This window comes from Sander lucioperca, chromosome 8, assembly GCF_008315115.2.
Source record: "Sander lucioperca isolate FBNREF2018 chromosome 8, SLUC_FBN_1.2, whole genome shotgun sequence".
In the NCBI taxonomy this organism is placed as follows: domain Eukaryota; kingdom Metazoa; phylum Chordata; class Actinopteri; order Perciformes; family Percidae; genus Sander; species Sander lucioperca.
The window spans coordinates 40,897,826-41,042,004 of NC_050180.1; the positions used below are offsets into that span (position 1 = coordinate 40,897,826).

The window sequence follows — 144,179 nt, forward strand, 5'->3', positions numbered from 1 at the left end:
TTCGAGTCCCTCTCCCGATCCGCTATTTTCACTAAACTAGACCTTAGAAATGCTTACCATCTAGTGCGGATCCGGGAGGGGGACGAATGGAAAACTGCCTTTAACACCCCATTAGGCCACTATGAGTACTTGGTGATGCCTTTTGGCCTCACCAACGCCCCCGCAGTCTTTCAAGCCTTAGTTAATGATGTGCTTCGCGACTTTCTCCATCGGTTTGTATTCGTCTACCTTGACGATATCCTGATCTTCTCCCGTGACCCAGTCCAACACATTGAACATGTCCGTCTAGTGCTGCAGCGGCTTCTGGAGAATAGGCTGTTCGTCAAGGCAGAAAAATGTGAATTTCATGTCCCTTCTGTTCAGTTCCTCGGTTTTATTATTGAGAGTGGCCGGCTCCGCGCCGACCCGGCCAAAATTCAAGCCGTGGTCGAGTGGCCCACCCCTACTTCCGTTAAACAACTGCAGCGTTTCTTGGGCTTTGCTAATTTTTACCGTCGCTTTATTCGATGTTACAGCTTCCTAGCCGCCCCTCTCACTCGCCTTACCTCCCCTTCGGTCCCCTTTGTCTGGTCTCCAGAGGCCGCTGCAGCCTTCTCCCTCCTTAAAACCCAATTCACCTCCGCCCCCATCCTCATCAACCGAGACCCCTCCCTTCAGTTCGTGGTAGAGGTAGATGCCTCGGATGTGGCCGTTGGAGCCACCCTGTCCCAACGTTCGTCCTCTGACCACAAGCTCCATCCCTGCGCCTTCTTCTCCCGCCGCCTAACCCCCACTGAGCAGAGGTACAGCGTGGGGGACCGGGAGCTGCTGGCCGTGAAGCTAGCCCTCGAGGAGTGGAGGCACTGGTTGGAGGGCACCCAACACCCCTTCCTGGTCTGGACCGACCATAAGAACCTTTCATACATCCAAACTGCTCAGAGACTCAACTCCCGCCAGGCTAGGTGGGCCCTGTTTTTTAACCGGTTTAATTTCACCCTGTCCTACCGCCCCGGATCCCGCAACACTAAACCCGACGCCCTATCCCGTCTCCATTCCCATGACGACCCGGCTACCCAACCAGACACCATCCTTCCTCGGACCTGCCTTGTCGCCTCCCTGGTGTGGGAGGTGGAGACTGCCGTACGCCGTGCCCAGTCCACCGACCCCGGACCAGGAACCGGTCCTCCCAATCGCCTCTACGTCCCTCCTGTTGTTCGCTCCCGGGTCCTCCAGTGGGCGCACGCCTCCAAGTTCAGCTGCCACCCAGGGATGGCCAGAACGCTCTTCCTACTCCGTCAGCGGTTCTGGTGGCCTGCTATGGATAGAGATTGCCGGGACTTTGTGGCCGCTTGTGAGGTGTGCGCCCGCTCCAAGGCTTCCCACCAACCGCCCGCTGGTCTGCTCCGTCCACTTCCGGTCCCCGGTCGGCCCTGGTCCCACATCGCCTTGGACTTTGTTACCTGTTTACCCAACTCCAATGGCAACACCACCATACTCACCGTCGTGGACCGATTTTCCAAGTCGGTCCACTTCGTCCCTCTACCTAAGCTGCCTACATCCCTGGAAACTGCCCGTCTACTGGTCCACCACGTCTTTCGGCTCCACGGCATTCTGCAAGATATCGTCAGTTCACGTCTCAAGTCTGGAAATCCTTCTGCCAAGCTCTCGGTGCTACTGTTAGTCTCTCATCAGGCTACCACCCTCAGACCAATGGGCAGACCGAGCGGGCGAACCAGGACCTGGGGGCGGCCCTTAGGTGCGTGGCATACCGTAACCCCTCCTCGTGGAGTTCCCACCTCCCTTGGGTCGAGTAAGCACACAACTCCCTCGTCAGCGCTGCCACCGGGATGTCTCCATTCATGTGTGCCATGGGTTACCAACCTCCGCTGTTCCCGTCCCTGGAGGAAGAGGTGGCGGTTCCTTCGGTCCAGTCCCACCTACGACGGTGTCGACGGGTGTGGCGGGAGACCAGGGCGGCCCTTCAGCGCACCGCCTCTCACAATAAACGTCTGGCAGACCGTCACCGGACACCTGCCCCCGTCTACCGGCCGGGCCAGAAGGTGTGGCTCTCCTCTCGGGATCTCCCCCTCCAGACCACCTCCAAGAAACTCAACCCCCGGTTTGTGGGACCGTACCCTATAGAGGCTGTCCTGAATCCCACCGCCATCAGGCTCAAGCTCCCGCCACACCTCAAGGTACACCCGGTCTTTCATGTCTCCCAGGTCAAGCCGGTCTCCACCAGCCCTCTCTCCGCCCCGGTGGCAGCGCCCCCCCCCCTCCACGGATGATCGATGGCCATCTGGCCTATACGGTACGCCGCCTCCTGGATGTGCGACGTAGAGGCCGGGGTTACCGGTATCTCGTGGACTGGGCCGGTTACGGACCGGAAGAACGATCCTGGATTCCCGCCAGCCAGATCTTGGACAACACTCTCCTAGAGGACTTCTACAGGGTCCACCCGGACAAGCCTGGCGGCCCGCCTAGAGGCGTCCGTTGAGGAGGGGGTACTGTTATGGTTGGGGTCGGCTGGCTGTGAGTCTTTGTTTTATTTTCTGTTTCCCAGTACCATTTTATTCCCACTGTCAGTTTCTATTTGTTTTGCCTCGTTCTGTGTCTCCTGTGTTGTTCCCCTCCTCCCGCCTGCTCCTGCCAGCTGATTACACGCACCTGTTCGTCATTCCACCATCACCCTTCCCGCTGCACACACCTGCCAGCCATCTACTATCAAGCCAGTATATGAACCCCGGATCCACTCATCATCTTCGCTTGATCGTTGCTTCAGCCATTCTGGTGACACGCTACACAAGCTCTCTGAGAAAAACATTATACTTACCTGTCCTTGTCTGTCACTAACCTTTTGTCTCCTCTCTGCAGTCATCCTGTCATATCTGTAAAGTGTCTCGAGATATCTCTTGTTATGATTTGATACTATAAATAAAATTGAATTGAATTGAATTGAATCCTCTCCACTCGCTTCCCGTACCTCCAGTCAGCTGGCCTCACCGTTCGGTCCCCCTCGCACGGCTCTCCACCTCATCCTGCTCTGCTCCTGCCCTGCCCTCGTTCCTGCTTCCAGCCACCCTCCACCTCGACTCCCCTCTTCTCCAGTGCCTCCTCTTCGGCCCCCTTGGTCCCGGTTCCCCCGCCCATCCCCGCTAGCTCCCTCACCATCCTAGCCCTACAGCCTCCCTCTGCATTCCCTCACCATCCTACCCTACAGCTTCCCCCTGCATTCCCTCACCATCCTAGCTCTACAGTCTCCCTCCGCATTCCCTCACCATCCTAGCCCCACCGTTTCCCTCAGTATTCCCTCACTATCCTACTCCAGCCCCAGAGCCCCTTCTCCTGTCCCCGGCGTCCGCCTCCCCACTCCTTCCTCTTCCCTAACCTTCAATAAAACTTGTTTGTCTGCTGAGCCTAGCGTTTGGGTCCGTTCTGTCTTCATCCTCACACAAATCCTTCCATGAACCTATGTACATTTTCATTGCAGCTTTGTTAACAAACTCTGTTCTTTTCAGCACTGCTATCTATCGAAAGCTTTTGATTTACTTTTTATCAGAAACACAGATTATCTTATTCAGCCTGTCTCTTTCAGTGGTGTATATATTACACTCTAGCCTCTTCAGAAATGTTCTTGTTGGCAGTAATGGCCAATGACATATGTTTCTATATGTAAACCTCTGCAATATCCAACAAAACTATTAAGATTATCCTGATTTTAGCTTTGAAAAACTCAGTTTCTTTGTTTTGAAAGGAATAATTTGCAATATATATATATAATTTTTGTGTATTTACAGTATATGGTGATGCTAGCTAGAGAGTGACTTTAGAGAGCCAGCGGCGTTAGAACACAGCAGTGAGTTAGGGAAATAAAACGTTTTCTCCATTTTATCACTAGAAATGCAGCTGTTGTAAGCATCTCACTATTACTAACGTTATCCACATTAATATTTAGATGCAACAAATAATATCCAGCTACATAAAAGCCTAAAAGTTGGAAGTTAGAACAAAAGTACAGAGTCGTTGCTATGAAGATGATACACTGTCTCTTCATGTCGTATTTACGATTCAGAACATTGCAGACCGGTGCGATGCAAGTAGTTGCAAGTTTCAACTCATCACGGTGAAAATGTTTGATCCCAACAAGGCTTAAGAGTGCAATTCTTAATATGACAGAGTCATGTAATCTGAGCAAACAAAGTTTAACAACATGAGGTCAGGCCTCCAGAGTTTGATCAAGTTGTTTACATGTTAGTAGCTTTCCCTTTGGAGAGATTAATGAGATCCATGGAGGTTGATGCAGTCTGATAAAAACCTCAAACAGGTCGCAGATCCAATTCTGTGTTTGCCGGGCCAAACCAGTGCGTATCAAGGTCAGGTACTGATCACTAAATAAGACAATCTCAGGTTATATGAGACCTTTAGTAATTTTTTAGACAATCATAATGGATAATGAATTAAATGTAACATATATAACGTTTGATGGGCATGTGGAAGTGAAGAAATACAGATATCTTTATTTTGTGATCATGTTTGCAGCATATATTCTAATAATTTGCAGTAATTCCACTATTGTGGGCATCATAGTGATTAACAAAGCCCTCCATGAGCCTATGTACATTTTCATTGCAGCTTTGTTAATCAACTCTCTTCTTTTCAGCACTGCTATCTATCCAAAGCTTTTGATTGACTTTTTATCTGAAAAACAGATCATATCTTATTCAGCATGTCTCTTTCAGTGGTTTATATATTACACTCTAGCCTCTTCAGAATTCTTCCTGTTGTCAGTCATGGCCTATGACAGATATGTGTCTATATGTAAACCTCTGCAATATCCAACTATCATGACAAAAAAAACTGTTTATGTTTTCCTGATTTTAGCTTGGATTCTACCTGCTTGTCAGTTTTCAGTGGGACCGTTACTAATTGCAAATAAAAAGCTCTGTTACTTTCTTTTAAAAGGGATCATTTGCAACAGCACAATTCAGAAACTCCACTGTCTGAGTTCAGCAGTGCTGAATATATATGGCTTGATTGTGTTTGTAAGTGCTGTACCGCTTCCTCTTCTCTTTATACTTTTTACATACACCAGGATACTTATAATAATCTATCGAAGTAGTAGAGAAGTCAGGAGAAAAGCTGCACAGACCTGTTTACCCCACCTGTTAGTTCTGATTAACTTTTCCTGTTTGACTACATATGATGTACTTCTAGCTCGACTGGAAACCGATTTTTCAAAAACTGTTTATTTAATTATGTCTTTACAAATGATTTTGTATCATCCTCTTTTTAATCCGATCATTTATGGACTGAAAATGAAAGACATTTTTAAACACCTGGAGAGATTGTTCAGTCGAGACAAATTAAACTAATATATCCACTGTTTTAACTGTGTACACTAATTACAACATAATAATAATGCAAATATTCTTGGTAGGTATTTAATTCACATATTTGCTTCTAATAGGCTTAAACATAATAAAAAACATTGTTAGCGTCAACAATTTGATGTCAGTTATTTTTTCACTGTCATTTAAATATACAACACCTTATTTTTTATCTTATCATGTAATCACAAAATGCAAACCGTAAAAAGTTTTGTTTGTTTCTGTAGTAAAATTTTATGTTGTTACCATTGTTGACTTTTTTCATCAGTACCATATTTTCTCTTGCTTCAGATGAAATTCCAAGATGTTTAAATCAACAGCCCTGAATGCAAGAGCCTAGAACATAAGTGCATATCATTATGAGTTTCCTGTTTAACTTGTTTTTAGTGTCTGATTTGGCATTATAAAGTACGCAAAGGGTTACTAGAGCAATGTGTTTTTTTTTAAGAAATTAAGAATAATAAAAAAAAGATACCATTTTATTTTTGCTATGATATGTTTTATTTATTAGCACTAGTTGTAGACTATACCTCGTTACAAACAAGAAAACCATCACTGTGAGGTTTTGAACAGCCCTAGTTGGGTAAATCTTGAACTGCAGAATTAATTTTTGATTCATGGAACTGTTTATATTCTTGGACTTTTTGATAATATTGTAATTACCCACCCAAATGTGCAGCCATCCTTGGAGGTATGGTCTTCTCTTGAATTTCCTCTTCCAGGTTTTTTCCTTTGTTTTCCTGAGCAGGGCTGGGAATTCGTTACAACTGTCAGCCTGTAAAAACTATGGAGACACTAACCCTAACGGAAACAAAGTAAAACTTGTAAGATCAGTTTAAACAATACAGTAAAAGATAATAAAATACTATCTATGATGTCCTGCCATCCCACTAAAAACCTTAACCAGTGGTACGTAGAAGACCCCACATGCCATCTCTGCAACCAGACTCCAGCTGCACTCAAACACATCCTGGTGGGCTGCAAGACCAGTCTCCTTCAGGGTTGTTACACCTGGCGGCACAACCAGGTGTTGTGGTGTATAGCAGTGCTGATAGTCGGTGGATGAAAAAGTTGGTAGAAAGATTAACAAATGTGCCTGGTTAGCTCACCTGGTTGAGCGAGCGCCCAAATGTAGAGGTTTTAGTCAAACCTCTGTCAGTCAGTATGTACAAATGGGTCATCACCGGTCAGTGAGCATTAACATTTACTTTGGCGTCCCACAGGGTCAGCATTGGGCCCAAAACTGTTTATCCTCAACCTTAACAACATTTGTAAAGTATCAAATTTACTAAAATGTATAGTTTTTGCAGATGACACAAATAAAATATTATTTATATATATTATATCTTTGGTTAAATTCAAATAAGTTTAAAGATAACTCTTGCCTAGTAAGGGATGCTGGTACTGGTGTAATGCTGTCTCTTTTTCTGGTGCCAGTTAGAAGTCTTGCTGTCGAATTATGCACCAGCCCCAGACATATCAAAGAGAATAGGTAAAAAGATGGATATTTAACCTCTTCAGCCAAGATTAAGGGAGGCCGAAATGGCTTAACTGTTGGGCAAGAGTCTACACTCAGACTAATACATTTGTCAGCAGAAATAAAATTCATTTGACACCATGGACCAAAACTTAAATGGATGTAAATGTTATATTTTGCAAGTCATTGCTGGCAGTCTTGCTGCAGTAATTTGGCTTGCGTTTAGATTATAACAATGTTCTGAGCATGTTCAGTGATGCAGAGCAGAGAGTTTTTTGGCCACTTGGAGGCAGTAGAACAGGCAGAAACATCAAGCTGAACCTGGCTCTAGGTGGGTGGCCATGTGCCACGACCGCTTGGGGGATGAGAGAGCAAGAGAGATGCAGATCAACTACAATACTTCCTAACTATAATAATTATAGAAATATGACTTATAATAATTATAATAGTGAGTATGGAAAGACATGAACAGTGGCAGTTATAGTAACAGTAAAAATTTAAGCTGCAAGCAGCGTTGGATGGGCCCTCGCGCCTCTGCGCGTGTCAGGGTTACTGGTGGACACCGCTCCTTGCGACCGTGCGCAGCACTCAGACATGTTGTTCCATGCTGAGTTCAATGATACTTCACACAAGACCTCACAGAAGGGTCTACATCAAACGGGTCCTAAGTTATAAAAAATGGGCGTGGTTACAGCATTGGGGGTGTGTCAAACCACCAATCAAAAATAAACTCTCTGCTGAGTTCAATGATACCTCCCACAAGGGTCTACCTTAAACGGTTCAAATGTTATGAAAGGGGGCGTGGCTTAAGCATAGGGGGCGGGCCAAGCCATCACCAACGAAGAAGGAACTCCCTGCTGAGGTCAATGACACCTCACACAAGACTCTACCTTAAACGGTTCAAATGTTATAATAGGGGACGTGGCCTGAGTAAGTGGGCATGGTTAACGTATAGGGGGCGGCTCAGTATCACATGTAGACCACACATTATAAGTTTCATGTAAATCGGATGATGTTTGTCATATAAGGCTGATTTCCTGTTGCCAGCGGGGAGGGCTATGACCAAAAGTCAATTTTAGCCTACACATTTCCTCAGGCCTGGACCCTTGTCAATTGTTAGAAATTTTGCCTAAATTGGACAATGTACACTAAAGTTACAACATCTTCTTCGTTCATCGATAAATGCTCAAAATGGACGCCACGCCATGCCCCCACCGTTTGACGAAAAGTTTTGCTTTTAATAACTTTTCATCGTTAAGGTCTTTAGATGACAGACAGAATTTGAAGTTGATCTGATGAAATCTCTAGGAGGAGTTCATTAAAGTATAGCACCTTGACTTTTAGGCCTACTTCCTGTTGTCACAAGGGGGCGCTATGATTTGGAATGAAGATCGGCCTTTATACTTCCTCAGGGTTAAGACACTTATGAATCCTGAAAAGTTTCAAGCCAATTGGACAATGTACACTCAAGTTACACCCACTTCCTGTTACTATGGCGAAACGCACAAAATGGCCGCCCTGCCACGCTTTATGACAAAAAGTTTTTCTTTTTATAACTTAATTTTTAACGTCTTAAGATGGCACAGACCAAATTTGAAGTTGATCGGATGAAATCTCTAGGAGGAGTTTGTTAAAGTACGACATGTGGAAATGGCTAAAATCACAGTAATTTCGAACTTTCAATTCAAATTGGCGGACTTCCTGTTGGGTTAAGGGTATGGCTTCAGTGAGATTTTTTGTACATCTTGACATGCTACATATGTGTACCAGTGTGTTAGTTTATGTTAAATTTACTGCAGGAGCTAAATTTTTTGTGTATGGGGCGCTAGCGAGCCATTTTTGTGCGCCTATGCCCGAAACCCTTAAAATACGTACATTTTCACCAGACTTGATGCGACTTGGGCGAGAATTATTAGGGCTCAGGCCCTAATAATTCCTTCAGTTTCAATAAGGCCTTCGTCACTGTCGGCGCTTGGGCCCTAAAAATAAATTTCAAAAATGGTACTAGCAGTGGACATTGAGCAGGAACACGGCAGCAGCCGCAGCCATGATCCAAGAGGCAAGAAAGCACAAGGAGTCCAGGGAAGAAGCTTAGTTATTAACATGCATTAATGGGACATCAACAGTGACATATTGATTGACTAGATTTTCTGTATCTTATTAAAACAGGATGTGTCTAATTTTTTTAATGTTACACAGGTGAAAAAAGACAGTCCTGAAAGATTGTTTTTTGTGGGCATTAAAGGATATACCTAGATCAAAGATAACTCAGAGATTTCATACGGTGATAAAGGAAACCAAGGCAACGCCTTCCAGAGTAGCTTTATCTTTAGATAATGAGCTCCGAAGGAGTTTGGGGCCATGTACAATTTTGTCTGAGTTTAATATCAGTAAATTCTAGGTCATCCAGGTTTGTTTGTCCTTAATGCATGCTTGAAGTTTAACTTACTGATTGGTTTCTTTTGGCTTGATTAACTGAGTATAATTGGTATCATCTGCATAACAGTGGAATTTTAGGGATTTTTGTTTAAGAATATTGCCAAGAGGAAGCAAATATAAGGTGAATAGAATTGGTCCAAGCACAGAGCCTTGTGGAATACCATGACTAAACTTTAGTGTGCACGGAGGATACATCATCACAAATCCTTCCATGAACCTATGTACATTTTCATTGCAGCTTTGTTAACAAACTCTCTTCTTTTCAGCACTGCGATCAATCCAAAGCTTTTGATTTACTTTTTATCAGAAAAACAGATTCTTATTCAGCCTGTCTCTTTCAGTGGTTTATATATTACACTCTAGCCTCTTCAGAAATGTTCTTGTTGGCAGTAATGGCCTATGACAGATATGTTTCAATATGTAAATCTCTGCAATATCCAACTATCATGAGAACAAAAAAGCTATTAAGAATATCCTGATTTTAGCTTGGATTCTACCTGCCATCAGAAGTCAGTGGGACTGTTAATGAGTGGTAATCAGGGTTCAAATTATGATTTCATCTTTGTGGGGGTCTCTTTAAAAAAGAAAATGAGCAGCAAATTTTGAGCATTAAACATTTCATTTCCTGCATTCTGGTGAATTTTTATGCACCTATTTACCTTTTTCTGAATCAATGTATGCTGGACTTTTTACATACATCAGGATACTTATAATAACCTATCGAAGTAGTAGAGAAGTCAGGAGAAAAGCTGCACAGACCTGTTTACCCCACCTGTTGGTTCTAATCAACTTTTCCTGTTTTATGTCATCTGATGTACTTCTAGCTTGACTGGAAACTGATTTCCCTAAAACTGTACATTTAATAGTGTTTTTAGAACTAGTAATTTATCATCCTCTCTTTAATCCGAGTATGTATGGACTCAAAATGAAAGAAATTTATAAACTCCTCAAGAGATTGTTCTTCAAAGTGCTCTGTCTTTTCAAATTATTTTGTACTCTGCTTTAATTTGCTCATATATGGACTGAAAATGAAAGAAATTTATAAACACCTTAAGAGATTAAGTCAAGACACATTAAACTTCATATATATATATATATATATATATATATATATATATATATATATATATATTATAAAGGTTTACATGTAATACATTTAAATATTAGAAGTTTGCCAAATAAAATAGATCTTATAAGAGCCTGGCTTGCCTACAACAAACCAGATGTTATCACTTTGTCTGAGACTTGGCTGAATACTAATATTTCAGATGAAGAAATCAAACTTGACAGATATACACTCACCTAAAGGATTATTAGGAACACCTGTTAAATTTCTCGTTAATGCAATTATCTAATCAACCAATCACATGGCAGCTGCTTCAATGGATTTTGGGGTGTGGTCCTTGTCAAGACAATCTCCTGAACTCCAAACTGAATGTCATAATGGGAAAGAAAGGTGATATAAGCATCTTTGAGCGTGGTATGGTTGTTGGTGCCAGACGGGCTGGTCTGAGTATTTCACAATCTGCTCAGTTGCTGGGATTTTCACGCACAACCATTTCTAGGGTTTACAAAGAATGTTCTGAAAAAGGAAAAACTTCCAGTATGCTGCAGTCCTGGGGGGCTAAAACGCCTTGTTGATGCTAGAGGTCAGAGGAGAATGGGCCGAGTGATTCAAGCTGATAGAAGATCAACTTTAACTCAAATAACCACTCATTACAACCGAGGTATGCAGCCAAGCATTTGTGAAGCCACAACACACACAACCTTGAGGCGGATGGGCTACACCAGCAGAAGACCCCACCGGGTACCACTCATCTCCACTAAAAATAGGAAAATGAGGCTACAATTTGCACGAGCTCCACAAAATTGGACAGTTGAAGACTGGAAAAATGTTGCCTGGTCTGATGAGTCTCGATTTCTGTTGAGACATTCAGATGGTAGAGTCAGAATTTGGCGTAAACAGAATGAGAACATGGACCCGGCATGCCTTGTTACCACTGGGCAGGCTGGTGGTGGTGGTGGTGTAATGGTGTGGGGGATCCCTTTCGCCTTCAGAACTGCCTTAATTCTTTGTGTCATTGATTCAACAAGGTGCTGGAAGCATTCTTTAGAAATGTTGGCCCATACTGATAGGATAGGGTCAAACACGGTATTAGTATGGTGTTCCTAATAATCCTTAGGTGAGTGTACATTGTATAGAGCTGACAGGGGTGCACGTGGTGGTGGTGTAGCCACCTATGTTTCATCATTTATCCTTCGAGCTTATCACTCCATATGAAAATCCTGTGCATTTTGAATGTCTCTTTGTAGAGACTGCTCTGCTGGCTGTACAAACAGTTGCCCCTCGGGGACAATAAAGTTACCTTAACCTTAACCTCAATCTGTTTCCATGCAAACAAACATCTGATTATAGTAAATGTTGTGCATGCTGGTTATGGTGCATTTCACTGGAGAGGGGAAAACATATAAAGAAGTGCAGAAAATTATAGGCTGCTCAGCCAAAATGATTTCAAATGCCTTGAAATGGCATCCAAAGCCTGAACGACGTGGGAAAAAAACAGTCAACTACCACTTGAATGGATTGAAGAATAGCCAAAATGGCAAAGGCTCAACCAACGATCAGCTCCAGGAAAATCAAAGAAGACTTAAAGTTACCTGTGAGTACTGTTACGATCAGAAGAAGGCTATGTGAAGCTAAGCTATCAGCTAGAAGCCCCCGCAAAGTCCCATTGCCGAAAAAAAGACACATACTGAATAGGTTGAAATTTGCCAAAGGACACATTGACTGCCCAAAGGAGAAATAGTGCAACATTCTGTGGACTGATGAGAGCAAAATTGTTCTTTTTGGGTCTAGGGGCCGCAGACAGTTTGTCCGACGACCCCCATGCACTGAATTCAAGCCATAGTACACTGTGAAGACAGTAAAGCATGGTGGTGCAGAAATCATGTTATGAGGATGTTTCTCATACTGTGGTGTTGGGCCTATTTATCGCATACCAGGGATCATGGATCAGTTTCAATACATCAGAATACTTGAAGAGCTCATGTTGCCTTATGCTGAAGAGGAAATGCCTTTGAAATGGGTCTTTCAACAAGACAATGACCCAAAACACACCAGTAAGCGAGCAAAGTCTTGGTTCCAGATGAACAAGATTGATGTTATGGAGTGGCCAGCCCAATCCCCAGACCTCAATCCCATAGAAAACTTGTGGGGTGACATAAAAAATGCTGGTTCTGAGGCAAAACCCAGTAATGCAGAGGAATTGTGGAATGTAGTTCAATGGTCCTGGGCTGGAATACCTGTTCACAGGTGCCAGAAGTTGGTCGACTCCATGCAACACAGATGTGAAGCAGTTTTCAGAAATAATGGTTATGCAACTAAATATTAGTGCAGTGATTCAAAGTAAAGCAAACCCTTGAGACATTTTTCAGTTCATACAGTAAATGTTTGAGTTTGTAAAGAAAAATGCAAATACTGCTATTTTTTTGAACAGCCTAATATTCCTTTTTCTTCACTTTCTGTAAAGGTATAACACAAACCTGATCCATTTTAGTCATGTTTTGATTTGGAATTGAATGTGCAGTGTTCCCAATACATTGATATTATGGAATTAAAAGCTATTCTAAGGATTTTGAGCATTATTCACTTTTTTTAAATCACACTGCTATTATTTTGAACACAACTGTATATTGTATAAAATTAAATTGCATATTAATCTGGCCCTACAATAGCTTTTAGGGCAACCTGAAGCATTTATAGATGCAGTTTTTTGCATAGAATACTAAGCTTTATAAATAGCCTAATAATTGTTGGCATGATTTTATAAATCATGTTTTAATGTTAAACAGACATGTGGAACAGTCAATCCTTTAGGATGAACTGTATCTGTGGATGGCTACCTTAGTAAATACATTACCTATTGGCCAGTAAGCCTACCATCAATGGGGAGTTATATTTGCTAATAATATGTTGGAATCATGTTAAGACTTTTTAATTTTTGAAAAAACTTTCAAAAAGTAACAATAATTTGGAGCCTCCCCCTGCAGTGACTCTGAGGGGCCCCTAGGGAACCCGGACCCCCTGTTGAAGATACCTGCTCTAGGCAATATTATTAGGAAACACTCAATTAACTTTCACTAGCTAAACTCAAGAATGCATTAAAGATATAAAATCATGGATGACCTACAATTTTCTGATGTTAAACTCAAACAAAACTGAAGTTATTGTGCTGGGCCCTAAACCCACCTCCGAAACTCATTATCCAAAGATATAATTACTCTGGATGGTATTGCTCTGGCCTCTAGCACTACTCTCAGAAATCTAGGAGTTATTTTTGATCAGGATATATCCTTTAACGCCCACTTAAAACAAACAGCCTTTTTTCACCTTTGTAACATTGCCAAAATCAGGAACATCCTGTCTCAAAACGATGCTGAAAAACTAGTCCATGCATTCGTTACTTCCAGCTATTGTAATTCCTTATTATCAGGATGCTCAAATAAGTCCCTTAAGACTCTACAGCTGATCCAGAATGCTGCAGCCCGTGTTCTGACAAGAACTAAGAAAAGAGATCATATTTCTCCTGTATTAGCTTTTCTGCATTGGCTTCCTGTAAAATCCAGGATATAATTTAAATTCCTTCTCTTGACCTACAAAGCTCTAAATGGTCAAGCACCATCATATCTTGAGGACCTCTTAGTACCTTATTGTCCCACTAGAGCACTACGCTCCCAGAATGCAGACTCACTTGTGGTTCCTACAGTCTCTAAAAGTAGAATGGGAGCCAGAGCCTTCAGCTATCAGGCTCCTCTCCTGTGGAACCAGCTCCCAACTTGGGTTCGGGGGGCAGACACCGTCACCACATTTAAGAGTAAACTTAAAACCCTCTTCTTTGTTAAAGCTTATAGTTAGGGAGTGAGGAGTTGCAGCGTCCGGCTAGCACAGCCCCCCTGCTTCTCTTCATAGTCCTCAGATTAATTTACCATATAATCAATAATATAATCAAAGTAGAGGGAGGCAGGCCAGTACAGCCCGATCCGGTTGGGGAGAGTTCTAGCCTGACCAAGCACACCTCTTTAACCTGTCTCTCTTAATTATGCTGTAATAGTTTTAGACTGCCAGGGGACTTCTTTTGACACACTGAGCTTCTCTCTCTTCTCTCTTTCCATTTGTGTGCATCCATGTCCCAAAAATGCTTGTTCCTAACCTAGCTTTGGGGAGCTTATTCCCCAGAGTCCTTATGTTTTGTTTTTTTTTGCCCAAAATGTTTCCTTGGCTTAGGGTGGCACCAAAATCATGATTGCAGCTGTCACTGTGGTCCTGCTGCACTCCCTGCTATGCCCTGTTAAACCCTGCTACGCTCTGCGGTGCCCTGCAGTGTCCTGCTGCATCCTGCTGCGTCCTGCAATGCTCTGCTGTTCCATGCTATGTCCTGTAACGCCCTGCAGTGCCCTGCTATGCTATGAACTACTACGATTACTATTTCTAGTCACTGTTCCATTATCTTTATTTTGACTGTTATTGCCATATATATATATATATATATATATATATATATATATATATATATATATATATATATATATATACATATGTATGTATATATGTATGTATGTATATTTGTTTTCTTTAGTGTAATTTGTTTCTTATGCTCTGTGAAAGAAAGAAACTAAACTAAATATCTATTTTTTCACATCTTTCATATACCTCAGAAAAAATATAAAGGTCTGGACTACCGCAACCTCACTGATAGGCAAGTCCTGGAGGTAACCCCGAAAAACACATTTAGTAAATTCAGCACCAAAGGTGCTCCAACAAAACTAAATGCACAAGCAGATACAGTTTAATCTTGTTGTGATTAGACATTTTTTTACGTGGTGCAATACAATGTGACTGACTCACATTACCTAAGCAAACAAAGCCCAACAATATCTATGGGTTTAGGTCTCAAGGTCTCAGCAGTTTGATCACACAGACTCAGACAACCAGAGCAAACAAAGTCTAACAACAACTATGAGGTCAGGCCTCCAGAGTTTGATCAAGTTGTTTACATGTTAGTAACTTTTCCTTTGGAGAGATTAATGAGATCCATGGAGGTTGATGCAGTCTGATAAAAACTTCTCACTGACTCAAACATATCTCAGATCCAATGTCTGTGTTTGCTGGACCACACCAGTGTGTATCAAGGTCAGGTACTATTGACTTAATAAGACAATCTCAGGTGATATGAGACTTCTAGTGATATACCTGTTTTATTCATTAACATTTCATTTCAGACAATTTTAATGGATAATGAATTAAATGTAACATATATAACTTTTGATGGGCATGTGGAAGTGCAGAAATACAGATATCTTTATTTTGTGATCATGTTTACAGCATATATTCTAATAATTTGCAGTAATTCCACTATTGTGTGCATCATAGTGATTAACAAATCCCTCCATGAACCTATGTACATTTTCATTGCAGCTTTGTTAATCAACTCTCTTCTTTACAGCACTGCTATCTATCCAAAGCTTTTGATTGACTTTTTATCTGAAAAACAGATCATATCTTATTCAGGCTGTCTCTTTCAGGGGTTTATATATTACACTCTAGCCTCTTCAGAATTTTTCCTGTTGTCAGTCATGGCTTATGACAGATATGTGTCTATATGTAAACCTCTGAAATATCCAACTATCATGAGAAAAACAACTGTTAAAATGTTCCTGATTTTAGCTTGGATTCTACCTGCTTGTCAGATTTCAGGGGGAACGTTACTGAATGCTAATAGAAAACTGTGTAACTTTATTTTGAAAGGAATAATTTGCAACAGCACAGTTCAGAATCTTCACTGTGTGAGTTTGACAGTGCTGAATATATATGGCTTGGTTGTTTTAGTAAGTACTGTACCTCTCCCTGTACTCTTCATACTTTTTACATACACCAGGATACTTATAATAACCTATCGAAGTAGTAGAGAAGTCAGGAGAAAAGCTGCACAGACCTGTTTACCCCACCTGTTGGTTCTGATCAACTTTTCCTGTTTGACTACATTTGATGTACTTCTAGCTCGACTGGAAACAAATGTTCCCAAAACTGTACGTTTATTTATGTCTTTACAAATGATTTTATATCATCCCCTTTCTAATCCAATCATATATGGACTGAAAATGAAAGAAATTTATAAACACCTAAAGAGATTGTTTAGTGAAGACAAATTAAACTAATACATTTACTTTTGTAATAATGTAATAATAATGCAAATTTGTGATTTATCTCATTCATGGAAGGCATTTAATTCAAGGATTTGTTTCTAATTGACATAACCATGAAAAGTAAGTAGTAATGAAGTAATGAAAAGCATAGTTAGCTTCACATTTTTTCTGCTGATCTTTAAAAATGCTTTTATCTTATCATGTAATCACATTGTTTTCTGTTTTAGTTTCACTAAATGTTGAAGTTTCAAGTTTGTTTCTGTAGTAAAGTTAAACTTCATTACCAGTATTGGAATTAATGTATGAATACTATGTTTTCATTGTCATCTGATTGAAAATTCCAAGGCGTTTAATTGAACAGCCTTGATTGCAAAAGTGCATATCTGTCTTTAGTTAAACTTTAAACTATTATTATTATTATTATTATTATTATTATTATTATTATTATTATTATTATTATTATTATTATTTTATTTATTTTTTTAAACATATATACATTGTATGTTTATGCACTTTTTAACTTTAACTCTTAATGGATGGGTTGGCTGTATAACTGAATTGCCCCTTAGGGACTAATAAAGTTATCTGAATCTGTCAGTCTCTGATTTTGCAAATACTGCATGCAAAAAGTGGTTTTTAATTTCATTCTGGAAAAATAAAGAGAGTAACAGGGACCATATTTTGGTTTCTGTCATATCTGTTTTGTTATTAACACTGTTTGTGGACTATACCTTATTTGCAATAAGCAGCTGTTACACAAATGCACATATCCGTGAAACCCCCATGAGAAACAAGAAAACCAGCCCTGTGCAGGGAACTCACAGCCTCAGTTGGGTAAATCATGAACTGCAGAACTGATTCTGTATTTATGGAACTATTTATATTCCTGTACTTTCTGAAATATTTGTTATTTCCCATTCAAAGCTTTTATTCTACACACAGCCGTTCATAGACGTAAGGATATTTCCTTAAATGTCCTCTCCCAGGCATTTCTCATTATTATTTGTAACTTTATTATTTTGTTGTTTTCTTGAGCAGAGCTGTGAATTTGTTACAAGTCTGGGCCTGAAACACCTATGGAACGTGTTAAGATCAATTTAAACAATGATTGACTATAACATACTAAAATACTTAAATCACCAAGAGCAACCAAAAGCCATGGAAAACATCAAAGTATTGAATTGTGTCTTAAAAGTGTCAATGCAGGGGGAACACTTCATTGAAAGCGGAAGGCTATTATAAAGCTTAGGAACCACAAAGGCCTCTTCTCCCTTACCCACCTGCCTCGATCATGGAACAATTAAAGCAATGCCTCTAAAGATCTAAAAAAAGTTTTGAAAAGTTCGGAAATGTACAGGGGGTCCAGCACGTGTATGGCTTTAAAAACAAATAAAAGAATCCTGTATGTGACAGGTAGCCAGTGCAGGGATGCTAGTACTTACAGTTGTGTTCAGAATAATAGCAGTGTGATTTTAAAAAAAAGTGAATAAAGCTCAAAATCCTTAGAATAGCTTTTAATTCCATAATATCAATGCAGTGGGAACACTGCACATTCAATTCCAAATCAAAACATGACCAAAATTGATCAAGTTTGTGTTATACCTTTACAGAAAGTGAAGAAAAAGGAATATTAGGCTGTTCAAAAAAATAGCAGTATTTGCATTTTTCTTTACAAACTCAAACATTTACTGTATGAACTGAAAAATGTCTCAAGGGTTTGCTTTACTTTGAATCACTGCACTAATATTTAGTTGCATAACCATTATTTCTGAAAACTGCTTCACATCTGTGTTGCATGGAGTCGACCAACTTCTGGCACCTGTGAACAGGTATTCCAGCCCAGGACCATTGAACTACATTCCACAATTCCTCTGCATTACTGGGTTTTGCCTCAGAAAAAGCATTTTTTATGTCACCCCACAAGTTTTCTATGGGATTGAGGTCTGGGGATTGGGCTGGCCACTCCATAACATCAATCTTGTTCATCTGGAACCAAGACTTTGCTCGCTTACTGGTGTGTTTTGGGTCATTGTCTTGTTGAAAGACCCATTTCAAAGGCATTTCCTCTTCAGCATAAGGCAACATGACCTCTTCACAGTCCCTCCAGAAAAACGCGATTATGCGATTGCATAATTCAATGCATAATCAGTCAAAGTCTGCATATTTATGCGGGGGCCACATTTTTTGAAATACGCCGCACTTTCGCCGCATAAATTGCCGATTTCCGCGCAAAATATGCGGGGCTTGCATGATTTCATAATCCCCGCATTTTCATTGCAAAAAAGTCACATATATCTTAGCAGAAAATTGAAAAATGTTGCGTTTACTTCACACAAGAGCAGCCATTTTCCCCTGTTGTTATGGGAATGTTATGAAGTGACGTAATTAAGCGGCGTGAACATCGTTGAAAAGCTGCAAACCCCGCGATGAAGCCATGATGAAACCGCAGTTTTTGCAAGTTCCCACAATTTCATCGCATAAAATTGCATAAATATCCCGCATATTCCATCGCATTTTTTAAGAAAACATGCGGCATAATCAAGGATTTTTGCTCGCAACAATCACAAAAAAAACAAATTTTTCTGGAAGGACTGTCTTCAAGTATTGATGTATTGAAACTGATCCATGATCCCTGGTATGCGATAAATAGGCCCAACACCACAGTATGAGAAACATCCCCATAACATGATTTTTGCACCACCATGCTTTACTGTCTTCTGTGGCTTGAATTCAGTGCATGGGGGTCGTTGGACAAACTGTCTGCGGCCCCTAGACCCAAAAAGAACAATTTGTCTCTCATCAGTCCACAGAATGTTGTGCCATTTCTCCTTTGAGCAGTCAATGTGTCCTTTGGCAAATTTCAACCTATTCAGTACATGTCTTTTTTTCAGCAGTGGGACTTTGCGGGGGCTTCTAGCTGATAGCTTAGCTTCACATAGCCTTCTTCTGATCATAACAGTCCTCACAGGTAACTTTAAGTCTTCTTTGATTTTCCTGGAGCTGATCATTGGTTGAACCTTTGCCATTTTGGCTGTTCTTCGATCCATTCGAATGGTAGTTGACCACATCGTTCAGGCTTTGGATGCCTTTTCAAGGCATTTGAAATAATTTTGGCTGAGTATCCTATAATTTTCTGCACTTTTTTATATGTTTTCCCCTCTCCAATCAACTGTTTAATCAAAGTCCGCTGTTCCTCAGAGCAATGTCTGGAACGACCCGTTTTGTTGAGTATTTCAGTGTGAAATGCACTATAACCAGCATCCACAACATTTGCTTCCTTCCTTCCTTAAATATGGGCCATAACTGATACCTGTTTCTTCACAGAATCAATCACCTCACTAACTGAACACAACACTGCTATTACTTTGAACATGCCCTTTTCAATTACAGATTAAATTACACAGAATGAGCAGCATGCATGTCATGACTGTTGGCTCTGTTGGTTTTCTATGACTCTGCAACACTTACTAGTCAATTATTTGCCATGTGGAAATACCACTTCTACCTAAAAATTGATTCATGAGGTTAGTGATGTTGGACTGCTATTATTTTGAACACAACTGTATGTAATGCTGTCTCTTCTTCAGCTGCCAGTAAGAAGTCTAGCTGCAGACTTCTGCACCAGCTGCAGTTGTGACAAAGACAATGGGTAAAAAGATGTTATGCACTCAGGTATTTTTTGACAACTCATGGTCCATCTGGTTTTAAAACATCAACTAAAACAGCTTGTAAAACATCAACCCTGTTGTGCACAGTCAATCTATAAACACAATTTTCTTTCAGGACAAACTGGGCTATTAGAATATTTGTGCTGAAGTGATGTCACTTGAATGTAAAAAAAAGGTTGTGGGACCATAAAGACAAAAAAATTAAACAGAAATTGAATCTCACAGATATCTATTGATATCACACACAAAACAATAAAACTAAAACAGTTCTTATATGTATTAGGAGTCAAACAGTGAAGAAATAAACATAACTTATATAGTGGACAAAATATCTACATTTCATGACATTCACTTATGCCATTACTCAAAATAATAATGTCATATTTATTGATATCACACACAAGCATATGTATTGTCTAAAACAGATCTCCTATGTGTTTGGAGACAAAAATAAACATGAACATTTTAACTATTCTGTTCTATATCCTCAGGTGATCTCAGGCGTCATCGGATGACGTATTGCCGGCCTTATATGGGCCTAATGTGTTGATGGACCAGCCTTCCATTGGTTGACAAGACATCAACAAGCGTCTCCCAGAGAATCATGGGAAACAAAATGAACGGTTAGCATCAGACCTACAGCGATCTGCAGCGATTATTGAGCTAAAAATCAAAAAGTATGGACATAAATTGTATCAATCTTGGATGTAACAGTTTGGATTTATTGCACAATAACCCCGTAAAAACTCTGGACATCCAGGCTGGATACAAAGCCTTCTGTAAGGGCTATGAAGATACTAAAGACATCAGCAGAACGAGGCGTTAGTGTTAGCTTTTAGCTTCAACAGACGTTATCTTTCTTCTAATTATGGTTATAAAGTTATTAAAGTGCTCGTATTATGCTCATTTTCAGGTTCATAATTGCATTTAGAGGTTATATCTGAATAGGTTTACATCGTTTCATTTTAAAATAAAACACCATATATTTGTTGTACTACACATTGCTGCAGCTCCTCTTTTCACCCTGTGTTCAGGTCTCTGTTTTAGCTACAGAGTGAGACATCTCACTTCTGTTCCATCTTTGTTGGGAGTCGCACATGCTCAGTACCTAGGTAAGGACTACTAGCCAGTCAGAAGCAGATCATGAGGGCGTGCCCTGACAGTATCTAGGTAAGGACTACTAGCCAGTCAGAAGCAGAGTATGAGGGCGTGCCCTGACAGTACCTAGGTAAGGACTACTAGCCAGTCAGAAGCAGAGTATGAGGGCGTGCCCTGACAGTACCTAGGTAAGGACTACTAGCCAGTCAGAAGCAGAGTATGAGGGTGTGCCCTGACAGTAACTAGGTAAGGACTACTAGCCAGTCAGAAGCAGAGTATGAGGGCATGCCCTGACAGTACCTAGGTAAGGACTACTAGCCAGTCAGAAGCAGAGTATGAGGGCGTGCCATGCTAGCAGCTAGGTGAGCATTATAACGTGTGTTCCAAAGTGACCATGTTTGTCTCTGAAGTAAAGGCTGGACTACAATAGAGCTGTTTGGAGCAGTTTGTGAACAGTGTTTTCAGTTGGAGATGGTAAGTCCCTTTGGGGTGGAGTTTGGGCTTTTTCACTTTGTAAACCTATAATGTGTACGGAAACGATATATAACACAATAAAGGAAAGGGACAAAGCCAAAAAGCAAAATTTTGATTCAGAGATGATTTTTTTGTTGTATACGACAAGCTCACGCACAGAGGGTTAAACCTCTTCAGCCAAGATTAAGGAAGTCCGCACTCAAAAATGTATTTGACACCAGTGCAACACAGCTCAAATTGAAGCAGAGGGTGGGGGGTGTGGGAAAAGAAAGAGAGAGAGAGAGATGCAAAATAACCACAATTACGACAATAAACGGGCTTGCCCCTCCCAGCACATTGGGGGTACTAGCAGGATGTCGGTTGCCTTTAACATTTCCTCTGTCCACTATGTGGTGCTACAGAACGTGCACTAATTAATCAAGTTATGTTGCTGTATATCATGTTAAGACCACACCATTTAAATTTCAGGGAAATCGGATGTTTGTCACATAAGACTGACTTCCTTTTGCCAGCAGATGGCGCTTTGACCATGACTTAATATGGGCATGTATATGTTTCCAGGTCTGGACTTTAAACCAGCATGTGACGTTTTAGGTAGATTGGACAATGTAAAGTGCAGTTCTGTGTTATTGTGAACCGCACACTAACACATTGCAGCCACGCTCACGTCCTACAAAAACACAGAAGCTTTTCAATTTGGCATCGTGAAAGTCTTGACATGCTGCTAATAATCGCCTGCATATAATTTACATTAAAGGTCCCATGACATGGTGCTCTTTGGATGCTTTTATATAGGCTTAAGTGGTCCTCTAATACTGTATCTGAAGTCTCCTTCCTGAAATTCAGCCTTGGTGCAGAATTACAACCACTAGAGCCAGTCCCACAATGAGCTTTCCTTAGTATGTACCATTTCTGTGCCTGTAGCTATTGAGGAGGAGAGATGGGGGGGGGGCAAGGTGGAGAGTGGGGGTGGTCTTGACCAACTGCCACTTTGCTCGTTTGAAAGCCATGATGTCTCTCTCTCTCTCATGTGGGCCAAATTCTCTGGGCGGGCAAATCAGAGAAAGGGGAGGTAACCTTTCCCCTTATGACATCATAAAGGGAAGGTTCCAGATTAGCCCATCTGAGCTTTAATTTTCTCAAAGGCAGAGCAGGATACCCAGGGCTCGGTTTACACCTATCGCCATTTCTAGCCACTGGGGGACCATAGGCAGGCTGGGGGAACTCATATTAATGTTAAAAAAACTGTGAAATTTTCATGCCATGGGACCTTTAATATCATTCACACCAGCAGCAATGCCACTTTGCGCCAGCTCATTAACCATGGACATGGGACAGCTGCTGAAGCGAGAGAGAAAGTGACTAGAGATGCAGTGTGAGAGGGCGAGAGAGAGAGAGCGATTGGAGCAGAGGAGAGTTAAAGTTTAGTGGTGAAGCTATCAAGTAAATGTACATTAGCTAGTTTGCAGTTTGCATTTATAAATGCTGCAGCTCATCAAAACCACCGGAGGTGTCCGGTCTTGTTTCCCTGGCTCCTGAGTGGAGTGACAGGGATTTGCTCCGGAGAGTCCAGCCCTGTCTGCCGCGAATCAGGAAAAGCTAAGCTACTGTAAGCTATTTATTGAGTTTTCTTTTAGCAAAATACTCTGTGAATTTAATTCCCTCTGAAAAACAGTGTAACATATGTCTAGGGTTTTTATTGTGAAAGGTAAGAACGGAAAGAGAGTATCTGGTAAAAGCTGCTTTTATCAAGGATTAGAGGAGGAATAAAGTTTGCCTTCTGTACAGTCTATGGTTATGACATCAGCCTCCGTGTTGTATAATGATCCTCATAGGTAAACAACAAAACATGATTGATTGATGTCTTTATACACGTCGCAAAAGCTCTTAAAAGATCTACCTCATTTCGGAAAACAATTGCTTTATCGCCGCGTAATATACACGTTCTGTTTAAAAGTACTCATGACAAAAACTGTTTGAAATAATATATTGAAGTGCAAATTATTCACATAAAAAAAGGGCAAGTGATCAGCTGGGCTGTTTCTGCCTTTCATGTGATGCATCAGTGCCCAGAAAAATGACTTATCCTTTGTGTGTTTTACCGCTGCTGCTGATAGTGGGTGTGGGTGTGCAGGTGAAGATTGGGTTACGGTTTATAAGATCGTTGTTCCAACTGGCTGTCGAAAGCAGCTTTTAGAGTTGGCACATGAACATGTATCGACTATACATGATCATCTGGGTGTTACTAAAGCATATGACCATATCTTGAAACATTTCTTTTGGCCAGGTTTGAAGGCGGACATGTTACGTTTTTGCAAAACCTGCCACACCTGCCAAGTTGTGGGAAAGCAGAATCAGGTAGTGCCTCCAGCCCCTCTACGTTCTATTCCGGTGTTGGGCAGCCTTTTGAACATGTCATCGTTGACTCTGTGGGCCCGTTGCCGCAAACAAATCCTGTCCAGTTCCTGATAAGGATAATGTGTGCTTCCACTCAGTTTCCTTAGGTGATTCCATTGAGGAAAATCACTGCACTAACTGCCATTAGAGTGGTAACTAAGTTCGTTACCACCTTTGGGCTGCCATAAGTTTTGCAGACCACCAGTCATAGGGTGCACCTGAATGTGAGCATCAAACTCTCAAATCAATGTAACTTAAGAAATAGGATACCAAGAAGAAATAGGATGAGGGGGTCCCTTTTGTCCCTTTTGCTTTTCATAAAGCCAATCAAGAATACCTCGGGTTCAGCCCAACTGAACTTGTGTTTGGGCATAGTTTCTGTCGTCCTATGAAAGTACTGAAAGAGCGGTTCATGTCTGATTTAGGTACTGTGACTTATGTGTTGGATTTTGTTTCTCAGTGCAAGCAGCGGCCGAATCATGCCTCCTCCTTAGCCAGAAAAGCTCCCTTACTCTCAGAGTAGCATGAAGAGATGGTTTGACACAATGGCAGTGCAGGGACGGTTTCAGCCTGGAGACCAAGTTTTTGTTCTTCTCCCTGTGCCTGGCTCTGCTCTCTTTGCAGCTTTTCAGGGTGGTATGTGGTAGAAAGTAAGGTGTGAAGCCCTATTATTCCAGGGATGCTGGCCGTGGGAAGCAGCAAGTAACTCTCAAGACTGCCTCCCCAGGTAAGAGTCCCATTGCTTTGGTCAGTGCCAAGGCTTCACATGACGATGGTCTGACAGTGCTTAGCCAACGTGACAAGTGGGAACGGGACGGTTGAGTTTAGGAAAAGGTCGTGGATGGGCTTATGTTTCCGTGAAACACGGGAATAATGGGTTGGTTGGGTTTAGGAAAAGGTTGTGGGTGGGCTTACGCTTCCGTGACACGCGGGAATAACGGGAGAAAGCGACGGGACGGTTAAAGAAGAAAGCGACTTTAGGAAGCATGCCGGGCGGGACACGAACCCCGGTCTCCTGGGTGAAAGTACTGTGTTTGACCCATCCGCCACCCCGACCAACTTCCCTATGCGGAATTTTGGTCTTACATACTACTCGCTTAACCCAGTGTTGCTGCTGCTCTCCCCGGTACGTTAAACAAACATGCTAAAGGGCGTTTTTTTCGTCATTTCAGACGCTGACAGCCACTGTCCAAACATCCGTATTTTACGAATTCGGAGTGAGAACAGGTTGGCTTAGAGATGGTCAGAAGAGTAGTTGGTTGTCAAACTCAGTTTCTGTCTAGACAAGTATGTTTCATACAGATCTGTCCAAACTATTGTTGCTACAGAAAAAATTCATTAGATTAGCAACCTTCTCCAAAGCTGTTACACCAAGGGAACCACTCTTTTGAAAGTTGCAGTTATTGACTATTTTCGACATTAACATTCTTCAAACTTGTATATTCGTGTTTAAAATGAAATATAAAAAAATTATTTCCCTGTTAGTTTTAGATACTATTTTATTTTTTACAATTCACATTTCTATAATTATCCAACGAGACAGGCTGAGAATCTTCATCTTGCTTTGTACAAAATCTTATTGAACTGTTGTTTTTATTGTAAACATGGCAATTATTTCTGTTTGTCTACATGTTTTCTATTTTTATTACATCTTTATGAATTTTTTGCACACTAAAACTAAATTAGCAACTAAATTATCTACATTTGTGTATGTACCTTGGTTGTGGTTTTTATATAAGCCGCATATATATATATATATATATATATATATATATATATATATATATATGTATATATAGTGTATATTTGAATTTTTTCAGTGTACTTTTTTTCTGTGAAAGAAATAAACTAAATACTTATTTTTTCACATATTTTATGTATATACCTCAGAAAATATATAACGGTCTGGACTACCGCAACCTCAATGATAGGCAAAGTCCTGGAGGTAACCCTGAAAAACACATTTAGTAAATTCAGCACCACAGGTGCTCCAACAAAACTAAATACACAAGCAGATACAGTTTAATCTTGTTGTGATTATTTGATACATCAGAAAAGCAGAACTTAATATTTGGTACAGAAACCTTTGTTTGCAATTACAGAGATCATACGTTTCCTGTAGTTCTTGACCAGGTTTGCACACACTGCAGCAGGAATTTTGGCCCACTCTTCCATACAGACCTTCTCCAGATCCTTCAGGTTTCGGGACTGTCGCTGGGCAATACGGACTTTCAGCTCCCTCCAAAGATTTTCTTTTGGGTTCACGTCTGGAGACTGGCTAGGCCACTCCAGGACCTTGAGATGCTTCTTATGGAGCCACTCCTTAGTTGCCCTGGCTGTGTTTTGGGTCGTTGTCATGCTGGAAGACCCAGCCACGACCCATCTTCAGTGCTCTTACTGAGGGAAGGAGGTTGTTGGCTAAGATCTCACGAAACATGGCCCCATCCATCCTCCCCTCAATACGGTGCAGTCGTCCTGTCCCCTTTGCAGAAAAGCATCCCCAAAGAATGATGTTTCCACCTCCATGCTTCACGGTTGGGATGGTGTTCTTGGGGTTGTACTCATCCTTCTTCTTCCTCCAAACACGGTGAATGGAGTTTAGACTAAAAAGCTCTATTTTTGTCTCATCAGACCACATGACCTTCTCCCATTCCTCCTCTGGATCATCCAGATGGTCATTGGCAAACTTCAGACGGGCCTGGACATGCGCTGGCTTGAGCAGGGGGCGTCCGTGCGCTGCAGGATTTTAATCCATGACGGCGTAGTGTGTTACTAATGGTTTTCTTTGAGACTGTTGTCCCAGCTCTCTTCAGGTCATTGACCAGGTCCTGCCGTGTAGTTCTGGGCTGATCCCTCACCTTCCTCATGATCATTGATGCCCCACGAGGTGTGATCTTGCATGGAGCCCCAGACCAAGGGAGATTGACCATCATCTTGAACTTCTTCCATTCTTTCTAATAATTGCGCCAACAGTTGTTGCCTTCTCACCAAGCTGCTTGCCTATTGTCCTGTAGCCCATCCCAGCCTTGTGCAGGTCTACAATTTTATCCCTCATGTCCTTACACAGCTCTCTGGTCTTGGCCATTGTGGAGAGGTTGGAGTCTGTTTGAGTGTGTGGACAGGTGTCTTTTATACAGGTAACAAGTTCAAACAGGTGCAGTTAATACAGGTAATAAGTGGAGAACAGGAGGGCTTCTTAAAGAAAAACTAACAGGTCTGTGAGAGCCGGAATTCTTACTAGTTGGTAGGTGATCAAATACTTATGTCATGCAATAAAATGCAAATTAATTATTTAAAAATCATACAATTGTGATTTTCTGGATTTTTGTTTTAGATTCCGTCTCTCACAGTTGAAGTGTACCTATGATAAAATTTACAGACCTCTACCCGTTTTGTAAGTAGGAAAACCTGCCAAATTGGCAGTGTATCAAACACTTGTTCTCCCCACTATATATATATATATATATATATATATATATATATATATATATTTATTTTATTTTTTTCCTTCTTTATCCGAGGTGTAGTCGGAAGAGATGTGTTTTAGTCTTTGGCGGAAGATGCACAGGTTTTTGGCCATCCTGATGTCAATAGGGCGGTCATTCCACCATTTAGGAGCCAGGACAGCAAACAGTCGGATTTCGTTGAGTGATTATTTCTCCCTCGCTGTGAGGAGGCTGATCCGTTCATGGCCCTGTATGCAAGTACTAGTGTCTTGAAGCGGATGGTAACCAGTGAAGAGAACGGAGGAGCGGTGTAGTGTGAGAGAACATGGGGAGGTTGAAGACGAGTCGAGCTGCTGTGTTCTGAATGAGCTGCAGGGGCTGGACGGCACATGCAAGCAGGCCAATCAGGAGGGTTGCTGTAGTCTAGACGTGAGATGACTAGAGCCTGAACCAGAACCTGAGCCGCCTTCTGCGTTAGATGGGGACATATCCTTCTGATGTTATGCAGCATGTATCTACACGATCGGGTAGTATAGTGATGTTGGCAGTGAAGGTTAGTTGGTCGTCAAGTGTCACACCCAGGTTTCTAGCAGTCTGGGTGGGGACAACCTCAGAGTTGTCAACCCATGCAACACACAACCCATGCTTTACGCTGATGGAAAGGGAAAATGATTTGCTACAATCATCAAGATTAAAGTGTTGATAGTCAATAACCACTTGTTCAACCATGGCAAAATATCAGAGGCATGGAAGGTGTGTCGTTATGCAACAAATATATTGTCAATATTTGAAAATAACAGCCTTGAAAACAAGCATGTGCAAATTTAGCATTGTATGTGAAATTGTAGTTGTGTGCCCTGGGAGACAAAGCAGTTGTTTTTCATTTTATTTTAAAAATAAACAACTTAACTAATTGTTATTTCTGTCAAATGATTTTGTCATAATAATTACATCAAGCTACCTGCCCTTCAGGATCTTTAAAGGATAACAGCCATTTCAAAGCTGCATTATCAGTGTGGATTAAAAAAAGAACCCCACACAAGTGGTGTTGTATTTGATGGGTGGCGCCCACTACTGCTAATATTGCTCCAGTAGCTCTTTGTATCAAGTACTAGTGCAGTGCCCATTCAGAATGTGTCTGTATGGAATGAGCGGATTGCTTAGCCTCTGGTATTGCTGCTTGAAGCTTTCTTAAGACACACTTATCCAAACAACTTCACATTTGACACTGTGCTTCCTCGGGTTCTGAATAAATGTTAGTATACAGTATATGCACCATTTGCTAAAAACTAGTTATTTGGGACCAGCTATTTCAGAGAACAAAAGCATTACTTCCAAAAGTTACATTGCTGATGCTTGAAATGTTTTGAGTTTGACAATATAAAATCTCCAGTCTGTCTTTCTTCATTTGTTCTTCAATGTACTGTAGCGAGGGACACAGTGAGCTGTACCCAGAATGCTGTTAGACTAACTGACCCAGATGATTGGCAGTTTGTTGAGTCAGTGGAGTCTTCACTGTCATTACATGCTGTATGTGGGTCAGAGAGAACTGGGAGAGATGAGTGACAACTTGGCCACATGGCAGTTCCTTTCTGGGACAGTTTATGCCGGCAGCTGCATCTGAGTCTGAACATATCTGAGTCTTCTTAAGAAGTCCTGGCTGACTTCTGTGTGCCCAAATCGGAAGCGCAGGAGCCCACGGTTGAGATTGCACTAATCGGGTAATCATCTCCCTCTCCGGGAACCATCACCTTATCGTGGTGGAGAGGTTTGTGTGTCCCTATGAACCTGAGGGCTGTGTTGTCTGGAACTTTGTGCTCCTGGTAGAGTCTCCCAAGGCAAAGTGGTCTCAGGTGAGGGGCCAGACAAAGAATGGTTCAAAAACCCTATGAGTGACCGAGGAAGAGATGGAGTGACCCTGCCCGGAGGAAGCCCGGGGCCCCTGTCTGGAGCTAGGCCCAGATGGAGGGCTCGTCAGCGAGCGTCTAGTGGCCGGGTTTGCCACGGAGCCCGGCTGGGCACAGCCCGAAAAAGCTACGTGGCATCCATCTCTCCATCCCATGGGCCCACCACCTGTGGGAGGAATCGCTGGGGTCGGGTGCGCTGCCACATGGGTGGCAGTGAAGGTCAGGGGCCTCGACGGACCAGACCCGGGCAGCAGACGCTGGCTCTGGGGACGTGGAATGTCACCTCTCTGTGGGGGAAGGAGCCGGAACTGGTGCGGGAGGTGGAGCGCTACCGGTTAGATCTGGTGGGGCTTACCTCTACGCACAGTCTCGGTTCTGGAACCATACTCCTGGATAGGGGTTGGACTCTTTTCTTCTCTGGAGTTGCCCAGGGTGTGAAGCACCTGGCGGGTGTGGGGATACTCACAAGCCCCCGGCTGAGTGCCGCTACGTTGGAGTTTACCCCGGTGGACGAAAGGGTCGCCTCCCTACGCCTGAGGGTTGTGGGGGGGACTCCATAGTTCTGCTGGGGGACTTCAACGCGCACGTGGGCAATGATGGAGACACATGGAGAGGCGTGATTGGGAGGAACGGCCTCCCTGATCTAAACCAGAGTGGTTGTTTGTTGTTGGACTTCTGTGCTAGTCATGGATTGTCTATAACAAACACCATGTTCGAACATAGGGATGCTCATAAGTGTACTTGGTACCAAAGCACCCTAGGCCGAAGGTCAATGATCGATTTTATAATCGTTTCATCTGATCTGAGGCCGTATGTTTTGGACACTCGGGTGAAGAGAGGGGCAGAGCTGTCAACCGATCACCATCTGGTGGTGAGTTGGGTCAGGGGGTGGGGGAAGACTCTGGACAGACCTGGTAAGCCCAAACGGGTAGTGTGGGTAAATTGGGAACGTCTGGAGGAGACCCCTGTCCGACAGACTTTCAACTCACACCTCCGGCGGAGCTTTTCGTGCATCCCTGTGGAGGCTGGGGGCATTGAACAATGGACAATGTTCAAAGTTTCCATTGCTGAAGCTGCGGCGAGGAGCTGTAGTCTTAGGTGCCTCAAGGGGCGTAACCCACGAACACCGTGGTGGACACCGGTGGTCAGGGAAGCCGTCAAAAGGGCTGCAGCCTCTGCCGTGAAAGAGGCAAAGCAGCGGGTGTGGGAGAAGTTCGGAGAAGACATGGAGAAGGACTTTCGGTCGGCACCAAGGTGCTTCTGGAAAACCGTTCGCCACCTCAGGAGGGGGAAGCGGGGAACCATCCAAGCTGTGTACAGTAAGGATGGGTCGCTGTTGACCTCAACTGAGGAGGTAATAGGGCGGTGGAAGGAGCACTTTGAGGAACTCCTAAATCCGACTAATACGCCCTCTATGGTAGAGGCAGAGCTGGAGGATGATGGGGGATTGTAGTCAATTTCCCTAGTGGAAGTTGCTGAGGTAGTTAAACAACTCCACAGTGGCAAAGCCCCAGGGATTGATGAGATCCGTCCAGAAATGCTTAAAGCTCTGGGTGTGGAGGGGTTGTCTTGGTTGTCACGCCTCTTCAACATTGCGTGGAAGCCTGGGGCAGTGCCTAAGGAGTGGCAGACCGGGGTGGTGGTTCCCCTTTTCAAAAAGGGGGACCAGAGGGTGTGTGCCAATCATAGGGGTATCACACTTCTCAGCCTCCCTGGTAAAGTCTACTCCAAGGTGCTGGAAAGGAGGGTTCGGTCGATAGTCAAACCTCAGATTGAAGAGGAACAATGCGGATTCTGTCCTGGTTGTGGAACAACGGACCAGATCTTTACTCTCGCAAGGACCTTGGAGGGAGCCTGGGAGTATGCCCAACCGGTCTACATGTGCTTTGTGGATCTGGAGAAGGCGTATGACCGTGTTCCCCGGGAGATACTGTGGGAGGTGCTGCGGGAATATGGGGTGAGGGGGTCCCTTCTCAGGGCCATCCAATCTCTGTACGACCAAAGCAAGAGCTGTGTCCGGGTTCTCGGCAGTAAGTCGGACTCGTTTCAGGTGAGAGTTGGCCTCCGCCAGGGCTGCGCTTTGTCACCAATCCTGTTTGTAGTATTTATGGACAGGATATCGAGGGGTAGTCGGGGCGGAGAGGGGTTGCAGTTCGGTGGGCTGGGGATCTCATCGCTGCTTTTTGCAGATGATGTGGTCCTGATGGCATCATCGGCCTGTGACCTTCAGCACCTGCTGGATCGGTTCGCAGCCGAGGGTGAAGCGGCTGGGATGAGGATCAGCACCTCTAAATCGGAGGCCATGGTTCTCAGCAGGAAACCGATGGAGTGTCTTCTCCAGGTAGGGAATGAGTCCTTACCCCAAGTGAAGGAGTTCAAGTACCTTGGAGTCTTGTTCGCGAGTGAGGGGACAATGGAGCAGGAGATTGGTCGGAGAATCGGCGCAGCGGGTGCGGTATTACATTCAATTTATTGCACCGTTGTGACAAAAAGAGAGCTGAGCCAGAAGGCAAAGCTCTCGATCTACCGGTCAGTTTTCGTTCCTACCCTCACCTCTGGTCATGAAGGCTGGGTCATGACCGAAAGAACGAGATCCAGGGTACAAGCGGCCGAAATGGGTTTCCTCAGGAGGGTGGCTGGTGTCTCCCTTAGAGATAGGGTGAGAAGCTCAGTCATCTGTGAGGAGCTCGGAGTAGAGCTGCTGCTCCTTCGCATCGAAAGGAGCCAGTTGAGATGGTTCGGGCATCTGGTAAGGATGCCCCCTGGGCGCCTCCCTAGGGAGGTGTTCCAGGCACGTCCAGCAGGGAGGAGGCCTCGGGGAAGACCCAGGACTAGGTGGAGAGATTATATCTCCAACTTGGCGTGGGAATGCCTCGGGATCCCCCAGTCGGAGCTGGTTAATGTGGCTCGGGAAAGGGAAGTTTGGGATCCCCTGCTGGAGCTGCTACCCCCGCGATCCGAGATCGGCTAAGCGGACGAAGATGGACGGATGGATGGATGGATGGGTAATCATCTCAAAAGGTCAGGGTTTATGTAACACAGAAAAACACATTAGGCAATGGGAAATTCACCACAAATACCACAAAATCAAAACTATAATTGTGCAAGCAAATACAAACTTTTATTTGTTTATTACCTCTGCTAAGGAGGTTATGTTTTCTGCTTGGTTTCTCTATTCGTTTATCAGCAAAACTACTGGCCATGGTTAACTTGTTAGCCATGGTCTTCCACAGGGCTCTGTGCTTAGACCAATTCAATTTAACTTATATATGCTTCCTCTTGGCAATTTTTTAGGAAATGCTCTACAAACTTTCACTGTTATGCAGACAATACCCAATTATATATATAATTTAAGCCAGAAACAACTGTTAGTTAAACATTAAGGACATCACAATCTGGGTGGCCTACAATTTCCTCATTATTTGAACATATAGCTACTCTGAATGGCATTGCCCTGGCCTCCAGCACTACTGCAAGAAATCTCTGAGTTGTCTTGATCAGGATTTATCCTTTAACAGCCACATTAAACAAACTTCAAGGACTGCCTTTTCAGCAGCATAACATTGCAAAAATTAGGCACATTCTAACTCAGAAAGATGCAGAGAAGCTATTCCATGTATTTGTTACTTCAAGGCTGGACTATTGTAATTCCGTAATATCAGGTTGCTCCAATAAGGGCACCTTCAGACCAGGAAACAGCGATCCGGCGATTTTTCAGTGTTGTGTGCCAGTGGGAGTGTCACTGAAATGGCCCATATGTGTAATGTATTTTGTGTTCTTAAACCCTCCCAATGTAGCACAAGTAGACCTTATATTTCACAATTATGGATTTCCGTCCCATTGTTTATAGATCTCAATGTGTCCGGCTCCCCCCTGAGGCCCCCACCGTCGCAGTCTAATCGCACTACCCCAATTTTAAAATGATTGGGTTGCAGGTGTGAATGCTGGCTAATTCTCTTAAGACTCCAGATCCAGAACATGTGTAGGTGTACTGACAAGAACTAGGAAAAGACATCATATTTCTCCTGTATTAGCTTCTCTGCACTGGGTCCCTGTAAAAGCCAGAATTTTATTTAAAACCCTCTACTGACCTAAAAGACTCATAATAGTCAGGCACCATCATATCTTTGAGAGCTCATAGTACCCAATAGCCCCACTAGAACACTGCCCTCCCAGAATGCAAAGTTAGTTTTGATTCCTACAATCTTTAAAGGACCCATGACATGGTGCTCTTTGGATGCTTTTATATAGGCCTTAGTGGTCCCCTAATACTGTATCTGAAGTCTCTTTAATATAGGCCTTAGTGGTCCCCTAATATTGTATCTGAAGTCTCTTTCCCGAAATTCAGCCTTGGTGCAGAATTACAGCCACTAGAGCCAGTCCCACAATGAGCTTTCCTTACTATTTCCCTGTATCTATTGAGGAGGAGAGAGGGGGGGGCAAGGTGGAGGGTGGGGGTGTGGCCTTGACCAACTGCCACTTTGCTCGTTTGAAAGCCATGATGTCTCTCTCATGGGTTGGCCAAATTCTCTGGGCGGGCAAAGCAGAGAAAGGGGAGGTAACCTTGCTTGTTATGACCTCATAACAAGCAAGATTCCAGAACGGCTCATCTGAGCTTACTTTTTCTCAAAGGCAGAACAGGATACCAAGGGCTCGGTTTACACCTATCACCATTTCAAGCCAATTGGGGACCATAGGCAGGCTGGGGGAACTCATATTAATGTTAAAAAACCTCATAAAGTGAAATTGTCATGCCATGGGACCTTTAAAAGTAGAATGGGAGCTAGAGTCATAGGCTACCAGGCTCCTTTCCTATGACCCTCACCTCACAGATTTCTTTAGACTGTGGTTGCACCTGTATCCTGGCTGCAGCTGTTTCCATGTTCCAAGATAAAGCTACACTGGATGGCGTTGCACTGGCCTCCAGCTCCATCATAAGAAATCTTGGAGTTATCTTATTGGGATAAATTCTTTAGTGCCCACATAAAACAAATTTCAAGAACTACCTTTTTTCACATGTGTAACATTGCAAAAATTAGGCATCCTGTCTCAAACAAATCAAAACAAACTTTATTCCGTAATTGTCAAATACACAGAGTACAATGTAGTGAAATTCTATTACTGTTTTTAACCCATCCTTAGTATTACGAGCAGTGTACAGCTATACATGCAGGATCTGGGGAGCAACTTGGGGTTCAATGTCTTGCTCAGGGACAGTTTGACATGTTGCTAGAGGAACCTGGGATTGATCCGCCAAAACATCATCTTTCTCCGACCAACACTGCTTGTAGAACTAATCCTACATTTCCCATGAACACCATGTCGTGACGTATCATACAACCGTTGGCTACGTGTGCCTAGCGCGTTGTATTGATTACGAGCTATGCTGAAACAGAGAAGACAAAAAGAACGGTGCAAAACAAATCACAGAAGCTGAATTTAACGTAAAGTTAGTTAGGGAAAACAAAAACCAAACGTGGTTAATGGAGAATCTGATTGACTGGTAACTTTCAAAATCTACAAGCCATGTTGGCTGGTGATCAACAAAGTTAATTTAAAGGCCTGGCTACAATATACATTGCTAATATAAAAAACATAACAGCAACAATAGTTTGGTTTCTTTTTTTTCTTTTTCCACAATGATATTAAAAAAATACTTTACACTGCTAAAACTACTATATATATATATATATATATATATATATATATATATATATATATATATATATCAGAAACGAAAAAAACACAAGTTAAACATGGAATCACAATGCATACATCTTGTGCTCAAGGCTGTTGATTTAAATGTCTTCGAATTTATCAGAAGACAGAAAACATTTGTTACTGATACAAATTTCAATACTGGTTACAAATTATTTTTTTTGCTACACAAACAAATGTAAACTTCAGTATGGATTTTGTGACTACGTGATGAGTAAAAAATAAATCAATCAAATTATTTGACATGACATTGAAGCAAACAATGCTTTTTACTATCCTTAAGTCTGAAACAAATCCATGAATTAAATACCTTCAAAGAATGAGATGAATCACATCTTGCACTATTTTTACATAATTAAAGAAGTGACTAATTTAATTTGTCTTGACTGAACAATCTCTTTAGATGTTTGTAAATTTCTTTCATTTTCAGTCCATATATGATCGGATTAAAAAGAGGATGATACAAAATAACTTGTAAAGACATTATTAAATAAACAGTTTTGGGAAAATTTGTTTCCAGTCGACCTACAAGTACATCATATGTAGATAAACAGGAAAAGTTGATTAGAACCAACAGGTGGGGTAAACAGGTCTGTGCAGCTTTTCTCCTGACTTCTCTACTACTTCGATAGATTATTATAAGTATCCTGGTGTATGTAAAAAGTATAAAGAGAAGAGGGAGAGGTACAGCAATTACAAAAACAATCAAGCCATATATATTCTGGACTGTTGAAGTCACACAGTGAAGTTTTTGAACTGTGCTGTTGCAAATTATTCCTTTCAAAATTAAGTAACAGAGTTTTGTATTGACACTCATTAACGGTCCCCCTGAAATCTGACAAGCAGGTAGAATCCAAGCTAAAATCAGGAACATATGAACAGTTGTTTTTCTCATGATAGTTGGATATTGCAGAGGTTTACATATAGACACATATCTGTCATAAGCCATGACTGACAACAGGAAGAATTCTGAACCCCCTAGAGTGTAATATATATACCACTGAAAGAGACAGGCTGAATAAGATATGATCTGTTTTTCAGATAAAAAGTCAATCAAAAGCTTTGGATAGATAGCAGTGCTGAAAAGAAGAGAGTTGATTAACAAAGCTGCAATGAAAATGTACATAGGTTCATGGAGGGATTTGTTAATCACTATGATGCCCACAATAGTGGAATTACTACAAATTATTAGAATATATGCTGTAAACATGATCACAAAATAAAGATATCTGTATTTGTGCAGTTCCACATGCCCATCAAAAGTTATATATGTTACATTTAATTCATTGTCCATTAAGATTGTCTAAAACAAAATGTTAATGAATAAAACAGGTAAATTACTAGAAGTCTCATATAACCTAAGATTGTCTTATTTAGTGATCAGTACCTGACCTTCATACGTACTGGTGTAGCCAAACACAGATATTGGATCTGTCATCAGTCTGAGTCTGTGAGAAGTTTTTATCAGACTGCATCAACCTCCACGGACCTCATTAACCTCTCCCAAGGAAAAGCTACTAACATGTAAACAACTTGATCAAACTCTTGAGGCCTGAACTCATAGTTGATGATACACTTTCTTTGCTCTGGTTATATGACTCTGTCATATTTAGAATGACAATCTGGGGAGCTTGGGGAGCTCACCTGGTAGAGCACACGTCCATGTATAGAGGTTCATTTCTCGATGCAGCGGCCCAAGTTTTGACTCCCTTTGCTGCATGTCATTCCCACTCTCTCTCTCTTTCATGTCGTCAGCTGTCCTATAAAAATAAAGGCCTCCGCAAAGGCCAAATGTGTTTTCACATGGTCCTCCAATTGTCCCATATCGCGAGTTTGTTTATCTGAAACTTAGTTTGCTCAGGTTATGTGAGATTTTCGCCAAGGCTAATGGTCCCATTTCCTAAGTTGGGAAGTCGTTCTTCTGACTTTTGTTTGTTCATGAGCTTTATGTTGTAACGTGGAAACAACATGGACGCTACAAATAAGATGTGTTGTATTTTATTGCTCAAAACATATAAACAACAGGTGATTTTCCCAGTGTGACAACGAAAAAGCAAAGGATCTTGTGAGCCATGAAATATTATCAGGAAATAATCTTTCCAATTATACTCAGCTAAAGTATATGCCCGTATATGCCCTGTGATTCGTATCGAATCCAAAATGTAATGAATTGAATTCAATTTTAGCAGGAGGATGCATTTGGTGCGGCAGTAACAATGAATTAGAGTTTAGATTCTCGGCCCAAAAAAATAACGGCCCGAGCCCGACCCGAGGTCCGGTCGGGTTCGGGCCGTTATTTTCCGCCACATCCTCGGGCCGGGACGGGCCGGACCGCACCTGGGCCGGACCCTTGATCAAGCAATTTATTTATTTATTTATTTATTTTTTTATCCATTACCTTATTATCCTATTTTGGTGGGGAGATAGCTCTGCCATAATCAGAAATATAATAAATGTAAATGAAATGAAAATGTAAAGAAAAAAAGAAAAACAGGAGAATTAACTTTGAGCAAGTGTGGAGGAAAGTCGGAGGTATGGAAGCAGTTTAAACAAGTCGTGGGCAGTGACAACAATATGTTGTTCATCATTGGTTCTTTTTTTTATGTTTCTTCACTCGGATCCACTTGCGATCCGTTCCATTCTAAACTAACAGCGCAGTTTACATGCTTCGTCCTTGTTGTATTATTCTAAACAGATTTCTCCAGTTCAAACAACTCTGAATTGTAGTTGAGAACGTCAGTTATAACGGCCCACGTATTAAAAAATTGTCGGGTTTAAATCGGGCTCGGGCTCATAATTACAGTTAATGTGTCGGGCCGGGCTGGGCTCGGACACAACGTGCTCGGGCTCGGGCAGGTTCGGGCTTGATTTTTTGGGCCGATCTAAGCTCTACAATGAATACATTTTCATTTTAACAGGCAGAAACCTTGATCAGAACCTGGCTCTACGTGGGTGGCCATCTGTCTCGACCGGTTGGAAGGGAGAGAGACAGACAGGGAGAGAATATTACCTTACTACAATACTACAATAAATACAGAAATATGACTCAGAAATATAGCAGTGGGTATAATGGAATGGCATGATGAACAGTGGCAATTATAGTAACTGTAAAGATAATGGAATTATGACTAATAATAATATTAATACTAGTAGCAGCGTAGGTGCTACCACAATCCAAAGAGTGTGTCAAGAAAGCACAAGGACTCTGGGGAGGAAGAGTTTTAAGCTTACTCTTAAATGTGGAGACAATGTCTACCTCCTGAACCAAAACTGGAAGCTGGTTCCACGAGAAAGGAGCTTGGTAGCTGAAGACTGGCTCCAATTCTACTTTTGGAGACTCTAGGAAACAAAAGTATCTCTGCAACTGCAACCCTGCAGTGGGGCAGTAGAGTATTATGAACTCTTAAGACCAGTTCAGACCAAAGATTAGCGATGAGACGAGTTGAAACTTGCAACTTCTTGCAACTTCTAAAACCTGCCAGTTTACACCAATGTGACGAGACAAGATGGTGTATCATCTCTATAGCATTGTCTCTTTGTAGTTCTGTTCTAACTTCTGACTTTTAGGCTTTTTTGTACCTAGATATAACATTTGTTTCGTCTAAATATGAACGTGGATAACGTTAGTGATATTGAGATGCTTGCTACAGTAGCATTTCTAGAGATGTATCGGCGAAAACACGTTTTATTTCTCAGATTCACTGCTTTGTTCTAATGCTGCTGGGTGCTCCCTCTCTTCAGTCACTCTCGCTTGACCATATAACGTTACCATGCTTTCAGGCGGCCGTTGAGGCTCCGTCTAAAACTCTGCCATTTCGCCTAGGTGTTTGTAACATAGAAATAAAATGGATAAAGGCTAATTTTAATTCTATAGTTAATAGCTGAATGTACCAGCTGACACACCGAAGTCGGATTAACGTCTTCCAAACCCAGGAAATAGGACATTTAGATGAACATGTGCATGCACTGTTGGCCTTGCCTTGCTTTGCTCTTTGTCATTCTTAATGTGACAGAGTCATGTAATCTGAGCAAACAAAGTTTAACAACATCTCAGTTCAGGCCTCCAGAGTTTCATCAAGTTGTTTACAAGTTAGCAGCTTTTCCTTTGGAGAGATTAATGAGATCCATGGAGGTTGCTGCAGTTTGATAAAAACTTCCTACAGACTGAAACAGATCACAGATCCAATTTCTGTGTTTGCAGGACGACATCAGTGTGTATCCAGTTCAGGTGCTGATGACTTCATAAGACAAACTCAGGTTATATAAGACTTCTAGTAATGTAACTGTTTTATTTATTCAATTTTATTTTAGACTTTCTTAATGGATGATGAACTAAATGTAACATATATAACTTTTGATGGGCATGTGGAGGTGCAGAAATACAGATATCTTTATTTTGTGATCATGTTTACAGCATATATTCTAATCATTTGCAGTAATTCCACTATTGTGGGCATCATAGTGATTAACAAAGCCCTCCATGAACCTATGTACATTTTCATTGCAGCTTTGTTAATCAACTCTGTTCTTTACAGCACTGCTATCTATCCAAAGCTTTTGATTGACTTTTTATCTGAAAAACAGATCATATCTTATTCAGCCTGTCTCTTTCAGTGGTTTGTATATTACACTCTAGGGGGTTCAGAATTCTTTCTGTTGTCAGTCATGGCTTATGACAGATATGTGTCTATATGTAAACCTCTGCAATATCCAACTATCATGAGAAAAACAACTGTTTATATTCTCTTGATTTTCGCTTGGATGCTGCCTGCTTGTCAGTTTTCAGTGGGACCGTTTCTAATTGCAAATAAAAAGCTCTGTTACTTTATTTTAAAAGGGATAATTTGCAACAGCACAATTCAGAAACTTCACTGTGTTAGATCAACAGTCCAGAATATATATGGCTTGATTGTATTTGTAATTAGTGTACCTCTCCCTTTACTCTTCATAGTGTTTACATACACCAGGATACTTATAATAACCTATCGAAGTAGTAGAGAAGTCAGGAGAAAAGCTGCACAGACCTGTTTACCCCACCTGTTGGTTCTAATCAACTTTTCCTGTTTTATGTCATATGATGTACTTCTAGCTCGACTTGAAACTGATTTCCCTAAAACTGTTCATTTAATAATGTCTTTACAACTAGTAATTTATCATCCTCTCTTTAATCCGATTATGTATGGACTCAAAATGAAAGAAATTTATAAACTCCTCAAGAGATTGTTCTTCAAAGTGCTCTGATGTCTTTTCAAATTATTCTGTACTCTCTCTTTTAATTTGTTCATATTTGGACTGAAAATTAAAGAAATGTATAAACACCATAAGAGATTAAGTCAAGACACATGACACTGATATATATATATATATATATAAATATATACAGTACTGTTTAACTGTGTACATTAATTACAACGTATTAATAAAAGGTTGATGGAAGGTATTTAATTTAAGTATTTGTTTCTAATAGACTCAAACATAAAAAGCGTGAGCTCCAACAGTTTGATGTCAAATTTTTTTCTGCTGATCCTTAAAAATCCAACACATTGTTTTCATCTGCCTATCATTTAATCACAAAATGCATACCGAATTTTCAAGTTTGTTTCCGTAGTAAAATAGAATTTTGTTACCAGCACTGACATTTTAATTAGTACTATTTTTTTCTCTGTCTTCTCATAAAATCAACAGCAATGAATGTGCGTTTTCTGTTTTAGTGTCTAATTTGGCAATATATTGTTCATAAAGAGTTAATAGTATAAGTTTTTTTTTCATTGTGAAAAACAAACAAATAAAAAAGAAACCTTATTATTGTTGCTATAACATATAATAATATTATTATTATTAGCACTATTTGTAGACTATGCCTCATGACCAACAAGAAAACCAGCACTGTGAGGTTTCTACCAGCCTTAGTTGGGTAAATCATGAACTGTAGAACTGATTTTGGATTTATGGAACTGTTTATATTCTGCACCAGCTGCATTTGTGACAAAGACCATAGGTAAAAAGCCTCTTTAGCGAAGATTAAGGAAGGCCCAAAAGGCTTAACTGTTGGGCCAGAGTCTGCATTAAGACTCATACTTTTGTCATACAGAAATTAAATTAATTTGACAAGAGTGGACGAAAGATAAAATGGATGTAAATGCTATATGTATATATTAGTCTTTATTAGCATTCTGCTTGCAAATTTTGGCATTTTGTTTCGATTGTAAGAATGTTCTGAGGATGTTTAGTGATGCAGAGTAGAGAGTATTATAAACCTGCAGCCATGATCAAGGTGTGACCACAATCAAAGACAATCTGCAAGGTGAGAAAGCACAAAGACTTTGTGGAAGAAGCTAAGTTATTAACATGCGTTAATGGGACATGAATGCACACAGATGGAGGAAGAGAGGAGCACAGTGTGTCATAGGAAGTCCCCTTGCAGTCTAAACCTATAGCAGCATAAATAAGGGCAGTTTAAAGGCAATCCTGAGCTAGCCGTAACAAAAGTAACTCTGCATTCTGGGAGTGCAGTCTTCTAGTACGGCAATAGGGTACTATGAGCTCTCTAAGAAATTATGGTGACCGACCATTAAGAGCTTTGTCGGTGAGGAACAGGATTTTAAATTCAATTCTGGATTTTACAGGGAGTCAGCCAACTGTTGAGTCCCAATGGACTTACTGGAGCAACCTGATAAGGAATTACAAGAGACCAGCCTCAAACCAACAAATACATGGACTAGTTTTCTGCATCTTTTTGAGACAGGATGTGTCTTTTTGCAATGTTACGAAGGTGAAAAAGGCAGTCCTTGAAGTTTGTTTTACGTGGGAGTTAAAGTATATATCCTGATAAAAGATAACTGAGATTTTTTACATTGGTGTTGGAGGCCAGGGCAACGCCATCCAGTGTAGCTATAACATTATATAACAGGATGGAGGTAATTGGGGCCAAGTACAATAACTTACAATAGTTTTGTCTGAGTTTAACATCAGGAAATTGTACACACCGTGGTACACACCATGACTAACTTTAACATGCATGGAGGATTCCTTGTTAACAAGAATAAACTGAGATTATAAACACACCAAAGTCAGAAGAACGACTTCCCAACTCAGGAAACGGTACCATCAGAAGAGCATGTGAATGCACCATTGGCCTTTCCAGAGGTCTTTGTTCTGAAGCTCAGTTCAGACCAAAGATTCGTAACAAGACAAAACCATATTAGAACGTTGCAGTGGTCTGAACCGGCCTGTCTCAGCTCAACTCAAGCCAGCTGATGGTGTCGCTGCAATTCAGCTGGTCACGTCTCCAGAGGCTGGTTTTAGAAAGTAAGGGACGTCAATTGTTTCAACAGTCAATAGAGCAAGTAAAACGTTTTCTTCATTTTATCACTAGAAATGCAGCTGTAGTAAGGATCTCACTATCACTAACATTATCCCCATTCATATTAAGATGCAACAAATGATATATCCAGCTACAAAAAAGCCTTAAAGTCGGTAGTTAGAACATAAGTACAAAGAGTCGTTGCTATGAAGATGATACACTGTCTCGTCATGTTATATTGGTGTAAACTGGCAGGTTTCAGAACACTGCAGACCTGTGGGTTGCAAGTAGTTGCAAGTTTCAACTCATCATGTCGAAAACCTTTAATCCAAACACGGTTTAAGAGTGCAATTCTTAATATGACAGAGTCATGTAATCTGAGCAAACTAAGTTTAACAACATGAGTTCAGGCCTCCAGAGTTTGATCAAGTTGTTTACATGTTAGTAGCTTTCTCTTTGGAGAGATTAATGAGATCCATGGAGGTTGATGCAGTCTGATAAAAAACTCAAACAGATCACAGATCCAATTCTGTGTTTGCCGGGCCAAACCAGTGCGTATCAAGGTCAGGTACTGATCACTAAATAAGACAATCTCAGGTTATATGAGACTTCTAGTCATTTACCTGTTTTATTCATTAACATTTTGTTTTAGACAATCTTAATGGATAATGAATTAAATGTAACATATATAACTTTTGACGGGCATGTGGAAGTGCACAAATACAAATATCTTTATTTTGTGATCATGTTCACAGCATATATTCTAATAATTTGCAGTAATTCCACTATTGTGTGCATCATAGTGATTAACAAAGCCCTCCATGAACCTATGTACATTTTCATTGCAGCTTTGTTAATCAACTCTGTTATTTACAGCACTGCTATCTATCCAAAGCTTTTGATTGACTTTTTATCTGAAAAACAGATCATATCTTATTCAGCCTGTCTCTTTCAGTGGTTTATATATTACACTCTAGCCTCTTCAGAATTCTTCCTGTTGTCAGTCATGTCTTATGACAGATATGTGTCTATATGTAAACCTCTGCAATATCCAACTATCATGAGAAAAACAACTGTTAAAATGTTCCTGATTTTAGCTTGGATTCTGCCTGCTTGTCAGATGGCAGTTGGACCATTGCTGTTTGCTAATGAAAAACTCTGTTACTTTGTTCTAAAAGGAATAATTTGCAACAGCACAGTTAATAAACTTCACTGTGTTAGTTCAACAGTCCAGAATATATATGGCTTGATTGTGTTGGTAAGTGCTGTACCTCTCCCTCTTCTCTTCATACTTTTTACATACACCAGGATACTTGTAATAATCTATCGAAGTAGTAGAGAAGTCAGGAGAAAAGCTGCACAGACCTGTTTACCCCACCTGTTGGTTCTAATCAACTTTTCCTGTTTGACTACATATGATGTACTTGTAGGTCGACTGGAAACAAATGTTTCCAAAACTGTACGTTTAATAATGTCTTTACAAATGATTTTGTATCATCCTCTCTTTAATCCGATCATATATGGATTGAAATTGAAAGAAATTTATAAACACCTCAAGAGACTGTTCAGTCAAGACAAATTAAACTAATATATTCACAGATTTACCTGTATACACTAAATACAACTTAATAATAATAATGCAAAGATGATTAAAAGGTATTTCATTTAATGATTTCTTTTTAATAGACTTAATAACATTTTAAACATAATTAAAAAGCATTGTCAGCTTAAACAATTTGATGTCAAATATTTTTCACTTTGCATTTTGTGATTACATTTTCAGATAAAAACACAGAATTTTTAAGTTTGTTTCCGCAGTAAAATAGAACTTTGTTACTAGTATTGAAAATTCTATATATTTAATTTTTTTTCTGTCTCCTGGTAAAGTTCCAAGACATTTAAATCAACAGCTTTAAATGGAAGATTGCATACCTTTGTGAGTTTTCTGTTTAACTTTTGTTTAGTGTCTAAGTTGGCATTATATTGTATGTAAAGAGTTAGTAGTATAAAATGTTTTTTAGTTTAATTGTGGAAAAATAAAGACATAAAAAATAAACTTCCTGGGGTGAAGATTTTGGATCCCAACTGGATGAGGGGATGTGGAAAAGGATCTTGTTGAATGCAAAGAAAATTAGATGTTCTAATAAATCGTATGAGACTCAATATAAGATTATCTACAGACTGCATGTTACCCCTGCTATTCGATATAAATATGACCCTATGTGCTCATCATTATGTGTGAAGTGTAAAAATAGCTGTGACACTTAGGAACATCTAATGTGGTCATGTCCAAAAATCTCAAGTTTCTGGCTATCGGTCCAAAACGAGATTAAGAACATTTTTAGGTTTTTTATTTTTTTTTTATTAAAAATGTATGTCCATCTCGCATTGGAGAGATTATCACATGTACTAAGAAATACGCTTGATGTTTTTGTAAGGGAATGGTCCCCATTAGAATTATACCTGAAAGAAGAATGGTCTAGAGTAATATGTATAGGGGTAGGAATTTGAATTTGAAAAGTGACTGAATAAGCACATGAAATATTTAATTGTGCACTGCAACTGCTAGTTTTATTTTACTTTACTCTTTTATTTTTATTTTATCTTTCTTTTCTTTATGTGACTGTCTGTTTATGTCTTGTATCACTTGTGATTCCTTGTATTGTCTCACATTAAATAAAATCTTATGAATAAAAAAAACTTCAGTTTTGTCTGAGTTTAACATCAGGAAATTGTACACATCATGATACACACCATGACTAACTTTAACATGCATGGAGGATTCCTTGTCAACAAGAATAAACTGAGATCATGAACACACCAAAGTCAGAAGAACGACTTCCCAACTCAGGAAAGGGCAAGGTCGTAAATCCCAGGGGGGTCGGGGGGGTCAGGACCCCCCGCCCCCATCTAAGGGTTGTCCCCCCCTAGAAATATCATTAAAACAATGCTGTGTATTTTTAATAACATAATGATGTATACTTAAAATATCTGTGTAAGTAGTAAAACAATACAAACCCCAAAAAATGTTTTTTAAGTTTAGGAACATTTTGAGTCCCCCCTCCCTTGCCTCACAGTGGTTTGGTCCACTGCCTGCTGTACATTAGGATCTGCACTCGACTCACAGTCACATCGGGTAGTGACAGGAATGTAGTAAGTAGGCTGTTCAAGGCTGTTTTATTCACATTAAACATCGGATGAAGTTTTTCTTTTCTCAAAGAGAAATTATGCTGAGTAATTAATGAATTAGTCACGACAAAAAGGCTTGCTATGTTAGTGTAATATAATGTAACGTTACCTAGCTTGTTTAATAGCTTGTTGGATAGAAATGCACCCACTACAACTAATGTTACCACGGCGATAAGCCTAACGTTATGTGTGAACTGATATTAGGGTTAATATTGAAGATCTACAGTTGTGTTATGCTCAATATGAAGTTAAGTCCTGATCAGTTAAATATATATCCTCTGTCCCAGAAGAAACCCAATATTTATGTGGAGGACACAAGATCATTTTAGAATTATAATATGACCGCGTGGTGAACCTATGAATCTAACTCATATTTAGACATCTGACGTTACAGATTTGTTGTTGTTGCCCAGATAAATTGACAGAGAAAAGAAAAACAGACATAAGATCCTTTTTCAGTAGGCTTACACCAAAACGCCAAGTAAGTACAATAAGTCCTCATATCAAGACAATTGGTAACATCAATCTATAAGAATGGGTGCTTATGGAAATACTAAGGTCACTATGTCACAGGCAAAGGAGACAGAAAGAACTGAGGAACAGGGAGACCAGGGATAGTCAGGTGTAGAGTCTCAGGGAGACCAGGGACAGTCAGGTGTAGAGTCTCAGGGAGACCAGGGACAGTCAGGTGGAGAATCTCAGGGAGACCAGGGACAGTCAGGTGGAGAGTCTCAGGGAGACCAGGGACAGTCAGGTGTAGAGTCTCGGGGAGACCAGGGACAGTCAGGTGTAGAGTCTCAGGGAGACCAGGGACAGTCAGGTGGAGAGTCTCAGGTAAGTGTGTTGAGCTTCGTTCATATTTTTGGAGGTGTGTGGCTGTCAGGGTTAGCAGATGAGCTTTACTAGTGGCTCACTAATTTACATTATGATCAGCTAATTTAACAAGCGTACAAAAGTATTGTATTTCTTTCATATGGGGACATTTTTTCAAAAGAAGTCATTATGTTTTAAGGTATTTTTGTGGCTTGATTGTAAACAACTTAAAAATAAATACATGATTTTAAAGAAGAATATTTTGGTCAATTTCGTCAGCTTTTTCATTGAATCAAGAGAAACACTGAAAAGAAGGACAATGGTCCAGTCTCCATGCTACACTAATGATAGTATTAAGGCTTTCCTCTGTGTACACATGTCCTCTACGAGTATAATTGTGGCTGTATTACTTTTGTCCCCTTAAAAAATTGCTCTTCAGAAATTTTATGTTTATTGTCCCCCCCCCTACTGTTAGATCAGATTTACGCCCATGGGAAAGGGTACCATCAGAGGTGCATGTGAATGCACCATTGGCCTTGCCAGAGGTCTTTGCTTTAAAACCCAGTTCAGACCAAAGATTTGTGACAAGACAAAACCATATTGGAACGTTGCAGTGGTCTGAACCGGCCCGTCTCAGCTCAACTCAAGCCAGCTGATGGTGTCGCTGCAATTCAGCTGGTCACGTCTCCAGAGGCTGGTTTTAGAAAGTAAGGGACGTCAATTGTTTAAACGAGCGCCCGCGAGCACAGTATTTCAATCAGGAGAGACTTCGTTGCAGATATGCAAAATTTATTTGTACATATGCAAAATATGAAATGTACAGAGTCTTTAGAGATTAGACTCCATCATTATGAAATTACTTTTAAAGAGGTAGAAAGACAAAAGTTATTCCCCCGATGGAGTTTACACACTGGTGGTGGTGTGAGTGAGACCGAAGACTGGACGAGGAGCCGACGGGAGCGGTCTGCCGGAGGATGACCCAGGGAGCCATGTGTGATAAGACTGGAGGTGGAAGGGGAGGAGGAGGGTTGTGCTCTCTGCCTGAAATGACAACTGAGCAGCAGAGAGAAGACAGGTTTAAAACAGGGATGTCATGCTAGATTGGCTCATGAAATTCATGGCATTCATCATTCCTTTCGTTGTACGTTGTGTTGGTAAATGTGAGATGTTCGAGTCACACACGTGAAGAGAACGGTCTCTGAAACAAGGAAATGAATTTGACCGTTCTCACTCCCGCTTGGTCAGTGGCCAAATGCGATAGGGAGCCCCGGCTGTCAATCAATATCTTCCAGTCACACAGGCCCCTGATTGGTCCGGGCCCGTAAGCACCGCTTACCCTGCTTACCGATAGTTACGCGTCTGCGTTACGCCCCTGCATTGACTACAGAGGACTCAATAACATCACGGTAAAGAATACTTATCCCCTGCCACTCATTAACTCGGCATTTGAACCCCTTCAGGGAGCCACCGTATTTTCGAAACTCGACCTGCGTATCGCCTACCACCTCCACCTGTGAAGAGTATAATTTTAACCGAACATCATGCTTTTCGTCTTTGAAACATTAAGAACTAGCTTATTTTTCTTCATTCATTCAACCACCGATTGCAGCTCTTGTGATAGGATGGTGTTTAACTCATGAAATGTAGATGAAGACATATGTCTGTCAAGGGTTATTATCTTCTGACACCATGTATTGTTCCTCTGTACTTTATACTCAAGGAGACAGCAGTCAGGATACAACTCAACAACTTTTAGTCATTCTTCTTCTACCTACATACAGGCATATCATTGTCAGTAGAGTGCCGTCCTAGACCGCCGCCTGGTGGCCTCAACCAGCCATTACAGGGCCAAGTACAATAACTTCAGTTTTGTCTGAGTTTAACATCAGGAAATTGTACACACTATGGTACACACCATGACTAACTTTAACATGCATGGGGGATTCCTTGTCAACAAGAATAAACTTGGATCATGAACACACCAAAGTCAGAAGAACAACTTCCCAACTCAGGAAAGGGTACCATCAGAAGAGCATGTGAATGCACCATTGGCCTTTCCAGAGGTCTTTGCTCTGAAGCTCAGTTCAGACCAAAGATTCGTAACAAGATAAAACCATATTAGAACGTTGCAGTGGTCTGAACCGGCCCGTCTCAGCTCAACTCAAGCCAGCTGATGGTGTCGCTGCAACTCAGCTGGTCACGTCTCCAGAGGCTGGTTTTAGAAAGTAAGGGACGTCAATTGTTTCAACAGCCAATAGAGAAATCAGCTTGTCAAGTAAAACGTTTTCTTCATTTTATCACTAGAAATGCAGCTGTAGTAAGGATCTCACTATCACTAACATTATCCCCATTCATATTAAGATGCAACAAATGATATATCCAGCTACAAAAAAGCCTTAAATTCGGTAGTTAGAATAAAAGTACAAAGAGTTGTTGATATGAAGATAATACACTGTCTCGTCATGTCGTATTGGTGTAAACTGGCAGGATTCAGAACATTGCAGACCGGTGCATTGCAAGTAGTTGCAAGTTTCAACTCATCATGTCGAAAATCTTTGATCTGAACGGGGCTTAAGAGTGCAATTCTTAATATGAGAGAGTCATGTAATCTGAGCAAACAAAGTTTAACAACATGAGTTCAGGCCTCCAGAGTTTGATCAAGTTGTTTACATGTTAGTAGCTTTCCCTTTGGAGAGATTAATGAGATCCATGGAGGTTGATGCAGTCTGATTAAAAACCTCAAACAGATCACAGATCCAATTCTGTGTTTGCCGGGCCAAACCAGTGTGTATCAAGGTCAGGTACTGATCACTAAATAAGACAATCTCAGGTTATATGAGACTTCTAGTAATTTACCTGTTTTATTCATTAACATTTTGTTTTAGACTATCTTAATGGATAATGAATTAAATGTAACATATATAACTTTTGATGGGCATGTGGAAGTGCAAAAATACAGATATCTTTATTTTGTGATCATGTTTACAGCATATATTCTAATAATTTGCAGTAATTCCACTATTGTGTGCATCATAGTGATTAACAAAGCCCTTCATGAACCTATGTACATTTTCATTGCAGCTTTGTTAATCAACTCTGTTCTTTTCAGCACTGCTATCTATCCAAAGCTTTTGATTGACTTTTTATCTGAAAAACAGATCATATCTTATTCAGCCTGTCTCTTTCAGTGGTTTATATATTACACTCTAGCCATTTCAGAATTCTTCCTGTTGTCAGTCATGGCTTATGACAGATATGTGTCTATATGTAAACCTCTGCAATATCCAACTATCATGAGAAAAACAACTGTTTATATTTTCCTGATTTTAGCTTGGATTCTACCTGCTTGTCAGGTTTCAATTGGACCGTTGATGATTGCTAATGAAAAGCTCTGTTACTTTGTTCTAAAAGGAATAATTTGCAACAGCACAGTTCAGAAACTTCACTGTGTGAGTTCAGCAGTGGTGAATATATATGGCTTGATTATGTTTGTAAGTGCTGTACCTCTCCCTCTTCTCTTTATACTTTTTACATACACCAGGATACTTATAATAACCTATCGAAGTAGTAGAGAAGTCAGGAGAAAAGCTGCACAGACCTGTTTACCCCACCTGTTGGTTCTAATCAACTTTTCCTGTTTATCTACATATGATGTACTTGTAGGTCGACTGGAAACAAATGTTTCCAAAATTGTACGTTTAATAATGTCTTTACAAATGATTTTGTATCATCCTCTCTTTAATCCGATCATATATGGATTGAAATTGAAAGAAATTTATAAACACCTCAAGAGACTGTTCAGTCAAGACAAATTAAACTAATATATTCACAGATTTACCTGTATACACTAAATACAACTTAATAATAATAATGCAAAGATGATTAAAAGGTATTTAATTTAATGATTTGTTTTAATAGACTTAATATACATTTTAAACATAATTAAAAAGCATTGTCAGCTTAAACAATTTGATGTCAAATATTTTTCACTTTGCATTTTGTTATTACATTTTCAGATAAAAACACAGAATTTTTAAGTTTGTTTCCGCAGTAAAATAGAACTTTGTTACCAGTATTGAAAATTCTATATATTTAATTTTTTTTCTGTCTCCTGGTAAAGTTCCAAGACATTTAAATTAACAGCTTTAAATGGAAGATTGCATACCTTTGTGAGTTTTCTGTTTAACTTTTGTGTAGTGTCTAAGTTGGCATTATATTGTATGTAAAGAGTTAGTAGTATAAAATGTTTTTTAGTTTAATTGTGGAAAAATAAAGACATAAAAAATAAACTTCCTGGGGTGAAGATTTTGGATCCCAACTGGATGAGGGGATGTGGAAAAGGATCTTGTTGAATGCAAAGAAAATTAGATGTTCTAATAAATCCTATGAGACTCAATATAAGATTATCTACAGACTGCATGTTACCCCTGCTATTCGATATAAATATGACCCTATCCCATCATTATGCGTGAAGTGTAAAAATAGCTGTGACACTTAAGGACATCTAATGTGGTCATGTCCAAAAATCTCAAGTTTCTGGCTATCGGTCCAAAACGAGATTAAGAACATTTTTAGGTTTTTTATTCCACTAAATCCATACCATTTCTTAGACTTGCTTTGTATGCTGCACGCCTCACAATACTACATAAATGGTTAGACGAAGATCCTCCTAATATTACAATGTGGTTTGAAAAATGTATGTCCATCTTGCCATTGGAGAGATTATCACATGTACTAAGAAATACGCTTGATGTTTTTGTAAGGGAATGGTCCCCATTAGAATTATACCTGAAAGAAGAATGGTCTAGAGTAATATGTATAGGGGTAGGAATTTGAATTTGAAAAGTGACTGAATAAGCACATGAAATATTTAATTTTGCACTGCAACTGCTAGTTTTATTTTACTTTACTCTTTTATTTTTATTTTATCTTTCTTTTCTTTATGTGACTGTCTGTTTATGTCTTGTATCACTTGTGATTCCTTGTATTGTCTCACATTAAATAAAAAAAACTTCAGTTTTGTCTGAGTTTAACATCAGGAAATTGTACACATCATGATACACACCATGACTAACTTTAACATGCATGGAGGATTCCTTGTTAACAAGAATAAACTGAGATCATGAACACACCAAAGTCAGAAGAACGACTTCCCAACTCAGGAAAGGGCAAGGTCGTAAATCCCAGGGGTTCGGGGGGGTCAGGACCCCCCGCCCCCATCCAAGGGTTGTCCCCCCCTAGAAATATCATTAAAACAATGCTGTGTATTGTTAATAACATAATGATGTATACTTAAAATATCTGTGTAAGTAGTAAAACAATACAAACCCCAAAAAATGCTTTTTAAGTTTAGGAACATTTTGAGTCCCCCCTCCCTTGCCTCACAGTGGTTTGGTCCACTGCCTGCTGTACATTAGGATCTGCACTCGACTCACAGTCACATCGGGTAGTGACAGGAATGTAGTAAGTAGGCTGTTCAAGGCTGTTTTATTCACATTAAACATCGGATGAAGTTTTTCTTTTCTCAAAGAGAAATTATGCTGAGTAATTAACGAATTAGTCATGACAAAAAGGCTTGCTATGTTAATCTAATATAATGTAACGTTACCTAGCTTGTTTAATAGCTTGTTGGATGGAAATGCACCCACTACAACTAATGTTACCACGGCGATAAGCCTAAAGTTTCAGGGAGACCAGGGACAGTCAGGTGTAGAGTCTCAGGGAGACCAGGGACAGTCAGGTGTAGAGTCTCAGGGAGACCAGGGACAGTCAGGTGTAGAGTCTCAGGGAGACCAGGGACAGTCAAGTGGAGAGTCTCAGGTAAGTGTGTTGAGCTTCGTTCATATTTTTGGAGGTGTGTGCTGTCAGGGTTAGCAGATGAGCTTTACCAGTGGCTCACTAATTTACATTATGATCAGCTAATTTAACAAGCGTACAAAAGTATTGTATTTCTTTCATATGGGGACATTTTTTCAAAAGAAGTTATTATGTTTTAAGGTATTTTTGTGGCTTGATTGTAAACAACTTAAAAATAAATACATGGTTTTAAAGAAGAATATTTTGGACAATTTCGTCAGCTTTTTCATTGAATCAAGAGAAACACTGAAAAGAAGGACAATGGTCCAGTCTCCATGCTACACTAATGATAGTATTAAGGCTTTCCTCTGTGTACACATGTCCTCTACGAGTATAATTGTGGCTGTATTATTTTTGTCCCCTTAAAAAATTGCTCTTCAGAAATTTTATGTTTATTGTCCCCCCCCCCTACTGTTAGATCAGATTTACGCCCATGGGAAAGGGTACCATCAGAGGTGCATGTGAATGCACCATTGGCCTTGCCAGAGGTCTTTGCTTTAAAACCCAGTTCAGACCAAAGATTTGTGACAAGACAAAACCATATTGGAACGTTGCAGTGGTCTGAACCGGCCCGTCTCAGCTCAACTCAAGCCAGCTGATGGTGTCGCTGCAACTCAGCTGGTCACGTCTCCAGAGGCTGGTTTTAGAAAGTAAGGGACGTCAATTGTTTAAACGAGCGCCCGCGAGCACAGTATTTCAATCAGGAGAGACTTTGTTGCAGATATGCAAAATTTATTTGTACATATGCAAAATATGAAATGTACAGAGTCTTTAGAGATTAGACTCCATCATTATGAAATTACTTTTAAAGAGGTAGAAAGACAAAAGTTATTCCCCCGATGGAGTTTACACACTGGTGGTGGTGTGAGTGAGACCGAAGACTGGACGAGGAGCCGACGGGAGCGGTCTGCCGGAGGATGACCCAGGGAGCCATGTGTGATAAGACTGGAGGTGGAAGGGGAGGAGGAGGGTTGTGCTCTCTGCCTGAAATGACAACTGAGCAGCAGAGAGAAGACAGGTTTAAAACAGGGATGTCATGCTAGATTGGCTCGTGAAATTCATGGCATTCATCATTCCTTTCGTTGTACGTTGTGTTGGTAAATGTGAGATGTTCGAGTCACACACGTGAAGAGAACGGTCTCTGAAACAAGGAAATGAATTTGACCGTTCTCACTCCCGCTTGGTCAGTGGCCAAATGCGATAGGGGGCCCCGGCTGTCAATCAATATCTTCCAGTCACACAGGCCCCTGATTGGTCCGGGCCCGTAAGCACCGCTTACCCTGCTTACCGATAGTTACGCGTCTGCGTTACGCCCCTGCATTGACTACAGAGGACTCAATAACATCACGGTAAAGAATACTTATCCCCTGCCACTCATTAACTCGGCATTTGAACCCCTTCAGGGAGCCACCGTATTTTCGAAACTCGACCTGCGTATCGCCTACCACCTCCACCTGTGAAGAGTATAATTTTAACCGAACATCATGCTTTTCGTCTTTGAAACATTAAGAACTAGCTTATTTTTCTTCATTCATTCAACCACCGATTGCAGCTCTTGTGATAGGATGGTGTTTAACTCATGAAATGTAGATGAAGACATATGTCTGTCAAGGGTTATTATCTTCTGACACCATGTATTGTTCCTCTGTACTTTATACTCAAGGAGACAGCAGTCAGGATACAACTCAACAACTTTTAGTCATTCCTCTTCTACCTACATACAGGCATATCATTGTCAGTAGAGCGCCGTCCTAGACCGCCGCCTGGTGGCCTCAACCAGCCATTACAGGGCCAAGTACAATAACTTCAGTTTTGTCTGAGTTTAACATCAGGAAATTGTACACACTATGGTACACACCATGACTAACTTTAACATGCATGAAGGATTCCTTGTCAACAAGAATAAACTTGTATCATGAACACACCAAAGTCAGAAGAACGACTTCCCAACTCAGGAAAGGGTACCATCAGAAGAGCATGTGAATGCACCATTGGCCTTTCCAGAGGTCTTTGCTCTGAAGCTCAGTTCAGACCAAAGATTCGTAACAAGATAAAACCATATTAGAACGTTGCAGTGGTCTGAACCGGCCCGTCTCAGCTCAACTCAAGCCAGCTGATGGTGTCGCTGCAACTCAGCTGGTCACGTCTCCAGAGGCTGGTTTTAGAAAGTAAGGGACGTCAATTGTTTCAACAGCCAATAGAGAAATCAGCTTGTCAAGTAAAACGTTTTCTTCATTTTATCACTAGAAATGCAGCTGTAGTAAGGATCTCACTATCACTAACATTATCCCCATTCATATTAAGATGCAACAAATGATATATCCAGCTACAAAAAAGCCTTAAATTCGGTAGTTAGAACAAAAGTACAAAGAGTTGTTGATATGAAGATGATACACTGTCTCATCATGTCGTATTGGTGTAAACTGGCAGGTTTCAGAACATTGCAGACCGGTGCATTGCAAGTAGTTGCAAGTTTCAACTCATCATGTCGAAAATCTTTGATCTGAACGGGGCTTAAGAGTGCAATTCTTAATATGAGAGAGTCATGTAATCTGAGCAAACAAAGTTTAACAACATGAGTTCAGGCCTCCAGAGTTTGATCAAGTTGTTTACATGTTAGTAGCTTTCCCTTTGGAGAGATTAATGAGATCCATGGAGGTTGATGCAGTCTGATTAAAAACCTCAAACAGATCACAGATCCAATTCTGTGTTTGCCGGGCCAAACCAGTGTGTATCAAGGTCAGGTACTGATCACTAAATAAGACAATCTCAGGTTATATGAGACTTCTAGTAATTTACCTGTTTTATTCATTAACATTTTGTTTTAGACTATCTTAATGGATAATGAATTAAATGTAACATATATAACTTTTGATGGGCATGTGGAAGTGCAAAAATACAGATATCTTTATTTTGTGATCATGTTTACAGCATATATTCTAATAATTTGCAGTAATTCCACTATTGTGAGCATCATAGTGATTAACAAAGCCCTTCATGAGCCTATGTACATTTTCATTGCAGCTTTGTTAATCAACTCTGTTCTTTTCAGCACTGCTATCTATCCAAAGCTTTTGATTGACTTTTTATCTGAAAAACAGATCATATCTTATTCAGCCTGTCTCTTTCAGTGGTTTATATATTACACTCTAGCCTCTTCAGAATTCTTCCTGTTGTCAGTCATGTCCTATGACAGATATGTGTCTATATGTAAACCTCTGCAATATCCAACTATCATGAGAAAAACAACTGTTTATATTTTCCTGATTTTAGCTTGGATTCTACCTGCTTGTCAGATTTCAATTGGACCGTTGATGATTGCTAATGAAAAGCTCTGTTACTTTGTTCTAAAAGGAATAATTTGCAACAGCACAGTTCAGAAACTTCACTGTGTGAGTTCAGCAGTGGTGAATATATATGGCTTGATTGTGTTTGTAAGTGCTGTACCTCTCCCTCTTCTCTTTATACTTTTTACATACACCAGGATACTTATAATAATCTATCGAAGTAGTAGAGAAGTCAGGAGAAAAGCTGCACAGACCTGTTTACCCCACCTGTTGGTTCTGATTAACTTTTCCTGTTTGACTACATATGATGTACTTGTAGGTCGACTGGAAACAAATGTTTCCAAAACTGTACGTTTAATAATGTCTTTACAAATGATTTTGTATCATCCTCTCTTTAATCCGATCATATATGGATTGAAATTGAAAGAAATTTATAAACACCTCAAGAGACTGTTCAGTCAAGACAAATTAAACTAATATATTCACAGATTTACCTGTATACACTAAATACAACTTAATAATAATAATGCAAAGATGATTAAAAGGTATTTCATTTAATGATTTGTTTTTACTAGACTTAATATACATTTTAAACATAATTAAAAAGCATTGTCAGCTTAAACAATTTGATGTCAAATATTTTTCACTTTGCATTTTCTGATTACATTTTCAGATAAAAACACAGAATTTTTAAGTTTGTTTCCGCAGTAAAATAGAACTTTGTTACAAGTATTGAAAGTTCTATATATTTAATTTTTTTTCTGTCTCCTGGTAAAGTTCCAAGACATTTAAATCAACAGCTTTAAATGGAAGATTGCATACCTTTGTGAGTTTTCTGTTTAACTTTTGTTTAGTGTCTAAGTTGGCATTATATTGTATGTAAAGAGTTAGTAGTATAAAATGTTTTTTAGTTTAATTGTGGAAAAATAAAGACATAAAAAATAAACTTCCTGGGGTGAAGATTTTGGATCCCAACTGGATGAGGGGATGTGGAAAAGGATCTTGTTGAATGCAAAGAAAATTAGATGTTCTAATAAATCCTATGAGACTCAATATAAGATTATCTACAGACTGCATGTTACCCCTGCTATTCGATATAAATATGACCCTATGTGCTCATCATTATGTGTGAAGTGTAAAAATAGCTGTGACACTTAAGGACATCTAATGTTGTCATGTCCAAAAATCTCAAGTTTCTGGCTATCGGTCCAAAACGAGATTAAGAACATTTTTAGGTTTTTTATTCCACTAAATCCATACCATTTCTTAGACTTGCTTTGTATGCTGCACGCCTCACAATACTACATAAATGGTTAGACGAAGATCCTCCTAATATTACAATGTGGTATGAAAAAAGTTATGTCCATCTCGCATTGGAGAGATTATAACATGTACTAAGAAATACGCTTGATGTTTTTGTAAGGGAATGGTCCCCATTAGAATTATACCTGAAAGAAGAATGGTCTAGAGTAATATGTATAGGGGTAGGAATTTGAATTTGAAAAGTGACTGAATAAGCACATGAAATATTTAATTTTGCACTGCAACTGCTAGTTTTATTTTACTTTACTCTTTTATTTTTATTTTATCTTTCTTTTCTTTATGTGACTGTCTGTTTATGTCTTGTATCACTTGTGATTCCTTGTATTGTCTCACATTAAATAAAATCTTATGAATAAAAAAAACTTCAGTTTTGTCTGAGTTTCAGGAAATTGTACACATCATGGTACACACCATGACTAACTTTAACATGCATGGAGGATTCCTTGTTAACAAGAATAAACTGAGATCATGAACACACCAAAGTCAGAAGAACGACTTCCCAACTCAGGAAAGGGTACCATCAGAGGAGCATGTGAATGCACCATTGGCCTTTCCAGAGGTCTTTGCTCTAAAGCTCAGTTCAGACCAAAGATTCGTAACAAGATAAAACCATATTAGAACGTTGCAGTGGTCTGAACCAGCCTGTCTCAGCTCAACTCAAGACAGCTGATGGTGTCGCTGCAACTCAGCTGGTCACGTCTCCAGACGCTGGTTTTAGAAAGTAAGGGACGTCAATTGTTTCAACAGCCAATAGAGAAATCAGCTTGTCAAGTAAAACGTTTTCTTCATTTTATCACTAGAAATGCAGCTGTAGTAAGGATCTCACTATCACTAACATTATCCCCAATCCTATTAAGATGCAACAAATGATATATCCAGCTACAAAAAAGCCTTAAATTCGGTAGTTAGAACAAAAGTACAAAGAGTTGTTGATATGAAGATGATACACTGTCTCATCATGTCGTATTGGTGTAAACTGGCAGGTTTCAGAACACTGCAGACTGGTGCGTTGCAAGTACTTGCAAGTTTCAACTCATCATGTCGAAAATCTTTGATCCGAACGTGGCTTAAGAGTGCAATTCTTAATATGACAAGGTCATATAATCTGAGCAAACAAAGTTTAACAACATGAGTTCAGGCCTCCAGAGTTTGATCAAGTTGTTTACATGTTAGTAGCTTTCCCTTTGGAGAGATTAATGAGATCCATGGAGGTTGATGCAGTCTGATAAAAACCTCAAACAGATCACAGATCCAATTCTGTGTTTGCCGGGCCAAACCAGTACGTATCAAGGTCAGGTACTGATCACTAAATAAGACAATCTCAGGTTATATGAGACTTCTAGTCATTTACCTGTTTTATTCATTAACATTTTGTTTTAAAAAATCTTAATGGATAATGAATTAAATGTAACATATATAACTTTTGACGGGCATGTGGAAGTGCACAAATACAAAGCATTGAGTTTTCTGTTTACATTTAGTTTTAGTGTCTAATTTGGCAATATATTGTATGTGAAGGGTTAGTAGTATATGTGTCATGTTCTGAGCAGACCAAGATTTCATTTCTGGTCTTGTACACGGTTTTCACTTATCATTTGCCATGTTAGAGCGCCATCTACTGGCCGTAACTAGTATTGAAATGTACTTTTGGGTATGGTAACCGCATACATCCTGTTTATCACACACAAGAGAAGTCAACGTGAAAAGTTGTTCGTTTTGCTGTCTCTGGACAAGTTGTCATTTTCACTCGCTCAATAGTTATTTTTTACCCACATGAAGGCAATGCCCGTAAGTATAAATTGTTCTACTTAAATATGTGTTTGAAGAGAAGTATGGGAAATGTTTAAGCTATGTTTAAGCTAAGGAATCCTTTTGTTCTTCGTAATGGCGGTAATTGTTACATGTGCGTGGCGAGCAAATGTGTTTTATAGCTTATAAGATGAGACAAATGGACTGAAAATAGTTTCATTTGTATTCACAGTTTTACAGCATGAATAAAGGAAAGCAGAAAAGGAATGAAGATTTCTCGCATCGACGTTCTTTGTTCGTCTTAGCCTAGCAGTTGTAAACTTGCTGGATAGATAAGTAGCTCTATGCTTAGTGAGGCCAGTAAAATAAGTTTTTTTTTCATTGTGAAAAACAAACAAATAATTAAAAACTTAACAAAACTTATTGTTGCTATTACATTTCTTTTAATATTATTAGCAATATTTGCAGACTATGCCTCATGACAAACAAGAAAACCAGCACTGTGAGGTTTCTAACAGCCTTAGTTGAGTAAATCATTAACTGCAGAAGTGATTTTGGATTTATGGAACTGTTTATATTCTGCACCAGCTGCATTTGTGACAAAGACCATAGGTAAAAAGCTTATTTAGCAAAGATTAAGGAAGGCCAAAAAGGCTTTACTGTTGGGCCAGAGTCTGCATTAACGCAAAATTAAATTGATGTAAGTAGTATATTTTCTAAGTCTGTGTTAGAAGTCTGGCTGCAGAATTTTGGCCTTGCGTATGGATTGTAAGAATGTTCTGAGGATGTTTAGCTATGCAGATTAGAGAGTATCTTAAACCTGCAGCCACGATCAAGGTGCGACCACAATCCAAGGAAATCTGCAAGGTGAGAAATCACAAGGACTTCGCGGAAGAAGCTAAGTTATTAACATGAGTTAATGGGACATGAATGCACACAGATGGAGAAAGAGAGGAGCACAGTGTGTCATAGGAAGTCCCCTGGCAGTCTAAGCCTATAGCAACATAACTGAGGGATGGTCCAAGGCAAACCTTAACCAGCCCTAACTATATGCTACATCAAAAAATGAGAGTTTTAAGCTTACTCTTAAATGTGGAGACGGTGTCTGCCTCCCGAATCGAAACTGGGAGCGGGTTTCACTGAAGAGGAGCTTGGTAGCTGAAGGCTCTGGCTCCCATTCTACTTTTGAAGACTTTAGGAATCAAAAGTAACTGCTTTGTGGAAGTGCAGTCTTCTAGTAGGGCAATAGGGTATTCTATGAGCTCTTTAAGACATGATGGTGACTGACCATTAAGAGCTTTGTCGGCGAGAAAAAGGATTTTAAATTCAATTCTAGATTTTACAGGGAGTAATTACAATAGTCCAGCCTCGAACTAAAAAATACACAGACTAGTTTTCTGCATCTTTTTGAAACAGGTTGTGTCTTTTTGCAATGTTAAGCAGGTGAAAACAACATTCCTTGAAGTTTGTTTTACGTGGGAGTTAAAGTATATATCCTGATAAACGACAACTGAGATTTCTTACGGTGGTGTTGGGGGCCAGTGCAACGCCATCCAGAGTAGCTATAACATTAGATAACAAGATGGAGGTGATTGGGGCCAAGTACAATAACTTTTTTGTTAACAGTTTTGTCTGAGTTTAACATCAGGAAATTGTACACACCATGGTACACAAAATGACTAGCTTTAACATGCATGGAGGATTCCTTGTTAACAAGAATAAACTGAGATCATAAACACACCAAAGTCAGAAGAACGTCTTCCCAACTCAGGAAAGGGTACCATCAGAGGAGCATGTGAATGCACCATTGGCCTTTCCAGAGGTCTTTGCTCTAAAACTCAGTTCAGACCAAAGATTCGTGACAGGACAGAACCATATTAGAACGTTGCAGTGGTCTGAACCGGCCCATCTCAGTTCAACTCAAGACAGCTGATGGTGTCGCTGCAAATCAGCTGGTCACGTCTCCAGAGACAACAACAACGAGTGCCCGCGAGCACAGTATATGGTGATGCTAGCTAGAGAGTGACTTAAGAGAACCAGCGGCGTTAGAACACAGCAGTGAGTTAGAGAAATAAAACATTTTCTCCATTGTATCACTGGAAATGCAGCTGTATTAAGCATCTCACTATTACTAACGTCATCCACATTAATATTTAGATGCAACAAATAATATCCAGTTATATAAGTTAGAACAAAAGTACAAAGAGTCGTTGCTATAAAGATAATACACTGTCTCGTCATGTCGTATTGGTGTAAACTGGCAGGATTCAGAACATTGCAGACTGGTGCGTTGCAAGTAGTTGCAAGTTTCAACTCATCAAGTCGAAAATCTTTGATCCGAACATGGCTTAAGAGTGCAATTCTTAATATGACAAGGTCATGTAATCTGAGCAAACAAAGTTTAACAACATGACTTCAGGCCTCCAGAGTTTGATCAAGTTGTTTACATGTTAGTAGCTTTCGCTTTGGAGAGATTAATGAGATCCATGGAGGTTGATGCAGTCGGATAAAAACCTCAAACAGATCACAGATCCAGTTCTGTGTTTGCCGGGCCAAACCAGTATGTATCAAGGTCAGGTACTGATCACTAAATAAGACAATCTCAGGTTATATGAGACTTCTAGTAATTTACCTGTTTTATTCATTAACATTTTGTTTTAGACAATCATAATGGATAATGAACTAAATGTAACATATATAACTTTTGATGGGCATGTGGAAGTGCAAAAATACAGATATCTTTATTTTGTGATCATGTTTACAGCATATATTCTAATCATTTGCAGTAATTCCACTATTGTGGGCATCATAGTGATTAACAAATCCCTCCATGAACCTATGTACATTTTCATTGCAGCTTTGTTAATCAACTCTGTTCTTTTCAGCACTGCTATCTATCCAAAGCTTTTGATTGACTTTTTATCTGAAAAACAGATCATATCTTATTCAGCCTGTCTCTTTCAGTGGTTTATGTATTACACTCTAACCTGTTCAGAATTCTTCCTGTTGGGAGCCATGTCTTATGACAGATATGTGTCTATATGTAAACCTCTGCAATATCCAACTATCATGAGAAAAACAACTGTTTATATTTTCCTGATTTTAGCTTGGATTCTACCTGCTTGTCAGATTTCAATTGGACCGTTGCTGATTGCTAATGAAAAGCTCTGTTACTTTGTTCTAAAAGGAATAATTTGCAACAGCACAATTAAGAAACTTCACTGTGTGAGTTCAGCAGTGGTGGATATATATGGCTTGATTCTTTTTGTAGGATCTGTACCTCTCCCTGTACTTTTCATACTTTTTACATACACCAGGATACTTATAATAATCTATCGAAGTAGTAGAGAAGTCAGGAGAAAAGCTGCACAGACCTGTTTACCCCACCTGTTGGTTCTGATCAACTTTTCCTGTTTGACTACATATGATGTACTTCTAGGTCGACTGGAAATAAATGTTTCCAAAACTGTACGTTTAATAATGTCTTTACAAATGATTTTGTATCATCCTCTCTTTAATCCGATCATATATGGATTGAAAATGAAAGAAATTTATAAACACCTCAAGAGACTGTTCAGTCAAGACAAATTAAACTAATATATTCACAGATTTACCTGTATACACTAATTACAACTTAATAATAATAATGCAAAGATGATTAAAAGGTATTTAATTTAATGATTTGTTTTAATAGACTTAATATACATTTTAAACATAATTAAAAAGCATTGTCATCTTAAACAATTTGATGTCAAATATTTTTCACTTTGCATTTTGTGATTACATTTTCAGATAAAAACACAGAATTTTTAAATTTGTTTCCGCAGTAAAATAGAACTTTGTTACCAGTATTGAAAATTCTATATATTTAATTTTTTTTCTGTCTCCTGGTAAAGTTCCAAGACATTTAAATTAACAGCTTTAAATGGAAGATTGCATACCTTTGTGAGTTTTCTGTTTAACTTTTGTTTAGTGTCTAAGTTGGCATTATATTGTATGTAAAGAGTTAGTAGTATAAAATGTTTTTTAGTTTAATTGTGGAAAAATAAAGACATAAAAAATAAACTTCCTGGGGTGAAGATTTTGGATCCCAACTGGATGAGGGGATGTGGAAAAGGATCTTGTTGAATGCAAAGAAAATTAGATGTTCTAATAAATCCTATGAGACTCAATATAAGATTATCTACAGACTGCATGTTACCCCTGCTATTCGATATAAATATGACCCTATGTGCTCATCATTATGTGTGAAGTGTAAAAATAGCTGTGACACTTATGGACATCTAATGTGGTCATGTCCAAAAATCTCAAGTTTCTGGCTATCGGTCCAAAACGAGATTAAGAACATTTTTAGGTTTTTTATTCCACTAAATCCATACCATTTCTTAGACTTGCTTTGTATGCTGCACGCCTCACAATACTACATAAATGGTTAGACGAAGATCCTCCTAATATTACAATGTGGTATGAAAAATGTATGTCCATCTCGCATTGGAGAGATTATAACATGTACTAAGAAATACGCTTGATGTTTTTGTAAGGGAATGGTCCCCATTAGAATTATACCTGAAAGAAGAATGGTCTAGAGTAATATGTATAGGGGTAGGAATTTGAATTTGAAAAGTGACTGAATAAGCACATGAAATATTTAATTGTGCACTGCAACTGCTAGTTTTATTTTACTTTACTCTTTTATTTTTATTTTATCTTTCTTTTCTTTATGTGACTGTCTGTTTATGTCTTGTATCACTTGTGATTCCTTGTATTGTCTCACATTAAATAAAATCTTATGAATAAAAAAAACTTCAGTTTTGTCTGAGTTTAACATCAGGAAATTGTACACATCATGATACACACCATGACTAACTTTAACATGCATGGAGGATTCCTTGTCAACAAGAATAAACTGAGATCATGAACACACCAAAGTCAGAAGAACGACTTCCCAACTCAGGAAAGGGCAAGGGCGTAAATCCCAGGGGGGTCGGGGGGGTCAGGACCCCCCGCCCCCATCTAAGGGTTGTCCCCCCCTAGAAATATCATTAAAACAATGCTGTGTATTGTTAATAACATAATGATGTATACTTAAAATATCTGTGTAAGTAGTAAAACAATACAAACCCCAAAAAATGCTTTTTAAGTTTAGGAACATTTTGAGTCCCCCCTCCTTTGCCTCACAGTGGTTTGGTCCGCTGCCTGCTGTACATTAGGATCTGCACTCGACTCACAGTCACATCGGGTAGTGACAGGAATGTAGTAAGTAGGCTGTTCAAGGCTGTTTTATTCACATTAAACATCGGATGAAGTTTTTCTTTTCTCAAAGAGAAATGATGCTGAGTAATTAATGAATTAGTCACGACAAAAAGGCTTGCTATGTTAGTGTAATATAATGTAACGTTACCTAGCTTGTTTAATAGCTTGTTTTATAGAAATGCACCCACTACAACTAACGTTACCACGGCGATAAGCCTAACGTTATGTGTGTGAACTGATATTAGGGTTAATATTGAAGATCTACAGTTGTGTTTTGCTCAATATGAAGTTAAGTGGCTGATCAGTTAAATATATATCCTCTGTCCCAGACGAAACCTAATATTTATGTGGAGGACACAAGATCATTTTAGAATTATAATATGACTGCGTGGTGAACCTATGAATCTAACTCATATTTAGACATCTGGCGTTACAGATTTGTTGTTGTTGCCCAGATAAATTGACAGAGAAAAGAAAAACAGACATAATATCCTTTTTCAGTAGGCTTACACCAAAACGCCAAGTAAGTACAATAAGTCCTCATATCAAGACAATTGGTAACATCAATCTATAAGAATGGGTGCTTATGGAAATACTAAGGTCACTATGTCACAGGCAAAGGAGACAGAAAGAACTGAGGAACAGGGAGACCAGGGACAGTCAGGTGTAGAGTCTCAGGGAGACCAGGGACAGTCAGGTGTAGAGTCTCAGGGAGACCAGGGACAGTCAAGTGGAGAGTCTCAGGGAGACCAGGGACAGTCAGGTGTAGAGTCTCAGGGAGACCAGGGACAGTCAGGTGTAGAGTCTAAGGGAGACCAGGGACAGTCAGGTGTAGAGTCTCGGGGAGACCAGGGACAGTCAGGTGGATAGTCTCAGGTAAGTGTGTTGAGCTTCGTTCATATTTTTGGAGGTGTGTGGCTGTCAGGGTTAGCAGATGAGCTTTACTAGTGGCTCACTAATTTACATTATGATCAGCTAATTTAACAAGCTTACAAAAGTATTGTATTTCTTTTATATGGGGACATTTTTTCAAAATAAGTCATTATGTTTTAAGGTATTTTTGTGGCTTGATTGTAAACAACTTAAAAATAAATACATGGTTTTAAAGAAGAATATTTTGATCAATTTCGTCAGCTTTTTCATTAAATCAAGAGAAACACTGAAAAGAAGGACAATGGTCCAGTCTCCATGCTACACTAATGATAGTTTTAAGGCTTTCCTCTGTGTACACATGTCCTCTACGAGTATAATTGTGGCTGTATTATTTTTGTCCCCTTAAAAAATTGCTCTTCAGAAATTTTATGTTTATTGTCCCCCCCCCTATTGTCAGATCAGATTTACGCCCATGGGAAAGGGTACCATCAGAGGTGCATGTGAATGCACCATTGGCCTTGCCAGAGGTCTTTGCTTTAAAACCCAGTTCAGACCAAAGATTCGTGACAAGACAAAACCATATTGGAACGTTGCAGTGGTCTGAACTGGCCCGTCTCAGCTCAACTCAAGCCAGCTGATGGTGTCGCTGCAACTCAGCTGGTCAAGTCTCCAGAGGCTGGTTTTAGAAAGTAAGGGACGTCAATTGTTTAAACGAGCGCCCACCAGCACAGTATTTCAATCAGGAGAGACTTCGTTGCAGATATGCAAAATGTATTTGTACATATGCAAAATATGAAATGTACAGAGTCTTTAGAGATTAGACTCCATCATTATGAAATTACTTTTAAAGAGGTAGAAAGACAAAAGTTATTCCCCCGATGGAGTTTACACACTGGTGGTGGTGTGAGTGAGACCGAAGACTGGACGAGGAGCCGACGGGAGCGGTCTGCCGGAGGATGACCCAGGGAGCTGTGTGTGATGAAGACTGGAGGTGGAAGGTTGTGCTCTCTGCCTGAAATGACAGCAGAGAGAAGACAGGTTTAAAACAGGGATGTCATGCTAGATTGGCTCGTGAAATTCATGGCATTCATCATTCCTTTCGTTGTACGTTGTGTTGGTAAATGTGAGATGTTCGAGTCACACACGTGAAGAGAACGGTCTCTGAAACAAGGAAATGAATTTGACCGTTCTCACTCCCGCTTGGTCAGTGGCCAAATGCGATAGGGGGCCCCGGCTGTCAATCAATATCTTCCAGTCACGCAGGCCCCTGATTGGTCCGGGCCCGTAAGCACCGCTTACCCTGCTTACCGATAGTTACGCGTCTGCGTTATGCCCCTGCATTGACTACAGAGGACTCAATAACATCACGGTAAAGAATATTTATCCCCTGCCACTCATTAACTCGGCATTTGAACCCCTTCAGGGAGCCACCGTATTTTCGAAACTCGACCTGCGTATCGCCTACCACCTCCACCTGTGAAGAGTATAATTTTCACCGAGCATCATGCTTTTCGTCTTTGAAACATTAAGAACTAGCTTATTTTTCTTCATTCATTCAACCACCGATTGCAGCTCTTGTGATAGGATGGTGTTTAACTCATGAAATGTAGATGAAGACATATGTCTGTCAAGGGTTATCTTCTGACACCATGTATTGTTCCTCTGTACTTTATACTCAAGGAGACAGCAGTCAGGCTACAACTCAACAACTTTTATTCATTCTACTTCTACCTACATAAAGGCATATCATTGTCAGTAGAGCGCCGTCCTAGACCGCCGCCTGGTGGCCTCAACCAGCCATTACAGGGCCAAGTACAATAACTTCAGTTTTGTCTGAGTTTAACATCAGGAAATTGTACACACCATGGTACACACCATGACTAACTTTAACATGCATGAAGGATTCCTTGTCAACAAGAATAAACTTAGATCATGAACACACCAAAGTCAAAAGAACGACTTCCCAACTCAGGAAAGGGTACCATCAGAGGAGCATGTGAATGCACCATTGGCCTTTCCAGAGGTCTTTGCTCTAAAGCTCAGTTCAGACCAAAGATTTGTGACAAGACAAAACCATATTAGACTCAACTCAAGCCAGCTGTTGCTGTCGCTGCAACTCAGCTGGTCACGTCTCCAGAGGCTGGTTTTAGGAAGTAAGGGACGTCAATTGTTTCAACAACGAGCGCCCGCGAGGACAGTATATGGTGATGCTAGCTAGAGAGTGACTTAAGAGAGCCAGCGGCGTTAGAACACAGCAGTGAGTTAGAGAAATAAAACATTTTCTCCATTGTATCACTGGAAATGCAGCTGTAGTAAGCATCTCACTATTACTAACGTTATCCACATTAATATTTAGATGCAACAAATAATATCCAGTTATATAAGTTAGAACAAAAGTATAGTCGTTGCTATAAAGATAATACACTGTCTCGTCATGTCATATTGGTGTAAACTGGCAGGATTCAGAACGTTGCAGACCGGTGCATTGCAAGTAGTTGCAAGTTTCAACTCATCACGTTGAATATCTTTGATCCGAACAGGGCTTAAGAGTGCAATTCTTAATATGACAGAGTCATGTATTCTGAGCAAACAAAGTTTAACAACTATGATGTCAGGCCTCCAGAGTTTGATCAAGTTGTTTACATGTTAGTAGTTTTCCCTTTGGAGAGATTAATGAGATCCATGGAGGTTGATGCAGTCTGATAAAAACCTCAAACAGATCACAGATCCAATTCTGTGTTTGCCGGGCCAAACCAGTACGTATCAAGGTCAGGTACTGATCACTAAATAAGACAATCTCAGGTTATATGAGACTTCTAGTCATTTACCTGTTTTATTCATTAACATTTTGTTTTAGACAATCTTAATGGATAATGAATTAAATGTAACATATATAACTTTTGATGGGCATGTGGAACTGCACAAATACAGATATCTTTATTTTGTGATCATGTTTACAGCATATATTCTAATAATTTGCAGTAATTCCACTATTGTGGGCATCATAGTGATTAACAAAGCCCTCCATGAACCTATGTACATTTTCATTGCAGCTTTGTTAATCAACTCTGTTCTTTTCAGCACTGCTATCTATCCAAAGCTTTTGATTGACTTTTTGTCTGAAAAACAGATCATATCTTATTCAGCCTGTCTCTTTCAGTGGTTTATATATTACACTCTAGCCTCTTCAGAATTCTTCCTGTTGTCAGTCATGTCTTATGACAGATATGTGTCTATATGTAAACCTCTGCAATATCCAACTATTATGAGAAAAACAACTGTTAAAATGTACCTGATTTTAGCTTGGATTCTGAGTGCTTGTCAGTTTTCAGTTGGACCGTTACTGATTGCTAATGAAAAATTGTGTTACTTTGTTCTAAAAGGAATAATTTGCAACAGCACAATTCAAAAACTTCACTGTGTGACTTCAACAGTGCTGAATATATACGGCTTGATTCTTTTTGTAGGATCCGTACATCTCCCTGTACTCTTCATACTTTTTACGTACACCAGGATATTTATAATAATCTATCGAAGTAGTAGAGAAGTCAGGAGAAAAGCTGCACAGACTTGTTTACCCCACCTGTTGGTTCTGATCAACTTTTCCTGTTTGAGTGCATATGATGTACTTCTAGCTCGACTGGAAACAAATGTTTCCAAAACTGTCCGTTTAATAATGTCTTTACAAATGATTTTGTATCATCCTCTCTTTAATCCGATCATATATGGATTGAAAATGAAAGAAATTTATAAACACCTGAAGAGATTTTTCCGTCAAGACAAATTAAACTAATATTTTCATAGATTTAACTGTGTACACTATTTACACATTAATAATAATGCAAACATTATTTGTTTTTAATAGACTTAATATACATTTTAAACATAATTAAATAGCATTGTTAGCTTTAAAAATTTGATGTAAAATATTTTTAACTTTGCATTTTGTGATTACATTTTCAGTTAAAACATATTGAATGTTTAAGTTTATTTCTGTAGTAAAATAGAACTTTGTTACCAGTATTGAAAATTCTGTCTATATCATATATCCTCCTGGTAAAGTTCCAATACATTTCAATCAACAACTTTAAATGCAAGAGTGCATACCTTTGTGAGATTTCTGTTTAACTTTTGTTTAGTATCTAAGTTGGCAATACAGTGTATGTAAAGGGTTAGTAGTAAAAATGTTTGTTTTTTTTCGTTTCATTGTGGAAAAATAAAAACATAAAAAAGAAACCATATTATTGTTCCTGTCATGTTTTTTGTTATTATTAGCACTATGTGTAGACTATGCCTCATGACAAACAAGAAAACTAGCACTGGAAGGTTTCTAACATCCTTAGTTGGGTATATCATGGACTGCAGAACTGATTTTGGATTTATGGAACTGTTTTTTTCTGCACCAGCTGCATTTGTGCCAAAGACCATAGGTAAAAAGCCTCTTTAGCGAAGATTTAGGAAATCCAAAAAGGCTTTAAGAAATTAAATTAATTTGACAACAGTGGACCAAAACAAAAATGGATGTAAATGGTATATTTATAAGTCTTTGTTAGTATTCTGCCTGCAAATTTTAGCCTTGCGTTTGGATTGTAAGAATGTTCTAAGGATGTTTAGTGATGCAGAGTAGAGAGTATCTTAAACCTGCAGCCATGATCAAGGTGTGACCACAATCAAAGACAATCTGCAAGGTGAGAAAGCTCAAAGACTTTGTGGAAGAAGCTAAGTTATTAACATGCGTTAATGGGACATGAATGCACACAGATGGAGTAAGAGAGGAGCACAGTGTGTCACAGGAAGTCCCCTTGCAGTCTAAACCTATAGCAGCATAAATAAGGGCTGTTTAAAGGCAATCCTGAGCCAGCCCTAACTACTGATACACTTAATCAAAGAAGAGAATTTTAAGGTTACTCTTAAATGTGGAACAGTGTCTGCCTCGCGAACCAAAACTGGGCAACACAGTCTCATCCCTATTCGTCACATACTGCCGTTTGGTCATTTCCCCCAGACGTGCATAAGCTGACGTTCAGGGTACCCTCTCTTCGTCGCTTGACACCGTAGAGGGTCATCCGATAGATTATAATGCAAATCCCTCATCTTTGGATTTTGATGGAATGCGGTTAGCCATCCAGCAGTTTGCCTGCGCTGGAAAGTATGATTGCAGGGATTGATTTTGTGCTACAAATGTGTATTTTGCAGTAGCGTGCGGTGCATAGACTGTTGATGATTGGTGCTGTAACCATACATTTTCGTGGGGCAGAAACCCAAGAATCACCACGACTTTTTTTTTTTAAATATATAATTTTGGGATGCATTAAAATGACATAATTACAGGAGTTACAGGACTGCATATTTTGCTGTAGGCTTAAAACATGCCTTAATTTAGGTGGGATATTTTATAATTGTTGATGGTATTTCCATTTACAATGGCTAATAGTGAGCCTACTATTTTGCCTCTTTTTTTTACTTTTTTTTTTTTACGTTCTCATCCATTTCAACCAGCGACGCATAGCAACTGTTGCTATGGGTAAACACCACCAGGACTCTGTCCTAGAATTCTGTATTCTGTCTGGTCCAATTTGCTTACTTATCTTATATCTTTTGTGTAGTTGGGTTAGGGTTAGAGCAAGGCTATAAAATATTAAGACTGTAATTTGTCATTATGATTGATATTTTAGCGCAATTTTATATCCCAGAAAACCATTGCCCAGTGTGATTCCATGGTAAGTACAACGGTCAAATAAGCAAGAGAAATGAATAAGCATTTACATGTCCAAAATGATGAAGTTATGGCCAAATAAACATGTTGTCGTATTTGTTGATAACCACACTGTAAGAGCTGTATTAGAAAGAGAATGACATAATACAACTGTTTGTAGAATCAAAATGAAATGCAAAGCAGCTAGCCGGAGCCTCTGCTAGCTAGCTAGATTAGCTCTTGGTGCTGGTTTATTGATATTGATTTAGACATATACTTTTGGCATTGGCAGATATTTGTGACAAGTTACATATATTGTATAACACGTTTGCACCTCATTTCTGCGCCAGCTCAACATTAACTTTTTGAAGTGGTTGCCAACTGGGCAACCAGGCATGTGGCTTTTGGTTGCCACATTAGCAGCTAAGCTAAATGGTTGCCATCCTATGTATCCTATGTATGTATGTATGTATGTAAATATATATATATATATATATATATATATATATATTAATCAATATAATAATCAATATAATAATCAATATAATCAATATTAGCATAGCGACACGGTTAAGCCGATGCAGAACTTCGAAAGGTTGACTGTGGTGATGACTGTGTCAAAGCGACTGAGTGGCCAGATCTCTGCTGCATTATGGGTCCAGTAGTCTTCACTTGGAACAAAATGACTGCTGTTTGACAAACGCCATATAAAATAAACCAAAAAGAATTATCCAACAGAAAAAGGGCAAACCTTTATCAGCTTCAGATGACATATCTTCAAACTTGAGCTTGAAGACTAGTTGTGAGCTGTAGGCTGTACTGTATATGCTGACTTGTGGACTATTTACAGGACGTCCTGCAAGGTGCCTATAGGAGCAGAGCTAATGGATTGTTTTCATCATTTATGCATCATTTACGCAGTGGATAGGACACATACCTTTGGTGTGGGAGATGTGAGGACGTCTGGGAGGACACCTGGGAGCCGGCCAGCAAATTCGCCTGATGACCTTTTTTGGTTTGTTTTTGTTTATTTGTTCTACTATTTGTTTTGTATATTTGTTCAGAATTAAATTCACTATTGTTACATGTTATGATTTGTCTGTCAATCATTGACTACATTGAATAATTAATATGTCATGACTTTGTGCTGTATTTGATGGGAAAAGTGAGATAGCGGAAAGTTGCATGTAGTGACAGAACAAGTACCAAAGTGGCATACTAACTGATCATGAAAATTTTAGTCAGTATTTGTGGTAATTTTGGAGCAAAGTAAATGGGCTCCTATTCCTGGTGACAGATGCCTCCCACATCAGGATGTATTACTGAAAGACTGCATCCTTTTTTACCTCTGACTGTTAGCACTCCACAGTTTGTTTTTGTTATCATGGTTGTCTGTTCAGAACACTTATGAGAGTTCTTAAGACATTTTCAAACATTCCCAATGAAGGGAAGAGGCACATTTATCAATTTTCAACAATGGTACATGGGTAATTATTTTTCAGGTCAGGAAAAAACTATATGACAAAAAATATGGAAGTGAATTAAATCACACAGCATCTGATTTGCCACTCAGAAAGGCCATTTTTTCATATACTTTGCCTCATACAAAGACAGATTGGTGTCAAATTTCACAAATAATTTGTTCATCCTCTGTGTCAACATACAACATGTGCATGACATAAGATGATTAGACTTCAGAGATCAAAACTGGAGACATGACCCTGAGAAATTGGTAAAGCTGGGAACATTTCCTGCTTGGCCATCAATATCATTTAAAAGTCTAATATTTTCTTGTGATAAAACAAGGGATAGAGGTAGTTTTCCTATGTTTTCCCTGACAATAGAGAATGTGCCAGGACACTGAGGACATCGATCTGTTCACCCTGGAATGACTTAACAGGTGGCGGTTTACTAAGGCTTATGACAGTGGAGGGAAATCTAAGGCCTGGCCGTGCAAGGTGGGCCACATGTGGCCTGTTGTGCTGTTTAATCCGGCCAATGTCTTCATGATCAAAGGCTTCAGGTCTGATTTGTCAGGAAAGTGTTGCATTATTCATGAAATGACATGTCATTTAGCTGACCCTTTTATCCAAAGCGACTTACAATTGCTATATATGTCAGAGTTTGCAAGCATCTGGAACAACTAGGGGTTAAGTGCCTTGCTCAGGGATACATTGCTTGATGTATCTCAGTGGGAATCAAACTCACATCTCCCACACCAAAGGTATGTGTCCATCCACTGCGTAAATGATGCACAAATGATGGAAACAATCCATCAGCTCTGCTCCTATAGGCACCTTGGTGTTTATGTGGACAACACCTGGCTGGAAGGCCCGTGTTGAAAGTGTGCTATCATTTAGAGCAGGCACTCACGGTGAATCAGAGGATTTATGTTGTACAAGGCATTAGAGAGCATTTTAATATGTCAGCATGGCAATATCTAAAAACATCTCATTAAAGCTTGCTTGTCAGGGGACTGTCATGAAGGTTGTGTAGATCAGTGTTTCTCAAATGGGGGTACATGTACCCCTAGGGGTACTTTGGAGTACTGCAGGGGGTACGTGAAGTTTTTGCAAAAATGATAATTCAAAAATATGTCATGCATAATTCCTAAAATAATTATACTATAATAATGAATTAATTAAGTGATGGATTGTAAACATTGGAAATGTAGCATTTGAATGTTTTTGTTTAAAAAAAGGTTGTTGTTTAGTGAATCTATCACTGCCATCGCTGTATTGTACCTCTTCGTATAGACTTTTTTTTCTACCAAAAATGTTTTGCGCTGGTCAGGGGGTACTTGGCTTAAAAAAGCAATTCAAAGGCGGAATAATATTGAAAAAAGTTTGAGAAACACTGGTGTAGAGGAATAGAAACCTGTCTCTCCAGGGAAGCACAGAGAATATGGTCTGATCTATCTTTATTCTCCATGCCAAGTATGAGCTCTTATCCTCTGGCAGAATAAATAGGTTACCCCAGTGTAAAGTAAATATTTCTAAATGATAGCCCTAATTTGGACCTACCTCAATTAAAACTTTAAATAATGTTGCTTGAGGCTGGTTGTGGAATAGCTTCATGATATATCATATGGTTGTGTGTTGCTCTTGTCACTGTTTGTGAAAGATGAGCAATAGATTGTGGCTGTGTGATGTGATTCAGTCTGGCTAGATATCACTTTGTTTATGTTGTTTTTTTATAGTAAGTATATGTCAGCTGTATGATAAAACAATTTGTCAAGTGTTATGTGTGAAGCATTTGAACTCAAGGCAGATACTGTATCCCTCTGGGGACAATAACGTATCATCTGCAAAGTGGTCTCCATGATATGTGACAATTAAAATGTTGTCGTAGGACTATAGCAAACACATCGTTGGAAAGGTCTCAACCTGGACAGTAACATGTGTCAGTCTGAAGAGGATACATTACTCCTGCTTTGAAATATTGACCTCTGAACCTTGAACCCAGTACATGTTTGAAGGCTTGTCATTTAGCAACAGAAGGTGCTACACACATAGGACCAGCTGTTATAGAGGTACTACACACATAGGACCAGCTGTTATAGAAGGTACTACACACATAGGACCAGCTGTTATAGAGGTACTACACACATAGGACCAGCTGGTATAGAAGGTACTACACACATAGGTCCAGCTGTTATAGAGGTACTACATACATAGGACCAGCTGTTATAGAAGGTACTACATACATAGGACCAGCTGTTATAGAAGGTACTACATACATAGGACCAGCTGTTATAGAAGGTACTACATACATAGGACCAGCTGTTATAGAAGGTACTACACACATAGGACCAGCTCTGGACCTCAGCTCTCATGTAGATATGGTCACCAAAGTTTACCAACTGTAAGCACTGTCAAATATGGTAACGTTATTACGGTGCATAACTCACTGGAACAAAACAGAGCAACGTGTTGTTGCTGGTGACAAAACCACTGATTATATATGTACATTGAAGCGATACTAGCGTTAAAGACCCACTGATCGCTGTCAGATTCTTTGAAATGAATGGCCGCATTGCATTGTGGGAGATCAGCTTTTGAATGCGCCCAGCTCGGATGATATCGTAGCCTAGTGTTCTGTCTTATTTACTGTAATATTTCACCGGTAATAAGACCGAAATATTAAAATACATGATAACATCTAAATAAATGTTTGATAGATGTAGCATATTTTTAGAAATATCAATAAACAAAGCAATCCAGCTTCCGTGGCAATAAGACCGAAATAACATTAAAAGAAATACATATAAACCATGAAATGATCTCGTGAATACATTTTATGACCCCTACAGTGTTTCTAAAACCCCAATTCTGAAGAAGTTGGGACAATGTCTCAATAATCTAAATAGTCTGATCTGAATCTGATAACAGTGCAAAGGCAAGAAATTGATTGTCGAAACAGGAATTTTATTGCTGCTGAAATACATTTAGAATTTTCGGTCACCAACTTCTGATTTGGACAATGATAGGCGTTAGTACATACATGAGTAATGAAAGTCAACACAAAAAACATTAAAAAACTAAGAGAAAATTGTTGCACACTGAATGCTGTTTATCATATTTAAGCACTTTCAATTACCTACATTTATGGTCATTTTCAAAAACTTTAAGAAGAAAGAAATTTACAAAAAGTCAAAGTCAAAAACTTTAAAGGATTTCAAGGACCCGTGGGAACCCTGCATTACTAAACTGGCAAGATCTTCAGGGCATAGCATTAAAATAAGGCCTACTTATTCTGAAAGTGCATGGGATCAGGATACAAAATAACCCTTATCTATGAACAGTCTGACATACCGACCACAGGTGCAGGCTAGGAGTACTGTGCTAAGAAATACATTTAGATGACGCAGCCATATCTGTGTATCCGTGTAAGATGGATCTAGGAGATGGAGGAAACTGTTAAGACGAAATTTCTTTTAGGCATCTATTAGCTTATACAACCGCAAAAACAACACATACTGTAGCTCAGATGATTAACACAAATCACTCAGACAAAAGTAAAAAGTGAAGAGTATGTCAAGTGATTACAAAGTCCTGGTAGGGACTGACCCTGTGATACATGATCGACAGCTATGGAGTGTTTTGCAGTGGTGGTAGTGCAAAAGCAAACAGTGCAGGGATTTAATCAGTGCAAAGCTGTGCATGTTGTTAAATATGACGATAGAAAAAACAAGAGTGTGAGCATAATAGAATTGCTTAACAAAGAGAATACAAAGATGATAAGATAAATAGCACACTTAAATTAAAAAGAAAAAGATTATACAAGCCAACAGGGGTAAATGTTGGGACGACAGTCCAGAATGTGTAGAGGGGCTAATGTAGCCTGTAAGACAGTCAAATGGATAGTGGATACTAGACAATAGACAAAGTGATGTGATGGTTGGGGAAGGGAGAGAATCATGCCGAAAAGTCCATTTCTCCCCTACCCTTTTGTGTGACATTGAGTTGCTGGTTTGCCCTGGGGACAAAGGACCTCCTCAATGTTGAGCATGACAGAAGACTGCTACTGCAAATTATCCTTGGTTTGATAAATGATTTGTGTAGTGGGTGGCGGTCATTGTCCAAGATTGCCAACATCCTGTTCAGTGTCCTTTCCTCTGCAGTTGATGTGATGCACTCCAGCTCCGTGCCAAACACAGCTTTTCTTACCAGCCTGTCCCAACGGCCCTCTTCTTAATGCTGCCTCCCCAGCACACAACAGCATTAAAAAGGACTCTAGCCATGACAATACTGTTTAATCTTGCTCAGAGTCACTACTGGTATGGTATTCCTCAGAATCATTATCAAAGTTAATTTCTGTTTCAGTCAGAACTTGAACATAAGTTCTTTGCATGCTTTGCCATGCTGTTGCTTGCTTGTTCTTCATCGTCAAGCTCTGTAGACCTTGGATCCCATCTTGAAGCAGGCCCCACGTCTCACCTTACACGTTAAAACACATTGAGCCTTCATTAATTAGAAACTTTCAGAAATATTGTAATGTTATGCCAAGTAGAACACAAATACATACTGTACCTGATGTCACATTAGAAAGCTGGGATGACATCTGCTTCAGGGTGTCTGCACGGGTGCAAAGAGACTTCCAATGCTTGTTCATCTCTGCAATAAGAATCCTCTCCTCCTCAAGTCTCCTTACTGCCATCACTGTGTCGAACGCCTTCCTCTTCGTCCTTAGATCTACAGAGTCTGGAATACATAGATGAAACATAAGTCAGTTGTATTTAAGAATAGTATTTAAAGTTTTTTTGGGGCTACAATTGAAGCATGACAGATTTTGTGCCACTATGTAACTATTTCACATAGTCAACGGAATTGTGTACATACCACTGTGTGTAAGCTGCCACGGCCAAACAATCTCGTCAGATAGAATGGTGTCCAAGGTCAGTTTTTCTGCATTAGGAACCAAGGTGTTATACTTTACCACTACAGAATTTAAATTCCTTTTTTCCTCCCTGATCTTTCGGCGGATCTGGGCACGTCCTTTGCATCCGTCATTATCTTTATGAAGATACTGCGGCCTTCTCTTAACACTTGCCACCAGCTCCTCAATTCGGCTGGCTACAGCGGCAACATCAGGATCATTTGGAGATGTTGTTGCTGAGAGGAAGAAATTAAGAGATAAGAAATATGCTTCTTGATTCCATGAAAAATTATTATTTCTGGTGTATGGGCAAGTGAGCCTCAATGTTTTCATATTTCTCTGTAACCGAGAGGCTAAACTTGTAGCTAAGGTTGAATATAGTTAGGTTATTTATTCTCCCCATGAGGATAATCTTTTCCATACATCATCAGCAATCAGAGTATGTGCTCTTTGACTATGATTACAATGAGCCTCTTTGGAATTGCAGCCAAGCTTAGTCAGTTTAGTACACCTGAAACACAGGTTCAAGGCTACATGCAATTGCTACAAGCTAAATTCAAAAGCATGACAAGACATTCAAAGTGATAGAGATTCTAAAAGAAGTCTATGACAATACGAAATATATTTCTTTACTTTCATAATTCTACAACCACAGAAGTGATACATCAAGCAGCATATCAAACCGTATAAAACAGTATATTATACCTTCTGCCCACTCATTGATATCAATGATCCAGCTTTCCAGTTAATTGTCTGTGATGTCCATTTCCGTTTTCATGGCCTCCAGGTTATGCAACTGGCATTGCAGGGCTATTGTGGCCTTCAAACACAAATGACAATGACATAAATGCCTACAAATTTGACTATTGTTGATAAGGATTGTAACGTACCTTCACTATTAGTGAACCACATAGAACACTGATTAAATACACAGTATATTTGTATATACGTGGACTATCAATATACTGTAGGTAGTATGAACATTTAATATTTTATATCAAGAAACTGAAAAATACAATTGACACTACATATGCAACCATCCATATATTTCATTCTATTGAAGAATATCTGTGCAAGTCTTCCCTATATTTTTGTGATATGACACTTTATTTTACAATATCGCTATGCATGTTGCATAAGGGAAAACTGGTGTCTTTACCTTCCGATATCGGCGGGCAAGGGTGGAAGCCAAGTTGTCAAACTTTTGTTGGTTCCAGCGCATGGCCATGACCGTCAGCATGTCTATGCATCCTGCAAAAATCAAAAATATGAGACTATCACCCTTCTTTCCATTAGCAATAGGATAAGAAACTGTGCAGACTTGTTGGGTACAACAAACTTATCTGAGATAACTTACAGTATAGAACTATGGTACTAAACTGCTGTCTTGTGCCACTTGACTACTGTCCCATGAAAGGGTTAGTAGGTAAATAGCACAGGATAGTGAAGAAGTAGCACGAAACAGTGGCGCAAGACAGTAGGCAAATGGTACTCTGACATGTATTGTTTGATCACACTGTCCCTCCTTATTATCCTCACTACAAATAAAATAGGATGATGGTATTGTAATCGATCTATCCATTTGTGTTGAATATTCTGAGCTTTACATTTTCAGAATCAGCATATATGCATGAGCTCAAAGTGGCTCACCATTGTCATCAGGATCAAAATTTACTGGTTACCTTACCTGCTTTTGACATGTGCTTGGTGGTAACAGCAATCCTCGAGAGGAAGGCATTGCTCTGCTCCACCTCTTCCCCAAGAGTCGAACCAGCCCCTTCCTGATACGCTCCACTCCATTTTACCTTTAAAAAAGAAAACAAAAAACAAAACCTAAGTGGCAACAATCCTATGCAGGTTTTTAGGGAAAGAAAATGTCATGGACAATCATTTTTTTCTTACCTCACATTTGAAATCGTGAGCTTTGGCATGAAAAACAGAAAGAAACAGCCTCATGGTGAGGAGATGCTGAAGCTCAGAGCATTTCTCTGTCACACTCCGGAGGTAAGGCCAGTACTTGCATGCCACATCCATAGCGAAAAATGTCACTGGCTTACAGACCATTTGCTTTTGGAGGTACAGGGGGTAGGCAAAAATCTCCCCCCTGAACATATTGAAGGCACGAAGGAGAACCCAATGACGACATACACCAAGTTCCAGGCCCTCCTCGTCTGTTTTTCCTGAGGACTTCTGAGACGTTTCGCGCGCCGCTGACCACTGCCCTCCACAGACACCTCTTCCAGAGACCTAAAACATGGAAGATGGTTAACAGTCCAAAGTTGTTCAAACAAAGTCCTCTGTAGGACATGGTATTTTATAGGTAAAAGGTAGAGCTTGAGGATTTAATTCAACAAAAGCAGCAGGCAAAACAAAACTCACGGATGAGAAGCCTGTAGTGAACCCTGTTGGAAAACTGAAACACTGACAAAGTCCAGAAGCGAAGCAAAACACACAAACTGACTGGAACGAACACAAACTCAAACACAATGATCTGACAAAAGACAAGAGGAAGACAAAGACTAAATACACAGGGTAACGAGGAAACACAAGACAGGTGACACAAGGCTGGGAAACAGGTGAAACACATTAGGGCAATCACAAGGGCGGGAAAACAGATGGTAAAACAAGACAGAGAACAGATTATCAAAATAAAACAGGAAACTAAGCAAAATACAGAACAGAAACAGACTACCAAAATAAGATACACACCAACCCATAACATTCACAGCAGTTACTTTCAAAGTAATGAACCGTCAATGCACACACCGGATTTTGTAAGTACCTTGCTGCACCCTTGAATCTGTAGTGCTTGCGGTTTCCATCAACAGATACTGCAAGCATGTCTGGGCTGCACGCTGGGCAGTCAAAGTGGTCCTCCCGGCATAATTTGTCCACTTCGAATCGGACAGCCTCTCACTCAAAGAAGCTTTTACGGAAGCTGTCTGCTGTGATGTTTCCACTCTGTTTCAAAAGAGTTCAGTAAAAGAGAACAAAAGAGAACAGTAAAATGGATCAAATTAAAGAATATACTACACTGAAGTAAAATGCTCTAAATTGATACACTTCTGGATGTTTGTACTAATTTGGTAACCACTCCTTAGAATACATATCAAAGGAAATAAACAATGTGTAAACGTCACTCATACACTGGTACACAATGGTGTATTTGGGGGATCTGGCCATTAAACCTACAGGATATTGTGTGACATTCAGTCTAAATCTATACTCAGAGGGCTACAACAGCTTCCATATTGTTTGGAGGCCTGTGCAATGTTTGGCACATTAATCTAAGGGAACACTTCTGGGATCGGGAAATGATATTGGGGAGAAGATGTCAAAGTCTGTAGCCAATGGAGTTGAAGTTGAGATCTTCAGAATCAGCTGTTTTTTCAGAAATGTCTCAGTGCAAACTGCATGACTGATGAGACAACATGAGTTTATGGTTGTTTATAAATTTAACACAACTTTTTTTCCTGTGCAAATGAGAAAAACAGTGCAAATGTTCATGTGTACTTTCTATCATCATCATCATGCCCTCATAGTATTATTCTTTGAGTTACGCCATTATTACCACAAATACTTACACGGCCAAAGCGAACAGTACGTTGATCCAGTATCCTAAGAAATGCTTGGCTAGACATCCCTGGTGCTGCCATCTGCAGCTCTTCAAAAGAAAAAAGGCAAGACATCTGTCGCATACACTGTTGAGTAGTGAGAAGTGGCAGGCCAGTAGTCATTGCGGATCAGGTCATCCACTCCAGGACTCCAAGTGGCTTCACATGCATTGCATCTAATCTGAGGCAATCTGAGATCATATCGCCCTGGAAAAGAAGGAAATATATACTGACAGTTAATTCTGACAGACGCAAACTGTGTCATTCTGACAACTGATATGGGAACCTTTGACTAAGGATGGATCAGAGGGACACTTCTACAAACATTTTGTACGGCACTCTATTGGAAGTCACACTTTCATCAAGCACATTAACTATCCCCATTCATGTAACATGTATGAATGTAACATAATAATGATTTGAATATTCATATATAGTTGTGACAGAAAGTGAGAGGGAGTAGATATGGGGTGTGATCAGCAAATAACTGTGGGTGAATTCTCCAGCCACTTCTACAGAAGTGACCCCCACCCCACCCATAAAGTTCTTCTTACTATTCATTGTAACCACAACTATGGACTGTCCTGCGTTGACAGTGGACGATCCTCGTAGACAACAGCATATTGTCTCTGGCATCTCCAAAGGTACAAGACGCTCCTGAAAGAAAAAAAAAAACACATGGTTATGAATTAAAGAATAACATATTTATTTACTGGCAACAATTTATTTATTTTTTTTAAGATTACTTTTGGGCATTTTAAGCCTTTATTTTGATAAGACAGGTGAAGACATAAAAGAGGAAAAGAGGAGAGAGAGGGGGAATGACATGCAGCAAGGGCCGCAGGTTGGGGTCAAACCTGTGGCCGCTGCGTCGAGGAGTAAACCTCTATATATGGGCAACTATTTTTAAACCAGATGTACTTGACGGCTTCATCGACCTACCAGAAAACAGCATTTAACATTGTAATTTTTCGAGATTAATAAAGTATTAATTATGAATTATTAGTTTTTCTGTTGATAACTGGAATTAACAAGTCTGAGAATGTGACTTTCAAATACTACAACTTACCACACTGGGTTAAAACCCTCTCCACAACACAAGTTGTGGGAGGCAACGGATGAAAAAAATTCATGTGTCATCGAATCCCTGTTGTGGAACATGTCACGTTTAGTCCCTTTGTCAAGTTTCTTTGTTTAGTTGGTTTTATGTTTTCTGTTGGTTTTCCCATTTCCTGTTTTATTTTGAAGTCTGTCTTTTTTCCCTAGTCTTGTGTTATTTACTTCCTGTCTTTTGGTTTTCCCGCCCTTATGATTGTCTGATGTGTTTCACCTGTTCCCCAGCCCTAGTGTCACCTGTCCCTCGTTTCCTCATTACCCTGTGTATTTAGTCTCTGTGCTTTCTGTGTCTGTTGTTGGTGGATTGTCATTTGTCTTTTGTCGTCGGTCCTTGTGGTTCTCTTCCTGTGATTTTGCTGTATGTCCGTGTTCCTGGATTTGTTTTTGGATTTGCTCTCCTGCTCTGCTTACATTTGTAAGTCTCTTTGTTTTCTTATTAAATTATTATTTAAATTGCTGCACTCTCCTCGCATCTCTGCATTTGGGTCCAAGCCTACAATCCTGATAGTGTCCACCAACAACAGACACAGAAAGCACAGGGACTACAGTTGTGTTCAAAATTATTCAACCCCCCCAATGCTGTGAATGGTTTTAGGGAATTTAGTGTACATTTGTAATTGTATTCAGAATGAAATCCTACAAGGACTTCTTAAAGAACCATATGCAACTAAAATGACATCAATTGGTTTTGTAATACAGTAGTAAATGTTTCTTTTGTGAATTCTTCATTGACACAATTATTCAACCCCTTAAAGACTACCACTCTGAAGAACAGAGGTTCATTGAAGTGTTTTCAATCAGGTATTGAAAACACCTGTGGATGTCAGGGAGCAGCAATAAAGCCTAATAAGCACCAATTAGGCAGCTTTAAAATGACTGTGATACTCAGCTCCTTCTAGACATTTACTGGTGTGGTTACAAACATGGTGAAGTCAAGAGAATGGTCCAGGAAGACAAGAGAAGAGGTGATTACTCTTCACAGGAAGGGCAATGTCTATAAGAAGATTGCAAAGATGTTAAACATACCAAGAGACACCATAGGAAGCATCATTCGCAAATTCAAGGCAAAGGGCACTGTTGAAACGCTACCTGGTCGTGGCAGAAAGAAGATGCTGACTTCGACTGCTGTGCGCTACCTGAAGCGTAGAGTGGAGAAAAGTCCCCGTGTGACTGCTGAGGAACTGAGAAAAGATTTGTCAGATGTAGGTACTGAAGTTTCTGCTCAGACAATACGGCGCACCCTGCGTAATGAAGGCCTCCATGCCAGAACTCCCAGGCGCACCCCCTTGCTGTCTCCAAAGAATAAGAAGAGTCGACTGCAGTATGCCAAAAGTCATGTGGACAAACCACAGAAGTTTTGGGATAGTGTTCTGTGGACTGATGAAACAAAATTAGAACTGTTTGGGCCCATGGATCAACGCTATGTTTGGAGGAGGAAGAACAAGGCCTATGAAGAAAAGAACACCTTGCCTACTGTGAAGCATGGCGGGGGGTCAATCATGCTTTGGGGCTGTTTTGCTTCTGCAGGTACTGGGAAGCTTCAGCGTGTGCAAGGTACCATGAATTCTCTTCAGTACCAGGAGATATTGGATGACAATGTGATGCAGTCTGTCACAAACCTGAGGCTTGGGAGATGTTGGACCTTTCAACAGGACAATGATCCCAAGCATACCTCCAAGTCCACTAGAGCATGGTTGCAGATTAAAGGCTGGAACATTTTGAAGTGGCCATCGCAGTCACCAGACTTAAATCCGATTGAGAACCTCTGGTGGGACTTAAAGAAAGCAGTTGCAGTGCGCAAGCCTAAGAATGTGACTGAACTGGAGGCTTTTGCCCATGATGAATGGGCGAAGATACCCGTAGATCGCTGCAAGACACTTGTGTCAAGCTATGCTTCACGTTTAAAAGCTGTTATAACTGTAAAAGGATGTTGTACTAAGTACTAAGATTGAATGTCACTTGGGGGTTGAATAAAACTGATAATAATGTGAGCACAGAAAAGACATTTGTGGTTATTTCATTATAAATGTTATGTTATATTTGTCTGACCTACACGTGCCTCTTTGATTTAATTGTAAGCAGGATGACTGAATGATCAAAATCAATGTCAAACCTGCCAAAACAATCAATTTTAGTGGGGGTTGAATAATTTTGAACACAACTGTAAATACACAGGGTAATGAGGAAACGAGGGACAGGTGACACTAGGGCTGGGGAACAGCTGATCTGGAGATAAAGTCTACATTTAAATTAACATGAATGTCAAAATCTGACCTGCTTGTTTTCTGGATGATCTGGGCCTGCCGTAAATAATGTTTCCATCACTGTCCCTCTTAATCCACCTAACATCTTGCTTGCTGTTTGATGGCTGGCTGGTGGATGGATGACTGGTGGAAGGCTGACTGGTGGATGTTTCTGCTGACTGGTGAATGCTAATGAGCTGTTGGAGGTTTTGGAGGTGAGCCTGATGTTCAGCCTCATCGACAAGGTCACTCATCTCCTTCAGGAGATGGTCCAACTCAGGATCAGACATGATACACAATATAAACACACTATAAACACACAGGGACAAACAAAAGACAAGACAGACAAACAAAAACACCACTCAGAGGGGAAGGGCGGGGAGAGAGAGAGAGAGAGGAGGGGGGGGGGGGAAGAGAGACAGTAAGACAGCAAGAGAGAGAGAGAGAACACAATACAACAGAAGAGAGAGTAACAAGATACAAGACAAACGTGGCTCTGAAAGGTGCCTTTTTAAGTTATAAGATGCTGCTAATATTCAGTATTTGGAAAGGACAGGGATTAAGGAACCTGCAGGGAAAGAGAAGAAACAAATCAAAATAGATCACCAAACTACATATTACAATATGAATAACCATTAGGCTAAGAAGTTAAGTAAATGCTGCTCTTGTTCATTCACAATATCAAGATTGATAAATTAAATATATCAATAAAAATAAGTCATTGTGTGAGCAAGGGTTCTATCATGATATTTTGATTATATATATATACATACATTGGCAGGCTTGTCACAAATATCTGCCAATGCCAAAAGTACATGTCTAAATCAATATCAATAAACCAGCACCAAGAGCTCCGAGTTAGCTAATCTAGCTAGCTAGCAGAGGCTCCGGCTAGCTACTTTGCATTTCATTTTGATTCTACAAACGGTTGTATTATGTAATTCTCTTTCTAATACAGCTCTTACAGTGTGGTTATCAACAAATACGACAACATGTTATTTGGCCAAAACTTCATCATTTTGGACATGTAAATGCTTATTCATTTCTCTTGCTTATTTGACTGTTGTACTTACCATGGAATCGCACTGGGCAATGGTTTTCTGGGATCGTCGCACACAGTGACGCGTTGCATAAAATTGCGCTAAAATATCAATCATAATGAAAAATTACAGTCTTAATATTTTATATCCTTGCTCTAACCCTAACCCAACTACACAAAAAATATAAGATAAGTAAGCAAATTGGACCAGACAGAATACAGAATTCTAGGACAGAGTCCTGGTGGTGTTTACCCATAGCAACAGTTGCTATGCGTCGCTGGTTGAAATGGATGAGAACGTAAAAAAAAAAAAAAAAAAAGGCTAAATAGTAGGCTCACTATTAGCCGTGGTAAATGGAAATACCATCAACAATTATAAAATATCCCACCTAAATTAAGGCATGTTTTAAGCCTACAGCAAAAAATGCAGTCCTGTAACTCCTGTAATTATGTCATTTTAATGCATCCCAAAATTATATATTTAAAAAAAAAGTCGTGGCGATTCAGACAAGGGTTTCTGCCCCACGAAAACGTATGGTCACCGCACCAATCACTAACAGTCTATGCACCGCACGCTACTGCAAAATACACATTTGTAGCACAAAATCAATCCCTGAAATCATACTTTCCAGCGCAGGCAAACTGCTGGATGGCTAACCGCATTCCGTCAAAATCCAAAGATGAGGGATTTGCATTATAATCTATCGGATGACCCTCTACGGTGTCAAGCGACGAAGAAAGGGTACCCTGAAAGTCAGCTTATGCACGTCTGGGGGAAATGACCAAACGGCAGTATGTGACGAATAGGGATGAGACTGTGTTGACAAAACCATCACCACCCACTCAGATAAGCAGAACTAACAACGTTATATCTATGATATAAAAATACATATGTTAGGCTAACAGTAAGTTACATAACGTTAAGTTACCTTCGTCCCAGAATGTTTGCTTCTTTTTCTTTTTTCTTCTTCTTGAATGTTTGCTTCGTCCCAGAATGTTCGTTTAGAACTAACCGCCTAAAAATTAAAAATTCAGACCGCAGCGATCCCATGATGCAACGCGGTGGCTGTAAAACCAGTGTAAAAACTCCACTTGTACAGTGAAGTTACAATAATAATACAGGACTGTCCATAAATTTCCCATGATGCATTGTCACTTACAGTAAAAACACAAATACAATACATTGTTGTAAGATTTACTGTAGAAATTACATTAATTGCTAACAGTGCAATTCGAACTCCTCCAATCTGGTTTTCGCCCCCTCCACAGCATAGAAACCGCTCTCCTCAAAGTCCTCAATGACTTCCTCACCTCTGCTGACAACAGTTCCCTCAACACCCTTATCCTCCTCGACCTGAGTGCAGCCTTCGATACCGTCAGCCATAACATCCTGCTCACCAGACTCAAAGACCTTGGTATCGAAGGTACTGCACTGAGCTGGGTCCGTTCCTACCCTGCCAACAGATCCCACTTCATCTCGCTCCATAACCACACCTCTGCCACAGCCACAGTCACTCAAGGCGTTCCCCAGGGCTCCGTACTTGGCCCCCTCTTCATCATCTACAACCTCCCCCTTGGTCAGATACTCCGCCACTTCAACCTGGACTTCCACTGTTACGCCGACGACACCCAGATCTACCTCAACACCAAATCCCCCCACAATCCTCCCTTCTCCCACATCAACTCCTGTCTGTCAGCTATTAAAACCTGGATGCAACACAACTTCCTCAAACTCAACAGCGATAAAACAGAATTCCTCCTCATAGGCTCCAAATCCACACTCAGCAAAATCAATAACCCCACTCTCACCATCGACGGCACCATTGTCTCCCCATGATTCCACCCATCTCCCTTGAGCCCCACATCCGCCATGTCATTGGAGCAACCTGATAATAAGGAATTACAATAGTCCAGCCTCGAACTAACAAATACATGGAGTAGTTTTCTGCATCTTTTTGAGACAGGTTGTGTCTTTTTGCAATGTTACAGAGGTGAAAAAGGCAGTCCTTGAAGTTTGTTTTTTTATGTGGGAGTTAAAGTATATATCCTGATAAAAAAATAACAGATTTCTTACGGTGGTGTTGAGGGCCAGGGCAACGCCATCCAGAGTAGCTATAACATTAGATAACAGGATGGAGGTGATTGGGGCCAAGTACAATAACTTCAGTTTTGTCTGAGTTTAACATCAGGAAATTCTACACACCATGGTACACACTGTAGTATATGACCATTCTATAACTTTCTATAAACTTTGCTTAAAGGTTTGTTATAAGGGAGTCCTATGAACTCTACACTTACTGAGAACATCTGGAAACTGTTAACATGAGCAGAGGTTCCCCCAAGACAGAAGAGACCTTTTTTGGAGTTGTGCCAGATAACAGGCTTCGATTGGCCAGTTCATATACTCACACATACACCCTCCCACGTTAGGTCATACAATGCATAAGATATATACGTTGCTCACACAAAGGAAAGGCAGAACGACTTTTGGAAGAATTTGAGTTGGTCGTTCTCCAAGCTTTCTGCAGGAGTTTGTTAAATTGATGCTGAATCTTTGTTTGTAATAAACCTTTTTATAATCAAGATCAGTGTCGGCGGATTCCTCTTCATACAGCATCACAGCATTACTATTTAAGACACCACAATTTTGGCGATGAGGATGGGATCGGTTGCATCTCCCAGGTCATCGTTTCATCATGGGCAACCAGGGACTGACTCCCGCTTCATTGGTCGACTATAAGGTGAGCTTTCTCACTATTTGGGCGCTGGTCAGTTCATGTGTGGCTCTGTGTGTGCGATGAGGGATTGCACCGTGTCGAATCTGTGTGTATTTGGTGTAGTGATTGCTGTGTGATGGGGTTCCGTTTTAAATTATTTGTGTTAAAATCAGCGCAGACAGGGGGAATTGTGAGTTAACATATGAGAAATAAGAAGAAATCAAAGCAAATGCTTTAAGGAAGCTAGAGAAACAGAGGAAAAGGAATATGAGACAAATGAAGCAAAGGCTCAAGGAAGTAGAAAACAGAGGAAAGGAAATTTAAGTGAAGAAATAGAGAAAAGGGAGAAAAAGTAAGGGATTAAGGAATATTCACATAGACGATGTGAAAAGATTTTAAGGAATAGGCAAATTGGATTAAAGAAAACAGTTGATAACCCTGGCCAGGGCAATTTGGCTTAAACAACATAAAGAAAGAAAAAGGAAACAAGAGAAAATAAAAACAAGAAGTAATAAGGAGAAGATAAAAGAAATAAGAGAAAATAAAAGAATACAGAAAAGAACAGGAACAATAAAGAGAAACCAACAAAAACAAAGAATAAAAGATAACGCCGTTAATCTGACATAAAAAGCCCTTTGAAAAAAGGCGATCACAGGATGGGCCGTAGTCTTAAATTTTTCTTAGATGAAAAGTTTGAGCCAGTTCTGAGAGCTGAGGTGTAGACTAACAGTTCAATGGTAGGTTTCCCAATCGATGCATTGTTGACGAATAATGTTCGAGGTAGACTTGCTATTGGATGTCTATATCTAAGGTAGCAAAATAACAAAAAAAAAAAAAAAAGACAAAAAAATAAATAAAACGGCGGAAAGCAGACTCTTTTTAGGAATTACATGCATGAATGATGTCGACTTTGTGTGTATGAGAGAAAGTGTGTGTGAACAGCGGTGTGAGTGTGAACAGTGGTGTTTCTGCTGTGTGTGATAGGCTGTGCATGCGTGATAAGGATATCCTATATTAGATATATATGAAATATTCTGTTCATTATGGCTAAAAATATGAGTCTCTTTTTGAAGAGAACGTTTTTAAAGTGTTAAAATGTATGAGCCTTCTTTGGGAGGACTTTTGTTTAATAATCGTATGAGTCTTCTTCGAAGGAGAACGTTTTCAGAAATTGCTAAAACTTATGAGCCCCTTTGGAGGACGTGAAAATAGATTAGGCTAACCTATAGTAAAAATAAGTAAAATTAGTATTTGTGTTTTATGTTTTGTGTTGGTTTGTTTTGTCCCGTGTCATTGTTGTTTTAATGTGGTCTGTTGAAGGGAAAAATGGAGAGACAATAGGTCTGTCTGTTGAGAGAATTTGTAAGAATCATTAAGTTTTCTCTGATTTCTTCGAGATCGTTTAAACTGCTTTATGATAGCATATTGCTATTTGCATTATCTGCTGCTTTGAAACTAGTAAGATTAAGACATTCTATGTTAAAGTAAGCTGAGTGATTCTTAGTTATTCTTTTGGTTGAGTGTGAGCCTAGGTTCCTTAACTCCAGTGGAGTTCCACTCACTGTGGAATCACACTGTTGACTGATCTGCGCATGTCTAGGAATTTTAGGAATTCAAGTTTTCACAGAAACTTTAGGCCACTCCTTACTGCACTAAAGGACAGAGACGAAGCAGCTAAAGGAAAAGGGGGGTTAAGTGTAGCTTAGTAAAACATTAAAGTGGCTGTTGCTTGACTATGAAACTATGCGATTAAGATCCATTAAATTTATAAATGAGAGTTATGTTGATAAAAAAAGAGAGAGAAAATGTCATAAACACCTAGAGAAATGGCATTAGAATTTAAAATGTCCTAGAATTTAAAATGTCCTTCTAATTAGGAAGCCTTAATTATGCTTGCTTCTGATGCATGAAAAGAAAATTTGGGAGAAAGATTTGAGGATAAAAGTAGGATAATAAGTCTCAGGCCTGAAAGAAAAAGGAAAAAGAGAGATTAAGAGTTGGCATTGGTGATTTGCTGGAACTCAAATCAGTGATTGATCACCCTGGATTAAGAAAAGTCCAGCCTCTATACCTCTATTGAAAGTAAGAGATGAGAGGACTGATTGATGGGCTTCAGGATTGTCACCGCTGCCATTTTAAAATGTTGGATCACTTGTTTTGAGTGGCGAGGCATCTAAAATGATTTTACTTTGAATAAAACACTTCAAAATTTGATAATTCGATAAGATTTTTGATTTTGCTAAAGTTCTCCACTGTCACATGTGGTTATGTCATTGCACCAAGGAAATGAGTGACATTTGTGAAGGTGGAAAACAGAATGAATGAATCTGATTCCTGTGAAGAAACAGCAAGTAATTCAATCCTAATGAAACAGACAGAGTTAATAATGGGTAACAATTGTTACAAAAGATGGTCAGGAAAGCTGAGAGAAGAAGTGTATGCTGTAGAAAGGGAAAAGAAAGTTTTATGGGATAATGGAAAAAAGGCATGACTTTAAGAGAAAGTTAAGAGTACAATAAGGTACTAAGGTGGTGAAAGACAGAAAGAGAGTGTTGTGAAAGTGACAGAAAGACAAAGAAAGAGATAAATGTCCTTTTGAATTAGGATACTGGAGTTCATACTAATATTGTTGTTACAGAGACAACTGTAGCATTGGGGTTACAATCTACAGGAGGGTAAATGTTTTGATGAAAATAGTAAAAACTGCTATACCACAAGCACCAACAACTTAGGGAAAAGAGATAAATTATGTAATTTTCAGGAATGACTAGTGGCAATTTCCAAGACAAATTGCTTTTGGATATTACTGTAATCTGACATATCATAAAAAATTAATTAGGATTTGTGTAGAACAAACATATGTTTATAAATATGATGTTTTTATTGTTGTTAGACTGTTCAACAAATATAAAGGTCTATAAGTCCAGTTGAAATGTTTAGCTGTTTAAATACTTAGTTAGTTGACAGGACTGTTGGGATCATTTCTAGTTTCAAAAATGTGAGGATTTTTCTACATTGTTACTTTTGATACTTTAAGTACATATTTTATGATACTTTCCTTACTTAGGTAATATTTTTGTAGCAACATTTTGAATCAATGAGGTCATAAGTTAGAAGCAAGAACACTAAAATGAGTATGATTAAAAGTACAAGTAATGCTTCTCGGAGGTGTTGTGTTTTGTGTTTATTCAGCGTGCCTCGATGGATGTCAGAGCAGACCTGTCTTACTCCTCTACAAGCTGATTTAGTAGTCAACTTTGGTCCCATCCCCCACATACTTCCATCAGAAACTACATCTGGAGCTGGAGCAGCAGAGAAGGAGGGGCGACAGATTTACAACTGTCCATGGTTAAGTGACTGAATTGGACACCCAGATGGCTGTCAGGGCATGACCAGAGACTGACATTAAAGAAGTAACGTCACACATGCCTACAAAGTACTTTGGTGAAACATTCACAGATGAACTAATAATTGACGAGCTGAAACAACCATAAAGATGAATCCAAGCTCCAAAAGTAAGAAGAAAATGAAACATCTGGAAACTAAGGGCAGACTGAGGTTTAGCAAGACAAAGGATGATGATGATGATGATCAGAGTGATTCAGAAGAGTGTTATGAAAGTGAAGATGGAGACAGCAATGAAGATTTGGAGAGCAGAGGAGCTACAGGATTTCATCCTGCAGCGTCTAGCATAGGAGAGATTAAAAGCGACATGGAGCGATGCATGTCAAACTTGGAGAAGCTGAAGATACAGAGGGACAAATTGCTGAAAAAAGGATCCCAGAAAGTGGAGAAGAAGTATACATTGCACCCAAGACAAAGGGGCACAAGGAAAAAGAGGCTTCCAGTGATCATTCAAGATTTGGAGTATAAGCCCTTGCAGAATACTGATATGTCAGATATTCTTGATAAATTGCCTACTCTTCAAGAGGGAGCACATCCTTGGATTGCAAAGTTGGAAGAAATTACGACGGGAAGACAGTTTGCCATAGGAGATATCAAGAGACTTTTGGCTAACCTTGTTGGGATTCCAGCTATGGGAGAGATCTTCCAGAGAGCAGGACTCAATCGATATTTGGGGACTTCTGTATATGATCCTGAGTTGTTTGCTGCAAGTAGAGGTCGTCTGTGGAGAGCGCTGAGAGATGAGTATCCAACAAATGTGCATCCAGACAACATTTTGATTGAACCATTGGGACAAGAAGAAAATCCGAAAGCTTATGTGTCAAGAGCTTATCAAGTGTGGAGAAATATTACAGGAAATGATCCAGATGTGAGCCAACTGGAACAGTCAATTTTGCGAACCAAACTGCAGGAGGGGCTGCCCCTACCAGTAAGGAGTAAACTAGCAGAGGTGATTGGACTTGGAAGCATGGCAAAAGGTGCTTATACAGATCATATAGCCCATCAAGTGAAGCTATATAGAAATGAGCAGAAAGAACAAGACCAAGAAACTCCCAGAACACTCAATCAAATACAACTGGTGGAGAATAAGAGGAAGAAGAAGCAGGTTTTGGTTGTGCAGAATCAATGCCCACCAAAACAACATTCACCGCCACAACTTCAGCCGAGCCACGTCCAACCGCAATTGCCCCAATCACCACTAGTGGTTCCAGTTGTTTTATATCCACAGCCAGTTTTTGGACAGATACAGAACTGGAGAGGAAGAGGACGAGGAAGCTTAGGCAGAGGAAGAGGAAGAAGATTTGATTCATACTCTATGCAATCACCACAAGCGTGTTTTAATTGTGGACAGGATGGACACTTTGCCCGTGATTGTAATAGACCAGGAAGAAACTCCAGAGGAAGTTTCAGAGGACGATACAGAGGCCAGTCGAGGCCATATGGAGGACTGGTGAACCCTTACAGGAGTCTGGAACCAAGATTCTAGAGATGCCCAGAAGATCTGAAAGGGGTGTCAGCTGGTGTCATCAGGACCGGAAAGATATCCAACAATTGAGGATCAGGACAGTCACAAGTTGGTACAGGTCTGCACAGATGAGCGTTGACATCAGCAGACTGACCAGAGAAAGAGGGAGGAGTGAGAGAGATTGGATTTGCTCTGACGCATCGACGCATCGACGCATTGACGCACCAACACATAAAAAGGAGGTAATGCACCGACAAACACACAATTTGAAAATACAATTACTCTAAAGAAGTAATTATTTTTGCTTTTAAAATAGAGTTACTCCTATGTGAACACACCTATGTGAAGGGTTAAGACATCTAAATTAAGCAACTTGGTATGAAAACCTTACATTTCGTCAGTACTGGTGATATACATTCTGTTAAATTTGTAATGACTTTCCTGTGACAGCTTTTAACAAGACTAGTGACAAATATGTTACTTTGGTTGGTGTGTCAGGAAATGTTAAAAGAACATTTCACTGTTTTATTTTTGTGCTCTAATGACATTTAGTTTACAACTTTTGAAGATGTTTCTATTATTTCAGTGTTGCCCAGATAATTTATTGGGAAGTAATCTCATGTATGAATTTGAATTGGATTGATGTAAAGTTGTTACAAACAATTCAATTCAATTTTATTTATAGTATCAAATCATAACAAGAGTTATCTCGAGACACTTTACAGATAGAGTAGGTCTAGACCAAACTCTGTAGTTTACGAAGCCCCAACTATTACAGTGGTTGCCTCAAGAGCAAGCATTAGCAGTAGCTATAGCGACAGTGGCAAGGAAAAACTCCCTTTTTTGTTAGGAAGAAACCTCGGACAGACCCAGGCTCTTGGTAGGCGGTGTCTGACGGCACCAGTTGGGGGAGTGGTGAATGGTGGCAATAATAGTCATAGTAAAGATAATGAAACAGTGATCACAATGGTAGTCGTAGTAGTTCATGTCATAGTAGGGCACAGCAGGGCGTTACGGGGTGTAGTGTGGCACAGCAGCCTGGGTGGAAGTGGTTGGACGCGGCAGGACGCAGTCGGACACTGCGGGGAAACGCAGAGCGTAGCAGGGTGTAGTAAGTCCATAGCGTCAGCTGCACCCAGGACCCCGGTGTAGGTGCCACCCAATTCCAAGGCGATGTTCTGGGTGAAGAAGAAGCAAAGGGACTCCGGGGAGAAAACTCCCCAGAGATAGGTTAGTAACAGGCATTTCTGGGACTAAGATGCACACAAAAGGAGACAAGTGAAAAGAGAGAAGAGGGAGTAGCTCATAATGTCCTTGGTAGGAGCTTCCCACAGCAGTCTAGAGTTATAATAGCATAACTAAGAGAGGCAGGCTAAAGAGAGGGGCCCTGGACCGGGCTCGTACTCTCCCCTGCCGGAACGGGCTTGTACTTCCTGCCTCCCTCTACTCTACTCTACTATGCTGCAACTCCTCACTCCCTAACTATAAGCTTTATCAAAGATGATGGTTTTCAGTTTATTCTTAAATGTGGCGACGGTGTCAGCCCCCCGAACCCAAATTGGGAGCTGGTTCCACAGGAGAGGAGCCTGATAGCTGAAGGCTCTGGCTCCCATTCTACTTTTAGAGACTCTAGGAACCACAAGTAGCTCTGAGTTCTGGGAGCGTAGTGCTCTAGTGGGACAATAAGGTACTAAGAGCTCTTCTATGTATGATGGTGCTTGACCATGTAGTGCTTTGTAGGTCAGGAGAAGGATTTTAAATTCAATCCTGGATTTTACAGGAAGCCAATGCAGAGAAGCTAATACAGGAGAAATGTGATCTCTTTTGTTAGTTCTTGTCAGAACACGTGCTGCAGCATTCTGGATCAGCTGGAGGGTCTTGAGGGACTTATTTGAGCAGCCTGATAGTAAAGAATTACAGTAGTCCAGCCGGGAAGTAACGAATGCATGGACTAGTTTTTCAGCATCGTTTTGCGAGAGGATGTTCCTGATTTTGGCAATGTTACGAAGATGGAAAAAGGCTGTTCTTGAGGTTTGTTTTAAGTGGGCGTTAAAGGATAGATCCTGGTCAAAAATGATTCCTAGATTTCTGACAGTAGTGCTGGAGGCCAGAGCAATACCAGAGCCAGAGCAATACCATCTAGGGTAGCTATATCTAAACAGCAGATTAAGAGTGCTGTTCTCAGAATTTGGTTAAAAGTAAGCTAGAACAATTGTGTAACTAAAAGTATAATAGGGATGCATAGAGAATGCATAAAAACATTAGCAGTGATAATGTGAGAAAAGATAAGACAACTCCCAATCATAGATATAGTCTACTCAAATTAAAAGTTTGTTTGCATTGGTTTATTTGTTGTTTATAGTGTACCAGTCATCTGTTCATGATTTCTCTCTAAGATTTGCGAATGGAAATCAGTTATTATAGCCCAATGATTGATCAGCATCTTTTGTTATTTATACAGAGGTTTAGAAATCTGATTTGAATTTCACTATTCTGCATAAGTTGCAGTGGTGTTACTTAAGCTTGTAGAGTTAAAGGGTAAAAAACAAATAATAATAACTTACAAAAACTCCAGAGTGAAGCTCTGTAGTTCATTGAACTTTGATATTGATTACAATTTTGGTTTATCAATTACAAAAACAAGTTAATTTAAAGAGGAACGATTATTCTGCATATTACATTAGCAAGCAGACTTGGTTTGTCTTGTGTCTAATTTAAACAGGAATGTCACATAGATGAGGTTGACAGAGTTGGACATGAGGAGATTTATTACACCCACTATCTGGTCTGGTAACCAAACAGTGAAGAGAGACTTTTGTGTGGTACTTTGTAGAAAGCAAGTAATTACATGCTATAAAAATGATTGGCTCTTAAAATAAATTTGGTCTTCTCTAATCCCCAATTGGCTACACCAAGACGTGTTAAAAAGGGATGTTTATGATTTGTTTGATTTAATTTGTTGAAGGTGTGATTGATGCATCCGGATAAAAGTTATTTTTTAGAAATGATAACTTTTGTTGCTGACTATCAATGGTCGGCGAAGAGGGAATTAGACATGTCATTTAAAATGAGGGTTTGGTTTAATTTTTCAGTTTCTTTTTACTGTATGCTTTTTTTCACATTTCTTTGGATTTTGTAGTAATATTTAGTGTCTTCTTATTGGTCGAAGGGGGGAAATGGAAATGGAATGTGATTCATATTATTATATATTATTTTTGATATTATTATTTTTTATTCTTATTTGATGTTTTTAATTTTCATGTGTTGTTTTGCAAACGATACTGGTCAGTGTTTTCTTTTCTTCCAGAGCATATGGGGTAATGTGCAGAGGGGATACAGATACAAATATGGACAATATGAAGGAACTAGGAGACTTCTGAACCAGGATGGTGTGGATCTGTTTAGATTTCACCACATCGACATTGCTGAGAAGCTGCAATGTAGTGGACTACATTCCTGTGTTTGTCTGATATATATATACATGTTTGCAGAGTAATACATACTTTATATAATATTCTTGCATCAATTGTTTGAAGAATGATGTTTTCTGTCATGAAGTGAATATATGGAGATCTCAGATGTTTTTCTTTTTTTGTTGACGCTTAGGGAAATGGGGTCTAGGCAGGAAATAGAAGTCCTTTTTTCAGATCCGAAGGGTCGACCTGCCTGAATTTGGACATTGTTTTGATTTTATTTCATTTTCTGAGGTTTTCACATGTATTTGCTTAAACCCTAATTCTACATAAATTGATAAAGATTTATTTTCTAATTGATCTGGAGTACCAAGGTGGTCGCCTAGGCAGAGGGACCGTGGGAGAATTTTCCTATCTTGATTGATTGATGGTTATTTGAAAAGACAGCTGCCAGATGGGTTTTTCGCTCTCACACTCCAACGATTTCATTTTGTTACACTCTATAACTTTGTTTACACTCCGAAAGTTATAGTATAAGGAACATGTTATAATGAGAAATGTTATTCCTACTCTTTTTGTTTTTCGAGACTTTATGAAGTCTCGAAGGGGGGAAATATGTAGTATATGACCATTCTATAACTTTCTATAAACTTTGCTTAAAGGTTTGTTATAAGGGAGTCCTATGAACTCTACACTTACTGAGAACATCTGGAAACTGTTAACATGAGCAGAGGTTCCCCCAAGACAGAAGAGACCTTTTTTGGAGTTGTGCCAGATAACAGGCTTCGATTGGCCAAATCATATACTCACACTTACACCCTCCCACGTTAGGTCATACAATGCATAAGATATATACGTTGCTCACACAAAGGAAAGGCAGAACGACTTTTGGAAGAATTTGAGTTGGTCGTTCTCCAAGCTTTCTGCAGGAGTTTGTTAAATTGATGCTGAATCTTTGTTTGTAATAAACCTTTTTATAATCAAGATCAGTGTCGGCGGATTCCTCTTCATACAGCATCACAGCATTACTATTTAAGACACCACAACACCATGACTAACTTTAACATGCATGAAGGATTCCTTGTCAACAAGAATAAACTTAGATCATGAACACACCAAAGTCAGAAAAATGACTTCCCAACTCAGGAAAGGGTACCATCAGAGGAGCATGTGAATGCACCATTGGCCTTTCCAGAGGTCTTTGCTCTAAAGCTCAGTTCAGACCAAAGATTTGTGACAAGACAAAACCATATTAGACTCAACTCAAGCCAGCTGTTGGTGTCGCTGCAACTCAGCTGGTCACGTCTCCAGAGGCTGGTTTTAGGAAGTAAGGGACGTCAATTGTTTCAACAACGAGCGCCCGCGAGCACAGTATATGGTGATGCTAGCTAGAGAGTGACTTAAGAGAGCCAGCGGCGTTAGAGCACAGCAGTGAGTTAGAATAAAACATTTTCTCCATTGTATCACTGGAAATGCAGCTGTAGTAAGCATCTCACTATTACTAACGTTATCCACATTAATATTTAGATGCAACAAATAATATCCAGTTATATAAGTTAGAACAAAAGTATAGTCGTTGCTATAAAGATAATACACTGTCTCGTCATGTCGTATTGGTGTAAACTGGCAGGTTTTAGAACATTGCAGACCTGTGGGTTGCAAGTAGTTGCAAGTTTCAACGTATCATGTCGAAGAAATCTTTTATCCGAACATGGCTTAAGAGTGCAATTCTTAATATGACAGAGTCATGTAATCTGAGCAAACAAAGTTTAACAACATGAGTTCAGGCCTCCAGAGTTTGATCAAGTTGTTTACATGTTAGTAGCTTTCCCTTTGGAGAGATTAATGAGATCCATGGAGGTTGATGCAGTCTGATAAAAAACTCAAACAGGTCACAGATCCAATTCTGTGTTTGCCGGGCCAAACCAGTGCGTATCAAGGTCAGGTACTGATCACTAAATAAGACAATCTCAGGTTATATGAGACTTCTAGTAATTTACCTGTTTTATTCATTAACATTTTGTTTTAGACTATCTTAATGGATAATGAATTAAATGTAACATATATAACTTTTGATGGGCATGTGGAACTGCACAAATACAGATATCTTTATTTTGTGATCATGTTTACAGCATATATTCTAATAATTTGCAGTAATTCCACTATTGTGTACATCATAGTGATTAACAAAGCCCTCCATGAACCTATGTACATTTTCATTGCAGCTTTGTTAATCAACTCTGTTCTTTTCAGCACTGCTATCTATCCAAAGCTTTTGATTGACTTTTTATCTGAAAAACAGATCATATCTTATTCAGCCTGTCTCTTTCAGTGGTTTATATATTACACTCTAGCCTCTTCAGAATTCTTCCTGTTGTCAGTCATGGCTTATGACAGATATGTGTCTATATGTAAACCTCTGCAATATCTAACTCTAATGAGAAAAACAACTGTTAAAATGTACCTGATTTTAGCTTGGATTCTGAATGCTTGTCAGATGGCAGGTGGACCGTTGCTGATTGCTAATGAAAAACTCTGTTACTTTGTTCTAAAAGGAATAATTTGCAACAGCACAATTAAGAAACTTCACTGTGTGAGTTCAGCAGTGGCGGATATATATGGCTTGATTCTTTTTGTAGGATCTGTACCTCTCCCTGTACTTTTCATACTTTTTACATACACCAGGATACTTATAATAATCTATCGAAGTAGTAGAGAAGTCAGGAGAAAAGCTGCACAGACCTGTTTACCCCACCTGTTGGTTCTAATCAACTTTTCCTGTTTGACTACATATGATGTACTTGTAGGTCGACTGGAAATAAATGTTTCCAAAACTGTACGTTTAATAATGTCTTTACAAATGATTTTGTATCATCCTCTCTTTAATCCGATCATATATGGATTGAAAATGAAAGAAATTTATAAACACCTGAAGAGATTTTTCCGTCAAGACAAATTAAACTAATATTTTCATAGATTTAACTGTGTACACTATTTACACAGTAATAATAATGCAAACATTATTTGTTTTTAATAGACTTAATATACATTTTAAACATAATTAAAAAGCTTTGTTAGCTTTAAAAATTTGATGTCAAATATTTTTAACTTTGCATTTTGTGATTACATTTTCAGATAAAAACATACTGAATTTTTAAGTTTGTTTCCGCAGTAAAATAGAACTTTGTTACCAGTATTGAAAATTCTATCTATATCATTTTTTATCTGTCTCCTGATAAAGTTCCAAGACATTTAAATCAACAGCTTTAAATGGAAGATTGCATACCTTTGTGGGTTTTCTGTTTAACTTTTGTTTAGTATCTAAGTTGGCATTATATTGTATGTAAAGACTTAGTAGTATATGTGTTTTCTTGTTTAATTGTGGAAAAATAAAGACATAAAAAATAAACCATGTTATTGTTGCTGCCATGTCTTTTGTTATTAGCACTACGTGTAGACTATGCCTCAGGACAAACAAGAACACTAGCACTGTGAGGTTTCCAACAGCCTTAGTTGGGTAGATCACGGACTGCAGAACTGACTTTGGATTAGAAAAGATAACAGATTTCTTACAGTGGTGTTGGGGACCAGCGCAACGCCATCCAGAGTAGCTATAACATTAGATAACAGGAAGGAGGTGATTGACTAACTTTAACATGCTATCCATTCTATACCAAGATATATGAGTGGCTTGAAAACAAATCCGCTTGAAAAGATACTATTAAAGGCTTCTTCCTTAAAGAAGAAAGTTTTAAGTTATATTTCCTCTCAAATGTTTGTCAACATCCCTACGATTAATAGTCAAATTTCCTGGGGTGAAGATTTTGGATCCCAAATGGATGAGGGGATGTGGAAAAGGATCTTGTTGAATGCAAAGAAAATTAGATGTTCTAATAAATCCTATGAGACTCAATATAAGATTATCCACAGACTGCATGTTACCCCTGCTATTGGATATAAATATGACCCTATGTGCTCATCATTATGTGTGAAGTGTAAAAGTAGCTGTGGCACTTATGGACATCTAATGTGGTCATGTCCAAAAATCTCAAGTTTCTGGCTATCGGTCCAAAACGAGATTAAGAACATTTTTAGGTTTTTTTTATTCCACTAAATCCATACCATTTTGTACTGGAGGAAAAGATTTTCTTTTCTCAAAGAGAAATGTTGCTGAGTAATTAATGAATTAGTCATGACAAAAAAGTTTGTTGTTAGTGTAATATAATGTAACGTTACCTACCTTGTTTAATAGCTTGTTGGATAGAAATGCACCCACTACAACTAACATTACCATGGCGATAAGCCCAACGTTATGTGTGTGAACTGATATTAGGGTTAATATTGGAGATCTACAGTTGTGTTTTGCTCAATATGAAGTTAAGTCCTGATCAGTTAAATATATATCCTCTGTCCCAGAAGAAACCCAATATTTATGTGGAGGACACAAGATCATTTTAGAATTATAATATGACTGCGTGGTGAACCTATGAATCTAACTCATATTTAGACATCTGACGTTAAAGATTTGTTGTTGTTGCCCAGATAAATTGACAGAGAAAAGAAAAACAGACATAAGATCCTTTTTCAGTAGGCCTACACCAAAACGCCAAGTAAGTACAATAAGTCCTCATATCAAGACAATTGGTAACATCAATCTACAAGAATGGGTGCTTATGGAAATACTAAGGTCACTATGTCACAGGCAAAGGAGACAGAAAGAACTGAGGAACAGGGAGACCAGGGACAGTCAGGTGTAGAGTCTCAGGGAGACCAGGGACAGTCAGGTGGAGAGTCTTAGGGAGACCAGGGACAGTCAGGTGTAGAGTCTCAGGGAGACCAGGGACAGTCAGGTGGAGAGTCTCAGGGAGACCAGGGACAGTCAGGTGGAGAGTCTCAGGGAGACCAGGGACAGTCAGGTGGAGAGTCTCAGGTAAGTGTGTTGAGCTTCGTTCATATTTTTGGAGGTGTGTGCTGTCAGGGTTAGCAGATGAGCTTTACTAGTGGCTCATTAATTAACATTATGATCAGCTAATTTAACAAGCGTACAAAAGTATTGTATTTCTTTCATATGGGGACACTTTTTCAAAATAAGTCATTATGTTTTAAGGTATTTTCGTGGCTTGATTGTAAACAACTTAAAAATAAATACATGGTTTTAAAGAAGAATATTTTGGTCAATTTAGTCAGCTTTTTCATTAAATCAAGAGAAACACTGAAAAGAAGGACAATGGTCCAGTCTCCATGCTACATTAATGATAGTATTAAGGCTTTCCTCTGTGTACACATGTCCTCTACGAGTATAATTGTGGCTGTATTATTTATGTCACCTTAAAAAATTGCTCTTCAGAAATGTTATGTTTATTGTATTGTATACAGATGTATGCCCATGGGAAAGGGTACCATCAGAGGTGCATGTGAATGCACCATTGGCCTTGCCAGAGGTCTTTGCTTTAAAACCCAGTTCAGACCAAAGATTTGTGACAAGACAAAACCATATTGGAATGTTGCAGTGGTCTGAACCGGCCCGTCTCAGCTCAACTCAAGCCAGCTGATGGTGTCGCTGCAACTCAGCTGGTCAAGTCTCCAGAGGCTGGTTTTAGAAAGTAAGGGACGTCAATTGTTTAAACGAGCGCCCGCGAGCACAGTATTTCAATCAGGAGAGACTTTGTTGCAGATATGCAAAATTTATTTGTACATATGCAAAATATGAAATGTACAGAGTCTTTGGAGATTAGACTCCATCGTTATGAAATGATTTTTAAAGGGGTAGAAAGACAAAAGTTATTTCCCCAATGGAGTTTAGACACTGGTGGTGATGTGAGTGAGACCGAAGACTGGACGAGGAGCCGACGGGAGCGGTCTGCCGGAGGAGGACCCAGGGAGCCATGTGTGATGAAGACTGGAGGTGGAAGGGGAGGAGGGTTGTGCTCTCTGCCTGAAATGACAACTGAGCAGCAGAGAGAAGACAGGTTTAAAACAGGGATGTCATGCTAGATTGGCTCGTGAAATTTTTGGCCGCTTCTGATTGTTTAAAAGAAAAGTGAACGCCTCTAACAGCTGTTTAAGTTTAAGAAGAGAGAGAAAAGTGATAAATTTAGAAGTCTTCCTGAAGGAATTTACGCTGTGTTTGATTTCATCAAGAGAGACTTCGTTGCAGATTTGCAAAATGTATTTGTACATATGCAAAATATGAAATGTATCGAATCTTTGGAGATTAGACTCCATTGTTATGAAATGATTTTTAAAGGGGTAGAAAGACAAAAGATATTCCCCCAAAAAGTGACGAGAACTGGTGAAAAGAACATACTTACCTTAATGAGCTCTTAATGGATGGATCTTAATGGATCTGTATAGTGATTAATGCCGTGTAGTGTAAACGGCCCCCAAAACAAAAGGCAAAATAAAATCTCGGCAATTGAGATTTATTATTATTGTATTGGCAGTGCTGGCCAAAAATAAATTCCTAACCATTTTTATTACCCTCGGCACAGCGTCCGGGTTGGCTATTCTTACTTTCGGCACAGCGTCCGGGTTTGGCTATTCTGGCCAGCAAATGAAAGGCAAAATAAAATATATGTATGTAAGATGATAACATGTCATTGAGCAAAATTGACTCATTAGAATGTGAGAGTATAATATCAGTGATATTGACAAATGCACCACCACCAGTTACAGTGGGGAGAACAAGTATTTGATACACTGCCGATTTTGCAGGTTTTCCTACTTACAAAGTATGTAGAAGTCTGTAATTTTTATCATAGGTACACTTCAACTGTGAGAGACAGAATCTAAAACAAAAATCCAGAAAGTCACATTGTATGATTTTTAAATAATTAATTTGCATTTTATTGCACGACATAAGTATTTGATCACCTACCAACCAGTAAGAATTCCGGCTCTCACAGACCTGTTAGTTTTTCTTTAAGAAGCCCTCCTGTTCTCCACTCATTACCTGTATTAACGGCACCTGTTTGAACTCGTTACCTGTATAAAAGACACCTGTCCACACACTCATTCAAACAGACTCCAACCTCTCCACAATGGCCAAGACCAGAGAGCAGTGTAAGGACATCAGGGATACAACTGTAGACCTGCACAAGGCTGGGATGGGCTACAGGACAATAGGCAAGCAGCTTGGTGAGAAGGTAACAACTGTTGGCGCAATTATTAGAAAGAATGGAAGAAGTTAAGGATGACGGTCAATCTCCCTCGGTCTTGGGCTCCATGCAAGATCTCACCTCGTGGGGCATCAATGATCATGAGGAAGGTGAGGGATCAGCCCAGAACTACACGGCAGGACCTGGTCAATGACCTGAAGAGAGCTGGGACCACAGTCTCAAAGAAAACCATTAGTAACAAACTATGCCGTCATGGATTAAAATCCTGCAGCGCACGGACGCCCCCGTCTGAAGTCTGAAGTTTGCCAATGACCATCTGGATGATCCAGAGGAGGAATGGGAGAAAGTCATGTGGTCTGATGAGACAAAAATAGAGCTTTTTGGTCTAAACTCCACTTGCCGTGTTTGGAGGAAGAAGAAGGATGAGTACAACCCCAAGAACACCATCCCAACCGTGAAGCATGGAGGTGGAAACATCATTCTTTGGGGATGCTTTTCTGCAAAGGGGACAGGACGACTGCACCGTATTGAGGGGAGGATGGATGGGGCCATGTATCGCGAGATCTTGGCCAACAACCTCCTTCCCTTAGTAAGAGCATTGAAGATGGGTCGTGGCTGCTGGGGTCCAGCATGACAACGACCCGAAACACACAGCCAGGGCAACTAAGGAGTGGCTCCGTAAGAAGCATCTCAAGGTCCTGGAGTGGCCTAGCCAGTCTCCAGACCTGAACCCAAAAGAAAATCTTTGGAGGGAGCTGAAAGTCCGTATAGCCCAGCGACAGCCCCGAAACCTGAAGGATCTGGAGAAGGTCTGTATGGAGGAGTGGGCCAAAATCCTTGCTGCAGTGTGTGCAAACCTGGTCAAGAACTACAGGAAACGCATTATCTCTGTAATTGCAAACAAAGGTTTCTGTACCAAATATTAAGTTCAGCTTTTCTGATGTATCAAATACTTATGTCGTGCAATAAAATGCAAATTAATTACTTAAAAATCATACAATGTGATTTTCTAGATTTTGTTAGATTCCGTCACTCACAGTTGAAGAGTACCTATGATAAAAATTACAGACTTCTAAGTGGGAAAACCTGCAAAATCAGCAGTGTATCGAATACTTTTTCTCCCCACTGTATATGCATGCTTACCAGAAAATAATGGCTTTAGAGATCTCTGGTTTGCGAGGAGGTCATTGACATCGGGACAAATGTAAGAGGAGTAGGCAGAGGATGACCATCTACCAAGTTGTTGTAGAGACCTACATGAGATACCTTGATTTGCCGCAATAGTAGCAGCCTCAATCTGAATGTATGACCCGATAATGCTAAGGGGAAATGTTAGCTTTGATGAGAACTAGTGTTAATGATAGCTAACCAAAATTTAGACAAGGAAAACTCCCAGGAGTAAGTAATAAAGGGTGAGGAAGCTAGTATAAGCCTAAGCAATGAGTAGACGACCTTAGAGTGCGTCTGCGCACAAACGAAAAGAAGCAGTGCCTCCGCGTTTAGAATGTTAGTGGTTTAGAATGTTAATGTTGAAAGCAGTACAACTTGGATGAAGGCCAGATGTCATGAGTTAGCCGCATTTCAAATGTCAGTCATAACATCACTTTAATAATGCTGCAATAGATGAAGAGTTACCAATAAGAGGTCATTTGGATGGATGGCAAGATGGCGCCGCAGAATGGCAACACGGTGTGTTGGAGCGCTCTGTTTTGTTTTGTTTTGTGTTTTAACTTTGTTTCTTGCGATGGTACCCGTATCTCATTCACCAGTGAAGAGCTCGTGAACTTCAGGGCAACAACACCATCAGACTTATTTCCCACTTTTCTTCTCCCTTCACTGGAAATTTTGGACATTCTGGTCAAAGGTGCGCTCACCTTTGCTCACGCAGCGAAACGCCGGAGGAGAGGGAAACGGGCTGGTGCGCTGGTGCGTCTCCGCCAGCGAGGATCACGCACACCGTTACCTGGAATATTCCTCTCTAACGTGCGCTCTCTGCCCAACAAAGTGGAGGAATTACAACTGCTGTTGAGGGGAAACAGGGACTTTTCTTCATCTGCTGTTTTGTGCTTCACGGAGACGTGGCTCTGTGGAATAATACCGGACTCTGCGCTACAGCTGGCAGGCTTCCAGCTTTTCAGACAGAGACACGGCTCTCTCCGGCAAAACTAAAGGTGGAGGAATCTGTTTCCACATCAACAGCGGTTGGTGCAACGACGTGACAGTGATCCAGCAGTATTGTTCTCCTGACCTGGAGTATTTCACCATAAACTGTAAGCCTTTTTATTCACCCCGTGAGTTCCATTCGTTCATTCTGGTCGGTGTTTACATCTCACCGCAGGCCAACGTGCAGGACGCGCAGCGCATGCTTGCCGACCAGATACTGTGTGTGGAGCGGACCAACCCGGACTCCCTAGTTATTGTCCTTGGTGACTTTAATAAAGGGAACCTCACTCATGAACTCCCTAAATATAGACAACATATTAAATGCCCGACCAGAGAGGAGAACATTCTGGATCACTGTTACACCACAGTCAGGGATGCTTATCACGCCGTCCCCCGTGCTGCACTGGGACACTCTGACCACATCATGTCCACCTGATCCCCGCCTACAGGCAGAAACTAAAGCTCTGCAAACCTGTAGCGAGGACATCAAGGAAGTGGACCAGTGTAGCTGTGCAGGATCTCCAGTCGTGTTTGGATTGTACTGACTGGGATGTGTTCAGGACTGCTACCAACAGTCTGGATGAGTACACAGAGGCTGTGACGTCATACATCAGCTTCTGTGAGGACTGCTGCGTTCCATCAAGCACCAGGGTGAGTTACAACAATGACAAACCCTGGTTCACAGCCAAACTCAGAAGGTTAAGGCTGGCTAAGGAAGAGGCGTTCAGGAGTGGGGACAAAGACAGATTTAAAGAGTCAAAGTACAAATTTAGCAAGGCAGTGAAGGAGGCTAAACATCGGTACTCTGAGAAGCTCCAACGCCAGTTCTCAGCTAATGACTCTGCGACTGTCTGGAAAGGACTTAGGCAGATCACCAACTTCAAGCCTAAAACCCCCACTCCTTCAATGACCGACACCTAGCCAACGACCTGAACGAGTTCTACTGTCGATTTGAAAGACAAAAGGACAGTCCTGACACCATCCCCCACGACACCTCCCTACAGCTACAGCCACTGTGCATCACCTCCACCTCGCCCACCTCAGCAGGGTCCTGGGCCCCCCCACCAATGCCCTCCTTAAAGGTCCCATCCACCTCCACCCCCCCTCCCACCTCAGTGACGACTCTCTCCATTCACGAGAGGGACGTCAATAGACTCTTTAGGAGACAGAATCCCAGGAAAGCTGCTGGACCGGACGCTGTCTCCCCATCCAGCTTGAAGCACTGCGCTGACCAGCTGTCTCCAGTGTTCACAGACATTTTTAACACCTCACTGGAGACATGTCACGTGCCAGCCTGCTTCAAGACCTCAACCATAATCCCTGTCCCCAAGAAGCCAAGGACCACAGGACTTAATGACTTCAGACCCGTCGCCCTGACCTCTGTGGTTATGAAGTCCTTTGAGCGCCTTGTGCTTTCACACCTCAAAGACCTCACCGACCCCCTCCTGGACCCCCTGCAGTTTGCCTACAGAGCCAATAGGTCTGTAGACGATGCAGTCAACCTGGCCCTCCACTACATCCTCCGGCACCTGGACTCCGCAGGAACCTACGCCAGGATCCTGTTTGTGGACTTCAGCTCTGCCTTCAACACCATCATCCCGGCTATGCTTCAGGAGAAACTCTCCCAGCTTGGTGTGCCTGACTCCACCTGCAGGTGGATCACTGACTTCCTGTCTGACAGGAAGCAGCATGTGAAGCTGGGGAAACACGTCTCCGACTCACAGACCATCAGCACCGGATCCCCCCAGGGCTGCGTTCTTTCTCCTCTGCTCTTCTCCCTGTACACCAACAGCTGCACCTCCAGTCACCAGTCCGTCAAGCTTATGAAGTTTGCGGACGACACCTCCCTCATCGGACTCATCTCTGATGGAGACGAGTCCGCCTACAGGTGGGAGGCTGACCACCTGGTGACCTGGTGCAAGCAAAACAATCTAGAGCTCAACGCTCTAAAGACAGTGGAGATGGTTGTGGACTTCAGAAAGAACCCAACCCCACCTGCCCCCATCACCCTCTGTGGTTCCACAATTGACACTGTGGAGTCTTTCCGCTTCCTGGGAACTACCATCTCCCAGGACCTCAAGTGGGAGCTGAACATCAGCTCCCTCGTCAAGAAAGCACAACAGAGGATGTACTTCCTGCGGCAACTGAAGAAATTCAACCTGCCAAAGACAATGATGGTGCACTTCTACACAGCCATCATTGAGTCCATCCTCACATCCTCCATCACCATCTGGTACGCTGCTGCCACTGCCAAGGACAAGGGCAGGCTGCAGCGTGTCATTCGGTCAGCTGAGAAGGTGATTGGCTGCAATCTGCCGCCGCTCCAGGACCTATACACCACCAGGACTCTGAAGCGTGCTGGAAAGATTGTGGCTGACCCCTCCCACCCCGGACACAAGCTCTTTGAGCCACTCCCCTCTGGCAGGAGGATGAGGTCCATCAGGACCAAAACCTCACGCCACATAAACAGTTTTTCCCCCTCCGCCACTAGCCTTATCAACAAGGCCCGGAATCCATCCTGACTCTCTCCACACCCCACCTCTGGCTCCTCATGCCACTGTACCTACTCTGCTGTAGCGTCCCTTTTCACCACTGTTTAACTTATTTTACTATTTATTTAAATTTATTTTATCGTTATTAATACTTACTGTGTGTATATGTTTATACTTATATTGTTTATATCTTTTTATCCTTCTTATATTTGTATGTGTGACATGCTCCAACAACACCATGACAAATTCCTCGTATGTGCAACGTACTTGGCAATAAAGCCCTTTCTGATTCTGATTCTGATTCTGATTTAACCATACTGCAAGAAAAGGACAGGTTAAACATGCTGCAAAGAAGAAGACAAGTTGAACGTGCTGAATAATGAGGTCTAGTTGACCATGCTGCAATGACATCATGTAGAATGTGCTCATGATGAGGATGTTGAACATGAGATCCGTAGAATGCAGCAAATATAAGAATCCCTGCTGCAAAGATGAAATTGTAGTAATCTTGACAGAGACATCCAACGTAACGTAAGACCAACGTAATACACACAACATATTACATTAAACAATAAAGGTGAATTATGTCTGTCACAGTCACTACAGAATACTGTTAAACGTAATGCAGAGATAAAACCTGTTTGACCTGCTGCAAAAGAAAAGAGTTTGCATTAGCATTTTTTAGCACAATCAATGACCACCAATTTGCCCGTTAAGATGGATCTACCGCCACCATACTTAGGATAGGGATTCCCCCAAAAACTAAAATTAAGCCAGAAAAACAAGTGTACGCATGTCAAGTATTTATCAAATATAGCGCCTTAGTAGTACTCAGGTACCAGCTTACGCTAGCGCGTTAAGACAGAAAGCAATCCGCACCTAACAAGCATGGAAGCAAGTGAATACCAACCACAATCAACAGAAGATCAATTGTGCTAATATAGGCTGAAAGTAATCCGTAATAAGTGATTTGAATGTGTCTGGGTAAATACAACAAAATACTCACCTTTGGCGGGCATCGGCAGAATCTAGGTAAAATTTAAATAAAAATCAGACATAGATACTGCAAGTAAGATCGAAAGTGATGGAGTAAGAGGTTGCGACGACCATGATATAGGTAAGAGGTCACATGACCCAGATGTACCATGCTGAGGCTGGCGCGCCTATGAGTGAGTCTACACACGATTAATGATGCATGACCAGCCGCCGAGGTCAGCCATGACCAACAATGAATAAATGGCGTAGTGATTAGAAACCCGAGCCCACCATCTGTTCCATGCGTCACTACTGCCGGGATTAGCCAAATATGTGATTTGCGGAACGCACCCATATAATGCACCGTAGGAGGCTTTTAAGTAGAAAATGAACAACACTGCAGTGTTGAGCGCAGTGTTGAGTGTTGAGTGAGCGGCAGCCAAAGGGGGGTGCATTATGTTGGCAGGATAATTTAAAAGGCAACCGCAACTACATTTTTTGTACAGCCCTATTTTTGATACTGTGGTGGCAGAAATTTTGCCGTGGTGGGCCGCCACTACAAAATCAACATAGAGGAAACACATGAATAACGTGACGAGGATTAAGTAGTTAGCAATTCAAATTGTCAATAAGCCGGCAATGATGATATGATGTCATTGTATGAAATAAACAAATATTGCGGCTGAGAATTCTGTGCATTGATAGACTACCTGTAAATACAATGAATATGGCGCTACCCGCCAATGAAGTGAGCACAAGGCACGAAACAATAGTATGCAGGCAGCAAATGACGATGAACTATATATAATATGTAAACAGAAGCAGGATAAAAAATGCCTCATGCATGCTGCTTGACGTCGGCAATGAACTACTGATAATTATCGCGACAGCTCCGAAGACAAACTTTTAACATTGCGGGTCCTATCTTGCACTCAGCGCAATTGACTTTGTACACCGACGCATGTATCACTCCTATTTTGCACCCGACACACAGCGGCCTTTTCCCTCCACAGACGCATGTCGGTAAATTAGGGAATGTATTTGCGCTCCTGGGGGCAGTTCAGCGAAAAGAGGAGGCGTGTTCAGGCGCAAACGTTCCCTGGTGCTATTTTGCAGTTTCAGAAAACAATTTTGCCACTGACTAGGAAAAACCTAGTCTAAAGTCAGTGGTGCTAGTCTAAAGTCAGTGGCACGTTATTCAGATGCTATTTTAGGTGCGCATGCTTGGCCATAATGTAGCGTGTGCACAACGCGCATACACTTTGCTTCTCTCATCTACACGGATGCAGCAGTTCCCATTTTTGCAAACTATACATAATTACAAGGAAAAATATTATTGAAAATGCACTTCAGGTGTTTAGATAGGTCAGGAGGCACTTTACAGTACAGTCCGCAAAAGTCGCAGCATTCTTTGTGGCTTTTTGTGTTTTACACAACATTTCCCTGAATCATGGATGTGTTGATGACATAAATGAGGAAATATCAGAGGACTTAAGGAGACGTGATGTTGAACTACGGCAGTTTTGGACACTCCGGCGGGATCTGGTCCGGGAGTGGCAATGCGCGATGCGCTCCTGGTGGAGCGGTTGGACGGAGGTGGAGTGGGGGGAGGAGGAAGAGGCACAAAAGGAGCAGGTGGTGCGTTTGGAGGCCCACGCTCCATGGCTGCAGCAATCCTCTCCAGAATTGAGGAGATGCGCGCGAGTGGCCGCAGCAACATCGCCACCCGGTCAAGACAGGCATTTACTTTGCCGCATCCCGGACAGCTCCCGCTGGCGTGCGCCAGGCAAATCCGCCGTCATTATAGCAATCCGCCATGGAACCAGCGTGCCTGCTCTTAAAGGGAATGTGAGACGACGCTCTGATTGGTTTATTGCACGTTATGCCCAAACCACACCTAGCTTCTTCAGACCAACCAATTTTAGATTTGCGTCGGGCGCAAAAGTAATTTATCCCGGCGGTATAATAGCAACAGCGCCCAAGATCCGCCCACAAAGCGTTTCATGTTTGATACTTGCGTTTCAGATCGTTGAAATAGGGCTCTGCGTGTCTTTTCCCTATGGAGAAAATAATCTTTACCTGCTGTTACGGCCTCCATATAAAAGGAACAACCAAAGGCTCAAAAGGGATGGGAGGATGCAACATATAAAAAGGATGCCAGACACAATGTTAACAATTATCCAACAAGCTTTATTAAATAATGAATATTCCCAAAAGTGACAAACAAAGAGAAACAAAAAGGGACTGGAGACTGTTAGAAAATATAGAAGCACACAACGTGTTCGTTTCATTTCTGAGGAGGAAGGAGAAAGGCTAGGGTCCAATTGAAAGTTAAGCAAAAGGTTTAATAAACAACATGTTGAAAACGACATGACAAAAACAAATGTTACACTGCCAGCAGTGGACTGCAATTTTGCAGTCCAAACAATACAAAACAATACATCAATAAAACACTGCCAGCAGTGGACTGCCAAACATGCCTCCCCTTCGGGAGACACAGTCAAACAGTCCTCAATCATTGTGAAGTTTCCAAATTTATCCTAAAGGAGCTGAGGGTGGTTCCTCAAATGAAAACCTTCGTTATTGGTCAGATGTCTCTCAAGACAAAAGGTGTTACCTCTGAATTGTCAAGTTACTCCAGGTCAAGACAAGAGTCATTTATCATGGTAGTGCCAATTCTACTCAAGTTTACAGAGATATGCATTTCCTTTGTTCTAATCAGTCTGGCCCAGCAGGAAGTGGCTCCCCAAAATGCCAAGACAACAGTTACCTTTCCTGTGAGGACAATGAGTCTTTCTCCAGTATGCAAATTGACATTCATGACTTAATCAATTATTAGAAGGTTGAGTTGGGGTGAGGCATGTCAAATGTTGATTAGTGTAGTTATTTGATTAGATCTGGCTGCAGAGTCCATTATGTACATTTAAACCAAAAGGACATTTGTTTTCATAACATTAAGCATGGTTTGAACTTTTTTATAATCAACAAGACCCCGGCCAAAAAGAACAAAAGATGGGAAGACCAACCTCGCAGTGGGCCATCGCTCCCCGCGTCTCCCCCTAACCTACCTAAAAAGGGTAAACTAATCCTAGAACAAACAAAGAAGACGAATAACTGAACTACCGGTAACCTCCAGCCCAAACTAACAGCACCTAAATGTGCATGGAGGTTGGGAAAACATAAACCTGCTTGTTGTGGAAAAAAAGATGAGGAGGAAAACTCCTCACTGGTGTGCTGCTGGTTTGCTCCATGTGCTCTCCACTCTCTGCCTTCTTATCACCTCCCCAACTCTACCTGAGCACTGATTACACTCAGGTCACACATAAGAGGCACATGTAACACCTGCCCCAAGTATTAGAACAGTGATTTAACCCAGAACATGTCACAAGTACGTGACAACATGCATGGAAGCCACTCTGTCACATATCAACATATAATATAAAACTTGGTTGAATGCATGGTTGAAGAGTCTGAAATTTATACCAGTACTGCATAACAAAGTATTTGCGCATGATAAAAGAGCTGCTTCCTAGTGAGTCGCCCGAAGCACAGACGGAGTGAACCGCTACAGGGCTTTAGTACAGGAACAGCAAGAGTCATATAATACTGCAAATGCGCATGTGAATTTCAAGAAGTCAGCTGAAATGTTTGGGAGCATGCTAAATATAGTAAATGTCAGAATAGATAGAACCAGCTTGCCTAATGTGCCTCTAAAGAAAATAAACGTGCCCGCCGATGTGCTCGCTCAAACCTGATGCATTTATTAAAAGAATAGAATTTACATTAATAAAACCCCACGACACAGAAAGCCGCGACTGAAAACCAGAGTTTAGACAGCGCCTGGAACACAGTTCACGGCAACCCGATCCACATCAATGGTGGGCGGCAACATGAATTACCAAAACGCAGCCTGATGAGACAACTAAACTTTGAAGGGGTGGGATGTTCCAGCGGATTTGAACACGCCGGTTCCCCCGCCGTGATGGAACCGACTGAAGGCGCGTTCAGCGCTGGCAGCTCCAGTGTCGGGCGGCCAGAGGCCCGAGCTGCAGGTCAGAGCAGGCCATGCGTCGATTCAGGCAGGCAACATCCTCAGGAACTGCAGTCATGTGTGAGTAACTTGCTGAAAGAAAATAGCGCAGCCAGGTTGCTACCTTTGTACCTGCGTGTATCCGCCTGTGCAGCAAGCTTGACAGGAATGAGTGTGAGAGAGAGTTTGTCCTCCAAAGAGAGACATCAGATGCTTCCACCACAAGACAAGGCCGAGAAAAGGTGAAGTGGACGTGTGCCAGTTGTGCTCTCTGCCTGAAATGACAACTGAGCAGCAGAGAGAAGACAGGTTTAAAACAGGGATGTCGTGCTAGATTGGCTCGGGAAATTCATGGCTGCTTCTGATTGGTTAAAAGAAAAGTGAACACCTCTAACAGCTGTTCAGTTTTAGAAGAGAGAGAAAAGTGATGAATTTAGAAGTCTTCCTGAAGGAATTTACGCTGTGCTTCATATGGTGATGCTAGCTATAGAGTGACTTAAGAGAGCCAGCGGCGTTAGAACACAGCAGTGAGTTAGAGAAATAAAACATTTTCTCCATTTTATCACTAGAAATGCAGCTATAGTAAGCATCTATTACTAACGTTATCCACATTAATATTTAGATGCAACAAATAATATCCAGCTACATAAAAGCCTAAAAGTTGGAAGGTAGAACAAAATTACAAAGAGTCGTTGCTGTGAAGATGATACACTGTCTCGTCATGTCGTATTGGTGTAAACTGGCAGTTTTCGAACATTGCAGACTGGTGCGTTGCAAGTTAGTTGCAAGTTTCAACTCATCATGTCGAAAATCTTTGATCCGAACAGGGCTTAAGAGTGCAATTCTTAATATGACAAGGTCATGTAATCTGAGCAAACAAAATTTAACAACATGAGTTCAGGCCTCCTGAGTTTGATGAAGTTGTTTACATGTTAGTAGTTTTCCCTTTGGAGAGATTAATGAGATCCATGGAGGTTGATGCAGTCTGATAAAAACCTCAAATAGGTCATAGATCCAATTCTGTGTTTGCCGGGCCAAACCAGTACGTATCAAGGTCAGGTACTGATCACTAAATAAGACTATCTTAGGTTATATGAGACTTCTAGTAATTGACCTGTTTTATTCATTAACATTTAGTTTTAAAAAATCTTAATGGATAATGCATTAAATGTAACATATATAACTTTTGATGGGCATGTGGAACTGCACAAATACAGATATCTTTATTTTGTGATTATGTTTACAGCATATGTTCTTATAATTTGCAGTAATTCCACTATTGTGGGCACCATAGTGATGAACAAAGCCCTCCATGAACCTATGTACATTTTCATTGCAGCTTTGTTAATCAACTCTGTTCTTTACAGCACTGTTATCTATCCAAAGCTTTTGATTGACTTTTTATCTGAAAAACAGATCATATCTTATTCAGCCTGTATTTTTCAGTGGTTTATATATTACACTCTAGGTATTTCAGAATTCTTCCTGTTGTCAGTCATGTCTTATGACAGATATGTGTCTATATGTAAACCTCTGCAATATCCAACTATCATGACAAAAAAAACAGTTTATATGTTCCTGATTTTAGCTTGGATTCTACCAGCTTGTCAGATGTCAGTGGGACCGTTGCTGATTGCTAATGAAAAACTCTGTTACTTTATCTTGAAAGGAATAACTTGCAACAGCACAGTTCAAAAGCTTCAGTGTGTGACTTCAACAGTGGCGAATATATATGGCTTGATTCTTTTTGTAGAATCTGTACCTCTTCCTGTACTCTTCATACTTTTTACATACACCAGGATACTTATAATAATCTATCGAAGTAGTAGAGAAGTCAGAAGAAAAGCTGCACAGACCTGTTTACCCCACCTGTTGGTTCTAATCAACTTTTCCTGTTTGAGTGCATATGATGTACTTCTATCTCGACTGGAAATAAATGTTCCCAAAACTGTACGTTTAATTATGTCTTTACAAATTATTTTGTGTCATCCTCTTTTTAATCCGATCATATATGGATTGAAAATGAAAGAAATTTACAAACACCTGAAGAGAATGTTCTGTCCAGACAAATTAAACTAATATATTCACATATTTACCCGTGTAAACTAATTACAACTTAATAATAATGCAAAGATTATTGAATGGTATTTAATGTAATGATTTTTAATATACATTTTAAACATAATTAAAAAGCAATGTTACCTTTAACAATTTGATGTCAAATAGTTTTCACTTTGACTTTTGTGATTACATTTTCAGATAAAAACATACTGGATCTTTAAGTTTGTTTTAAATTTGTTGTTTTGTTGTTGTTAAAATAGAACTTTTTTACCAGTATTGAAAATTCGGTAACACTATACTTGAAGGTGACATGACACTGTCATAAACACGACATTGTCATGACACATGAACCCTAACCTAACCATAACTTGTCATGACAAAACCGAATGACACTTACTAAAAGAAGTGTTATGTCATGAACGTTTATGACTTGTTTATAATGTTTATAACACATTAATGACAGTGTCATGTCACTCTTATCTAGATACCTTCAAGTAAAGTGGAACCGGAAATTCTATCTATATCATTTATTTTTCTTATAAATATATTTATTTATATTGTCTCCTGATAAAGTTCCAAATCAACAGTTTTAAATGCAAGAGTGCATACCTTTGTGAGTTTTCTGTTTAACTTTTGTTTAGTGTCTAAATTGCCAATATATTGTATGTAAAGGCTTAGTAGTATACAATGTTTTTAAGTTTCATTGTGGAAAAATTAAAACATAAAATTATTATTAGCACTACTTGTAGACTATGCCTCATGACAAACAAGAAAACTAGCACTGCAAGGTTTCTGACAGCCTTAGTTGGGTAGATCATAAATTGCAGAACTGATTTTGGATTTATGGAACTGTATATATTCTGCACCTGCTGCATTTGTGACAAAAACCATAGGTAAAAAGCCTCTTTAGCGAAGATCAAGGAAGACCAATAAAGCTTAACTGTTGGGCCAGAGTCTGCATTAAAACTCATACATTTGTCAGACAGAAATTAAATTAATTTGACAACAGTGGACCAACCCTAAAATGGATGTAAATGCTATATTTATAGATAAGTGCCCGCAAATTTTGGCCTTGCGTTTGGATTGTAAGAATGTTCCCAGGATGTTTAGCGATACAGAGTAGAGAGTATGTTAAACCTGCAGCCACGATCAAGGTGTGTCCACAATCCAAGGAAATCTGCAAGGTCAGAAAGCATAAGACATTGGGGAAGAAGCTATATAAGTTATTAACATTGGTTAATGGGACATGGGACTGAAGAGGAGCTTGGTAGCTGAAGGCTCTGGCTCACATATTTTTGGAGATTTTAGGAACCAAAAGTAACTGCATTCTGGGAGTGAAGTCTTCTAGTAGGGCAATAGGGTACTATGAGCTCTTTAAGGCGTGATTGCGACTGACCATTAAGAGCTTTTTCGGTGAGGAAAAGGATTTGAAATTAAATTCTGGATTTTACAGGGAGCCAACCAACTGGAGAGTCCTAAGAGACTTAATAGAGCAACCTGATAAGGAATTACAATAGTCCAGCCTTGAACTAACAAATACACGGACTAATTTTCTGCATCTTTTTGAGACAGGATGTGTCTTTTTTGCAATGTTACGCAGGTGAAAACGACGTCTTAATAGATAACTGAGATTTCTTACGGTGGTGTTGGGGGCCAGTGCAACGCCATCCAGAGTAGCTATAACATTGTAACCTGTATTGATCCTCTGTACTTTATACTCAAGGAGACAACAGGATCCAACTCAACAATTTTTATTAATTCTTCTTCTAAAGGCATATAATTGTCAGTAGAGCGCTGTCCTAGAGCGCCACCAGGTGGCCATAACATCTCTCCCTTTTAGATGAAATGTTAACTTGTGAAACTAAGGAAAACATTGTACTTTACTGTAGCCATTTTTCTTCTATTTACTCATTAAGTCAACTAAATCTGAACATGGCTTTTTAAGACCCATTTACTTTTCAACCAGGCAATTAGGAATTTTCTTTTAACATAAGTTTACAAGTTTCTCGTCCTATGTAATGTATGTGCATGTTCAGTGTATTAAATGTCCTGTCTTTCAGGAGCCTTAGACGGCCTTCCTTACCTAGTCAGTCTCATGTCACTCGGTGCCAGAGGCACTGGCACTGGTAACGGTACCTCCCTCAGGTGTAAGCAGTTGCGCCACCTGATGAAGCACTCTAAAATGCCAAGAAAATGTCTGAAGATAGCTCACAGAAACAAATTAATTGAAATTTCTGAAATATTAATGCTGTGTCAGAAACACATCTGGACTCAACATTTGAGGATGCATCTTTGAATATACAGGATACTGCATTATAAGGAGGAATATAAATGCATTTGGTGGAGGAGTTGCATTTTTTATTCAGGATCACATACCAATTAAAATTAGAAATGATTTAATGCACTATGGCTGCAAATACAACTGCCACATTTGAAGCCCATGCTGATTGGCTGCTGTTATAGACCACCAAGTGTGAATAGTGAATATCTAAATAAAATATGTGAAATGCTACAAAATGGGTGTGATGACAGTTATGAAATCTATTTTATGGGAGATCTGAATATAGATTGGAATGCATTAGGTTGTTCAATGAAAATATGTCTGCCTTCATGCTGTTGTTAGAAGAGCAAAAGTGCCGAAGCCTGGACCTAAAGTAATACAAAAGAGATCACATAAATGGTTTGATCAGGCCAGATTTAGAAATGATGTAAAAGAGGTATGTTGGTCAGATGTATTACTGAAAACAAATCCTGATGAATCACTGAAAAATGTTATTGATATTTTAATGCCTATAGTTGAAAAGCATGCTCCAGTGAAGAAATTTATGGTCAGAAGTGTCAGTAAACCATGGTTAGATAAGGAGTTAAAGGAATATATGGTGGAACATGATTTAGCAAAATTAACAGCAATAAGATCTGGTTATCAATCAGACTGGCAAATCTACCATAAACTAAGAAACTTTCTAACTTATTTAAATAGAAAGAAAAGAAAATGTATTATAAAGCCAGGATTAATGATATTAAAAATTATAGTAAAAGATTATGGAATACGCTAAATAGCTTAATGGGAAAAGGCTTAAAAACAAACTCCATCTTTTTTGGAGATTCATGGAAATTTAATGATTTAAGAAATAATATGACAAAAATAGAGAATGAGATGTCTTATTTATTAATAAAAGAGAAAATCATGAGAGGCAAATATTGTAATTTCAAATTTGCTAGAGTAAATATTAATAAAGTAGAAAATATGTTGCAAACTTGTAAAGATAAACCGTGGTGTGGACGGCCCTGATGGTAAACTTCTTAAATTGGTTGCAGACCTAATTGCCCCGTTATCTGTCATATTATAAACCAAAGTTTAAGTGAATGTCTATGCCCTCAGGAATGGAAAATTGCTAAAATCATTCCACTGCCTAATAATGTAAGGTTACCATTATCGGGGTGAAATAGTCGTCCTATAATAGTCGTCCTTACAAGTGTGTTGAGTAAAATTATGGAGAGTATAGTATGTGAGCAGATTATAGAATATTTTTCTTTGAATGACTTAACAACTGATTGTCAACATGCTCATAGGGACACTCAACAGCTACCGCTCTAACTCATTTGACTGATGACTGGCTGAGAGATATTGAACAAAAGAAACTAGTAGGTGCTATTATGCTGGATTTTACAGCAGCATTTTATATCCTTGATCATAATTTACTGTTGAAAAAACTTGAATGTTATGGTTTCTCTCAGTCAGCAATGTTATGGATGAAGAGTTATTTAACAAATAGGCAACAACTAGTCTTTTTTTAATGGTAGCTACTCAGATGTTGGAGAGGTTAGCTGTGGAGTTTTACAGGGGAGTTGTCTTGGGCCATTGTTATACACTATTTTCACAAATTATTTATCACTTGTTTTAAATAAGGTCAGTATATCGATGTATGCAGATGATTCAACTATTTATATGTCTTCATCTACATTTCATGAGTTAAACACCATCCTATCACAAGAGCTGCAATCGGTGGTTGAATGGATAAAGAACAATAAGCTAGTTCTTGTTTGTTTTCAAAGACGAAAAGCATGATGTTCAGTTCAAATTATACTCTTCATAATCAACCTGAGTTAAAGCTTTGCATACATGATGTATCTGTTGAACAGGTCCATGAGACCAAACTTTTGGAGTTATTTTAGATAGCAAATTATCATGGACAAAACATAAATAACATGGTTGTTAAGATGGGAAGTGGTGTTTCTGTTGTTAAAAGATCCATCCATCCATCCATCCATCTTCGTCCACTTATCCGGTGTCGGGTCGCGGGGGTAGCAGCTCCAGCAGGGGACCCCAAACTTCCCTTTCCCGAGCCACATTAACCAGCTCCGACTGGGGGATCCCGAGGCATTCCCAGGCCAGGTTGGAGATATAATCCCTCCACCTAGTCCTGGGTCTTCCCCGAGGCCTCCTCCCAGCTGGACGTGCCTGGAACACCTCCCTAGGGAGGCGCCCAGGGGGCATCCTTACCAGATGCCCAAACCACCTCAACTGGCTCCTTTCGACGCGAAGGAGCAGCGGCTCTACTTCGAGCTCCTCACGGATGACTGAGCTTCTTACCCTATCTCTAAGGGAGACGCCAGCCACCCTCCTGAGGAAACCCATTTCGGCCGCTTGTACCCTGGATCTCGTTCTTTCGGTCATGACCCATCCTTCATGACCATAGGTGAGGGTAGGAACGAAAACTGACCGGTAGATCGAGAGCTTTGCCTTCTGGCTCAGCTCTCTTTTCATCACAACGGTGCGATAAATTGAATGTAATACCGCACCCGCTGCGCCGATTCTCCGACCAATCTCCCGCTCCATTGTCCCCCCACTCGCGAACAAGACACCAAGGTATTTGAACTCCTTCACTTGGGGTAAGGACCTCTCCGGGAACCATCACCTTATTGTGGTGGAGAGGTTTGTGTGTCCCTATGAACCTGAGGGCTGTGTTGTCTGGAGTTGTGTGCTCCTGGTAGGGTCTCCCAAGGCAAAGTGGTCTCAGGGGAGGGGCCAGACAAAGAATGGTTCAAAAACCCCCATGAAAAAACGAGGTAGAGATGGAGTGACCCTGCCCGGAGGAAGCCCGGGGCCCCTGTCTGGAGCCAGGCCCAGATGGAGGGCTCATCAGCGAGCGTCTGGTGGCCGGGTTTGCCACGGAGCCCGGCCGGGCACAGCCCGAAAAAGCTACGTGGCATCCATCTCTCCAACCCATGGGCCCACCACCTGTGGGAGGAACCGCTGGGGTCGGGTGCCCTGCCACATGGGTGGCAGTGAAGGTCAGGTGCCTCGACGGACCAGACCCGGGCAGCAGACGCTGGCTCTGGGGACGTGGAACGTCACCTCTCTGTGGGGGAAGGAGCCGGAACTTGTGCGGGAGGTGGAGCGCTACCGGTTAGATCTGGCGGGGCTTACCTCTACGCACAGTCTCGGTTCTGGAACCATACTCCTGTTGTTAAAAGATGTGCACCATATTTGTAAGAAAAGCTCAATCAAAGTAGTAGTTAAAGCTTTAATGTTGTCTAATCTTGACTATTGTTCAATAGTATGGTCTAATGCAATTCAAGAAAAAATAACTAAATTGCAAATGGAGCAAAATAGAGCCGCATGTATAACGCTTAGGTGTGGATATCGGACAAATGTTACAATGCACAAATGTTTAGGTTGGTTATTTGTAAGAAATAGACTATTATATTCATTATGTGTTTTTTTTTTTAGGAATATTATTGTTTCAAAGAAACCATCTATTTTCTATAATAAATTACCTTTCAGTTTAGATATACATGACTATGCGACTAGACATGCCACAAGAGGTAACTTTACTTTACCAAAAGCAAAGACAAATACTGTTGAACGCATGTGTTATGGGTCAGCTCTGTTTTCCCTGTCCCTGCCTGTTTTCCTCTTCCCTTTTTCCCTGTGTTTGTTGTCTATGTCTGTCTCCACCTGAGGCCTGTAATACGAAGCGAGATTTGTCGTTAACGAGGTAACTTCAGGTTCAACCCAGGATTTTCTGTACTACGAAGGTGGATCACTTGTTATCGGGTTCAATCGCCGTGGTAACTTATGCTGAACACCTAACCTGAGGCCTGTACTACGAAGCGAGATCAATTGAATTCAATTTTAGTTATAGTATCAAATCATAACAAGAGTTATATCGAGACACTTTACAGATAGAGTAGGTCTAGACCACACTCTATAATTTACAAAGCCCCAACAATTCCAATAGTTCCCCCAAGAGTAAGCATTAGCAGTGGCTATTGCGACAGTGGCGAGGAAAAACTCCCTTTTAGGAAGAAACCTCGGCAGACCCAGACTCTTGGTGGGCAGTGTCTGACGGTTGGGGTTATGATGGTACGGGATGTAGCGTGGCACAGCAGAGCATGGGTGGACGCGGTGGACGCGGCAGGACGTAGCCGGACATTGCAGGGAATCGCAGAGCGTAGCAGGGTGTAGCAGGTCCATAGCGACAGCTGCACTCAAGACCCAGATCTTGGTGTCACCCTAATCCGAGGCGATGTTCTGGGCGAAGAAGAAACATAAGGACTCCGGGGAGTAAACTCCCCAGAGCTAGGTTAGTAACAAGCACTTCTGGGACAGGATGTGCATAAAAGGAAACAAAAGAAAAGAGCATGTCATAAGAAGGAAGGAACTTCCTCGGCAGTATAGAATTATAATAGCATAACTAGGAGAGGCACTATATTATTGATTATACGATAGGTAAATCTGATGACTGTAAAGAGAAGCAGAGAAAAGCAGGGGTGCTGTGTCTGTAGCTATACACCCTGTCCCGCCGGTCTAGGTGTTCACTGCAACTCCTCCCTCCCTAACTATAAGCTTTATCAAAGAGGAGAGTTTTCAGTTTAGTCTTAAATGTATCAATAGTGTCTGCCCCCCGAACCCAGATTGGGAGCTGGTTCCACAGGAGAGGAGCCTGATAGCTGAAGGCTCTGCCTCCCATTCTACTTTTAGAGACTCTAGGAACCACAAGTAACTCTGCATTCTGGGAGCGTAGTGCTCTAGTGGGACAATAAGGTACTAAGAGGTCTTTAAGATATGAAGGAGCTTGACCATTTAGAGCTTTATAGGTCAGAAGAAGGATTTTAAATTCAATCCTGGATTTTACAGGAAGCCAATGGAGAGAAGCTAATACAGGAGAAATATGATCTCTTTTCTTAGTTCTTGTCAGAACACGTGCTGCAGCATTCTGGATCAGCTGGAGAGTCCTAAGGGACTTATTTGAGCATCCTGATAATAAGGAATTACAATAGTCCAGCCTGGAAGTAACGAATGCATGGACTAGTTTTTCAGCATCGTTTTGAGACAGGATGTTCCTAATTTTAGCAATGTTACGAAGGTGAAAAAAGGCTGTTCTAGAGGTTTATTTTAGATGGGCATTGAAGGATATATCCTGATCAAAAATAACTCCTAGATTTCTGACAGTAGTGCTGGAGGCCAGGGCAATACCATCCAGAGTAATTATATCTTCGGCTAATGAGGTTCGTAGGTGTTTCGGGCCCAGCACAATAACTTCGGTTTTGTTTGAGTTTAACATCAGGAAATTGTAGGCCATCCATGATTTTATATCTTTAATGCATGCTTGAAGTTTAGCTAACTGGCTGGTTTCGTCTGGCTTGATTGACAGATATAATTGGGTGTCATCCGCATAACAGTGAAAGTTAATTAAGTGTTTCCTAATAATATTGCCTAGAGGAAGCATATATAAGGAGAATAGAAGTGGTCCAAGCACTGAGCCTTGAGGAACGCCATGGTTAATTTTAGCGTAATTGGAGGGTTTATTGTTAACATTAACAAATTGCGATCGATCAGAGAAGTAGTACTTAAACCAGCTTAGTGCGATTCCTTTAATGCCAACTAAATGTTCCAGTCTCTGTAACAGGATGGTATGGTCAATAGTATCGAATGCAGCACTAAGATCTAATAAGACAAGTACGGAAACAAGTCCTTTGTCTGAAGCACTTAGAAGGTCGTTAGTAATTTTCACCAGTGCCGTCTCTGTGCTATGATGCTTTCTAAATCCTGATGTTTATAGGATAAAAGCAATCTAAGTATATGTCAGGTCTAGTCGTTCTTTCTAGCAGTCTGTCAGTTAAAGGTGACCCATTAGAGGTTGAGGGCAAGAGGTGATGAATAGTATCTCTAATTGTTATAATTTTATCGTTAAAGAAACTCATGAAGTCATCACTACTCAGAGCTATAGGGATAGATGGCTCAATAGAGCTGTGGCTATCTGTCAGCCTGGCTACAGTGCTGAAAAGAAACCTTGGGTTGTTCTTATTTTCTTCTATTAGTGATGAATAATAGTCTGATCTGGCCTTTCTTAGGGTCTTCCTATAGGTTTTCAGACTGTCTTGCCAATCTAAACGAGATTCTTCCGGTTTGGTGGAACGCCATTTACTTTCAAGTTTGCGCGAGATTTGCTTTAATTTACGAGTTTGGGAGTTATACCAAGGTGCTAGTTTCCTTTGCTTCATCGTCTTATTTTTAAGGGGAGCAACAAAGTCTAAAGTAGTCCGTAGGCAGGCCGTAGCACCGTCTACAAAATTATCAATTTGAGAGGTACTAAAGTTTACATAAAGATCCTCTGTTATATTACGGCACGGTAATGAGTTTAGTGCTGTTGGAATATCTTCCTTAAATTTAGCTATAGCACTGTCAGATAGGCTTCTAGTGTAGAAGTTTTTATCTAATTTTGTATAGTCGGGTAGTAAGAATTCGAAAATTATTAAGAAGTGGTCTGATAATAAAGGATTTTGCGGGAATACTATTACGTCTTCAATTTTGATGCCATATGCCAGCACAAGGTCAAGGGTGTGGTTAAAACAGTGCGTGGCCTCATGCACACTCTGACTGAAACCAATTGAATCTAGCAGTGAGTTGAAAGCAGTACTAAGGCTATTGCTGTCAACGTCCAAATGGATATTAAAATCACCTACAATAAGTACTTTGTCTGATTTTAGGACTACACATGATAAAAACTCTGAGAATTCCGATAAAAATTCAGAATATGGACCTGGTGCTCGGTAGACAACAACAAATATAATAGGCTGTACTGTTTTCCATGTTGGATGCTGAAGATTAAGAACGAGACTTTCAAAAGTGTTATTATTTAGTTTAGGTTTAGGATTAATTAACAGGTTTGAGTCAAATATGGCTGCAACTCCCCCTCCTCGGCATGAGCTTCTAGGAATTTGAGTATTAATATGAGTGGATTCATTTAGACTGACATACTCTTCATGGCCCAGCCATGTTTCAGTAAGACAGAATAGCTCAATTTGATTATCAGATATAAATTTGTTTACTAGTATTGCTTTAGAAGACAGAGATCTGATATTTAGTAGACCGCATCTAATTTTCCTATCCTGTTCTATCATTACAGTGGTAGTTGTAATTCCAATTAGGTTGTTAAGTATTGCCCCTCTTTTGGTTACCTGTGATTTAACTGATCTGAGTCGAGTTACAGACACTGTCTCGTTTTTTTGGGGCAGGTTGTGGCTGACGTGAACTGGAAATAAATTGACTATGTTTGCAGTCAACTTCTTATTACTTAGGGGATTCAACACTGTGTATGGTCTATTGTTGATTATAGCTGTAATAGTACTAGTACTACATGTTACCCTGCAGAAAACATTTTCAGATTCATTCACTTGTAAAGTGCCATTAGGATCAATACCTGGGGGGCATGAATCTGTGATATTTTCAACAGAATGTCAATACTTAACTTTCAGTGTGGTCGTTATGTTGTCAGATAGCAGCCTGGCTTCATGTCGGTTTGAGTGGAGACCATCATGTTTCAGCAGGCTGGGCCTTTCCCAGAACAAGTTGAAGTTGTCGACATAGGGAATGCCCAGGGAAGCGCAGTGGGGTTTCAGCCAGGTGTGGAGCCAGAACAGTCTGGACCATCTTTCAGCACCCTTTCTGTAGGTAGGTAGAGGCCCAGAGATGACGATCCGTTTTCCTGTGCCCATCAGGGTGGTGATGAGAGTGGTGAAGTCTTTTCGGAGTGCTGTCGACCGTCTCTCTCTGTTGTCGTTTGTACCCACATGCACAATGATGTTGTCGACCTTAGCGTGGCAGGCGAGGATGCTGGGAAGTTTGTGCTGGATGTCACGGACCTTGGCACCAGGGAAGCAGTAGACCTTGGACGGACCGCTAGGTGTAGGGGGAATGTAGAGGTCCCTGACCATGGAGCTTCCGATGACCAGCGTGGAAGTTGTTGGGTCCGAAGGGGGGCGCCCCCACTGTGTGGATGGGCCAGGATGAGCGCCGTGGGGACGAGGCAGAGAAGGGTTTCCGCAGAGCAGAGGGAACTCCTCATCGTTCATCAGAATGGTGAAGCGATTTTCTAGTCGTATAGGTTGGGCTGGGCCTGTGCGTTGTCCTGACTGCCTGCTGTGGTGCTTGCTTATACGCCATGGCTCAGGCTGGTGTGGAGTGGAGCTGGTCAGCAGAGTTGACTTGGTTCTCGGCAGAAGCCGAGGAGAGACGACAGGGACAGAGGTTGTATTAGTGCGTGGTGGGGTGAGAGTAGTGCAGGGCAGAGTGGAATCAAGTGTGTGTGAGGGGAACTTTCAATGATAATGGTGTCAAGGAACTGTTCATTCACCTTGATCTGGTGGAGAGTCGCTATTCTGGCTTCAAGTTCCACTATCTTCTGGCTGAACAGGAGGCACGAGTCGCAGCCAGGTGTACAGCTGAGGGGGGGCATCGTGTAGCTTACTAGTTTAGCTAGTAGCAACGTTGACGGAGGCCCTCTCCAAAACCGATCCCTCTTCACTTGCACTTCACAAGTCAACACTTGCGGATGCTCCTGCTTGTGTTAGCAAGCTGTGGATACTCCGTTACTGAAGGTGTGTCCGTCCGCCAGTACTGTAAACCCATGATGTGATGTAGAAGATCAACATGTCCTGGACTTCTTTCAGTTACACGGCTTCACCTAACCCTAACAACCGCGGTCCCGCATAAGCTGTGTCACGACGGTGGTTAACAACTAGTTCAGTCAACCCAGGTTTTTCCAATCTAGAGACGCGCGCGTTCACATAAAAGAGACGGTGTTTGCACAGCACGATCAATCACAAACATCTAACAGAGCTGCATATTTTAAACAAGAAGAGCAAACTATAATTCTACATAAATATGAAGACCACAGACACGGTTTTGCAGGCAAAACGCAGGAAGGAAAGCTGGCAAAAAAAACGACGCTGTTATGCGTAAATCACAACGCTTAGCTTATCAATATCCAGTAGTGTAGTCTACATGATAGTAAGATCCAGGATTTCCATATACTCACTTAAAAATGCCCAATGACACGTAACAACATACTTTCCATTATATGTTTGATATATTTGTAATTGTCATCTGTGCTTTTTTCTTCACATAGGCTCAATGGAGGTATTTCACCATAAATTGGTGCATAAAAGTATCGGAATGCAGGAAATTAAGTCGTTGATGCTTAAAACTTTCCTGGGGGAGGACACCCAGACCCCCCACTATGATATGCCCCCCTCCTCCCCCAAAGGCAGATTCTGGACAATATACAGTACAGTACACCCACTACAATACATTAGACTAAACTGGTCACTTCCCCATCAGTCAGGCACAAGATATATAATTACACTTTTGCTTTCCATAAACTGTCGTTGCTTTAGGCTTTTATTTCAATTGCAACCCCGGCAGTGGTACACGATCGTGAGAGAAAATAAAAAAACATAAAAACATAATTTAAACCGATGTGTGCATTGGCAACACACGGCTCAAGAAGCCAACAAGTAGCCTATACGTAATCCCTCCGCTGAAAATCTATATCTTTCATAAAAATACCAATATCAGGAAATGTTAACGGGGTTGTCGGTCTCTAAATGTTTTAACTTTTATGAGCGCACCTCTCTCTCTCTCTCCGCGCACCGAGCTCCTGCTGATCTTCTAAGAACGGTGACGCCGTTATCAATCGAGTATTGATTGGTCAGTAGGCGGTGCTTTTACACCAGTTGATCTCTAATCTCCAACATAACCTGCTCCCGACCAGGTTAGGTGTTCAGCATAAGTTACCACGGCGATTGAACCCAGTAACAAGTGATCCACCGTCGTAGTACAGAAAACCCTGGGTTGAACCTGAAGTTAGCTCGTTAACGCCAGATCTCGCTTCGTAGTACAGGCCTCCGCTGTGGCGAGTGTCTCAAAGAGGATTTAGGTCAAGGGGCGTGGCCACTCTCTCCTGCTCTGTTCCAGCCAGCTGCAGCACATTCCACTAATCAACCAGCAGTTATCAACCCGGGCTGTTCACCTCTCCAGCTCCAGTTCGTTACAACATTACCAGTGGTAACTTGGCTCTGCAAATCTAACTAGTGATACCGCTCCTAGTCTCTCTGCATTCTAGCTTTTGTTGTTACTTCATTGTGCCTCAGTTAACCTTTATCTCCTCTGTTTAGATCCCGTTCTGAACCTGCTGTCTTCCTGCCGCTCCCCTGCTGTGACCTGATCACCTGCTGCCTGCTCACCTCGTCACTCAAGCTCTCTTCGCCGCTAGCCTCTTCACTCGACTCTCATCACCACCCTCCGTCGAGTCTCAGCCTGCCTGGCCACACACCTGTCCGTTAACCTCCAGCTCCAGTCCCAACTGAAGCTACTCAACCCTAAAAAATTCCTCTCTGCTCTATCTCAGTTGTTAAAAAACGCTTGAACTACTTCTCTGTATCTGTGTGCTCTGTATCTGAGTCATGTATAGAGCAATGCAAGAATTGAATGTTTTACCTGAACAAATAACACAAGAAAGCAGTGAAAGGAGATTTAAAAGTTTAGTTAAAACATAACTATTGATTCAAGAAGTTGAGTAAACAAAACAACAGTGGTTGAGTTTTAACAATATATGTATGTTTGTTCAATTGTGAGATGTGTCCAGAGAGGAGGAAAGACATGTTATAGCATGATAGTATGTGGATATGCCTGTCTTAAAAATGTGTTCAACCTAAATGGAAGGAATGCCAGATGACTATGATTATTGCATTGCCACACTTCCAAGTGAGTTGTAAAGGACCTCAGGAGCTAATGAGGATCCTAAATAAACAAACTCCCATCTTCTCCATCCGGTCTAGCTCCTCTTTGACTTTTGACCGGAGTGGAATGGCCACACGGCATGGTGCAGAGAGGGCATAGGGTTTTACAGTGTCTTTAAGCTTAATTTTGTGTTCACCTTCAAGTTTATCTAAACTTGAGAATACATCTGGGTAGGTTGAGCGGAAGTGTGTCTCAGCATCATCTATGCTATGGAGCTGAGGAATCATGTGCAGTCTTCAAATGGCTGGAAAGCCTAACAAGGGTGTAGTCAGGTCCTTCACAATGAAAACCTCTATCTTTGTGTCCCCTCTCTGAATAACCGCATCCAGCTTTCTTTTAACATCCAGGGGTTGGCTGACAGGTCCCAGTAATGGTGTGCGAGGGGCTGAGGGGCTGCCATATACCACCATGTATTGTTCCTCTGTACTTTATACTCAAGGAGACAGCAGTCAGGATACAACTCAACAACTTTTATTCATTCTACTTCTACCTACATACAGGCATATCATTGTCAGTAGAGTGCCGTCCTAGACCGCCGCCTGGTGGCCTCAACCAGCCATTACAGGGCCAAGTACAATAACTTCAGTTTTGGCTGAGTTTAACATCAGGAAATTGTACACACCATGGTACACACCATGACTAACTTTAACATGCATGGAGGATTCCTTGTCAACAAGAATAAACTTAGATCATGAACACACCAAAGTCAGAAGAACGAATTCCCAACTCAGGAAAGGGTACCATCAGAGGAGCATGTGAATGCACCATTGGCCTTTCCAGAGGTCTTTGCTCTAAAGCTCAGTTCAGACCAAAGATTTGTGACAAGACAGAACCTTATTAGAACATTGCAGTGGTCTGAACCGGCCCGTCTCAGCTCAACTCAAGCCAGCTGATGGTGTCGCTGCAACTCAGCTGGTCACGTCTCCAGAGGCTGGTTTTAGGAAGTAAGGGACGTCAATTGTTTCAACGAGTGCCCGCGAGCACGGTATATGGTGATGCTAGCTAGAGAGTGATGTAAGAGAGCCAGCGGCGTTAGAACACAGCAGTGAGTTAGAGAAATAAAACATTTTATCCATTTTATCACTAGAAATGCAGCTGTAGTAAGCATCTCACTATTACTAACGTTATCCCAATTCATATTTAGATGCAACAAATAATATCCAACTACATAAAAGCCTAAAAGTTGGAAGATAGAACAAAAGTACAAATAGTCGTTGCTATGAAGATGATAAACTGTCTCGTCATGTCATATTGGTGTAAACTGGCAGGTTTTAGAATATTGCAGACTGGTTCGTTGCAAGTAGTTGCAAGTTTCAACTCATCACGTTGAAAATCTTTAATCCGAACAGGGCTTAAGAGTGCAATTCTTAATATGACAGAGTCATGTAATCTGAAAACAAACAAAGTTTAACAACATGAGGTCAGGCCTCCAGAGTTTGATCAAGTTGTTTACATGTTAGTAGCTTTCCCTTTGGAGAGATTAATGAGATCCATGGAGGTTGATGCAGTCTGATAGAAAACTCAAACAGATCACAGATCCAATTCTGTGTTTGCCGGGCCAAACCAGTATGTATCAAGGTCAGGTACTGATCACTAAATAAGACAATCTCAGGTTATATGAGACTTCTAGTAATTTACCTGTTTTATTCATTAACATTTTGTTTTAGACAATCTTAATGGACAATGAATTAAATCTAACATATTTAACTTTTGATGGGCATGTGGAACTGCACAAATACAGATATCTTTATTTTGTGATCATGTTTACAGCATATATTCTAATAATTTGCAGTAATTCCACTATTGTGGGCATCATAGTGATTAACAAATCCCTCCATGAACCTATGTACATTTTCATTACAGCTTTGTTAATCAACTCTGTTCTTTTCAGCACGGCTATCTATCCAAAGCTTTTGATTGACTTTTTATCTGAAAAACAGATCATATCTTATTCAGCCTGTCTCTTTCAGTGGTTTATGTATTACACTCTAGGCTGTTCAGAATTCTTCCTGTTGTCAGTCATGTCTTATGACAGATATGTGTCTATATGTAAACCTCTGCAATATCCAACTATCATGAGAAAAAAAACTGTTAAAATGTTCCTGATTTTAGCTTGGATTCTGCCTGCTTGTCAGTTTTCAGTTGGACCGTTACTGATTGCAAATGAAAAGCTCTGTTACTTTATTTTAAAAGGGATAATTTGCAACAGCACTATTCAGAAACTTCAATGTGTGAGTTCAACAGTGCTGAATATATATGGCTTGATTCTTTTTGTAGGATCTGTACCTCTCCCTGTACTTTTCATACTTTTTACATACACCAGGATACTTATAATAATCTATCGAAGTAGTAGAGAAGTCAGGAGAAAAGCTGCACAGACCTGTTTACCCCACCTGTTGGTTCTGATCAACTTTTCCTGTTTGGGTACATATGATGTACTTCTAAGTCGACTGGAAACAAATGTTTCCAAAACTGTACGTTTAATAATGTCTTTACAAATTATTTTGTATCATCCTCTCTTTAATCCGATCATATATGGATTGAAAATGAAAGAAATTTATAAACACCTCAAGAGATTTTTCCGTCAAGACAAATTAAACTAATATATTCAAAGATTTACCTGTGTACACTAATTACAACTTAATAATAATGTAAAGATTATTGAAAGGTATTAATTCAATTATTTATTTTTAATATATTTAATATACATTTTAAACATAAGTAAAAAGCATTGTTAGCTTTAACAATTTGATGTCAAATATTTTTCACTTTGCATTTTGTGATTACATTTTCAGATAAAAACATACTGAATTTTTAAGTTTGTTTCCGCAGTAAAATAGAACTTTGTTACCAGTATTGAAAATTCTGTCTATATCATATATCCTCCTGGTAAAGTTCCAAGACATTTAAATCAACAGCTTTAAATGCAAGAGTGCATACCTTTGTGAGTTTTCTGTTTAACTTTTGTTTAGTGTCTAAGTTGGCAATATATTGTATGTAAAGGGTTAGTAGTATAAAAAGATTTTTAGTTTTATTGTGGAAAAATAAAAACATGAAAAAGAAACCATATTATTGTTGCTGTCATTTTTTTCATTATTATTAGCATTATTTGTAGACTATGCCTCATGACAAACAAGAAAACTAGAACTGGAAGGTTTCTAACATCCTTAGTTGGGTAGATCATGAACTGCAGAACTGATTTTGGATTTATGGAACTGTATATATTCTGCACCAGCTGCATTTGTGACAAAGACCATAGGTAAAAAGCCTCTTTAGCGAAGATTAAGGAAGGCCAAAAAGGCTTAACTGTTGCGCCAGAGTCTGCATTAAGACTCATACATTTGTCAGACAGAAATTAAATTAATTTGACAACAGTGGACCAAAACTAAAATGGATATAAATGCTATATTTATATATAAGTCTTGTTAGCATTCTGCCTGCAAATTTTAGCCTTGTGTTTGGATTGTAAGAATGTTCTGAGGATGTTTAGCGATGCAGAGTAGAGAGTATCTTAAACCTACAGCCACGATCAAGTTGTGTCCACAATCAAAGACAATCTGCAAGGTGAGAAAGCTCAAAGACTTTGTGGAAGAAGCTAAGTTATTAACATGCGTTAATGGGACATGAATGCACACAGATGGAGTAAGAGAGGAGCAGAGTGTGTCATAGGAAGTCCGCTTGCAGTCTTTAACTATAGCAGCATAAATAAGGGCTGTTTCAAGGCAAACCTGAGCCAGTCCTAACTACTGATACGATTTATCAAAGAAGAGAATTTTAAGGTTACTCTTAAATGTGGAGACGGTGTCTGCCTTGCGAACCAAAACTAGGAGCAGGTTCCACTGAAGAGGAGCTTGGTAGCTGAAGGCTCTGGCTTGCATAACATTTTTTGAGACTTTAGGAACCAAAAGTAACTCTGCATTCTGGGAGTGAAGTCTTCTAGTAGGGCAATAGGGTACTATAAGCTCTTTAAGACATGATGGTGACCGACCATGAAGAGCTTTGTCAGTGAGGAAAAGTATTTTAAATTCAATTCTGGATTTTACAGGGAGCCAGCCAACTGGAGAGTCCTAAGGGACTATTTGGAGCAACCTGATAATAAGGAATTACAATAGTCCAGCCTCAAACTGACAAATACATGGACTAGTTTTCTGCATCTTTTTGAGACGGGATGTGTCTTTTTGCAATGTTACGCAGGTGGAAAAGAAGGTGTCGTCAGCTTCACCAATCTGTTTGTTTTAAATAAATGTTGGTAAAAAATAGACTTACATTAGCAGAAATGCAATTCATTTTAGTTTTATTTTGTCTTTGTGCATAGAGGAAGTGTGTTATTGTTCCTTGAAGATCACTTTTCAACCCCCCTGGCCAACAGTAAAACCATCCATCTGAGGACAACCGTGTTCATTACAACAAATTATCTTTCAGATATAATAATAATTTGTACTTTATTACAATTAATTACAAATTTGTTTCCACTGTTGTTAGAACACACTACTATACACAGACCTGAAATACACAAACAGGCTCAGGTCCTATACATGCACAAATGGAAAGATGTCAGAGTGGGGGGGTTGCAACTGCTGGACAGGCATCCTGAGCAGCTGGGGATTCGGTGCCTTGCTCAAGAGCACATTGGCAGTGCCCAGGAGGTGATAGATAGTTAGATAGATAGCTTTTATTGTCATTCAACTGTACATACAGAGTGCACATATGAATGAAATGTCATTCCACTGACTCAAAAATACTGTATTTTCACTAAAAACAAAGTTTGAAAATAAATAAATACAAATGCTACAAAGTGTTGTTTTTAAAAATGACATTAAAAAGAATAAAAAAGGAGTTTGAAAGCAGCATTAATGTTGTAAACTGGCACCTGTCCAGCTACCAGTCCACACTCCGCACTTTGGTCCATACAGGCACTGGAACCAGCAACCCTCCTGTTCCCAACCCAACTTCCCATGGACTGAGCTATTGCCCCCCAACTATATGAAGATATGCACTTTGTTATATAACTGTGAAGTCAAATATAGGTCTAATTTGTAAGTATTTTATCAGAGATTTGAAATGGGGAAAAGGGCAATCAGTGCGAGCACGTCCAATTCATCAGAGCACAATAAAAATAGCACCACTTACAGAATTGTGATGAATATGACATTATTTAGCAGAATACGATGGATATGAGCAAATGGCAGAATCAATGAAAATGTTGTAATTAGCCAAAAACTATGACTATGAAGCCATTGTCACAACACAAAGAATAAATAGCAAGTAGTGGATAAGCATGAATATGACAGCATATTAAAATTCTATGGATATTAACAACTTATCAGAATGAAATGAATATGAGCAATTGTCACAAATCAACTGTTGAACTGTTACTTTGTCCAGTTTATTTTTGCGAGGCGAATAGAACAGGCAGCTACGTGCAGAGTCTGACCATGCTGTATTTGTAAAATGCTTTTAAAAATTAACTAGTTCTATTATATCTGTTGACCATGCACAAAGCCATCTTGGAAATGTTGTCATGGAAACACAAATTGACAAACTGTCACATGACCGCTACCAGTATGTTCCATCAGTGTCACTTAGGGGCTTCATGAGTCAAAATCAAGGATAAAGCTGAATGAGGAACTTTCCAGAACATTTAAAGAGTGTGTGACATGTGTACTGTCATATAAAAAGAAGTGAAAACATGATCTAAGATACACATTACAAAATTTATGTATCTGGAATTGTTGATTTGTAATGTGCATTATCCATCAAGCTGAATGGACTCTTAGTAGTAAAACAGATTTTATTCTGGTCCATAGACTGAAATATGCTTCTTCCTGTGAGAGAAATGACACTATATCCAGGAATGTATGTAAGACATATGAAACTTTCAAGAAACCACTGAAAATGAAGCAAAATGCTATATTCAATTAGTTCACATGCTGTTGACAACTTTCCCTGCTGTTCCTGCATAATCTGTTAATATGGGACCGCCCTCGGGACCCTTGACACCCACAGTATTTGAATTGCTGTTTCTGGCTGGCAGGGTACCTACTTATGCACCCCAATTAATGTTGTTAATTAATTAATTAATTAATTAATTAGTGTTGTGTTAACAGAGTCTGTAAAATAATTACTTTTACAGACACAAATCCTCATATTAAATACCTTTCAAGGATCACAGAAATCCTCACATCCATCTTAACATTACGTATTACTATACAAAATACTGAATGTACATTCCGGATTAGTATTTAATACAATGGCCAATTTTGCAGAACAATCCCTTCAGGTGTAACCTAAATAAATCCTCACATTAAATACCTTCAAGGATCAAAATATCACATCAAGCATTATTATGACACAAGACACTGACCTGGTACTCAATACATTAGACCCTTTTGCAGAAGAACCTCTTCAGGTGTTTATGAATTTCTTTCATTTTCAGTCTCTTTATGATTGGATTGAAGAGGGGATGATAGAAAATATCTTGTAAAGACATTATTAAATGTACAGTTTTGGGGAAATCAGTTTCCAGTCGAGTTAGAAGTACATCATATCCACTCAAACAAGAAAATGTTCATCAGAACCAACAGGTGGGGTAAACAGGTCTGTGCAGCTTTTTTCCTGACTTCTCTATGACTTTGATAGGTTATTATAAATATCTTGGCGAATTTAAAAGTATGAAGTATCATCTGTGTGCATCCATGTCCCAGAAATGCTTGTTACTAACTTAGCTCTGGGGAGCTTATTCCCCGGGTTAGGGTTAGTCCTTATGTTTTTTCGGCCAGCAGTTTTCCTTGGATTAGGGTGGCACCTAAATCATGGTTGCAGCTGTCACCGTGGGTCTGTCCCAGGTTTCTCCCTCAAAGGGAGTTTTTCCTCACCACTGTCACACTAAATGCTTGCTCTTGGGGGAATTACTGGAATTGTAAATTATAGAGTGTGGTCTAGACCTACTCTGTAAAGAGTCTTGAGATAACTCTTGTTATGATTTTATACTATAAATACAATTGAATTGAATTGAAAGAGCAAGGTAAAATGCTTACAAAATCAATCAGGTCATACATATTCAGCACTGGTGAACTCAAACAGTTAAGTGTCTGAACTGTGCTGTTGCAAATTATTCCTTTCCAAACAAAGTTATACAATTGTCTGATAGCACTCAGTAATATTGCCACTGAAACCTGACAAGCAGGTAGAATCCAAGCTAAAATCAGGAACATATTAACAGTTGTTTTTCTCATGATAGTTGGATATTTCAGAGGTTTACATATAGACACATATCTGTCATAGGCCATGACTGACAACAGGAAGAATTCTGAAATGGATAGAGTGTAATATATAAACCACTGAAAGAGACATGCTGAATAAAATATGATCTGTTTTTCAGATAAAAAGTCAATCAAAAGCTTTGGATAGATCGCACTGCTAAAAAGAACAGAGTTGATTAACAAAGCTGCAATGAAAATGTACTTTGGCTCATGGAGGGATTTGTGATTCACTATGATGCCCACAATAGTGTAATTACTGCAAATTATTAGAATATATGCTGTAAACATGATCGCTAAAGTAGGATCTGTATTTGTGCACGTCCACATGCCCATCAAAAGTTATATATGTTACGTTCAATTTAGTATCCATTAAGATTGTCTGAAACAAAATGTTAATGAATAGAACAGGTATATCACTAGAAGTCTCGTATAACCCAGTAATGTTTTTTCAGTCATCAGTGTTACGGCTGCCGTCGGCACCCTCATGTGTGTTTAATTGAGTGTGACATGTGAGATGCAAAGCAGGCTGTGTCATCCCATGCTGAGGATTTGATGGACAAAGGAAGTCCCGCCCAGTTCCTGGAGGAGGAAGCGGATTGGTGCGGCATGCCACCACTGACCGGCCAATTGAGGAAGGCTGCCTCCAGTTTAAAAAGCCTGATTGATTGCAGCTGAGGGCAGCGGGGGACTTGGGCGGCCAGAGTAGTCACTGGATAAGCCTGAGGGGAGGAGAAACGCGGAAGGTTTGAATCGGAATTTGTTTGTAGTCCCTGACAGAACTAATACTAACTGTACTGTGTAATGATTGTTTGGATAGTAATGAGATGGCATGGGAAGAAGTTAGGACAAAACAGTGTAGGCCAAGATCGGATAGTGGATCTGATTCTACAGACACCGTTAAAAAGAAAAGTAGACCTGAAAGAAAAGGAACTAAGAATAAGGTACAGCAGTCAATTAAAGACATGTGGAAAGTGGTTGTTGTATTTGAGCAAAAGGGAGGGCCACACTTACACCCGATCCATATCACCAAAGCAATTGAGGAAGAAATAGGGAAAATTAAGCATGCACGATTCATGGGAAATGGGAGGCTAATGATTTTTGCAGCGTCTGAGGATCAAAGGGAGATGATCTTAAAGAAAGATACATTGAATAAGGTCAAAATAACGTTGCACATTCCGGGAATAATGTCAAGACAGAGAGGAGTTATAACTGGAATTCCAATTTCAGTTTCTATTGATGAAATTAAAGATACTCTGAAAGGGGGTGAGATTGTTGATGCAAAGAGATTGACTAAAGGAAAAGAGAAAATAGAAAGCATGTCTATATTGCTGTGGTTTAAGAATGCCATGCCTTCGAAAGTTCAAATGGGCTACATGTGCTATCCAGTAAGGGAGTACATTCCACATCCAATGAGATGTTTTAAATGTCAGAGGTTTGGACATCCACTTACATTGGATACTCTTATGGACTATCAAAGGAAAAAGGCGGTGGCTAGGAAAGTTATCAAAGAAGCTAAAAAAGAATCTTGGAGACAATTTTGTTCAACAATTGGAAGAGAAACTACGCTGAATAAGATGTGGATGATGGTTAAAAAGATGATAGGTAAATATTCCCACATATTCCTGTCCTAATTGAAGGACAAAATGAAGCAATATCAGATGTGGACAAAGCCAATTTACTTGGAGACAAATTTGCAGAGATTCATAGAGGTAATCATTTGGATGAGTGTTTTAAGAAAAAAAAGGAAGATATTCTGAATGCAATAGACACTTCCATAAATTACAGAAGACTGTGACCGGGAAAAGGGTTACTTTGCTGAGTTTAAACCGAAGGGAAGAAGTGGTCTATAACAGACTTAGATTAGGTCACACAGGACTGAATGCTACCTTACAAATAGTAGGAAATGGTAATGGTTTATGCATAGAATGCCAAGACAAAGAAGATGTGGAACATGTACTTTTTGTATGCGAGAAATATAATGATAGTAGAATAAACTGGCAGAAAATGGAAGGAGAGAATGCAATACATGATATACTTGAAGAACAGGGTATTACAAGGGAGAGACTTGAAGCATTATTTATTTTTCTTCATAATACTGGTTGAATGAAAAGAATATAAGGTTGCCTTTTTTTTTTATTTTTTTTTTTTTGAATTAATTCAAGTCTAGACTCTATGAAGTTCATGGTATTACACACTCCTGTACAGTTGGTGGCGGTATAATACAAAAGTAGTAATCTGCCAAAAACAAAGAAGAAGAAGAAGAAGAAGCTGAGGGCAGCTGCCAGACCAGATTTGTTTGTGAGAGTGAGGAAGTGGGCTAAGGCTTGAGTTTTAAAAACCGATGCCATCTTTGCTTTAACAGGTTCAGTCACATTAGGTTCAGGGGTGCTGTGAGTATTGTGTTTTGTTTTTCAAAGTACCCTATAACAAGATGCCACCATCAACAGGTCTTTTTTTTTTTTTTGCATTTTTCGATTTTTGCCAAAGAAGGACTAGCCACAAAATCATCCAGTGAAAACTTCATAATTCCCCCCACACACCAAAAAACTGCCAACCAAATACTCACCAACCGAACAAAACCCGGAAACAAAGCGCGACAAGAAGACGGAATGAGCCCCCATTTATGTTACGCCCCAGTCTAGGGGTGCCTAGGACGCAACATAAAAAGGCCCCATCTTCCCCGTCTCCCAAGTAGCCACAAACAATTAGGAGGTTAGGTATCAACAAACTTATTTATTTTACAGAGAACGAAACAATATATACATAACATATGTTCGTTTAAGGCTTCAGGGTGGCCTACCACCAAAATAACAAACAAAACAATTCTGACTGGGAGATAAGACTAACCTAACAAACAAAAGGGCAAAACAAATTACAAAAGACTTATCTCCCTAACTAACAAAAACAGGAGAAAACAAGATTAGAGGTCCACCCTTACTAAACAAACCAAAAACAATATCTAATCTAAAGCAACGTTACACAAAGCAAAAGCGTTGCCGGTTGGGAGATGAGGAGGACGAGGAATGCTTGCTGCCCCCCCGATGGCCGCCATCTTGGCTCCTTATATCTGGGTGGCTTCCCCAGCTGCAGCCAATCACAGGGTCGGGCCTGAACTTCTCCACCAATCCTCCTTCGGCTATGGCACACCCCAATTTGCATATAAAATTGGAAACAACAGAAGAAACAACACAGGGCACGCAGCAGACTAAAGAACAATATGACTGCAGTCATAACAGTTAGAGAGGATTTTTGTTTTCTTATAAGTGTAGAAATAGTCTTCCTTTTGAGGATCTATTTTTGTTATCTGTTGTTGATTTCCACAGCACCCACCGGCCCATTTTTCCGTTTGTAAGCTCTTTTGTGAATTTTGCCTGATTCTAAAATAAATATCCTTTATATCTGGTTTTAGCTACCTCTAGCTACGGGATATAACATAAATGGGGGCTCGTCCGGGATCTTTAATTCCTGGTGAAAGGATATTTAGAGTTAGTTATTGTAGCGAGTCACCTCCAGATTCCGGTAACCAAAACTACATTAAAAAGAGATCTTAAACCGTTAGTTATTGCTAACTTGGTGAAGAGTGGGTTGATGGAGTTACCTATGTTAGCAGAGTTAAAAACGCTTCCTGTGGCTTTCTCAGCAGAGACAGAGGGTGTGCAGACCCTTAAGCCACAAGCAGACTCCAGGGTGGACGGTGAGGTAGGTGGAGGGTTAAAAACACCCGTCACGCTGGCACGTTATGATCCATCCCCAGAAAGCAGTACTCGTTCCAGAGATGAGGCCCGTGTAAAGGTTCGCCTGGCCCATCTCCAGCTTGAGGCTCAAGAACGGGAATGTAAACAGCACATGCAACTTCAGCTTGAAATGAGGAAGCTGGAAGTAGAGGCTGATTCGGCTGTAAAGCTACGGAATCTTGAGCTTGAAAACTCTCAGGGGGCGGAAAGCATGCCTGTTCTGTGAATCTGAGGTTGACTCCTACTTTAGTGTATTTGAGCGCATTGCAGTTGCTCTACAGTGGCCGACTGAGGTTTGGTCTCTGTTGCTCTAGTGTAAGCTCCATGGAAAGGCCCAGGAAGCCATGGCAGCGCTCTCTTTAGAAGAGAGTTTGAACTATGAGTCTGTGAAGTCTGCTATTCTGTGCATCTATGAACTAGTCCCTGAGGCATATCGTCAGAAATTTAGGAGTCATAGAAAGTCACAGAACCAGACCTATACTGAGTTTGCCAGAGAGAAGCGTGTGTTATTTGATAAGTGGTCCGCTGCCTGCTCTGCTGATAACTTCAGTTCTCTGAGAGAATTACTCCTGGTTGAGGATTTTAAAAAGTGTCTGCCAGAGCGCATTGTTGTCTACTTAAATGAGGAGAAGGTAACAACTTTAACTGATGCAGCAACATTAGCTGATGAGTATGTGATGATTCACAAAACTGCTTTTGCTCCTTTTCCTGACAGACTACGTCAAGCCCCTGTTTCGCCTACCTCTGTCAAAACACCGGGTGCAGAAAAAGAGGAGAGGAAATGTTACTATTGTCATCTTGGCGGTCATGTCATTGCTGCCTGTCCAGTTTTAAAACGCAAAGAACAATCTTCACAGTTTTTCCAGCCTAAGGGCATTGGCCTGACCACGGTACAAAAGCTGAGATTGGCAAATGCAAAGAGTTGGATGTCTGCTTCAAACCATTTGTTTTTGACTCACACAGCAAGTGTGGAGAAAGTAGCTTTCATGCTAGATAATGTTTTAGTACGCAGATGGTGCCCTCTCCCAGATACTGATGCTGCTTGGAATGTTGTTTACCAAATAGTAGTGCCTGCTGTTTATAGACAACAGGTGGTGTCAGTAGCACACGAAAGTAAATGGTCAGGGCACTTGGGTGTCACAAAAACTTATCAGCTGGTCCTAAAACACTTCATTTGGCCAGGGCTAAAGGCGGATGAAGCAAAGTTCTGCCGTAGTTGCCATGTATGTCAGATAACAGGAAAACCAAACCAAACAACCCCTCCTGCTCCTCTGCGTCCTATTCCTGTAACAGAAGAACCATTCGATCGGGTGATAATAGACTGCATGGGCCCGTTACCCCGCACAAAAAGTAGAAACCAATATCTACTTACAATTATGTGAGCGGCGACTTGTTTCCCTGAAGCAATCCCACTCCGTAACATTACAGCCAAAACAGTGGTAAAATCGCTCGCCAAATTCTTCTCTACTTTCGGCCTTCGTCGTGTAATCCAGTCGGATCAGGGTACCAATTTCCAGTCCAAACTCTTCAAACAGGTACTCAGCACACTGAATGTTAAACATGTTGTTTTCTCTGCTTATCATCCCGATTCTCAGGGGGCTCTGGAGCGCTGGCATCAGACCCTTAAATCCATGCTTTGTAAGTACTGTTTGGAAAACGGAACTGATTGGGATGAAGGGGTTCCGTTTGTTTTGTTCACAGCGCGTGAAGCCATTCAGGAGTCTTTGGGTTTCAGTCCTGCTCAGCTCATGTTTGGGCATACACTCCATGGCCTGCTCAAAACTACAAAAATTACATGACCAGTTCATGTCACTCAAATCGTCACCGACCGAAAATGTATTAGATTATGTGAGCCACTTCTGTGAGCGGCTACATATTGCTAATAAACCCGCTAAGTAGTCACTGTCTGCTTCGCAAGAAGCGATGAAGCGTCACAATGACCGTTCTGCTGTAAATCGCTCTTTCATCCTGGTGATTTAGCATTGGCGTTACTACCTACACCTGCTTCAGGGCTCTCCGCCAAATTTACCGGTCCGTATGAGGTCCGTGGACTCCTCAGTGAAACAAACTACATTCTCAATACTCCTGAGCGAAGGAGGAAAACGCACGTCTGTCATATTAACATGCTAAAGTTGTACCAACTTAGAGCCGCCAACTTTGTCCTGTGGACAAATCAGAGCCGCCATTCGCTGTTTTGCCCCCCCGGAGCGCCGCTCTGATCGTAACTGATCCTGCGCTTCCATCCGACTGTGATGATTTGCGGCTGTGTCATCCAGTCCAGTTAGGCACTCGACTCCTTAACTCAGAGGCGATAGCAGAGTTACCTTCCCGGTTACAACATTTACCTGATGAACATAGACAGGATGTAATCAGCCTTGTCGAACAATGTAAATGTGTGTTTAGTGATGTGCCGTCCACAACAACTGTAATACAACGTGATATTGAGCTGACAGACCCGTGTCCAATAAAGCAACATCCGTGCACACCAGACTAAGCGAGAAATAATGAAAGGGGAGGTGCAGTATCTTCTAAAAAATTGGTTTAGTGAACCCAGTTCCAGTTCGTGGAGTTCACCCTGTCTTGTTGAAGCTAAGGCCGACGGCTTGCCTCGCTTCTTTTCTGATTTTCGTAAGGTGAACAGTGCGTGACTCATATCCATTACCGAGAATGGAAGATTGTATTGATAATCTGGGGAATGCCAAGTTTGCGAGCAAACTGGACCTGTTAAAAGGTTACTGGTAGGTACCTTTGACTGACCGTGCAGCTGTTATTTCGGCATTTGTTACTCCCGACCATTTTGCGCAGTATAAGGTCATGGCATTCGGCATGTGCAATGCACCCGCTACATTCCAGCTTTTAGTGAATAATGTGTTATCTGGAGTGAGTAATTGTAATGCATATTTGAATGATTTAATTGTGTACACAGATACGTGGGAGGAGCACATGCGCATCTTGAAGCAAGTCTTCAGTAGACTCGCTCAGGCCAACCTCACATTGAATTTGGCTAAATGTGAGTTTGGTAAAGCTACCGTCACCTATTTGGGTAGAAAGGTAGGGAAGGGAGAGGTGCGTCCTGCAGATGCCAAAATCAGTGCCATTTCAATCTGTCCAGTTCCAGCTACGCGTAAAATACTGCGTTTGTTTCTTGGGATGGCAAGTTATTACAGAGCTTTCTGCTGTAACTTTTCAACTGTTGCTCAGCCACTTCCTCGTTTATTCAATTCAATTCAATTTTATTTATTTATAGTATCAAATCATAACAAGAGTTATCTCGAGACACTTTACAGATAGAGTAGGTCTAGACCAAACTCTGTAGTTTACGAAGCCCCAACTATTACAGTGGTTGCCTCAAGAGCAAGCATTAGCAGTAGCTATTGCGACAGTGGCGAGGAAAAACTCCCTTTTTTGTTAGGAAGAAACCTCGAACAGACCCAGACTCTTGGTAGGCGGTGTCTGACGGCACCAGTTGGGGGAGTGGTGAATGGTGGCAATAATAGTCATAATAAAGATAGTGAAACAGTGATCACAATGGTAGTCGTAGTAGTTCATGTCATAGTAGGGTATTGCAGGGCGTTACAGGGTGTAGTGTGGCACAGCAGCCTGGGTGGACGCGGTTGGACGCGGCAGGACGCAGTCGGACACTGCGGGGAATCGCAGAGCGTAGCACGGTGTAGTAAGTCCATAGCGTCAGCTGCACCCAGGACCCCGGTGTAGGTGCCACCCAATTCCAAGGCGATGTTCTGGGTGAAGAAGAAGCAAAGGGACTCCGGGGAGAAAACTCCCCAGAGCTAGGTTAGTAACAGGCATTTCTGGGACTAAGATGCACACAAAAGGAGACAAGTGAAAAGAGAGAAGAGGGAGCGGCTCATTGTGTCCTTGGAAGGAGCTTCCCACAGCAGTCTAGAGTTATAATAGCATAACTAAGAGAGGCAGGCTAAAGAGAGGGGCCCTGGACCGGGCTCGTACTCTCCCCTGCCGGAACGGGCTTGTACTTCCTGCCGCCCTCTACTCTACTCTACTATGCTGCAACTCCTCACTCCCTAACTATAAGCTTTATCAAAGATGATGGTTTTCAGTTTATTCTTAAATGTGGCGACGGTGTCAGCCCCCCGAACCCAAGTTGGGAGCTGGTTCCACAGGAGAGGAGCCTGGTAGCTGAAGGCTCTGGCTCCCATTCTACTTTTAGAGACTCTAGGAACCACAAGTAGCTCTGAGTTCTGGGAGCGCAGTGCTCTAGTGGGACAATAAGGTACTAAGAGCTCTTCTATGTATGATGGTGCTTGACCATTTAGTGCTTTGTAGGTCAGGAGAAGGATTTTAAATTCAATCCTGGATTTTACAGGAAGCCAATGCAGAGAAGCTAATACAGGAGAAATGTGATCTCTTTTGTTAGTTCTTGTCAGAACACATGCTGCAGCATTCTGGATCAGCTGGAGGGTCTTGAGGGACTTATTTGAGCAGCCTGATAGTAAAGAATTACAATAGTCCAGCCGGGAAGTAACGAATGCATGGACTAGTTTTTCAGCATCGTTTTGCGAGAGGATGTTCCTGATTTTGGCAATGTTACGAAGATGGAAAAAGGCTGTTCTTGAGGTTTGTTTTAAGTGGGCGTTAAAGGATAGATCCTGGTCAAAAATGATTCCTAGATTTCTGACAGTAGTGCTGGAGGCCAGGGCAATACCATCTAGGGTAGCTATATCTTTAGATAATGAAGTTCGGTGGTGCTTGGGTCCCAGCACAATAACTTCCGTTTTGTTTGAGTTTAACATCAGAAAATTGTGGGTCATCCAGGATTTTATATCTTTAATGCATGCTTGAAGTTTAGCTAACTGACCGCTTTCGTCTGGCTTAATTGACAGATATAATTGGGTGTCGTCTGCGTAACAGTGAAAGTTAATTGAGTGTTTCCTAATAATATTGCCTAGAGGAAGCATATATAAAGAGAATAGAATTGGTCCAAGCACTGAGCCTTGAGGAACGCCATGGCTAACTTTAGCGTATTTGGATGGTTTATCGTTGATATTAACAAATTGGGATCGCTCAGAAAAATAGGACTTAAACCAGCTTAGTGCGATTCCTTTAATGCCAACTAAATGTTCCAGTCTCTGTAAGAGGATGGTATGGTCAATAGTATCGAATGCAGCACTAAGATCTAATAAGACAAGTATGGAGACAAGTCCTTTGTCAGCAGCAGTTAGAAGGTCGTTAGTGATTTTCACCAGTGCCGTCTCTGTGCTATGATGCATTCTAAATCCTGACTGAAAGTCTTCAAATAGACTAGACTAGAAAGTCACACAATTGATTAGCGACTACCTTCTCAAGGATTTTGG

The 144,179-nt window shown here is 40.4% G+C and overlaps 12 protein-coding genes and 3 long non-coding RNA genes across 15 annotated transcripts; 12 read left to right on the forward strand and 3 right to left on the reverse strand.

Moving 5' to 3' along the window:
- The first annotated feature begins 4,424 nt into the window (after positions 1-4,424).
- Positions 4,425-5,351, forward strand: LOC116046668 (olfactory receptor 13C2-like). Its single transcript, XM_031295067.1, has one exon. The coding sequence runs from the start codon at positions 4,425-4,427 to the stop codon at positions 5,349-5,351; it is 927 nt and encodes a 308-aa protein (XP_031150927.1).
- Positions 5,352-15,570: 10,219 nt separating this feature from the next.
- LOC116046670 (olfactory receptor 6N2-like) lies at positions 15,571-16,497 on the forward strand. Its single transcript, XM_031295068.1, has one exon. It carries the CDS (start codon positions 15,571-15,573, stop codon positions 16,495-16,497), a length of 927 nt encoding a protein of 308 aa, XP_031150928.1.
- A 19,063-nt stretch (positions 16,498-35,560) lies between these two features.
- On the reverse strand, positions 35,561-36,487 carry LOC116046671 (olfactory receptor 6N2-like). The gene has a single exon (XM_031295069.1). It carries the CDS (start codon positions 36,485-36,487, stop codon positions 35,561-35,563), a length of 927 nt encoding a protein of 308 aa, XP_031150929.1.
- A 3,026-nt stretch (positions 36,488-39,513) lies between these two features.
- On the forward strand, positions 39,514-40,434 carry LOC116046713 (olfactory receptor 6N2-like). The gene has a single exon (XM_031295109.1). It carries the CDS (start codon positions 39,514-39,516, stop codon positions 40,432-40,434), a length of 921 nt encoding a protein of 306 aa, XP_031150969.1.
- A 2,723-nt stretch (positions 40,435-43,157) lies between these two features.
- On the forward strand, positions 43,158-44,084 carry LOC116046672 (olfactory receptor 10J5-like). The gene has a single exon (XM_031295070.1). The coding sequence runs from the start codon at positions 43,158-43,160 to the stop codon at positions 44,082-44,084; it is 927 nt and encodes a 308-aa protein (XP_031150930.1).
- A 5,201-nt stretch (positions 44,085-49,285) lies between these two features.
- Positions 49,286-50,319, forward strand: LOC116046673 (olfactory receptor 11A1-like). Its single transcript, XM_031295072.2, has one exon. It carries the CDS (start codon positions 49,393-49,395, stop codon positions 50,317-50,319), a length of 927 nt encoding a protein of 308 aa, XP_031150932.1. The 5' UTR covers positions 49,286-49,392.
- Positions 50,320-55,161: 4,842 nt separating this feature from the next.
- Positions 55,162-56,118, forward strand: LOC116046674 (olfactory receptor 10J5-like). Its single transcript, XM_031295073.2, has one exon. The coding sequence runs from the start codon at positions 55,192-55,194 to the stop codon at positions 56,116-56,118; it is 927 nt and encodes a 308-aa protein (XP_031150933.1). The 5' UTR covers positions 55,162-55,191.
- A 5,265-nt stretch (positions 56,119-61,383) lies between these two features.
- On the forward strand, positions 61,384-62,310 carry LOC116046675 (olfactory receptor 10J4-like). The gene has a single exon (XM_031295074.1). It carries the CDS (start codon positions 61,384-61,386, stop codon positions 62,308-62,310), a length of 927 nt encoding a protein of 308 aa, XP_031150934.1.
- Positions 62,311-67,705: 5,395 nt separating this feature from the next.
- On the forward strand, positions 67,706-68,632 carry LOC116046676 (olfactory receptor 6N2-like). The gene has a single exon (XM_031295075.1). It carries the CDS (start codon positions 67,706-67,708, stop codon positions 68,630-68,632), a length of 927 nt encoding a protein of 308 aa, XP_031150935.1.
- Positions 68,633-76,110: 7,478 nt separating this feature from the next.
- LOC116046714 lies at positions 76,111-79,180 on the reverse strand. The gene is made up of 5 exons (XM_031295110.2): positions 78,815-79,180; positions 78,600-78,717; positions 76,876-77,148; positions 76,567-76,728; positions 76,111-76,473 (listed from the first exon to the last, which is right to left on the reverse strand). The coding sequence occupies exons 1-5, from the start codon at positions 79,022-79,024 to the stop codon at positions 76,289-76,291; spliced, it is 948 nt and encodes a 315-aa protein (XP_031150970.1). The 5' UTR covers positions 79,025-79,180; the 3' UTR covers positions 76,111-76,288.
- Positions 79,181-79,700: 520 nt separating this feature from the next.
- LOC116046715 lies at positions 79,701-81,177 on the reverse strand. The gene is made up of 3 exons (XR_004104195.1): positions 81,081-81,177; positions 80,497-80,733; positions 79,701-79,873 (listed from the first exon to the last, which is right to left on the reverse strand). It is a non-coding gene; the product is annotated as an uncharacterized LOC116046715 (long non-coding RNA).
- A 10,073-nt stretch (positions 81,178-91,250) lies between these two features.
- Positions 91,251-111,074, forward strand: LOC116046611. The gene is made up of 3 exons (XR_004104181.1): positions 91,251-91,261; positions 99,243-99,249; positions 110,940-111,074. It is a non-coding gene; the product is annotated as an uncharacterized LOC116046611 (long non-coding RNA).
- Positions 102,897-103,313, forward strand: LOC116046610. The gene is made up of 2 exons (XR_004104180.2): positions 102,897-103,069; positions 103,192-103,313. It is a non-coding gene; the product is annotated as an uncharacterized LOC116046610 (long non-coding RNA).
- Positions 111,075-112,654: 1,580 nt separating the features above from the next.
- On the forward strand, positions 112,655-116,832 carry LOC116046677 (olfactory receptor 13C2-like). The gene is made up of 4 exons (XM_031295076.1): positions 112,655-112,724; positions 112,857-112,944; positions 113,971-114,613; positions 116,824-116,832. The coding sequence occupies exons 1-4, from the start codon at positions 112,655-112,657 to the stop codon at positions 116,830-116,832; spliced, it is 810 nt and encodes a 269-aa protein (XP_031150936.1).
- A 12,697-nt stretch (positions 116,833-129,529) lies between these two features.
- On the forward strand, positions 129,530-130,456 carry LOC116046678 (olfactory receptor 6N2-like). The gene has a single exon (XM_031295077.1). The coding sequence runs from the start codon at positions 129,530-129,532 to the stop codon at positions 130,454-130,456; it is 927 nt and encodes a 308-aa protein (XP_031150937.1).
- The last annotated feature ends 13,723 nt before the right edge of the window (positions 130,457-144,179 follow it).

Excerpts from the sequence above, each read along its gene's own strand:
- LOC116046671 (XM_031295069.1), bottom strand. The coding sequence starts at position 36,487 with ATGGACAATGAATTAAATGTAACATATATAACTTTTGATGGGCATGTG.
- LOC116046670 (XM_031295068.1), top strand. The coding sequence starts at position 15,571 with ATGGATAATGAATTAAATGTAACATATATAACTTTTGATGGGCATGTG.
- LOC116046675 (XM_031295074.1), top strand. The coding sequence starts at position 61,384 with ATGGATAATGAACTAAATGTAACATATATAACTTTTGATGGGCATGTG.
- LOC116046677 (XM_031295076.1), top strand. The coding sequence starts at position 112,655 with ATGGAACCGACTGAAGGCGCGTTCAGCGCTGGCAGCTCCAGTGTCGGG. Across the intron at positions 112,725-112,856 it reads GCCAGAGGCCCGAGCTGCAG|CAAGCTTGACAGGAATGAGT; the intron begins GTCAGAGCAGGC and ends CCGCCTGTGCAG. Across the intron at positions 112,945-113,970 it reads CAAGACAAGGCCGAGAAAAG|TAATTCCACTATTGTGGGCA; the intron begins GTGAAGTGGACG and ends TATAATTTGCAG.
- LOC116046668 (XM_031295067.1), top strand. The coding sequence starts at position 4,425 with ATGGATAATGAATTAAATGTAACATATATAACGTTTGATGGGCATGTG.
- LOC116046713 (XM_031295109.1), top strand. The coding sequence starts at position 39,514 with ATGGATGATGAACTAAATGTAACATATATAACTTTTGATGGGCATGTG.
- LOC116046714 (XM_031295110.2), bottom strand. The coding sequence starts at position 79,024 with ATGTTCAGGGGGGAGATTTTTGCCTACCCCCTGTACCTCCAAAAGCAA. Across the intron at positions 76,729-76,875 it reads GTGGCAGCTTACACACAGTG|ATCTAAGGACGAAGAGGAAG; the intron begins GTATGTACACAA and ends CAGACTCTGTAG. Across the intron at positions 76,474-76,566 it reads GCTTTCTAATGTGACATCAG|GTGAGACGTGGGGCCTGCTT; the intron begins GTACAGTATGTA and ends TTAACGTGTAAG.
- LOC116046676 (XM_031295075.1), top strand. The coding sequence starts at position 67,706 with ATGGATAATGAATTAAATGTAACATATATAACTTTTGATGGGCATGTG.
- LOC116046672 (XM_031295070.1), top strand. The coding sequence starts at position 43,158 with ATGGATAATGAATTAAATGTAACATATATAACTTTTGACGGGCATGTG.
- LOC116046673 (XM_031295072.2), top strand. The coding sequence starts at position 49,393 with ATGGATAATGAATTAAATGTAACATATATAACTTTTGATGGGCATGTG.
- LOC116046674 (XM_031295073.2), top strand. The coding sequence starts at position 55,192 with ATGGATAATGAATTAAATGTAACATATATAACTTTTGATGGGCATGTG.
- LOC116046678 (XM_031295077.1), top strand. The coding sequence starts at position 129,530 with ATGGACAATGAATTAAATCTAACATATTTAACTTTTGATGGGCATGTG.